The 141505-nt window shown below is 40.4% G+C and overlaps 1 protein-coding gene across 6 annotated transcripts; it reads right to left on the reverse strand.

The window, feature by feature from the left end:
- Window positions 1-54981: 54981 nt before the first annotated feature.
- Pcmtd1 (protein-L-isoaspartate (D-aspartate) O-methyltransferase domain containing 1) lies at window positions 54982-115469 on the reverse strand. Of its 6 annotated transcripts, XM_041657093.1 has the most exons (6): window positions 115197-115310; window positions 86096-86519; window positions 76673-76775; window positions 63541-63712; window positions 62387-62510; window positions 54982-58062 (listed from the first exon to the last, which is right to left on the reverse strand). In XM_041657093.1, exons 2-6 carry the CDS (start codon window positions 86400-86402, stop codon window positions 57695-57697), a joined length of 1074 nt encoding a protein of 357 aa, XP_041513027.1. In that variant the 5' UTR covers window positions 86403-86519; window positions 115197-115310; the 3' UTR covers window positions 54982-57694. The 6 variants fall into 6 exon arrangements, with proteins under 6 accessions (XP_041513027.1, XP_041513033.1, XP_041513029.1 ...); XM_041657099.1 differs by lacking the exon at window positions 86096-86519 and having other exon boundaries at window positions 115197-115469; XM_041657095.1 differs by lacking the exons at window positions 86096-86519; window positions 115197-115310 and adding an exon at window positions 69021-69211 and having other exon boundaries at window positions 76673-76772.
- Between the last annotated feature and the right edge of the window lie 26036 nt (window positions 115470-141505).

Consider the following 141505-nt stretch of genomic DNA (forward strand, 5'->3'; position numbering starts at 1 on the left):
CAAGAAGGCTGTGAAATATATGATTGCAGAGGTGACACTAATAACCTTAATTAGGCACTGAGGACTAATATTGGAGAGGATTGTTAGTGCTGGTAGTGTGGCATAGGAAATACGCTTGATGGCTTGGCCTAAAAGCTAAACACTGAAATTTCTATCCCATCTTTCTCTAAAATAGGTAAGAATTAATAACAATTAATTAAATTTTGTCTGGAAAAAGAGTTTCCAAAAATTATTCAGAGAAATATTAGAAGACCTACTGAGTTTGGATGAGGATCTCCGAATGCTATCTGGATGATGGACTCCCGAACTTGCAATGCAGAATTAATTTTTGCCAAATATTGCTATTTTATGTTCGTATATAATGAAAACAGAACATGATTTAAATGTGATCAAGATTAAAATGGTATATGTGAAATACTGATAACTAATTGACAGCAAAATACATATAAATTAGCTAATCCTAAAACATACTTTCTTGATTATGTTTATAATCATGTAGGTTTGAGGAAAAATTAATGTTCAACAGTAGGAAAATTTCTGTACAAGACTATGATTGTCTGAATGATAACGCCGCCCACAATTCTCAGGCATTTAAATACTTGGTCCCTAGTTGTTGAAATTATCTGGGGAGGTTTTGCTGGGAGAAGTGTGCTACTAAGTGTGCTTTGAGGTTTCAAAAGCCATAGGCCATATGTTTTGGCTTATGATTTGAGACGTGAGCTCTCTGCTTCCAGCTGCACCCACCATGCCTGCTCCCTGACTTCCCTTCCACTACGGATCCTAACACAAAAGAAACTATTGTGTAAACTCTGTTTGTAGTGGTATATTATCACAACAGAAAAAAAATAGCTAATATAGAATTTGGTACCAGGAAGTGAGGGCTTGCTGTAAAAATCTGATAATGTGGTCTATGTTTGTTTGTTTGAGCATTTTTTTTTTTTGAGGAATGTGGAAGAATATGAGACTGTGGACTATAAATGAGGTTAAATGTTGCAAGCAGAACTTAATGGGTCATTACTAGGTGCCTGAAAGACATTTATAGCAACAATATGGACTGTTGAGGTCCAGCTCAAGATGTTTCAGGAGGAACAATATTACCAGCAGGACTAGTGAGAGTTCTTGTGATATTTTGAAGAGAAAAAAATGGTGCTGATTTCTGGCTGTGTTCTAAGAACTTGCCTGAGACTGAATTTTAATGTAGTGAATGAATTTCCTTGATGGAAGAGAATTCAAGCCTTAATGGCTCCATTATGTGGTCATTAGTAACCACTCTGTTTTATCATTATTGCATTTTTACAGGTAAATAAATTTTAATACATTGCAAAACCACTTCACAGATCTGATTTCACAGGCAGTGTGTCTTTTTGTTTTTTTAATAATTACTTTTATGTGTTTATTTGTTCTTTACATAGCAATCCAAGTTCCACCTTCCTCCTCTCCTCCTGCTCCCGTCCTTCACCACCCCACCTCCCATCCACTCCCCAGAGAAGTGAAGACCTCCCATGGTAAGTCAACTAAGTCTGTCCCATCATCTCGTTGAAACAGGACCAAGGCCTTCCTCCCCTTTCCCCATTCCTAAGTTTAGCAAAATATGGCTCCATAAACAATGGGCTCCACAAAGTCAGTTCATCATTAGAGTTAGATCTTGATCCCACTGCCAGTGGCCCCATATACTGCCCAAGCCACACTGTTGTCACCTGTATTTAGGGGGTCTAGTTTGGTCCTATTCAGGTTCCCCAGTTGTTCAGTCTAGAGGCAGTGATCACCCACTAGTTCAAGTCAGCTGTTTCTGTGGGTTTCCTCATCATGGTCTTGACCCCTTTGTTCATATAATCACTCCTGCCTCACTTCAATTAAAATCTGGGAACTTGGCCCAGTGATTAGTTGTGGATTTCTGCATCTGCTTCCATCTGTTTCTGGGAGGGTTTTCTAGCTTCTCTGGGGTTGAAGACTGTAGGCTGTTTATCCTTGCTTTGTGTCTGGTATCCACTCATGAGTGAGTAATACTATATTTGTCTTTCTGGGTCTGGGTTACTTCACCTGGGATGGTTTCTTCTAGTTCTATCCATTTTCCTGAAAATTTAAAGATGTCATTGATTTTACGGCTGAGTAGTACTCAACTGTGTGAATATATCACATTTTCTTTATTCATTCTTCAGTTAAGGAACATCTAGGTTTCTTTCAGGTTCTGGCTATTTTTAATAATGTTACTATGGACTATGAACAAATGTCCTTGTGGTGTATCTGCTTTCTATGGGAATATGGCCAAAAACGGTATTGATGATTCGTGAGGTAAATTGATTCCTAATTTTCTGAGAAATTATCATACTGATTTCCACAGTGGCTGTACAAGTTTGCACCCCCATCAACAATGGAGAAGTGTTAGTTACCCTTATCCCACATTCTCTCCAACATAAGCTGTCATGAGTATTTTTGACCTTAGTCATTTTGATCGGTGTAAGATGGTATCTCAGAGTTGTTTTGATTTTTATTAGTTGTAGGACATCAGACAAATGGCTTAGACTTGCTTACCTCAATTTTTCCATTGATCAAACATTGTCAATACAAAGATTATATACAATGACCCAACTTAAAGAATTGCTATAACTATTCTGTGTTTCTAGCACCATACTTTAGTATCAAAGTTGGAGGCCCCATATTTGGTTATTAATATATTTACCTTATAATCCAGAAATGCGTAGAAAAACAGCAGAAAGAGAAAAATTCCTGCCAGTTATTTTCTGTGTGCGTTCTAATCTCCTAGAGAGGTATAAGACTCTGAAGTCTCAGTCAATTTTTTTTTCACTATTTCATTCCAGCTATCATACATCCTCTACAGTGACATTAATTGTTCTTATATTCTTTCTGCTATTGTGCAACCACTGTTAACTGAACCCAGTGCAGTTAATCGAATATGTAACAGCAGGTGGGCTGTGCCTGGGGCTGCTGAGTCTGTAGCATGTGTCATTAGTTTCTCAGCTCTTCAGGAACATCTTCTCATTCTCCATGCCATCTAAGTAACATAAATTGAATACATTAATCAAACATACTCTACACAAGTATAATTTAATAGCACAATAAAGATTCTTCAATTTGAGACTCTTATATCAAAGAAGACAGTGGGGGATTCCCACTAACTGCACAGAATTCAGCCAAAGGTTTGGAATATTCCCCATACAGTTATATGGACACACACACACACATTTAAAAAAAAAACTTTTCTTGTTTTGTCATTTTTTAAATTTTTGTGTTTTTGAAATAAGTGATGATTACAAAATATCAAGCAACTCTCAAAGGAGAACATAAGAAGTACAAGCTATTGGCACAGTGAATAATCCCTCTATAGAGACTGAAAGCAACACGTGGCAAGAAGTGGGAAGCAGCACAGTGGTTCCCAGTGTTATAGTGATAGTTCATTTGTATTATAAATAAAGCTTGCATGAATATCAGAATGCAAAACAGCCACTCTAGTCAGCCATACAGGCAAAGCAGTGGCTGGGTAGTGGTAGTACACACCTTTAACCTCTGCATTAGAGAGTAATATAAAAGGTGGGATGAGCACCTGGAAGCCCCTCTAGGTCCAAGTCTCTTCCCAACCCTAAGATGGCTCCCTTAATTAAGATATGTGCTTCCCTGCTCCCCTATCCAACCTTCCTTTATCCCAATCATCCCGTTGCCCCAAGTTCTCCCCATCCTAAGCGAGGTCCCCAGTTAGTTCCTGGGACAGCTGAAGATAGGGAACCTGAAATGATCCTATCCTATAGCCATACTGATGAATATTTTGCATATCACCATAGAACCTTCATCTGGCGATGGATGGAGATAGAGACAGAGACCCACACTGGAGCACTGGACTGAACTCCCAAAGTCCCAATGAGGAACAGAAGGAGGGAGAAGATGAGCAAGGAAGTCAGGACCACGAGGGGTGCACCCACCCACGGAGACAGTGGGGCTGATCTATTGGGAGCTCACCAAGGCCAGCTGGACTATGACCGAAAAAGCATGGGATAAAACCGGACTCTCTGAATATGGCGGACAATGAGGGCTGCTGAGAAGCCAAGGACAATGGCACTGGGTTTTGATCCTACTTCATGTTCTGGCTTTGTGGGAGCCTAGCCAGTTTGGATGTTCACCTTCCTAGACCAGGATGGAGGGGGGAGGACTTTGGACTTTCCACAGGGCAGGGAACCCTGACTGCTCTTCAGACTTGAGAGGGAGGGGGAGAGGAGTGGGGGAGGGGGAGGGGGAGAGAAGTGGGGGGAGGGGGAGAGGAGTGGGGGAGGGGGAGAGGAGTGGGGGAGGGGGGAGGAGTGGGAGGCTGGGAGGAGGCAGAAATTTTTTTTTTCTCAATAAAAAAAAAAACAAAAGAAACTGTAAGCAAGCCACCCCAATTAAATGTTATTTTTTTTTTGAGAAAATAAAAAATAAAAAAAAATAAAAAAAGGTGGGATAAAACAGGAACTCACTCCTTTTCAGTCTGAAGATTTCATAGAGGTAAGAGTTTTCTAGTGGTTGGCTGATTTGCTTTTCTGATCTTCAGGTTGAACCCTAATATCTGTGTCTAGATTTATAATGCTTGTGCTATATTTGTTTTGGGTACAAATTCATGGAAAAGCCATTTGCCTGTGGCCTTTTAGCCACCAGCACAGGCTGGAGCTGCACATGAGGGCCCAGCCCTAACAAACTAGGTTTTCTTTCCTTTTTACCACAAATCTCTGAGTGATTTTGAGATTTTTCTGGTTTAGCCTCTCTGAAACAGCCTCCAGTTGCCACACAATTTCCAGAAGTGCCTAGACTCCAAATGACACAGGACTCAGCCGCCCTACACTGGCTGGTTCTGCCTCTTGTACATTTTTCGAACAACTCTATCTATCTATCTATCTATCTATCTATCTATCTATCTATCTCTCCCTCTCTCTCTCTCTTGTGGTTTTCTGGCTCTCCCTGAACTGCTTGGAAATCCAATCAGGCTTTTACTGTTCCATGCAGGAGTAATAAGCCTCACATCATCTTCATCGACATTGTCAGTAGATTTGTTATGACAATTGGGAATTCTTAAAAGGAGGAATTAGTTGAAAGGGAGAGTTTTTTCCCACATTAAAAAATGGAAAAAAATTTAAATAGAGGTATTTTTGTCTCTATATGATAATATGCTAGACAATTTGAAAATGGAGTGATTAAATGAGAGAATATCTAATTTATATGGGATTTACATAATGTAAATTGTAAACATCAGCTTTGTCATTATTGTCTTATCACTAAAAATAACTGGGTAATCTGAGTGCTAAGTATAGGCCTTAGAAAAACCTCTCAGATCACAGATATATTCAAATCTAGATAGAGGAATTTAATGGAAAATCAATTTCTGTGTTGCATTTTAAGACTAGAGAGGAACATCCTAAGGTTTTAAACAACCAAACTTAATATATCCAGTAACAATACAGGAATTGCCAAATGACAGAGGCTCTGTTACAGTTAACTGGACTCCCGTGCCAGTGTTACAGTTAAAGAGGTTCAAGGAAGCAAGAGTCTCATATGACATGCATTCATCTTTTGTGAAGCAAATGTTAAACTTGCTTAGGTTTTTGTTGGGAGCTGTGAAGCCCCAGATCCTGAATTTCTGGTAAACAACTTGTTTTCCTCTGCTCTGAGACAGCCTGTAGCTGCTCTGAGCAGGAAACCCTCAGGAGTTCCTGATGACAGGGGAGTGGTTTCTGGTGTGTTTGGCTGGGGCATGGCTATCAGTTAAGGATCTCTATATAAGTGGCTCTGGTACACAATAGGGGGCATTCTTCTTTCAAAGATGACCCCTGTCTCTGTCTGTGAGTCTTTGTGTGTTTCAATCTCCACCCCTTGCCTGGTTCACGAACTGTATGATAGCACATAGAACACAGATGGACGTGGTGCGCTACAGGTTTTTGTTTGCTTGATTTTGTAATGAAACAATGAAGGTGAGGAAATGAGTTATAGGCCAAGCATGGAGCTAGTCACTGCTAAGCTGGTATTTTACCCCAGCTCTGACTGACTCCATCTAGCACAATTTCAATCATTACATTAAAATCTACTGAAGAGCAGAAAAAAAAAAAGGCTTCAAGTCAGATAAACTTCTTTATGAATTTCAATTGTATCCATTTACTGTGACCAAAAGAAATTGTTACCGAGAAAAATTACTAATTTTCTTTCTCCAAATATCTAAGTCATTTGGATTCATGATGATGCTTCGGTCAACCACACTTTCAGAAATGAAGCCATAGATTATAACAGAGCTAAACTCTCCATTGCTTCAGATGTACAACTCACCCTTCTCAGGTTCAAGTTGACAATGATGTCAACAGTACCTTTCACAGCACTTTTCACTGTGCCTTTCCTAGTTTTAGACATATTTCCACATATTTCTAAACATAGACACTTGAAATTCTGTTACAGTTTCTCAGTAAGGTGATATTTTGTGCATCTTTGTAACCTAGAACAAAGAGATGTATTGCCTAGTGTAGGCGAATTCAAGCATGTTTGATCCAGGTTTGGATAAATACACCCTGAAATTTGCCCACTGATGGAGCTGAGTACCAATATATTTCCCAGAATGCGTCATCCCCATTGCCGTATGTTGTATGATTATAAACATCTACCATTGCATTCCTGTGGTACACCACCACAAACAAAATACTTCAAATGCCAAAATATGAAATTCTTTGTTGAGTCTATAATGGTCCTTATAAGGAATAACTGAAATGGGTTCCTATTCAAGTTTATGGATGCTGGTGATAGGAGAGAAGAGTGATCCAAGGCAGTTAAGAGTGCTGCAATATGAGCAGGCTTTGCCTCGGCCCTGTCTGTTTTCTCCAGGCAATGCAGTAAGACACCTGTGTCTTACTACTGTGGCTGTTCAACTGTGTACTGGTTGGCTTATGCTGGTGTCTAAATCAACAAAAGTTGCAGTCAGAGTGCAGAGTGAAAACCTCCATCCTGGGATCCAGGCAGTCATTCATCAATGTCAAAAGCAATATCCACATGAATGCCTGCTTAAAGACACTGAATTTCCATCTGGTTACAGCCTAATGAAACAAAAGAAAGTTGGGTTTTAATGAAGCAATTTCCTTTTGGTGATTTTTTTAGAACTCTATCTTGGGGCCATAGCAGTTCTGGCTCTATTGTTTTACCTTCCAACAAGACAAAAATCATAAAACAAATGTTCTCAAGTGCATAAAACACAACTGCTCTGGCTTTTTCCATGAAATGCAGCTGACTTCCAAGGAGACAAAGTCGCTCCATTTATGTGTCGCTATCTAATGTTGTTTGAGTCTTTGCATTTCTGCAAACTGCTGCCTGCCAAATGAAATTAAATAAATGAAAGTCAAACATACTTAGCTGGGAAACATCTTGTGAAAAATAAGAGAGTTCAGAATCCTTAAGGACAATGGTGTAAGAATTCTGAGTGCAGACCATAATTTTTTAGGTTATTTTGGTGTGTGTCTAATTCCCACTTTAAAAGAAATGAATGGCTGTATAAAAAAGCAAGGGATCGTAAGAGTCAAACACTTGCAGAGACAGGGGCATGTAAAGAAGGGCACCAACTGCCCTGACCCATTTGGGAAGATAGAACCAGCTTCCCAAAGTTCTCCTGGTATACATGACAAAGAAAGGCAAGATGGCTTAGACAATATTTTAATCAGTATCATAATATTTGTAAATCTGGATAACTTTTTCTATTATATTAATTAGCAACAACTTTGGCTCCCATTTTGGTGTGAATAAGAATGGCCCCCAGTGGTTCATATGTTTGAATGCTTAGCTATCAATGAGTGGAAATGTTTGAAAGGATTAAGGGTTTCTCTCTCTGCTGCCCCCTACTTGGGAAAACTCTCTCCCACCTCCCTTCATGATGGGCATGGCTCTGCCCTTCATCTGACTGATGTGGTGTTCCCAGCAGCCCAGTCAGAACAACCCAGGTACCATGAGACATATATCCAGAACTTTGGGTGGGTACTCCCCATCATCTACCCCATCTATGACCTGCTGAAGGGCATGAAGGTACTACTCCTACAGAACCAAAGTTGCAGGATCTCCACGACTCAGGAGAACTGCAGGATACTCAAGAGGAGATTTAGTGAGGGTCCTGTATTGATGATGTACCAGAAGTCAGAGTCCTTTAAACTGACCATCACACATTATACAATGAACATTTTCAAGTAAAGCTGAGTGAACAAAAGGGCACATGGCATGATACACAGAAGCTTCCAACGCCATCAAGAGGAATGAAGAGATGATAGAGAGGCAGGAAAGACACAGAACGGAAGTGTAATTTTGTTGTTTATTTGTTTGTTCTTGTTTGTTTTACAGGATACTTCTTGCATACAGTCTCTGTTTAACCAAAGAGGTGAGGGCAGAAGTCTACCGTTTGGTTCCCAATCTCTTAATTACAGTTCCTTCAGTAAGTGTCAACATCCCAAAAGGCACAGGAAGGGCTAACCTGAGATACGGAATATTTATAGCTGAAGGAACCAGAAAGCCACATAAATGTGAAGGCATCTCTTCTTCCTCTGTGCACTGCCTTCCCTGAAGCAGACCATAGAAACTGGAACTTCACCTACTCCTTCTCTTCCAAAGCAGATCATGAGATATAGCTCGGCTTCCCCTGGGAATCACAAAACCCCTGGAGCCCTGCATCTGAAAGAAATGAATGAAAGTGCAGATACCAAGAAAGATCAGAGCAATTGGGCTATCTCAGTATATTCTGTGTTGATGCAATCGTCACAGAATAAACAATATAAAGAACATAGGTTTGTCTCTGGGGAATGAGAAGCCTAAGCCCAAGGTGTTGCATACAGTGAGGCCCTCCCTACTATATCATCCTCTGGTAGAAAGCAGAAGAACAAGAAAGCATCAGAGAGACAGGGATGAAAGAGACAGCAAACTGCTCCTATGGTATCATTAATTTATCTCTTAAAGTTCCTGCATCTGAACACAGTTGCCCTGGGAATTAACATTCCAATATATAAATTTTGAACTTAATCTTTGAAGCTCAGACCTCCTCTCCCCCTGAGGATAATGCCCACTTGCACTGTAATCATATCTCCCTGCTGCAGGGCTCTCAGTCATGAGCCTTGCAATGTATTAAGGAAGTAACTTCTCTGCATGTGCCACATATCTGATTAACCTGCTCACCCGTGGCACAGAATCCAAATTTCACAGAAGGGACTGACAGCACCACCTAGTGAAGGACACAGGTTGAGCCAGTAATCAGAGCAGCTGAAAGAGGTACTGAACTTGACAGGCACTGGAGTAGCAGGAGAGGAAGGACAGATGAGTACATCAGTCAGCTAAGCACAGCACCACCGGAAGGATCCTATTGGAAAGCAAAGGGAGCCAGCAAACTGGGGAGTCACAGCAATCTTCCCTGACTTTTCTGCCAGTTACATGGAGGATATGCAAAATTAGTGACCAAAGGGAAAGATAAGATCATATTTAATGTATTTTCTCTTAAATTGTTATCTGTTTTGTAAGTGAGTGAGACACATTTGGTGTTATTACCACCTGTCTAAGTTCTTTGCTTATCAAGAGAAAGCAGAATGCAGTTGTAAGCAGACTGTGCATTTGTTTCCTGGACACCCAGACCAGAATAATCACAGAGAAACTGTGTTAACTACAACACTGCTTGGCCTGTTAGCTCAGGCTTCTTATTAACTAACTCTTACATCTTAAATTAACCCATTTCTATTAATATATATGTGTGTGTGTATATATATATATATATATATATATATATATATATATATATATATGCACGAGGCTGTGGCTTACTTAAGGGTTCAGCGTCTGACTCCTTTGACAACTACATGGCATCACTTTGACTCTACCTACTCTCTCTTTCTCTATGTGTGTGTGTCTGTGTCTGTGTGTGTGTGTGTGTGTGTGTGTGTGTATGTGTGTGTGTGTGTGTCTGTGTGTCTGTGTTAAGATTTCCTCCTGGCTTTGCTATGTTAAGCCATTGACCAAAACAGCTTTATTCATCAATCAATAAAAGCAACACATATACAGATGGACAGCCCACATCATGCAGTCACCAAATCTCTTAAATGAGTTGTGCTTGGTGTAAGTTGTTTGAGGAGAAACAGTGTTGGGTGGTTGGCATGCAGGAAGATAAACAAAGCCTCAGCGTTACAAGTCAACCTCAAGGCCAAAGTCTCACACAACTTCATAGGTATAGAAGAAGAGAATGCCTAGTTGAGGAGGGCTCTAGTTACCAAGCAAGATCCATCTTTAGTGTTGGGTCAGAACAGGGACTCTTCATATTGGTGATGAGGATGGAGGAATGCATGAATACCATGGCAGTGATGTACTCGGGGGCAGAGCAAGAGAGTTGAGTCTGAAACCATTGTAGGCATATAGAGGCTTCATCTCAGAAAGGAAAAAGGAGCTCTGGGTGTTACCTGGATACAGTGGTATCTACACCAAAGACAGGGAAAAATACCTGGAAATTGATAGGACAATTTCCAGGTCCTTTGTTGTTTATTTCAATTTTCTTTCTTATTTAAACATTCATTTATTTTCAGTACAGAGAATTTACCCAAGGGCTTTACATATACTAGGCAAAGATTCTAGCTCTGAGCTACAATCTTTTGGCCCCAGCTTTTTTTTAAATTCTTCTTATTCCAAAAAGTCAACCAGAGTGAATCAAGAAATAACAATGATAGCTGAATTTAATAGTTTGCCTTTTCCTGGATTTTCACAAGTTGTCCTGAAAGGGCCCATTCTTTTCTTGTTACTACTCATGTTTGTCTCACTTGCAGATTCTGATGCAATTCTATTATGATGTCATGTTTCTTATGCAGTATAAGATTCAAGGTTTTTTTCCCTCACAGCTTTCATTTCAGAAAGCCATGAGAACCCAAGGACTGGAGAGTTGTACGTATTTGTAAATGTCATTCCTGCTTAAGCTCTTACCTGGAGCTGTGACTCTAAATGCTGGGCTTTTTAATTCTCTGAGAACTTGAACTTGGCATGAACCAAAGAAATGTTTCATCTAAACTAGAAAATAAGTATGAAAAACAAAGTTATTCTTGCAAACCATTTTGTAATACATGAACTACTTTGTGTCTGAACTACTTTTAATGGGCTATGTTTAATGTTCAGTAAATTTTTATGATTCTGTGAAAATGTCTTTACAAGTATGATATTTTCTTTCATATCTATTTTCCTGACCTTCCTGCCAGCTGTTATTCATAGAGCAGTTATTACTTACAAACTATACTGACCTGGGATACTAAAGTTGTGTTTTATACAACTCACATGTGGCTAAATATTCATGTATTGAGAATGTACATAAAACACATTAGGGGGGCTGGAGAGATGGCTCAGAGGTTAAGAGCACTGATTGCTCTTCCAGAGGTCCTGAGTTCAATTCCCAGCAACCACATGGTAGCTCACAACCATCTATAATGAGATCTGGAGCCCTCTTCTGGCATACAAACATACATTGCAGGAATGTTGTATACATAATAAATAAATAAATCTTTAAAAAAAAACAAAACACATTAGTTACTATTAACTCAAATTTTGTTATAAATACTGTATATTTTATGAGTAGATGTAAAAGTCTTTCTTATATGACCTATGTGAGTTCTGTTTATGAATGGAATTTAGAAAATCTATTATGAATAGCTCTACTATTTTTTAATTAGGTGAGATGAATTCTCACTTAAAAATTCCTAAGTTTTCCCAGTGGTTGTGGTACATCCTAGCACTCAAGAGGCAGAGGAGACAGATCTCTGAATTTGAGAGCAGCCATGTCTACAGAGCAAGTTCAGGGACAGCCAGAACTACACAGAAAAACCTGTCTTGAAAACCAAAAAAGAAAAGTTCTGAATTCAAGAAAAGTCAAATTAATCATCAACTACAAAAAACTGCACATACTCTTTACTTTCCAACTGGTTATTGAGTGAACATTTAAAACCCAAATACAGTGGAGAAGGGTAAAAATATAAACCAGGGCAAAATCTGCATTGTGGTTTTTCTCTTGATGCCAGATCCCCATTGGTCCTATGGAATTTCCCAGTACCAGGCAGGGAAATAAGATTAAAATAAAATGTTCAATTCTTCTGAGCACAACAACAGAAAGTGTTCTGCAGCCTGGTGTAGACATTCATGCTCCCGGCATCTTCCAGTGCTACCCTAGGATATCCAGGCTGGGAAGGAAGCCTGGGTGACAAGAAATCTGGAAGGAGGGTCAGGTCACAAAGCCTGAAATAAAACAAGGGCATGCTCAGATTTGCCGTATAGAAATATCACTTTTGCTAGTAACTAGAAGAGATGGGATAAAAGTAAATTAGTAATGGGGAATCAAGCCTGAGCACAGTGAAATTGCAAGAGCTGTGTCACAGGCCATATTACAGCAAGATACAAGGCTATCAGTAATAACAGGGTGATTCAATGTTGTTGAAGAAGGTAAGGGAATCTCCAGTCTCATAAGGAGGGTGTTCTCAAGAGAGCCTGAAACTTGAGTAATTGAAGATGTGGCAGCCTCTTCAAGCAGACCACTGGCTCAGAACAAGTAGCACATCTCAGACAAGAAGGTGTCACGGTCACTTCTACCACAGCCACAACAGTAGCTAGAGTTAAGTGACAGGATTCAAGAGCACTCGCTTCAGCTGTGCAGAAGCTATGCTGGACCACAGGACACTGGAAATTTTCTGTCTGAACTCTCATCTCATCCCTGTCGGTTTTTCATCCCTGCAGTTTCCCGGCCCTGCCCTCTCTGTGAGTACTGTCGGCTCTACCCTTCTCTCCAACAGGTCAGAAGTCACATTTGATTCTGATCTGACCCAGGAGCCGTTCCTACTTGGTCACCCAGGGGCTAGGTTTCCCCAATCCTCCCAGGTTCCATCGCTACGCTTTGGACACTTGAACTCTGTTTAGCACCACCAATTACTGGGAATTTGACCCCTTTTGTATTCAGTCCTCAGTTCTTTCCCAGTTTAGGATGGTTTTGCCTGCTAACCTCATGATGAGTCACAATCTCTCAGTCAAAATGTCCTGTACAAGGCTACAGAGATGGCTCAATAATAAAACATTATGATGTCTATGTAATATATATAATGTACTAAACATATTAACCATTTATATCCTGTTCTTCCTAATGGTTTCCCTCATGACTGACTGTGTGGCTGATGGAAACTGGGACTCCTGCTGCCAGCAAATCTAGAGGATACTGAACCATATGCCATGAAAGCGCAAGGAAAGATCAAAAATATAAAAAAAAATAATTTCCAATTATATCTACTAAAGATACTTCACTCCTATACCACCACAAAGTCTCAAATCCTAAGTTGAAGTATATTATGCCAGAGACTAAAAACAGAACTTTAAAAACTGTTCTGGACAACAATGCCTTGAAAGCATCAGGCCTTCATTAACTTTGGTGGATTAGTGACATTGTCCTCACCTGAAATGCACCAGGATGATTGACAGGTCACAGAAGGAAAACAGCTGCCATGTAAGGCATGTGGCTTATTCAGTTTTCTCTGCAGTAAAAAGATTGGGGTTGGAAATAAAAGCTATATTTTTTACCACAAATATTTAAACAAAAGATATGCTAAGTAGATTAACATAGTAGCCTACTTATTTTTTTAAATATCTATTTCTAGATATATTATATATTATATGTATTGCTATTTGATCTTCTTAGCTACACTAAAAGCAGTGCTTCCAGAACACAATGTTTCCAAGGACATGGTCAAAGACAGTGTCCTCTACATTCCTGAGAACCCTGCCCTGTACTACATACAACAAAGAGATCATTTCCCCCCTCAGGCTTCTGGAATTCCATATTCCATTAGCAAAAAGTTGTCAGATATCAGTACTGCCAATATAATTCTGCCATACCATCTAGTATCTCAGCTGCTTGTTATTCACCAAATGAGTTTTAAACTGTGTCAACAAGAATACCTGGTCCAGCTGAGCATTGTACCACAGTCCACTCCTAGCACTTGAGAGGTGAAACAGAAAGATCAGGAGTTTATTCTCATCCCCAGCCACATGGTAACTTCAAGGCCAGTCTTAGCAGCATAAAACTGTCAAAAAACAATAAAATCTAATATAGGGCTGGAGAGATGGCTCAGAGGTTAAGAGCATTGCCTGCTCTTCCAAAGGTCCTGAGTTCAATTCCCAGCAACCACATGGTGGCTCACAACCAACTGTAATGGTGTCTGGTGCCCTCTTCTGGCCTGCAGGCATACACACAGACAGATATTGTATACATAATAAATAAATAAATAAATATTAGCCGGGCGGTGGTGGCGCACGCCTTTAATCCCAGCACTTGGGAGGCAGAGGTAGGCAGATCTCTGTGAGTTCGAGACCAGCCTGGTCTATAAGAGCTAGTTCCAGGACAGGCTCCAAAACCACAGAGAAACCCTGTCTCGAAAAATCAAAAATAATAATAATAATAAAATCTACTAAAGATATTTATAGAAGGATTATGCATAGAATAACAAAAATTAGAAGAAGCCAAATTGTCCTTCAGCATGTGAAAAATGTAATATTGACATAAAATGATGCTATCTGACCCTGAAATAAGACAAAAGAAACTTATGTATTACTAAGCTAAAGAAGAAGGTTTCATACTGTGGGTAGAACTACGTTACACTCTGAAAAATGCTAAAAACACAATAAGATCAGTAGTGGCTACAGCTGAGGGTAAAGGAAAGACGGGTAAGCGGGGCACAGATGATGTATGAAGTGGAGAGTCCTGCCAATACAAGAGAGGCGATGGGCACACACCATTACTTAATGCTCAAAACCTAGAGAAGATACAGTACCCGGAACAATGCCTAATTGAAACTGTCAACTTAACATAACGATACAGCAGTTCAGATACGCCATGCTTAACAAGTAGACTCCCACAAAAGGATGATAAGGGGGGAGAAGGAGGATGTTTACACTCTGTACTTCCCACTCAGTTTTGAACATTAAAGCCAATTTAATCAAACAATTTTACAGAATTTTAGTTCTCTTAGTTATATATCATAGACATCAAGCTTTAATTAGGGCATATTTTGTGACTTATTGCTTTATTTTCATAATCTCGGGGAGGGACAGGTGAGTGTATGATATCCTTGCTGGAGATTCTTGCTCTCTAGGCCCTATCTCCCCATCCACCCCCAGCACCTCTCCTACCCACCACACTCCCAATGACCACGCGGCAACATCCTCTCCCTCCAACTGTCCCCCACCACAACAAAGACCACAGGACCCACCAGCTCCACCTTCACCGGGAGGAACAGGTGAGTGTCTGATATCCAGCTGGAAAGACCTGCTCTTTAGGTCCTAGCCCCTGCCCCTCCCCAACCCACAGCACCGTAGGTGACCAGGCAGCAGTATCCTCGCCTGCCAAACCTTTCCCACTGCAACAGCTACAACTGGAAGCACAGGTCCAACCTGCACCAGGAGGAACAGGTGAGTGTCTGAGATCCTGGCTGGAGAGTCCTGTTCTCTAGCTCCTAGCCCCCACCCCTTGCCCACCCATGGTACCCCCAACAACCAGGAAGCAGCACCCTCTCCTGCCAACCATCCCCCACCTTGGCACCAGCATCCCCAGCACCAACCACTCCAACTGCACCTGAAGCATCAATGACCACCAGCACCACCAACCCCAACTGCACTTGGAGAAACAGCACCAGTGACCACAGAACTACAGGTCCCAATTGCACGCAAAGGAAGAGACAACAGCTGCACTTTGGAGGAAGACTGACCACCTGAAATACAAGCCCCTCCTGTATCAATTAGAGGAAAAGGGATCCCCAGAGGTTCAGGCTCTACCTGGTCCAACTGGAGGAAGAGATGGTAAATGGCTGGGTAAGAACACATTGAAAAACACAAAGAGCAATACGGCACTACCAGAAATTAGTGGTACTACATCAGCAAGACCTGAACAACCCAACACCGATGAAACAAAAAGAACCGACCCTAAAAATAACTTTATGAAGATGATAGAGGCCCCTAAAGAAAAAAAAATTAAAAATTCCCTTAAAAAATAGGGGAAAAAACAAACAAAAAATTGTAAGAAATCAATAAATTCCTTAAAGAAATTCAAAGAAACCTAGAAAAAGCAATGGAACAGGTGAGGGAAACAGTTCAGTTTAAGACTTGAAAACTGCAATAGAAGCAATAAATAAAACACAAACTCACTTTAGAGACAGGGACCAGAGACCCTCGAACTAGAAATAAACTGAAAGCCCCACGCCTGAGAAATAGCTTTCATGGTAACAGATGGAGCCACTCAAACTTCAAAGGAGGGAGGCAACCAATAGCCCTATCCAGCTATGACTCCTGTGACCCACATCAACAACCAGCAAGCCTTGATAAACCTAAAGGTGCAGTAGTGGCACACATGCATTGACAGCAACCAACAGCTCTCTAATTGGCTTTTAACAATTGCTCCACAGGAGATCATGTCTAGTACTGGAAGGCAAGGTAACTACTCCATGTAAGCGAAGTCATGGTGATTGGAGGAGGATCTATAACCACTAATTTCCTAAACCAAAATAATCCCCAGTAACAACTTACGAATATCTCTCTTAATATTCACAGTTAAGTATAGTTTTCACTCTTCATCAAGGAAACTTCTTTTGTAACGGATGGAGATCATTACAGAGAATCAGAACCAACAAAAATGCAGAGTTGTGTAAAACAGTGCCAATAGATTCATCTATACAACACTACCATATCTAGGACTCAAGAACATTAAAAAAGAGGAGGTGGAAATATTCTAAGAGTCAGAGTACCAGGGAGTATGGTGTGAGATTGTATCTCCTAGCAGCTACACCCATCAAGTCTCATCAGCATGACTGCCCAAACATCAGCTGAAGAAGAATGATACCAATGGGCACACCAAACTGAGCAGAGAAAAGCTCCTGGTACCTCAACCCTATGCAAAGAACTATAGGCAACTGAGGAAATCAGATCAGGAGAGGTGTCCTTCCCCAAGGAAGAGTACACCAGTTGGTTGTTCTGTGTCAAACAGTCAGTGCCTGAGAACATAAGAGAGCCTGGATGGGGAAGGGGAAGGAAGAAAGCTAACTCAAAAAGATTATCTTTCACATTGGAATAACATTTAGAAAAATTGCAGCAAGATGCAAATGATAGACTGAAAATATCATTACTGTGTAGAAAGAGCATCACATGAGTACCATGTGTGATGGTCCCAGTGACTGTAATATAATACTTTGAAACTTGCCCTGCACATTTAATTGCTTAATGGTAATAAAAGCAAGATTCCTTAGAAGAGTAACAGAATTTTCCCCAATGTAACAGCAACAATGGAGACCTGTTATGATTAGAAGGAGCGCAACTCCCAGCGGTACTTACTAGTTAATTAAAATCTTTATTAACCGTTATTTTTAAATGGCAATTCTTAATTGTTTTCCAGAGGAGTGTTCTTCATACTACTTTCTCTTAATTACCCATGGCAGAAATATTAAAACATTTACAACTTCAGATTTATTAGACATTTAAAAGAACCTTGTATACCTTCTCTTTACATAGAAAATTAAAAGCCTGTGAATACAGTGGAAGCAAAAGAGTGGACTTTCTTTTTTCTTACTTGAATTATTAAAATATATGTATATTTTTTTCATCATTGTGGGGGTTTGTGCCAGCGGCTTGGGAGCTAAGGGCCACAGAGTGACGATGCATTAACTGGGAATCACACCCCGGAGAGCAGCATTGGGGTGCAGACCTAGTGTAATGTGAATGTTTGCTGGCATGTATGCATATTTTACCCATCAACTAAGGACATATGTGCTGTGATCCCATTAGTACAAATAGTTTGGGTGGGCTTCGCCCCAGACCCTGGCATCCATTTTGAAATATCTGGGTGGAAAGTTCTATTTGAAGCCTCCTCCCCTGAGAGTTACCTCAGTCCAGACTCCACCCCTGAGAAAGCGCACAGTGACTCCTCCCTAGAGAAGGTAAAAACCACTCCCACAGGCTATTTAAACTGCACCCCCCCCCCCGAGACCGAACACGTGGTCTTCCCAGTTAGTTCTCCTTTTTCCTCTCTGTGTTTTCCCAGAGGTACACCCAGGATCACTGGCGTCCATTAAACCTGGGCTTTTTTAAATTCAGCTTGGTCAGTCTGACTTGGATTATTGCATTGGCAGAGAGGGTTGTTGGGCAGTAAAAACCTTTCACAAATCACATCTACCTGTGTTGTGTGAGGGTGTACATGGGGTGGGGAGCAGCATGTCCTGGCCGTGTGCCTGAGAGCAAAGGCCAGGAAGCAGACAATGCCCTGGGTTTGGCCTCATTCTGTGGGTCTCCAGTGTGCCGGGACTCCATTATGTGTTGTCTAGTATGCTGGGGACTTAGGTTTGCTCACGAAGCCCCCGAAGTCGTTTGCGCTTCTCGTGTTTGCCCTCTTTTAGCAACACCATCTGGACAGAGACTGTTCCCTCAATTTAGTCTCATATCATCTGGACAAAAACAAGGAAAATAAACAAAAATCTATAAATGAAAGTGCTTGCAACTAATTACCCCATATCTGTTTGTAAGATTAGCCTAAAATGTCAACTACAATCTATTGTAATAGATTTTCATGCACAATAATAAAATACAAACCATATTATTTATATGACAACAAAATTTTACCTGGCTTAGAATTCACTCAAAGAAAGTTTGTCTGGCACTGGCTACCAAATTATTTATTTCCTTCACAAATTGAATGTGTACATGCATGAAAATAATAAAGCATCTAGTGGTTTTGTTCTCCCATTAATTATATTGGACAAACGTTTCTCATTTAAGCGGCTTGCTTATCAATTACTATCTAAACAAGTGATGGTCATCCACAAAGGCCGTTAGTGTAAATTCACAGGTTGATTTCTTAACAAAAAAAACAAAACAAAAAGATTCAACAGGTTTTTTATTTGTTTTGTTTTTTGTCTTTGATGTCCCTTCTTTACTTTTCAGCCACTGGATACTGACTCAACTCACTGGCGTAAGTACCCCGGTACATCTGCTATTTTCAAATTGAGCCCAGTCTCTTTTCCTTATTTCAATGGTCTTAACATAAGTTGGGGTTAATTTGGAAGATTGAGTTATAAACCCTGAGTTACCAATAATGCAGTATTGTTACACTAAGGAAAGAAATAAAAGCACTTCTCGTTGGAGTCATTTAAATAAGAGCAAGTCCAGATTTAAATTCTCTACTCCATGTTCCCTGCATCTTGCATCCTCTTTCTCTGTCTGTTGCATGAGTCTGAATCTGTGCCTGCCTGAAGACTGTCTTATGAATATGTCCCTGCGTCTGTCCCTGTGTGTGACTGTGGGTATCTGTGTGTGTAGCAACAGCTTTACCTCTGTGTTTAATGAACAACACAGAAAGCATTTCATGGGGAAAGAAATGAGGGATGGTCTACAGAAACATTTTACAGAGTTTCACAAGAGATTAAATCACTTACTCCAACTCAATCCAACTGACCTAGATACGAACAGAATTACAGGCATCATTGTTTATCAAGTAATATTCAAATTTTGTATTCAGCATTATCCATAGAAGCTGCCTTCAACATTGACGGCGGATATTTATTCATTTCATAATATTGCTTTCAACCTCTATTTTTGTTGCTCCCAGCAAATGATACACATGCATTACTCTGAGTAGGGCTATGGAAGAGTACATGTTTTAAGATTACAGTTATGCATTGGTTTAGGTTAATTCCATGTGAAATCTAACATAGATAAGTTTGATTGATACATTCTCCTCTTAATGACAGGTTAAAGAAGCAGGCCACATACACAGCAGGATAGCAGCCTTAAATCTTAAATGCTCCGCAGCTGTATTATTAACTGGGTGTGAGGTCTAGTAAAAGTTCCAGTCTCTTAGAATTTAAGAGAGAGTTTCATAATGGTGTAGTACCACAACAAGTACCAAATAAATTCTTCTTTTAATCACTGTTGCAATTGTGAAATATCTCTCTTAATATCCCTGCCACTTTCGCTTAAAAGTACCCCATGAGTTAAGGGTTTGTTGCCCAGCCCACGGCACCATTGAAAGGTTTTAGAATACTTAACAAATCGACCCTAAGGGAAGTTCTTTGTTCATTGGTGGTATAACTGTGGGAAGCAGTGAGAATTATCCTCTTCCCATCATTAGTTTACTCCCCAATGTAGTAATATGAGCGGCGGGGCTGCGTCCCCAACACCCCAGCCGCCTGCCTGGCTAGCTTATGCCCCGAAATAATTACACGGACACTGTATTCATTTAAACACTGCTTGGCCCATTCTCTTCTAGGCTAATTCTCACATATTAATTTAGCCCATTTCTAATCATCTGTGTGTAGCACCCCAAGGTGCGCTTACCGGGAAGATTCTAGCCTATGTCCATCCTGGGTCGGAGCTTCATCCCGGGAGCGGGGCATAGCGTCTCTCTCAGGCGTCTGCTCCTGAGAGGAGAGCTGTCGAGACTGAGCTCACTTCCTCTTCCTCCCAGCGTCCTGTTCTGTTTACTCCTCCCACATATCTTCTAACCAATAAAATTGGCCAAGGCAGTTCCTTTATTAGCCAATGACCTTCCTCCATCATTTCCCCTTTTTCGGTTTAAACAAAAAAAAAAAGGCTTTAACTTTAACATAGCAAAATTACATATAACAAAACAGTTATCAAGTAAAAGTTACAATAATCTTTATCATAACTAAGGAAAACTATAACTATAACTAACTATTCTTAACTCCATAAAAGACTCCAGAAAGATATAATATTACCTAAGTAAACAAGAACTAAGAAACTTCAAACTCTAGAAATGACAGAGACATCTCGCTGCCTGTACAGTCACCCAAAGTTCCTCTGTACCGTTGGGGCATCCATCTTCGGCCTACAGGCCCATAGTTTCCAGCAGACATTTCCACAAAGCAGGAAATTTCAAAGTCAGTTCAGTCACTATCTGTTGTGTCCTGCAGAATGTCTCGCAGACTCTTTCATGAATCAGGAACCCCGAAAGATCATCTCACCTTAGGCAAGTTCAGTAGTCCTCTCTCTATGGGTTCTCTGTGTCCAGTTTATGCAATAGTCCAGGCAAGAGCAGTTTCTTGCCCAAATGGCTATCAAACTCCATAACGAGCCTCTTCGATGCCCATCTTCCTCTTGAAGTAGATTGGTGCTGCCAGGAGCAGAGTGTCTCATTGTCATGAAAAGTCCTCAGTTATTAAAACATTAAATGTCCTATTCTGTAATCTTTGAAAGACATGAAGAATGTCTATCTAAAATATATCTCTATATATCTAGAAAATCTAACTAACATGACTACAAGCTTTACTATTAACGATGATTATTCATTAACAACCTATATTTCTTAATTATACAGTACATATTTAAATGAACTACACAATCACAATACCTTAATCAAAATCAGAAACACTTATATATATAACAAAATTGACCTTAAATCTCTATCAATAAAGCAAAATCTATACTAACGTAAATTATTCATATCTATATCATATCCCCCTTTAAATGTAAAAGGACGTTTATAAACCATATTTGGGAACATGGACGCAGTTTTTTCTCTCCAAACTGCTTCCTGATGAATGGGGGCGTCGTTAATTAGGTCTTTCATGGTATAACCTGTGTGCTAGTTTCATCTCAGTTGGCAGTTGAGCAAAGCAATTTTCTGAAGATGTTCACAACAACCCTTCAGGAGGGCGTGGTCCATCATACCAAATCGGAATAGAAGAAATGAACAGCGTCTCATCCTCTGTGAAAACAAAATAAAAAACTCCTTTCCAAAGCATCATGTCCTTAGATCCAAATTTCAAAGTCAAGGCATCAAAATATCTATGTTGGATTAGTTCAGCAGCATTTATAAATAAATATCTTTTAGCATCTGTTGCTCCTTCCTCAGCATTTAAATAATTTAAAGAGACCATAATAGCATACAGTATCAAAATTCTCTGTCTATTTTCCATCTTTGTACAGCTTTGTTTTAACCTCTATTTCATTTATTTTTACTTTTAACTTTTTGCTTTTTGAGACAGGTTCTCTGTATCTTTGACCTGAAGTAACTCTGTAGACCAGGCTGTCTTTGAACTCTCAGAGATCTGCCTGTCTCTGCCTCCCAGGCATTCGGGATTAAAGGTGTACACTACTACACCTTGAACTCACAGAGATCTCTTTGTCTCTACCTTCTAGGCACTGGGATTAAAGGCATGTGCTACCACACACAACAACTCTCTTCCTTTTTTTTTTTACTTTAAGAATTTTAACTTTTAGTCTGCATATATTTTTAACACACTGTAAACCATTTAAAAATTTTCTTTGTCTTTGAATCTCTCTTTACTGTATATCTCTCTTTTTCTGACCACATGAGTCTTTAATTTACCAAGCAATATCAGTAGGACTAAAGCCGTGGCTTTGCCAGCTAGATCCAGTCCATTCCTTAGCTTTCCAGCCTCATGACTGAGGTACTGGCTGTAGCCAGCAAGCGAGCTTCAGCAGCCTGTGCTTGCAAACCACACAAACCGCCTGCGTAAAAGAGTCAGAGTTTGCCCTGGCAGGACAGCCCAGAAAGCCGGCATTTTTAAACGGTGCAGCTTTTTTCCTGCTATGGCTGAAAACCGAAAAGCATGTGTTCAGCTTTTCGTCAACACCGTTTAAGTGTTTCGTGGCAGGACCTCTTAATGAGCTGCAGGCTTTGCAGCTAAAGCTGAGTCAGGAAGCCTCTCTTAGATGAGGCACTTGCTTGCCTCTAGCAAGCAGAGTAGAACCGAGAAATTGCTGCTACCAAGAAACCAGGCACAATGCTTTCATTTTGTTCTAGAATTATTTCCCAAGCTGTCTCAGGCTTTATGTGGAAGCAGTTGTCCACGTGGGCACCATATGTAGTAATATGAGCGGCGGGGCTGCGTCCCCAACACCCCAGCCGCCTGCCTGGCTAGCTTATGCCCCGAAATAATTACACGGACACTATATTCATTTAAACACTGCTTGGCCCATTCTCTTCTAGGCTAATTCTCACATATTAATTTAGCCCATTTCTAATCATCTGTGTGTAGCACCCCAAGGTGTGCTTACTGGGAAGATTCTAGCCTATGTCCATCCTGGGTCGGAGCTTCATCCCGGGAGCGGGGCATGGCGTCTCTCTCAGGTGTCTGCTCCTGAGAGGAGAGCTGTAGAGACTGAGCTCACTTCCTCTTCCTCCCAGCGTCCTGTTCTGTTTACTCCTCCCACATATCTTCTAACCAATAAAATTGGCCAAGGCAGTTCCTTTATTAGCCAATGACCTTCCTCCATCACCCCAACCTCCATAAAGGAAAAATATTTGCTGTGCCACAGAGTCACTGGTGTGTTATGCTACCACACAGCAAGACCGGAAGCTGAAAGTTCTAAAGCTGTAGACCAAAATAAGTTTCTTTACATGTTGATGATGTCAGGCATTCGTCGCAGTAACAGAAAGCAGACTAACCCCTCTCCTTTCTCTTGTTCTGGTTTGCACACACCTTTAATGCTAGCACTCATGGAGCAAAAACAGGTGGATCTCTTGTGAGTTCAAGGTTAGCCTGGTCTAGGACTAGGTCTAGAAAGCCGAGTTCCAGGACAGCCAGAGCTGTTACACAAAGAAACCCTGTGTCGAAAAACAAAACAAAAGCAAAAAGAAGAGTGTTGGTAAATCTAGCAACAAGTATAAACATAGATATTCCATAGTATATGGTCATTCCACAGCTCACATATAACACATACACAAGTCTCAATTGAAACCTCAATATTTTCACATTAAAGGAAATCTAAAATGGATAATATATGTAGTAACTATCCATCCCTGAATCATGTCTTACAGGTAGATACATGCTTTTTTTTAATATATTCATATAAAATATATTAATGTTACCTACTTATTGAGCCATTCCCACAGCCTACAGTAGTGACAGCATCATTATCTAAACCTTGTAAGGTTATAGAGAATAAAAGCAGCAATGCCTACCAGTGCTAAGGATGACATTTAGAGTGCAACAATTCTCAACAAGATATTAATAACTATTATTAAAAAGACATGATCAAATTTATTCTTTAAATTTACATTCAGGTTTCAAGTTTATTACTGACATTTACAACATCAATTCAACTGAGTATGTGGACTTTCTAAATTCAGCTCAGACAGACTGAAGCTATTTTTCAGTGTGTTGTAGAAAACAAAAAGGAACAGACACTTCAAGCCAGAGATGGTCACCGTAGATACTGACTGACCTGTGCACAAGTTCAAGACCTGAAGAGAACACTCATCAATATATTAACAATAGAACACGTCAATCTGGCATTTTCCTATAGCGCTATTGGCTGCTATATACTTCCCGAGGTGTGGGATTTGAGAGGCTGGTTACAGGCTGTTTTTGCAAGTCTGGCCAGTAGCTGGTGTCTTCCAGTCACAGTCCTCAGGTCCTGTGTGAGAGTGCCACAATGCTTTAGAAATATTAAAAAGAATAAGGAAAAATGATAATAATAAAAAAAGAGACCAAGGTATAGAGGTGCATGTCTGTGATCTCAGCATGAGTCTGAGACAGGGGAATTACAGATCACAGGCCAGTCTGCACAGTAACGCCCTCTTAGAAGGAAAGAAATGGGGTGAGCATTCAGTAACTTACTAGTTGAGCAGTTACTGTGGAATGAAGTATTTCAGACAATTCATGCTCACTATCCACTCAACAATCAGAACTTGTCAAGTTATATATTAGCATTGCTGTACACAAAACAGGCTGCAAGCATCTTGCCAGAGGGGTCAGATCAAGGAATTGGCAGAGCAAAGACCCAAGCTGGTGCCAGCTTGCCTTCCAAGTTAGCTCTCTTTCCTCTGCTCTGCAGCCACCCGACTGGCATTTGCAAATGAAAGATAATGGGATTCTTAAAATAGATTGCGGGGCTTCTTTTGGTATTCTGGTTGTTGCCAGAGCTATACTTTACTTATGACTCAGTTCTTATAAAATTCCTTTCCAGCAGCATTTTTTACTTGTTAAAGAATATTCTGAATTTTCTCCAAAAAATCCTGAGAACTTTAAGGTAGGTAGGCTAGGCATGGTGGTCTATACCTATATTTTCAGCACTTGGGATCTGAATGTAAGAAGATCAGGAGTTCAAGGCCAGCTATAGTTACATGGCAAACTTGAGGACAGTCTGAGCTATGTGAGACACTATGCCAAAAAAAAAAAAGCGCCAAATTAAAACAGCAGGTAAAAACTTTAAGATGCTTTATTTAACCGGACTTTTCCATTTCAGGGGTATCACCAAACCTTAATTCTCATATGATTCTAAGAGACTATATCCATTCATTGTTAAAAGCAAATCTCAATTTTAGAACAAATTGACATGAAAAAAGGGAAAAAAGGAAAAAGATAATATTGTAATCAGACTACAGATAAAGATACACGATTTGTATTTATGTGCATGGACTTTTACTGGCACACAATCAATGCAGGGAAAACACTATGTGCCCTGCAGGCCAAGACTGTGAAAACAGAAAGCCCATAAGTACCAGTAACTAATTCCTCAGGGTCTGTACAAGGTCCTACAAGTCCCTGTAGTTAGGGAGGACAACAAGTTGTTGTGTTGGCTGCCGACAGTGTCTCCTGTCTTTATTGTTGATGCAGTCGTGGCATTTCATGGCTCATGGAGAAAGCTGAACTCCGATGCTCAAGAGGACCAGAAACATCACCCAGCATGCTCCTAAGCCATCAGGAAAGAGATGGCAGCAGAGTCCTGACAAGTACCTGTCCCCCCTCTCCATGCCTCCCGAGGCTCATAAGCCTCATAGCAGCTTGCTTTTACCTTTTGTCGAGGACCAGAAGCTCATCAAACTTAATTCTTTGCCATATCCTCACTCTTACTACAGTTCTGGGAGCACAGTGGTCAAATGTTTGATCAAATGTGTTGAGTATTTGTCCCACATTAGAATCTTAACAGATCATTCCCATAACCGTTGAACATGTTGTCTCACACAATACTGCAGGGTTTTGTCTCTCCCCTAGTGTATTTCCTGATGCTGCATGAGCTCTCTGATGTATGCACACTCCCTCATGAATGACAAATAGGAGAAAGAATTCCAGTCCATTAGGCACAGCATTCACCCAATGTCTTGCAAACATGCTCCCTATCATGTCACCAGGCTTTACCTGACAACAACCCTCAGAGGTAACGTAACTTTATTCCAGGACATTTTCTTCCAGGCAGAAAAAAATCACTTCAGTTGTTTATAAACGTCCTGAATATGTCAGACAATTGCATTCCCTCTGTGCTCGACTCAAGAAACTGGACAAATGGGATTTTAGTATTAATATTAATAAAATGTTTTGCCTTAGTAGAAGAGCAGAGCACTAATGGGGAGAGTCTTCTGTTTTGTGTTAATTGCATTGGTTAAATAAAGAGACTGCCTTGGCCCTTTAATAGGACATAAAATTAGGTAGGCGGAGTAAACAGAACAGAATGCTGGGAGAAGAAAGCTGAGTCAGGGAGTCGCCATGATTCTTCCACTCCAGACAGACGCAGGTTAAGATCTTCCCTGGTAAGCCAGCTCGTGGGGCTACACAGATTATTAGAAATGGGTTAGATTAATATGTAAGAGCTAGCCAATAGGAGGCTGAAACTAATGGGCCAGGCAGTGTTTAAAAGAATACAGTTTCCGTGTAATTATTTTGGGTATAAAGCTAGCCATGCGGGCGGCCAGGTGCTGGGGACGCAGCCCTGCAGCTCCTACTACAACAGAGCACTATCCATCATGAATGGGGGCTGATGCAAATACATATGCAATTTCAAAACATGAGTTTAAAATATAGTACGAGATCTAGCACTTGCCTGTAATCCTTGCCCTCAGGAAACTGATGCAGTAAGATCTTGAGTTCAAGGCCAGCTTTCTCTGGACTATATATGAATATTCTATCCACACAGGCTCACACAGAGGAAAGAATCCTTTTCAAGCAGCTTTGTATAATTATGGGGGTGATAGCTGTATTGCCAATCCTGTGACAGATGCCTGAGAAAATCAAACTATGCAAAGGTAATATTGCAGGATGTGGTGGTAAAAAACCTTTAAACAATACTCTGAGGCGTAAGCAAGCAGATCTCTGGGAGTTCAAGGCCACATAAAGTTGCATAGGGAGATCTTGTCTTTAAAAAATTACGTTGCTATAAATAATTTTTACAAAGAGCAATGCTGATTTTGACTTTTGGTTTCAGAGGTTCAGTCTATGAGGTTATGGTCCCTGCTGTGGGCCTATGATGGCATAGTACACCATGACTTGGACATGTGACAGGGGAGGATAGCCCACTCAAGTTTGTAGTTGCAGCCGTCTACTTCCTACTAAATTCCACCCCCTAAATCTCCACCATCTACTGACAGCTCCATCAGTGATGACAAACCTGCAACATGTGGACCTGAAGGGTCATTCAATCTACAAACCATAGCAACAATATAAACAAAGCTTCTTGGGTAAAAGTGTCAGGGGAATTCCTTAAATAAGTATTGAAAGGACTCTTGTCAGTCCAAGCATGGCAAGCCTTGACCTTCTCCTGCATTTCCTCTGCCTTTCTAGAAACCATTAGATTGCATACCTAAAACTAGCCACCAAGGTCTATTCTCTTACTTGGCCATTTCCTTCTCCTGAGATTGACTACCAAGGTCCAGCTATCAAAATATTAAAGTCCAGAAAGCAAAAGTCCCCTTTGGCTCACCTAATTAATGTGCCCAATTTAAATTAAGCACCTTACCTTCACACAGGGTTTCCCCTTTTACCTTAATAAACCATCATCTGCCTATAAGCCACATGCATCTCCTCTCTACACAGTGGTACCAGACAAATACTCCTTTCCCCTCTCCCTTGTCCTCTATCTCCTGTCTTTAGTTCTTAGTCTGTGCCTTCTGTTCCTCTGGAACAAAAATAAAAATCTCTTTCATGCTGAGAACATGGTCTTGGGAATCCTGAGCCAATATTGGTCCTTATAGGTATAGTTTAGTTGGAGACGGCCTGGGGTCTGACTCCAAATTCTTTTGCTAATAGATGAGTTCCTAAATGAGCAATTAATAATCAGAACTGGCTGGCCCTGAGTAGCTCTGCACACCCTCAAAACCAAAGAGTAAACTGCTTTATTATAAGCCATGTGAAGCATGCACAGCCAGGAACTCCTGGATATTGCAGGAAATCTTTTAAGGTTGATGAATCCAATAACGCTTAATGCCTTTTCTAATAGAAAGTGAAGTGCTTTGGAATAGTTGTCCTGGGGCAATGAACAGAGAATAGAAGTTGAATAACTTACCCTGGCTGTGTTAGCCTCCTACAGTGTTCAACCCAAGCTCTTAAAATTATATAAATTCAGTACACCAAAACACAACACAGGATATCCTGAACTAAAACACAGAAATAGCCCGAGTATCCTGGATTTGAGATAAATACAAGAAAAACTAACAAAAGTCTCCTAGAGAAATGTGATACACATCTGGATTTGGGTGAAAATTGTCTATGAGGTAGGGGGAAATTATAAGAATTCTGAGCCCCACCTTACTAGACCGGGATGAAGGTGGGTGGTCCTTGGACTTCCCACAGGGCAGGGAACCCTGATTGCTCTTCGGGCTGATAAGGGAGGGGGACTTGATTGGGGGAAGGGGAGGGAAATGGGAGGCAGTGGTAGGGGAGGAGGCAGAAATCTTTAATAAATGAATAAATAAGAAAGGAAATGGAGGGAAATATTATAGTTATATTTTAATAAAGCAAAAAATATGATACAAAATTAAAAAAATAAATAAAATTCGTTCTTTGTTGTAAAAAAAAAAAGAATTCTGAGCCCAAGTGGTTTGATTAATAGAGAATCCTGTCTGTGATATAACCTGGTTTAGGAAGACTAGAAACAGTCTCTTGGGAAGGCAGTGGCCACATATAATAAAAACATTGTAAATGAACAGTGTGCAAGTTATGTGTCTTAGGTAATTTAGAGGTCAGATTTTTTTTTACTTCATTATTGTATGATTATATGTAGTTAAGCGTGTGTGCCTGCTCACCTGTTATGTGCACATTTTACATGCAAGTGCCCATGGAAGCCGAAAAAAGGCAGTAGATCTCCTGGAACTGGAATTTTGGGCAGTTTGTGTCCAACATGAGTACTGGGAAACAAATCACAGCTCTCATCAAGAGCAGCAAGGGCTCTTGACTCTGACCATCTCCAGCTTGATCACTACACGAGATATCAAAGTAGTGACGTGGCACTCCATCTCTCCTGGAAGATACATGGACTGTGTTTAACTATTTTCTTTCTCTCAATAAATTACTTCGGAAAACAGGTAAATTAGCAGTCACCTCTGCTCATCAGCTTTCGGTTTAATAAACTGTGAGACCCTGTAAGACCATATTTTTTTTTCTATTTTCCTTTTTTTCCAAGACAGGGTTTCTCTGTATAGCCTTGGCTGTCATGGAACCTACTCTGTAGACCAGGCTGGCCTCAGATGCAGAGATCCTTCTGCCACCCAAGTGCTGGGATTAATGGCATGAGCAACCACCGTGAGACCAAGTCTTTAAGAGGCTCATTTGTTTTTTAAAGTAAGAAATGGCCACTGTTTAAATGATCGTGCAATTTCTACCAGTTCTTGACTTCAGCATTTGTTAATGTATGAAAATTTCATGTGAAATTACCCAAGAACCAAACTACACATATTACCATTCAAAATGTAATTATGTCTTCTTGACAAATGATCTTTTTTATTGTTTCTATAAATTCATAACCAGATCAGGATAATACACTCAGACGATAACCTTATTCGTAGAATGTGTATGCTTGGTTCACAGTTGTTCTAGAGACCTTATAAAACACCTTTGCAGTAATAAGATAATCCAGAGGACTTCTGACTGCAGAACACATTAAGTAGACAGCAGGACAGGCAGACAGTCTGATTTTCCTCTTGTCTGGGAAGGATAGTGTTGAGTTTAAGAAACACACAAACAGAAAAAAAAGGTACTCAGAAGTACCAGGATAACTATTAATATAAGATTCAGTCTATAGCCTAGGAATGAAGGCAAATCCAGAGGGTTGGCAGGATTTTGAAGGATATGCCCAATCTGGCAGAGCCAGAAAAGAACAGGCTTTGCCCCCCTCCCTCCCCAGCTTTCCATGACAGCACGCCTGTGCAACATGAAAATAGTGAAGATGGAGTGGGGGTGTGGCTCTGTGGCAGGGCACTTGTCTAGCATTTACAACACCCTGGGTTTGATCACAAGCACAGAAAATAAACAGACACAATGAAGAAACTACATACACGACTGTCTCCTGATAGTTTTTACTTACTCCGTGAGAATGGATATCAAACTGGACTGACAAAGGGCTAATGCTCACAAGCTGAATTCACAGAGTTTAAAGCTTGGATAATCAAACATTAGAACACTAAACAAATTTTTGCTTACTTATCTTTAGATCAAGTCACATAAGAAAAGCAACTGTTGTCTCTATGGGGAGAAAGGGAGTCCTGAGTAAATGCATGTTGTTGACATGAGTTCAGCCATGTTAAGGACTCCAGTGACTCAGACGCACGGAAATGACACAGCCTTGCTCTGGTACGAGTCTGAGTGTTTAATAATGAACAATTAGACCACTGTGTGCGAAAGCCATCAAGCACAGCTTCTTCCTTGTGGATGACTGCAGCCTGAGACTGCTCTCCTACAAAGACCTCCTTCAGAAATCAGCTAAACCAGGCTCCTGGTTCAGTTGTATACAATAAACCTGCCTCCTCAGTTGAGATAGATAAAATTAACTGAACGAGATTCTGGATTGCTGGTGGCGGTACATCTCTATCAGAACACCCATGGCCCATCCTATCCCAGCTTTTCCGTATGTTGTGGGTTTGTCCCTTCTTCATTACTTGCCTCAGTCAGACTTCTGGGATTAAGCTGCACAACCACAATGTTTCTCCATTATTATTTGTATGAATCTAGCTGGCCATTACCATAGCCGTCTTCAGTTATAACCTCTGTGGTCATCTCAGAATAACCACCTGGTGTGTCGCTTCATAGCTTCCCAGCCACCTAGAACTAGACATATATAACTCTTCACAACCCACTCCAGTCCCTCCTAGGAATCCTCTTACTTTTGAGAACTTTAGAGCTCCAAGTTTCTAAAACTGTGTGCAGAGAAGTCCAAGAGGCTTTGGGTTTCTCCTTCACCCTATACCCAGCCCCAATGAGAAAGACAGAAAAATAAAGTCCCAAGTGAATGAGTGGATGCCTCAGGTTCCTGAAGGGTACAGTCTAGACATAGGAAGAATTACCATTTATAGTCATGAAAACAATTATGTCCATAACCAAGTAAAACAGGAGTATTCACGCATCTCAAGCATGCCAGCACCTAAGAAGACAGAAGGATTTCTTGCTTTCTATAGCCACAGATACTTCCTGAAACACAGCGTGGGTGTGACCAAAGCAGAAGCTGAGCAGGAAACCATGACAACAGAATGTGTGCAGTGTTCTGTTTACCTACCTGAGAATACCTCATGTGTGCTTCAAGCCTGCCTCGTGTGAACTTAAAGTAACAAAAATACCTTGGCAGAGTTATATACTAAACACGACTATTCTGGTGCTTTCTAACAAAAGTCGCCTTTTAGGTTTGAGAGACAATTGTCAAACACTCTGTGAACTTCTTGAGATACATGTGGGTCCGTGTACAAGACTGTAGGTGCCCACAAAGGTCAGAAGCAACAGATGCCCTGTAGCTGCAATTATATGCTACTGTGTGGCACCTGACTTGGGTGCTGGGGATTGAACTTGGGTCATCTGCAAGGGTAGCGCACAGGTGCTCTTAACTGCTGAGTCAGTCTCTTCACCCCCAACATGAATTCTTTTTTTTTTCACATACTAATCCCAGTTCCCCCTCCCTCCCCTCCTGCTCCTCCCATCTTTCCCTTCTCCCACGGCTCCCATCTGTTCCTAGGAGAGAAGGTAAGGCCTCCCATGGGGAGTCAATGAATTCTGTCACATCACCACCCAACATGAGATTCTTTTTTATATAATTTATTAATTTGTATGATAACACATTTGGTGTTTTTCATGCATGTATATGTCTGTGTGAGGGTGTCAGAGCCCCTGGAACAGGAGTTATAATAGATTATTGTGAGCTGCCATGTGGGTTCTGGAAATTGAATCCAGGTCCGCTGGGAGGGCAGCCAGTGCTCTTAAGCCCTGAGCCCCCAACATGAAATTCTTAACTAGCCAACCAAAGGCATAAATAAGAAAACCAAATCTTTACTATAGTAGCATTGGAGAGTATAAGAACGCAAGCCTCCTGGGGCCACAACACTATGGTACCATTTCAGAGTCTCATCAGTCTGAACTACAGTCCTCACTTGGCTGCATTCGGCTCACTTAAAACACTTTAAAAGTTAATTCTCAACATTCTTACAGCTTTTCAACTGTGATAATCATGGGACCAAAATACAGCCTGTTATGCAACAGTCCTGTCTGGCAAGGCTGGTAGCTAGGAATGGAAGAGCTCATGTAGGGCTGAGTTCAGTTGTATTGTCCCACTGTGAAGCCACCCTTGACCTAAACCACAGAGTCTTAAGTCTTGGAGAGCCTTGGGCTTGCCCAACACCACATCAACATACAAATATACGACTGTTTGACACTATCTTTGGCATTGGCTTCTCCTCCCTGCTTGTTTCATGTGCCTAGGGGATTTGGGGGTGGGGGTTATCATCTTGTCTCAGCATTTGTGTGCACACCACACAGTCAAGCTAGGTCTCTCTTGAATCCTTTGAGGTCAAACTTGAAATTGCTATATTCTGTCATAGTTTATCATCCTTCTTCTGTTTGAAACGGAGCATTCTCCTTTCTAATATTCCTCCCATGTTTTAGCTATTGTACCCTTTTTTGCACCTGCTTTCTCCTTTCCCCCCATGGCCATGTATTTCACAGTTGCAGGAGGACTGGTTTGTATTTACTTAGTATATAACCAATACAGCTGTCCATATCACTCCTGTCTCACTCCTGATGTTTCCTTGACAGTGGGTCCTTCCACCGTTCTATCCTATACAATCTTTTTTTTTTTAAACTGGAGAAGCTCCCTCTGGAAAATCTCACTTTTTCTTTTGACTTAATTAATGCACACCCTTTCTCCCCAGCAGCCTCCACAACTGTATCTTTTGCCCATTCTTCCCTCTTGAATTTTTCATATTTTTGAGCCTTTATTCTCTTCAGCGGGATGTTCAAGGGAAATTTACATATTCTCTGTCCTTCAATTTTGCCCCCTTCTCTTAATGTAGCCATCTACATCACAACTGTCAAGCAAGGACATCTATCAGCCCTTCTTACTACACAAATGCAAAACAAAATTATTTTCTTTCTTTCTCTCTTTCTTGAACAGCAGAGTGGTCCTGATGCATGACTCTTCTGGGGTGTGCTAGCTTACCAGGTAGAGAGGAGCCATAGCTACCCTCTCACATCTCGCAATACAGATAGCTTACAAAAGCCAGAGCTCTCTGCTCAGGGCCTGGCATCCCTGTCCTTACCCAATGCACTGCTTTCCTTATATCCTTTCTGGAAAGATGGCTACCAGGAATAGTAGGGCTATCAGCCACTGGCCTTTCCAGTCCACATACCCGCTCTCTACTGGATTATAACCACCCATCCTCACTTACCTGCTCTACCTGTCTTCCATCCCAGCCCTTTCGGGGCACACCTACCCACCTAAATCAGTGACCCAGGAACATTTTCATGGCCCCGAAGTTGGTGTAGTTTGCTATAGAAGTTACTTTCTCTAAATAAAAGGAAGATGGCTCAGCTTTAACTTCCCTCGGTTCCTAAGACAGGGCAACGGTAGTGTGGGTTAGAATTCTGACAGAGCTCAACAGAGTTTTGGGCTCCTCACTTCAATGCTAATTAGATGGGAAATGAGCAATATTCAGGCCTATTTTCTCCAGCTAAGGCGTCACTCTCAGCCAGGGAGCTGAGCACATTATCACAAAGTTAAGATCAAAATAACCTCAACGGCTTAGATTAAAAGACAAAGCATAGTCCGGCAGTGGTGGCACATGCCTTTAATTCCCACTCTTAGGAGACAGAAGCAGGCAGATCTCTGTGAGTTTGAGCGAGGCCAGCCTGGTCTACAGAGTGAGTTCCAGGAAAGACTACAAAGCTGCACAGAGAAACCCTCTCTCTCTCAAAAAAAAAAAAAAAAAAAAAAAAAAAAAAAAAAAAAAAAAAAAAAAAAAAGAAAGAAAGAAAGAAAAAGAAAAAAGACAACGCACTATTGCGAGAGCTAAGAGAACTCAATTCCTTCCTGAACAAGGTGAACTTTTATCATTGGATAAGTTTTTCCACAGCCAAACTTAAATCATTTTTCCACCCCCACCCTAGCCTTTCCCTTCAGTCATGCACTGTTTGGAGGGCAATGCAAGCTTCCTACACAAAGGAAACATCTGTGATTCAAAGGCCTAACAATTACCAGAGTGCAGAATCAGTCTACAGAATTTAAAAGTAAACAAAAAAAAACTTTGTTCACTATTCATTTGACGAGGAATTAATACTTAAAACATATAAAGAACTAAAATAAATCAATCAATAAATAAGTAGAAATAAAACAATATAATCAATAAATGGGCAAGTGATGGAATAAACAGGTTTTTTAAATTTTATCTAGCCTTTTATTCCTAATAATTCATTATTAAATTTTTATTTTTGTACAACATAAAAAAATTGAAAATAACAACAATGTAAATAGGCTTAGTAAGGATTCAAATAAATAGTAAATTAAAATTAAAAAGTTTTAAAAATATATTTTCTAAATAGTCAAAAATACAAATAAAATTATATTCTTCTGCTCTTCCTATCCCATCCAACTTACATCCAGATCCCCCACCCCCTGTCTCCCTCCCTCCTTCCCTTCTTTGGCCGCATAGCGCCTCCCTGCTCAGCCTGCTGGGGCGCTGGGACCGAACCCAAACCGAGAGGACAAAGGGGTGGCAGGTAGCTCCTTTGTTCCCATAGCCTGCCTGCAGCGAGCAGGGTGGGCCCTTTGTTCGCGAGCTAACCAAGCAGCGCAGAGTTTCGATCTGGGCACCAAGTGAAACATCATTGTGGTGAGTGAGTGCTGCGGCAGCTGGGAACATACCTCAGCCCGCCCACACTTCCTGGCCATCCTACAGGGGCTATACTGCCCATACTTCCTCTCTCTTCCTATCCCATCCAGCTTACATCCAGATCCCCACACCCCCTGTCTCCCTCCCTCCCTCCCTTCTTTGGCAGCATAGCGCCTCCCTGCTTAGCCTGCTAGGGCCCTGGGACCGAACCGGGAGGACAAAGGGGTGGCCTGTAGCTCCTTTGTTCCCATAGCCTGCCCACAGCGAGCAGGGTGGGCCCTTTGTTCGCGAGCTAACCAAGCAGCGGAGTTTCGATCTGGGCCCCAAGTGAAACATCATTGTGGAGAAACATCTCTGGGGAGTGACATCACTGGGAAGGTACATCAGTGGGCAAGAAGACCTGATCCTGTAAAAGAAGATCCAAAGGGGAGTATTGGGAGGAAGAGATGGGCAGACGCCAATGCAGGAATTCTCCCAACAATCTGAAAAACAACACGAAACCACCAGAAGCCAGTGACCTCACAACAGGAGGACATGAACAGCTTAATCAAGAAGAAGTAGAAAAAACTGACTTCATGAAAGTGATTGACACCCTTAAACAGCATATAAAAAACACCCTTATAGAAATGGATGAGAAATATAACAGAAAGTTCGAGGAATTGAGTAAATCAGTGAATGATACCCTAGGAAACCAAGGAAAAACAATCAAGCAGATAATGGAAACAGTTCATGACTTGAAAACTGAAATGGAGGCAAAGAAGAAAACACAAACAGAGGGCCAGCTGGACATGGAAAATCTAGGTAAACGAATAGAGACTTCAGAATCAAGCATAACCAGCAGAATACAAGAGATAGAAGAAAGAATCTCAGATTCTGAGGATAACATAGAGAAAATAAACGCTCTGATCAAAGAAAACAGCAAGTCCAACAAACTCTCATCACAAAACATTCAGGAAATATGGGACACAATAAAAAGACCAAACCTAAGAATAATTGGAGTAGAAGAAGGAGAAGAAGTACAGCTCAACGGTCCAGAAAATATACTTAATAAAATTATAGAAAAAAATTTTCCCAACCTGAAGACAGATGTACCTATGAAGGTTCAAGAAGCATACAGAACACCAAATAAGCTGGATCAAAAGAAAACATCCCCTTGCCATATAATAATCAAAACACAAAATATACAGAATAAAGAAAGAATATTAAGAGCCGCAAAGGAAAAAGGCCAAGTTACTTATAAAGGTAAACCTATCAGATTTACACCTGACTTCTCTATGGAAACCATGAAAGCCAGAAGGTCCTGGATAGATGTACTCCAAAAACTAAGAGACCATGGATGCAAGCCCAGACTACTATATCCAGCCAAACTTTCGTTCACTATAAATAGATAAAACAAAATTTTCCAGGATAAAAACAAATTTAAACAATACGTAGCCACAAATCCAGCCTTACAGAAAATAATAGAAGGAAAATCACTAACCAAGGAGTCCAACAATGACCACAATAACTCAGACATCTAGAGACCCTTCACCAGCGCAAATCAAAGAAGGAAAACACACAAACCCTACTACTAAAAAAGTGACCGGAGTTAACAACCACTGGTCATTAATATCACTTAATATCAATGGGCTCAACTCACCTATAAAAAGGCACAGGCTAAGAGATTGGATAAGAAAACAGGATCCAACATTCTGCTGTCTACAAGAAACACACCTCAACCACAAAGACAGGCACCTACTCAGAGTAAAGGGCTGGGAAAAGGCTTATCAAGCAAATGGACCTAAGAAACAAGCAGGTGTGGCCATACTAATTTCTAACAAAGTTGACTTCAAACTTAAATCAAACAGAAGAGATGGAGAGGGACATTTTATACTCATAACAGGAACAATTCATCAGGAAGAAGTCTCAATCCCGAATACCTATGCCCCTAATATTAAAGCAACCACGTATGTAAAAGAAACATTACTAAAACTCAAGGCAGCCATCAAACCGCACACACTAATAGTAGGAGACTTCAACACTCCTCTCTCACCAATGGACAGGTCAATCAGACAAAAACCTAACAGAGAAATTAGAGAATTAATGGGGGTAATGAAGCAAATGGACTTAACCGACATCTATAGATTATTCCACCAAAAGAGGAAAGAATATACCTTCTTCTCTGCAGCTCATGGAACCTTCTCGAAAATTGACCACATACTCGGTAACAAAGCTAACTTACACAGTTACAAAAAAATATTAGTAACCACCTGTGTCTTATCAGATCACCATGGATTAAAGTTAGAATTCAACAACAAGGCTACCCCCAGAAAGGCTACAAACTCATGGAAACTGAACAGTCAACTACTGAACCATACCTGGATTAAGGAAGAAATAAAGAAAGAAATTAAAGTCTTCCTGGAATTCAATGAAAATAAAGAAACAACATACTCGAACTTATGGGACACTATGAAAGCAGTCCTGAGAGGAAAGTTCATAGCACTAAGTGCCCACCTAAAGAAAACAGAGAAAGCACATATTGGAGACTTAACAGCCCACTTGAAAGCTCTAGAAAAAAAAAGAAGCAGACTCACCTAGGAGGAGTAGAAGAATGGAAATAATCAAACTGAGGGCTGAAATCAACAAAATAGAAACACAGAAAACAATCCAAAGAATCAATGAAACAAAAAGCTGGTTCCTGGAGAAAATCAACAAGATTGATAAACCCCTATCCAAACTAATCAAACGGCAGAGAGAGAACACGCAAATTAATAAGATCAGAAATGAAAAGGGGGACATAACCACAGACACAGAGGAAATTCAGAGAGTCATTAGATCTTACTACAAAAGCCTGTATGCCACAAAACTGGAAAATGTAAAAGAAATGGACACGTTTTTAGATAAATACCATTTACCAATACTGAACCAGGACCAGGTGAACAATCTAAACAGACCTGTCAGTCGCAAAGAATTAGAAGCTGTTATCAAAAACCTCCCTACCAAAAAAAGCCCAGGACCAGATGGTTTCAATGCAGAATTCTACCAGAACATCCAAGAAGACCTAATACCTATACTCCTTAATGTATTCCACAATATAGAAACAGAAGGGTCGTTACCAAATTCCTTTTATGAAGCCACAATTACTCTGATACCAAAACCACTCAAAGACTCAACCAGGAAAGAGAACTACAGGCCAATCTCACTCTTGAACATCGATGCAAAAATCCTCAACAAAATACTGGCAAACCGTATCCAAGAACACATCCGAAAAATTATCCATTATGATCAAGTAGGCTTCATTCCTGAGATGCAGGGCTGGTTCAACATACGAAAATCTATCAATGTAATCCAGCATATAAATAAACTGAAAGAAAAAAACCATATGATCATTTCATTAGATGCTGAAAAAGCATTTGACAAAATTCAACATCCATTTATGTTAAAAGTCTTGGAGAGATTAGGGATACAAGGGTCATACCTAAATATAATAAAAGCTATATACAGCAAACCGACAGCTAACATCAAATTAAACGGAGAGAAACTCAAAGCCATCCCACTTAACTCAGGAACACGACAAGGCTGTCCACTCTCACCATACCTCTTCAATATAGTGCTTGAAGTTCTAGCAATAGCAATAAGACAACATAATGGGATCAAGGGGATTCGAATTGGAAAGGAAGAAGTTAAACTTTCGTTATTTGCAGATGATATGATAGTGTACATAAGCGACCCCCAAAACTCCACCAAAGAACTTTTACAGCTGATAAACACCTTTAGTAATGTGGCAGGATACAAGATCAACTCCAAAAAATCAGTCGCCCTCTTATACACAAAGGATATGGAAGCAGAGAGGGAAATCGGAGAAGCTTCACCATTCACAATAGCCACAAACAGCATAAAATATCTTGGGGTAACTCTAACCAAGGAAGTGAAAGATCTATTTGACAAGAACTTTAAGGCATTGAAGAAAGAAATTGAAGAGGATACCAAAAAATGGATGGACCTCCCTTGCTCTTGGATTGGGAGGATCAACATAGTAAAAATGGCAATTCTACCAAAGGCAATTTATAGATTCAATGCAATCCCCATCAAGATCCCATCAAAATTCTTCACAGATCTGGAGAGGACAATAATCAACTTTATATGGAAAAACAAAAAACCCAGGATAGCCAAAACAATCCTATACAATAAAGGATTGTCTGGAGGCATTACCATCCCTGACTTCAAACTCTATTACAGAGCTACAGTAATGAAAACAGTGTGGTACTGGCATAAAAACAGAGAAGTCGACCAATGGAATCGTATAGAAGACCCGGATTTAATCCCACAAACCTATGAACACCTCATTTTTGATAAAGGAGCTAAAAGTATACAATGGAAGAAAGAAAGCATCTTCAACAAATGGTGCTGGCACAACTGGATGTCATCCTGTAGAAGAATGAAAATAGACCCATATCTATCACCGTGCACAAAACTCAAGTCCAAATGGATTAAAGACCTCAATATCAGTCCGAACACACTGAACCTGATAGAAGAGAAAGTGGGAAATACCCTACAACAGATGGGCACAGGAGATCGCTTCCTATGTATAACCCCAGAAGCACAGACATTAAGGGCAACATTGAATAAATGGGACCTACTTAAACTGAGAAGCTTCTGTAATGCAAAGGACACTGTCACTAAGACACAAAGGCAACCTACTGACTGGGAGAAGATCTTCACCAACCCTGCAACAGACAAAGGTCTGATCTCCAAAATATATAGAGAACTCAAGAAACTAGACTTTAAAATGCTAATTAACCCAATTAAAAAATGGGGCACTGATCTGAACAGAGAATTCTCAACAGAAGAAGTTCAAATGGCCAAAAGACACTTAAGGTCGTGCTCAACTTCCTTAGCAATCAGGGAAATGCAAATCAAAACAACTTTGAGATATCATCTTACACCTGTCAGAATGGCTAAAGTCAAAAACACCAAGGATAACCTTTGCTGGAGAGGCTGTGGACGAACGGGTACCCTCATCCATTGCTGGTGGGAATGCAATCTTGTGCAACCACTGTGGAAGTCAGTGTTTCGGTTTCTCAGGAAATTCGGGATCAACTTACCACTGGACCCAGCAATACCACTCCTGGGAATATACCCAAGAGATGCTCTATCATATGACAAAAGCATTTGTTCAACTATGTTCATAGCAGTACTATTTGTAATAGCCAGAACCTGGAAACAACCTAGATGCCCTTCAATGGAAGAATGGATGAAGAAAGTATGGAATATATACACGCTAGAGTACTACGCTGTGATAAAAAACAATGACTTCTCGAATTTTCATGCAAATGGATGGAAATAGAAAACCCTATCCTGAGTGAGGTGTCCCAGACCCAAAAAGGTGAACATGGGATGTATTCGCTCATAATTGGTTTCTAGCCATAAATAAGGGCCATGGAGTCTACAATAGGTGAACCTAAAGAAGCTAAATAAGAAGGTGAACCCAAGGAAAAACATATAGTTATCCTCTTGGCTAAGGGAAGTAGACCAAATTGCCGGGGAGAAAATTGGGATCTTGGGGGTGGGGTGGGATGGGGGTAAGGGGAGATGGGGAGAGAAAAGGTAGAAGGGAAGGAGGGGGGACTTGGGGACACAGGAGAATTGGGATAAAGGAAACTTGGATAGGGGAGCACGGAACCACAATTCTTAGTTAAGGGAGCCACTTTAGGGTGGGCAAGAGACTTGACCCTAGAGGGGCTCCCAAGTGCCCAAGATGAGGTTCCTCGTTAGTTCCGTGGGCAGCTGAGGATTAGGAACCTGAAATGACCCTATCCTAGAGCAATACTGACGAATATCTTGCATTTCATCATAGAACCTTCATCTGGTGATGGATAGAGATAGAGACAGAGACCCACACAGGAGCACTGGACTGAACTCCCAAGGTCCCAATGAGGAGCAGAAGGAGGGAGAACATGAGCAAAGAAGTCGGGACCACGAGGCGTGCACCCACCCACTGAGACAGTGGAGCTGATCTATGGGGAGCTCACCAAGGCCAGCTGGACTGTGACCGAAAAAGCATGGGATAAAACCGGACTCTCTGAACATGGCGAACAATGAGGGCTGATGAGACACCAAGGACAATGGCACGGGGTTTTGATCCTACTTAATGTGCTGGCTTTGTGGGAGCCAAGCCAGTTTGGATGTTCACCTTCCTAGATATGGACGGAGGGGGGAGGACCTAGGACTTACCACAGGGCAGGGAACCCAGACTGCTCTGTGGACTGGAGAGGGAGGGGGAGAGGAGTGGGGGGAGGGGGAGAAGGGTGGGAGGAGGGGGAGAAGGGTGGGAGGAGGGGGAGGGAAATGGGAGGCTGGGAGGAGGTGGAAACTTGTTTTTTGTTTATGTTTTTTTTCTTCTTTTCTCAATAAAAAAAATAGTTAAAAATTATATTCTTCTTAAATTTCTTTTATTTTTTTATTGAGCTATATATTTTTATCTGCTTCCCTCCCTTCCTCCTTCCTCCCCTTCCACCCTTTCCCATGAATAAACAATTTTTAAATAAACAAATACAAGTGACTAATAGATTTATGAAAAAAAAATTCTTCATCTGTAGCCATCAGGGATAGGCAAGTAAAAAGTACATTTAATCCTGATACTTGATAAGCTAGTCAAAAAATTGAAAAAGAAATTCAAAAAGCACATTGAAGTCAGAAGTGGGCATATACCTGTAATCCCAGATCTTGGGGACTGAGGAAGAAGGGTCCCCAGCTCAAACTACATAGTGACACTGGAGAAATGGTGGTCTCTTTTTAAGGTTTTTAGTGTCATTAATGAAAGAATGCAACAAACAGACATAATTCTACTAACATTTAAAAGAAAAACTCCACAGCAGGCAAATCCAACAGCTGCCTAGAAACTAAAAGACAGAAGATGAAATGAGATCGTGCTGTGTAAGATGGCAGGGAGCTCAGACAAGAAGCCAAATGGTGGTGAAGGAGACTTGGAAAAAGAATAAAGACCAAAATGTTGGGGAAATCCATCCTGCTAAGGAAGGCACACTTATGGTACAGAAAGCATGTATAGAAAGGAGACAGAAGAGAGGGAAAGGTATGCTTTCTGAAAATTCAAATTTACATAGCTGCACAGCTGTGTCCTGAAAAGCTACTGGACTAGCAGTCAGGATATTGGGAAGGAAAGTACAGTATATCATGAAAAGATTAACTATTCACCTAACTCTTTTGTATGGCATACGGTGAGTCCACCTTGCTAGGGGTGGAACCAGCACAAGATAAATGTTAGGTCTCTACCCAGAGATTTTCTTTTCTTGATCAGAAGGAGTTTGTTCTTTACACTCGCAATAGTGAGGTCCTGTCGAAACAAAGTAGCAACAACAACAATCAAGAAACTGCTACATTAAGATTCCATCTCATCCCTGTCAGAATGATTGTCATCAAGAACACAAGTGATGTGAGGATGCTAGGAAGAAAAACAAAAATTGGATACTGCTGATGGGGGGTGCAAACTTGTCCAGTCACTGTGGAACTCAGTGTGGAGGGTTCTCAGAAAGCTAGAACTAGAACTACCATATGCCCAGCTACACCACTCCTAAGTACACATCACACAGATGTTTGCATACGTTATGCTTATGTGCCATTACGCACAGTAGCCGAGATAAGGAACCAGCTAAGTGCCTGTTGCCAGATGAACAAATAGCAATAAGTGACCTCTCTCTATTTGTTCATCTGGCAACAGGCATTTATCTCAGCTACTGTGCACTGTGGCTCTCCATACATAGCATTTCAATATAGCACAACTTTCTCCAAATATATTACATTTATATATATATATATGTGCTATATTTTGATATATTATATTTTGATACATATTCCATTTTAATATACATATATCACAAGAGAGAAAGAAGGAGAGAGTGAGAGAGAGAGAAAGAGAGGGAGAAAGAGAAAGAGAACTATTCAGGCATAAGCACAAACTATGATTACTATTTCTAGGAAAATCGTTGGAAAACGGTGGAGATAATTATGTCAAGTAGATAAACCAAACTAAAACAAATGTTTTATTTTATATATGGAACCTATACTAAAAACAAGAAAAAAACAGAAAATAGAAGAGAGATGACTTGAGAAGAGAAGAAAGACAGGTGGTGTGAGGAGAAAAGAGAGAAGGTGATTGGGATACTGCTGTGATAAAAAACCATGACCAAGGCAACTTATGGAAGGGTTTATTCCAGAGGGATAAGAGTCCATCACTGTCACAGCAGAGAAGTATAGCATCAGGTAGGGACAGCACTGGAATTGTGAGACCTAAGAGCTCACAATTCCTCCCACAAACAGGAAGCAAGAAAATGAACTAGGGATGGATAGTAGAGACTTTTGAACTTCAAAGCCCAGCAATGCACTTCCTTCATCAAGGGCATACCTAAGCTTCCTGGAATGGCACTTCCAGCTGGGGATCAGTATTCCAATACTCAAGAATATGGGTAAATATCTGATTCAAAACACCACAGAAAAAAAATTACCAAAGCACATTATAGCCGTGTATGAAATTTTCATAGGAAAGCAATTATTGTGTATACTTAACATTTTTAAATGTTGATTTTAAAAGGAGAATGAGAAAAAAGTAAAACAGAAAGGGATGATGAAATGTTTAGGATTTCACAGTGAATTTTTTCCAGTGCTGAAGACAGAACTCACGTTCTCATGCCTGGTAGGCTAGCTCCCTGCCTTGGACTACAACCCTAGCTCATCATAAGTCTTTATTTAGAACATGTGTGTTTTCGCTCTTATTGTTTTTTGAGATAAGGCTTTACTACATAGTCTGAGTTGGCCTAGAATTCCTGTTAACCAAGCTGGCCTCAAACTCATAGCAATCCTCCAGCATTAGGTTCTCAGGTTCCAAGAATAGAACCATAATCCACCCTGCTGAGATTTTACTATACATATGTGAAAAGTGAGGTTTTCTAAATGATAGAATCCTGTTCCAGAACTATTTGTTCCAGAACAAAGCCAGTTCATGCAGTAGGATCAAAACCCAGTGCTATTGTCCTTGACTTCTCATCAGCCCTCATTGTCCACCATGTTCAGAGAGTCCGGTTTTATCCCATGCTTTTTCAGTCCCAGTCCAGCTGGCCTTGGTGAGATCCCAATAACTGAGAAGCTTCCGTAAAGCAAAGGACACTGTCACTAAGACAAAAAGGCAACCTACTAACTGGAAAAAGATCTTCACCAACCATGCAACAAAGGTCTGATCTCCAAAATATATATTTTACAGATTAGGAAACTGAGAAACCAAGAAACTGGGAATTTTCTCAAGGCAAACCCATGTGGTATCCAGCGGCACCCAGTTCACAGGCAGGCATCAAAGCCTGGGAACCCCTGCTAAGTGACAATTTTGCACATAGATGAAGGATCCTCTCTGTGACCCATATATCTTCTCAGAGTGTTCAGAAGTATGTGTGCAATGGATGCAACTCACTTCTTCAAACACACAAGAAGGCAAGTTTGGGTAGCAATTGAACCTTAGGTGGCATTTTATTGCACTTCATCGTGATGGAGACACATGGCTCTTTTTCTGAGGTATTGTTATTCCCTTCAAGAAAACTGTTACCACAAAGCCACAAGGGATTGGCAGCTACAGAGCTCTGTTTGCACAGTCGTTTAGCAATGCTGCCAGGATCCAGAATCCATTCTATCCATTTTGACAGCAAGGCATACTTGATATTTACACATATATAAAGTTAACAAAACGCTTCACAACAATGAAAATCTATGGGCCGTGTATGCCGTATCTTAGGCAACTAGGACTTGTAATTAACAAGTAACATCCGACTTTTATGATTACAACTGAAAAGTCTAATGAACTTCCTAAACATTTATACCTCTAAATTCTAGAGAGAGGGCTATTTTGCATTGACCAAGAATAAGCAGTAAGCCCCAAAGCAGGCTTTCCACAAACAAGGCCAGGAAACACCTTGACCAGCATGGTCTTTCAACATTTATATATATTTTTTCTTTTTTTTTTCTTGTAGTTAAAAGTTTGCAAATTTTAACAGCAGACTTGACCTTCTCATTCTTTAATTATCTAACAGACATTTAACTTAAACTTAAATTAAATAACAGTTAAATTATATAAAGCTATTTTTTTCCCATATTAAAGATGATGAAGTCGCTGGGTGGTGGTAGCACACTTCTTAAATCCCAGCACTCAGGAGGCAGAGACAGGTGGAGCTCTGTGAGTTTGAGAGGCCAGCCCGGTCTACAAGAGCTAGTTCTAGGACAAGCTCCAAAGCTTACAGAGAAACACTGTCTAGAAAAACAAAAACAAACAAACAAAAAAAAAATGATGAGGCCAATCTGAACTCATTTGTTTGTTTGACTCTATTGTGTATGCTTTTAACACCTCCTCATGTTGACTAGTCTAACAAGACTTTTTTTTTTGTTTTGTTTTGTTTTGTTTTGGTTTTTCTAGACAGGGTTTCTTTGTGGCTTTGGAGCCTGTCCTGGAACTAGCTCTGTAGACCAGGCTGGTCTCGAACTCACAGAGATCAGCCTGCCTCTGCCTCCCGAGTGCTGGGATTAAAGGCGTGCGCCACCATCGCCCTGCCCTAACAAGACTTTTAAGCAACTAGAAGTCTACAAGGCCTTTTGTTGTTCTGCTGAGGGCATGTACATCCCATTTTTAGGAGGTACAATTCACATATTATCAACTGGTGCCTCATTCTCAAGTTAAATTTAGTCTTTCTAAATAGAATAGATGCATGCTGACATAACCACAAAACCAAAGGATTTGGGAACAAAAAATTAAAAGTATAAATCATCAAAATATTGCAGAATAGTTATTGAGAATGAAGGTAATTTTCGGTGATAAGTTCTCAGAGATACTAGGAAAAAATAACCATATCTAGAACAAATATAACTATATTTACATTAAATCACATTTTTGTTGCCAACAGAGCCAAGTCATGAAGATTTTTTGGAAGAGAAAAGTCTCTTCCAAGAAGGCAAGGAGGGAGAGCGCATCAACAGCCTTGAATTAGGAGGAATGCCTTAGTGCTAGCAGGGAGCCAAGATGTACATGGAAAGGGTCAGGAAGTCAGGCTAACTTACAAGGCTGTGATCCGCTGGGGTACCTGATGATTGCAGTCCTATCTAGTGCAATGGTTCTCAATCTGCGCACTGCAACATTGGGGCGGGGGGGACTGAAAACAACCCTTTCACAGGGGTTTCATCAGATATCCTTCATATCAGATATTTGCATTATGATTCATTAGAGTAGCAAAATTACAGTTATGAAGTAGTAACAAAGATGATTTTATAATTGTGGGTCACCACAACAGGAAGAACTGTTTTAATGGGTCACAGCATTGAGGAAAGTTAAGAATCCCTGGTCTAGTGCTTACTGCTGTGGTGCAAGGGCACCACCAGGGACAGGACAGCACTGGCAAGCACCAAGAAAACATGAGAAAGCACATGGTTCAGGCCAGCAGTTTGAGTTCCATCCTTCCCTCAGAAGCTCGGCAGGAAAGCAGCAGCCACCCCACCACCAGAAGCTCTTATGTTGACTAGAACTGGGCTGAGACTAGTTTGGGAACAGGAAAGCCATTCCCAGGGAGAAGGAACCATGGGGCCAATGAACTAGAAGGGAGAGCAGAGTAAAAAGCTATGAACACCAAAGCTCTGCCCTCTTTAGGCAGAAAATGCAAATCAAATGTTTTCCAAAGTTGCTTCTACTACACTTCTGATACAAGGCCCAGCCTCTTAGCCCTTAGCTGTTTGAAGCTCAATTGATTATTTATTGAACCCAGACAGAATAGTTTTTCTTCTTTATACATGGAATCATTACCAAGTCCTAAAGGGCAGGTGGTTATAATTAGTTCATCTAGGTGTATATTTCCTCCTTACTGCAAGCCATGTTTTAAAAAGATGTTAATTTCTTCTTCTGTTCTCCTCTAGAAAACCATGCATTTCACTCACTCACATCCGAGTCCAACACACCACACCTGTTCGCTTCTTTCATCAGTAATGATCAGTAGCTGTCTGTGTAAAGAGCTCCATCCTTGCTAGTAGAGGACCCACCTGACAGCATGGTGGAAGCTTATGAGCAAAGACACTGGCTGAGCTGCTTTCACGCGCTGACCAGCAGGCTACATGAAATCACCAGCAATGAGCTCTCTATGCATAAGCATAAGATAGCAGCTAACTCTGAAAATGTATGCCTTAGAGCTAAACACTGATTATTATAATCCAGTTTTAACTTCTTAAAAACATGTTTAAAGACTAGAGCTTTCTGCTTATGGTGTTTTTATATATGTAATACACACACATATTATACATATAATTTATGGTGTGTTTAATTATATGTTGCCTATATATAATTATATAGATTAATATATGTCTAAATATATGATTTATATGTAAATATATTGTATATTAATATACAATTGTGTATAATATATAATTATATATAATCAAGCATCAAAAATGTATATGCAAAAGGAAAACTGGGAAACTCAATTCCTAGGAAATGAAGAGCTAATTTTGTCAAGTTTACAAACCTGAAGAGGCAAAGTAAGTTCATCCTTTACTGCAGTGATTTCCCTCCCCAGGCTCTTTCTAGTCAATTGTAGGTGAATACTGCCCTCTGTTGGCAAAATGTTCACATTAACATGCGTTTTGGTTTCCTTGTCAAAATGACACAAGAGGAACCTCAGGTAAGAAAATGCATCGGATTGCTTGTAGGCAGGTCTTTGGGACATTTTCACAATTTATGACTGATTTGGGAGGGTCCGGCCTATCGTGTGTAGCTCCACCTCTGAGGTAGTCCTGGGTTCTATAAGAAAACATGTTGAACTGGACACCCTGCTCGTCTACAGGCCACACCAGCCAGAACAGGTAGACTGCCTGACCTCTGACTCCCTCCACTCTCTAGGTGCCCACGCCTACACTATGCCTAATCCCCTCTACCCTCCCTGTCACTTTGTCTCAGTCCCCAATTTAGGCTGAGCCTCCCTGCTGGCCCAGAGGTCACAACATCTGCAAGAATTCCAGGCCCCACCTCAAATGGAGAAAGCCTGCTCAATCACAGGTCACATAGTCCAGAAGACTAGAAAGGAAACAAACAGAAACCAAAGAAAACAATCATCCAACAAAGAAAAACTCAGAAATTGACACTGAGGCCTATACTCACCCCACACTGAGATGCCTAGAAAGCAGCCCAAGAATGTAAGCAGCAATAGCCGGGGCAATATATCACCACCAGAGTCCAGCTCTGAATATCCAACAGAGCTGAAGCACAAGAAAATGACCTTAAACCAACTTTATGATAGAGGTCCTTAGAGAAGTAGTGAATAAGGGCTGCAGAGATGGCACATCGGTTAAGAGCATTGACTTGGCACTCACACGACAGATCGCAGCTGTCTATAACTCCAGTTCTAGGGGATCTGACACCCTCATACAGACATACATGCAGGCAAAACACAATGTATGTGAAATAAAAGTTAAAAACACGAATGAAGAAGGAAATGAAATAAATAAATTCCTTAAATAAAAAGAAACAAAAAAGTTGAAGGATATGAATAAATCCCACAAAGAAAACCAAGAGAAAACAAACAGTTGAATAAAATCAATAAAACTGTTCAAGACCTGAAAATGAAAATAGAAGCAATACAGAACACAAACTGAGGGAATTCTGGAACAAGAAAACAAAGTTAAGTGAACAGGAACTATATAGATAACAGAATACAGAGATGAAAGAGAGAATCTCAGACAATGAAGATACCATAGAAGAAATAGATTCAGTGGCCAAATAAAGTAGTATATCTAGGAAAATTCTGGCACAGAACCACCCTACAGTATTGATTTCCTTCTTCTTCAACATATATAGTAAGGCATGGGCTAGCCTCCCTTGGGACAGAACATGGAAGTCTTTGCTCCTTACTTTGCTACTTTGAAGGTACATACATGAGGTCATTTGCTCTAACCTAACACGTCCTCTGTCTTTCACTTCATCCTTGCTAACCTAGCGCACTTGCCTTAATGAATCTAGTCTCATTAATCACAGCTGCTTTTTCAAGTCCAGCTATCCAGCAAAGGAAAAGATTCCTTCTAACAGGCTGTCAAATCCAATATATCACACAAACAGCCCTGATAGAATATTCACTTCCTACTGAAACTTTACAGTCCAGGCCTCTATCATCTGCATTTCTTTCAACATTCTTATCTTCCACTTCACATAGTATAACCCACTGAGTTCTGAGCAATCACTGACTCTTCCAGCCCAAGGCTCCAAAATCCTCCACCCTACTCCCACAAAACTAAGGCATAAAAGTCACATAAAGGTTTATTGGCTTACAAGTTTTAGCCCACCATAGAAGAAAGCCAAAGCAGGAACTCTAAGCCAGAATTTAGAGGCAAGAACAGAAGCAGACAATGGATTAGCAGTGCTTGCTTATCGTGACTACAGTTTTAATAGAACCCTGACCCAGCAGCACAGGAATGACACTGCCCACAGTAGCCAGGACCTTGCCCCCTCATTACTAAGAACACAGCAACTTCTCAGTTGAAGTTCTCTCCAGGTGGCTCTAGTTTGTATTAAGTTGGTAAAGCCCAACCATGGGAATCCACACAGTCGGGTAGACACCAGTGTGTCCCAGCAGATGGCACAATTGGAGTGAAGGAGCTGTGAGGCTTCCCAGATTTCACTCTGAATGCCAATTCTAGATTATATAAATTTATTAAGTTTTATAGTTTGAGTCTGCTGGATTTTGGTGTGTGGTGCCAGTCACTAGAGGGGCCAGTCACTAGAGAGAACTTTTACCTCTACCAATGTTCAGACCGAAGGGACGATCCTGTCCTCAGACTTCATCTTCTGACTGCAGGGGAGATCCTCAGACTGCAACTGTTTTTTTTTTTCTTTTTTTTTTTGGTTCCCTGAGACTGCAACTGTTTCTACCATGCCTCAGACAGCCTGAGTTCCTGGCCCCTTCTGCCTTATACTCCTCTCTCCACCTCCCTAGTGCTGGGATTAAATGTACGCTGTCCCAAGTGCTGGGATCACCTTTGTGTGAGCTCTGTTTCTCTTTTAGACCGACACAACCTTGTGCAGGCTAGGGTGGCCTTGAACTAACAGAGATCCCACCACACTTCTCCCAAATCCTGGGATTAAAGGTGTATACCACCACTCCCTGGACTCTAGTGGCTTAGCTCTGTACTCTTGATCTTCAGGAAAGCTTTGTTAAAACATAAACTATCACTACAGACCATGTGTTACCTAGACAGGAGACCACACATTAAGAAATCAGATTCACCTAAGATATCCTAAGGAGATGGAAGGAATAATACACACATAAGAGTTTAAAAATTTGTAAAGTGTGAGCTGGATGTGGTGGCACATGAGTTTAATCTCAGAACAGACTAATAGAAATGGGCTAAATTAAGAGTTAGCAAAGAGGAAGCTAGAGCTAGTGGGTCAAAGCAGTGTTTTAATCAATATAGTTTCTGTGTGATTATTCTGGGCGGCTGGGAATGAACAAGCAGTGGCTCCCTGCAATAATCTACTGCTCATGTGGCATGCCTTTCTGCCTGCTGCCATGCTTCATAGACACCCTCTGGAACTGTGAAGCTCCAATAAACTCCTTCTGTGCACTGCCTTTGTCACGGTGTCGAGTCACATTAACTGAAAAGCTATTAAAACAAGTGCTACAGAAAGCTATCTTCTGAACATGACATACTGTTACAACAGATATCAATGATATGCAGAAAATCATTAGGTAAACTGGATATCTGAAAGAAATGGATGCATATGATTGATCTACCAAGATGAGATACACAATTTACATATATCTACAGCAGAATGGGATACTGAAGTAGTAATTTAAAGTCTCCCAACTTAAAAAAAAAGTCCATGTCCTGAAGGATTCACAGATGAATTTTACCAGACTGTCCAAAAAAGCTAACACCCCAATGCTTCTCAAACTGTTCTATAAAATAGAAAAGAAATACTATTAAGCTTTTAGAATGCCCTGATGACAAAAATCTTATCAAAGACACAATTTTAAAAAGAAAAATCTCCCTTACTGATACAAAACTTTTCAACACAGTATTTACAAAACAAATTCAAGAACCATCAAATAAAAATTCACACTCAAGTTGGCTTTATTCCAGAGATACATGGATGGTTCAATAAAAATAAATCCATGTTAGAAATTATATAAATGGGCTCAAAGACAGAAATTACAAGATTGTCTTGATAAATGCAACAAGGCTTTTCACAAAATTCAACAACCCTTTAAAAGTTCTGAAGAAATTCAAACTAGAGGGATCATATCTGAGCATAATAAGGCTATATAGGGCAAAGCTACAGCCACATCACTTTTATGGGGAGAATTCAGCATTACCACTAAGATCACAAATTCGAGAAGGATGTCCACTCTCTGAACTCTTACTAAATATAGCACTGAAAGTCTTAGCCAGAGCAGTAAGTGAATAAAAGCTATAAATAGGAAAGTAAAAAGACAAAGGATCTCTATCTGTAGATGTGATGACATGAATATGCATATATTTCTGAGTATACACAGGATACCCTAAAGACTCCAGTAGAAAACTCATATAAATAATATGCACTTTCAGTAGGTCTTATCATTAAAATTAAAGTGCTTATTATTAAAATTAACATACAAAAATCAGTAGCCTTTCATTTATTGGGTAAATCTATTAGGAAAATAATCTCACAGCTATATATCCTATCAATCCCCAAAATTACATGACTGGAAGAACTAGGAACTCCAGTGATCATCTTCTTCCCATTTTCTATCATGTAGCCTAGCTGCTTGGCTGTATTTCCCTGTTTATTCCTTCACTGTGATTCCAAAGTTTTCTGTAGTCCTCCAATCCCAATAGTGAAAGGTAATAGCCATGTTAAGTTCAGTAAACATTTCTTACACAGGTCTAAGCCAGCTTGGTCTACATATCAAGCTCTAGGATAGACAGGGGATAAACACAGTATAACCCTAACTCAAACACAAAAGATTTCTGCTCTTAGTTGTATCCCTTAAAAAAAAAAAACAAAAAAACAAAAAACACAAAGCCATGAGACATACAAAACAGAATTTCATGAACTATCTTCATGAAAAAGAACTGCCACTGTAAAATAAATGGTGACCTCTGAACGTAATCACATGACATAGTTCAGAAAGGTAATGTGTAGGGCATGATTCCAGCATATGTGAAGACTCATCATATATGAGCATACAAATAAAAGCACATGGTAAAAGAACACCAGAAAAGAAGGCTGTAATAAGTGTCGGGGTCTGATGCCCCAACATAAACTATTTTCCCTCTGTGGACCGGCATGGAGGCGTGAGAATAACTGAGGCACAGTTCACACAGCAATATCAGAAGGGAGTCTCAGGCTTCATTCAAATCCTGAAGACCACCCGCGTTTATTATCCAAACGCCTTTTATCCCCCAAGGTAAACTAAGGTGGAAGTTCATTAACATTCTGTTTGCGTGGGCTTAGCAGGCCTCCAGTCAGGTCAGCAGCTTGGTCACTAGCCTGGAAGTCACACCCCTTCTCGGGCGGCCGATCTACAGAATCACAAAAGAAAAGGAGGAACACATCCTGAGCCTTTGTCAGGGTAGCGACAGCCTATCTGGGAGGGGACATGACTGCTCTGGATATCAACTATGGGTGTCACACCATGTAGAAATATGGCCTACAAATAAGCACAGAAGAGCCACCCCAGAGAAGGAAGAAACTGAAAAACTGGTAAGACTTGCTTACATCAGGACAGAACCGATCATACACACCTGTACCTACACACTGAATTCCATCTCTCATGCTTTGCTTACACGTCATAGTCTAGTATTTTACATTGAACAGAACTCGATACCTTCATAGACGGCAACAGTCAAAGGAAGTTAGATGTCCAAAGACAGATACTGACCTACATTTTTTCAACACAATTGTCATTTAGAAGTTACTTTTCAGCATGCTGCATGGCTCAAGGGTAGGCACTTGCTGCCGAAGCCTGACAATCTGAGTTCAAGCCCAGATCCCACAGCAGCAGAAAAGAACCAACTCCCTAAAATGGTCTTGGCTTCCACACGTTGTAACATTAGCAGTTTAACAGTCATACACATAACAGACACACATACATTTTAAATGTTTGCTTTTGCTGAAAGGCCTGGCCTCCTGACTTGGCGCCACAAGACTCCTTGGAATAGCAAACATTGAAAAAGTTTAATGGAAGCATCAACAGCACTACAACCTCAGAGGAGAGCAACTTCTGGTGAAGCCAAGTGCTGTGGGAACACCTTCAGCCAATAGTCTTCAAGATACCAGCTCACTTTTATACTATAAGTGCAGCCATAAAGCTTGTACACTCTCAGCTGCTGGATTTGGTTCCTTTTCCCCATCATACAGAGAACCGTGATCCGTTGAGTCTACCCTTGAATAAAGAAACCTTTATTATACTCAATTCTGAGCTGGCGTGGGATTACTTTATAGTGTCTATCTTCAAATGGCTCCAATGTGGGCAGCTATATACACATAAAACCTGAGAGAGCTTGGGAAGTAACTCTAGACATAAAAGAACAGCATTAAGCATGGCTTCTTGGTAGCAGCATTTTCTTGGGATGTCTCTGATTGCTAGAGGCAAGCATATCTCATTAAAAAAAACTTCCTGTCTCAGCTTCAGCTGCAAAAACCTTGCAGCTTTTTTAAGAGGCCTTGGCATAAAACACTTGACAGTGTTGATGAATAGCCAACAGCATGCTTCTTGGTGGGGGCAGGCATTTTGAAGAGCCACAGAGTTGTGCCAATAAACATGGCACCCACCAGTACCTCAGCTATAAAGTTAGACTCTCAGAAAGCTGAAGAATGGGGTGAATCCAGCCATCAAAGCCATGGCTTTAAATCTAGGCATATCCCTTAGGAAATTAAAGACTCATGTGGTCAAAAAAAAAAATAAACAGTAAAAAGAGATTTAGACCAAAAAAAGAAAAAGAAAAACCTCTAAATTACAATCCCACATTCAGCAGGAAGTAGCCTAGAAAACTACATTCATATTCCAAAAAAATGGATAATGAATGTGTCTTTGTTCCGAGTGTTGGTTACAAGTTGCTATGGATAATGGTCAGGAAAAAGCTAAACAAAAGATTATAGTTCTTGTTTTGAAAAGAAAAAAGGGGGGCGGAGAGTACTGTGGGACAATGCTCTTATACCCTGTAAAGATTTGTGACTTATACTGGTTTAGTAAAAATGCTGATTGGCCAGTAGCCTGGCAGAAAATACAGGCGGAGCAAGCAGACTATAATTTTGGGAAGAGGAAAGGTTCAGTTTGCTCCTGTCACCCACACCCAGAGGAAGATGAGAATGCCTCCTTGAAAAAAGGTACCAAGCCATGGGCTAACACAAACAAGAATTATGAGTTAATTTAAGATGTAAGAGTAAGTTAATAAGTAGACTGAGATACTAGGCCAACCAGTTTATAATTAATGTAGGCCTCTGGGTGCTTCTTTGGAACTGAATGGCAGTGGAACCAGATGGGATAGAAACTTCTGTTAATAGGCGAGGTCATAACTGCCAAAGGGTCAAACTGCCCTTTGAATGACTTCTTTGGATCACCTTCTAGGGGCACACTTTATCCAGGACTGTTCAGTTATGCCTACCCATGCTCCTTGACTGAATTCTTCTCAACCCAAAGCTCATGTTGATACATTAAGACAAGACAGGTGTGGGGCCACTAGATCACTGTGTTCTTTTTGTCTGTGAGGTCACACTGAATAAATCCCTTTCTGATTTCCTCAATGCCCACTTCTTTAATTGGGGTGTTTAGTCAGGAACTGTGGTAAAACATCTACATGCAGAGTAATTTTTTGAACTCAAAGAGAAAAATAAAAGACAGACCACTGGATAATGGTGTGTAATGATGTGATCTGTTTATTTAAAATTATTTTCCTATATGTCCAATGATTTAGCAGGCTTTCTTTTACTTCCACCTCAATCAACAAACCTTTGTATTTTAACCATGTATACTATTTTGACATTTTATTAATATCAGATTTCAATACGTTGACCAATAGATAATACAGATTTCAATAAGATCCTTGGTAGGCATGGTCTCACTTCTGGATTCTTGGGATTTTGGTGATGGTGGCTGTTCCTTCAGGCCCTGTCTCCAACCTGCTGTAAGACTTAAGCAGCACACTCCTCCCTTCAAGGCGTCTTTATTGCCTTCAAAATGTAAATGTAAATTTCTGTCTGCAGGTAAGTCCATGAGACTATGGCCCATGATTTTTATATATTCTCCTTTGTTTCTCTTCTTTGAAGAACAAAGCCTGGTCTTGCTATGTAACCCCCGGTGGTCTCAAGCCTCAAGTATTCCTCTTGCCTCGGCTCCAGTGCTGTTTCAGGTGGGAGCCATCACAAATGCTTTACTATCACTTGCATTTTTCTTTCTTTTCAGTTTATTTCATCTGTATTTGCTACTTCTTTACCTATAAAGCATAACTTTCCACACCCAAACAAACATGACTTCATTAAAAATAAGCATGAACCCAAATATTCTCCACCTAATACACTTAGATCAGTAGGTAAGACTGCTTTCCTTAAATTTTCATTGATTCCTACCTTTAAAAGCCAACCATAAAGTCACACCTGAAAAATAAAGAATCTACAAGGACAAAATATACATTTCAAAGACAAAAAAAATGCAATGATCCAATCTACTGTACAACTCATCAAAGTTAACAGAAGACAGTATAAGAACAGCCAACTTCAAATATATCACTTATAACACTCTCCTAAATAATATCATTGAAGAACATGGATTTTCAGATATCTGTACATCAGCGCCAAGAAAAACTAAGAGAGATGTGAGGGACAAATAAAACTACATGGGTATCAGGAATTGAAAATTAAAATTCTAAACCAGAATTTTAAATGTAACAGTTTGCTGGCTCTGAGGTTAAATCGCAGTCACAGCGGGCTGGGATTAATCCCCAGTACCACTTCAGGGAAGAGGGGGATGACTTTTTCCTTTTTTGCACAGAAACAAGATAGGGCATTTCTCAATAATAGTTTGCTAATTATGTTAAGAAAAACTGGACATGCCCATTCCAACAAAAGTCAAAAGAGCCCTTTCCATAACACTGTCTCTCAAATTACTAAAACTGTATGAATTATTTGAGTCAAAACTATTTTAAATGATTAGTATATGCAGAATTATTGGAGCTGAGTCATTTAAAACTATTTGAATCCTGATGATTGTGTTTCCTTAGGCAAATCTGAGTAGCTGTTCTGACAGTGATGTGGCGAGAACATGTGAGACCCTGAGATCTTCCCATTAAAAACACATAATCTGTGTGATGCAAAATGTAAGTAAGTAGCTCACATCTTACATCTTAACAAGGAGCTGTGTGCAAGCCTTACGAGGAAAAAACTAGTAACAACACGCACTGCCTGCTTTAGCACTGACACCCATTATAGGTTAAGAATGTAACATTAAGCAAAAAATAAAAACTACTGTCATTTTACCAAAGTAATAAAACAGAGAACGGAAGAAATGAGTTTGGTGTGGATCCCAGAGATCTCATTGATTCTGAACCAAATTTTAATACAAAGGCATCTACATACAACTTCCATGACTGTTTATACTACAAAGATTCAAAACAGATGAGGCGAGCATGGCCTACCTCGTCAAAGACAAATATCATGTAACTGAAAGTCCTGTACAGTGCCTTGGCAGACCACATCATTCCCCTGCTACGTGAGGTACGTAGTAAGTGAGGGGAACTGAAAGTGACTCACTGTCTACATTCAGAGGCAAACGGGACAATGAATGTCTTTTCGAATCTAATACTTCATAATTACAGAAAAGCAATCCTAAATATACTATCTTTAAAATTCTAGCGTTAAGATGATCCCATTATCTTTAAATACTGAAAAGACAATGGGCCTACACAAACTAGTTGTGTCAAGTAGCCATCTCCTACTTTAATATTCACTTGCTGTGCTCTTAAAATCTCTATGAGAGAAGCAGGAATTTTCCCTGTATCTTTTGGCAATAGAATCAGAAGCAAAAGTTTCAGGCCTGTAAAATTTCATGATGTCTGTAGTTTTTAAAGCTAAATTATTCAATATCTTGAATTATTATTGCACTCATATGTTGCCCGGAATATGTCTACAACAAAGTAAGGTAAGCAGGTCTACAAACATTTGCTTTCCTTATTAGATAAGCGAGCTCACACAAAGGAAATGCAAGCTGCAATTGGAATAAGCCTATATATGTGTGACAATGTATCAACCTCTTACAGAGTGAAATCCAACCCTAACTCTATATTTCAGTGAAGAACCAGAATAGAATAATTATACACAAAGTCCTGGCTATTGATGCGTTTCACGTTGAGATCACTGAGCTAAAACAGCATTCCCTCAAAATTTAAGAAAAATAGAGTTTAGGAAAGAGAATCTTTTAAATCACTGAATACATCATTTCTGTCATTAAGAGAAATAACTTAAGCTTTTTTTCTGCAATAATTCACTCTAATGAATTAATTCTCTAACTCCTAATAAACACTACATTTACAAGAGTAAGGGAATTATCAATAGGCATTCTTCCTTGTTGTAAGTTATTTGTCTCTAAAATATGTCAAGTAAGCTTTTAAAGACTCGGGGAGCGGCAGCTTCATGATCTTTTCCCTCAGCAAGTTCTGGGGCGGCTCCTCGTGCTTCACAGCTTCACTGGGATCTTTCTCTTCTTCGTCTTTGCTGTCTTCTTCCATTTTTTCATCCTCTTCGCTGTCTAGAGGCTGAGGAATAAGCTGATTACCCACAAACACGTAAGTGTTAATTCTCTGTTTAACTCTCTTTCTTTTCCTCTTGGGTGGAGCCCTTTGTGGGATTCCCTTGGCCTGCATCTCATCATTGATGAAGTTTCTAAGTGTGCGTCGAATGTAAATGCGAGCCAAGTCTTGGAGATTCCTGACAGCACATGGGGCTAAAAACAAGCACAAAAATGAAAACATTATACACTGTTCATTTCTTCACACTCTTTAGAAAACGTCAAACTACAAGAATCTACACTGAGAGTGCTTAGTACAAAATGACTAATGCGCACTGAGCAGAGCAGGCAGCTTGCAAAAATGAGGTGAACATCCACGTTTCTATCTATATGCATGCAGTCTTGGGAGTAATAAATAATAATTTAGAAAAAGGGTAAAGATAAAGTGATAAGTACATAAGAAATTTTACCCTGCATTTTATATTATACTGTTTTTATGTTTCTTTGTCATGTGGAGGTGGCTGATCACAACCCCATTCATAACTCCAATTCCAAAGGATCTGACACCCTCTTTGGGCCTCTGAGGGACCAGGCATGCATATGTTGTACATGTATACATGCAGACAAAACAGTCATATAAATAAATTAAAAATAAATGTAATTTTTTCTTAAGAAAGTGAATAAATCATATGAAGATAAATACAGAAAAACTCAAAGCAACATTTCAATATCTGCCTGAACTCTGGAGAGTGCTCACATACGGACATGTGTGTGTATGTGTGTAAGGTGAGAGAGAGAGACAGAAAGAAGGGCAGCAGAGAGAAAGTAAGCAAACACACACACTAGTTCACGGCAAAGAACCCTCCTGTACTAGCTGTGGATTAACACAGACCCCCCCACACACACACTGCAAAGGCACTGTTCTAAGACACTAATGTTTACTTATATCAAATGTGCCACAAAAAGGAGGAAGAAGGACCATAAACTCAACTGTACAAAATATCAAGTGTGCCTTTGATCCAAAATAGTTTAACAAATTATTGAACAAACTACTTGTTAAACAATAGGTCAGCCACATAAGAATGCATTTAGATACATGGCTGGTTTAAACTAGAAAAGTCCCTGGATGTTGGTAGCTCACATTCGTGGAAGGGATAGGGTAAAAAGATGCAGAAGAGATAAAAGGGAACAAAAGAAGGATAAAAACAGGGGAAATGAAGAAAACAAAACAGCAATCATGTAACAGGAGTAACAGGAAGTTCCTGGTTAGATGTTCAGTTGCTTTCTAGTAGCTAGGGGTGAAGGCTCCCTGAGGGAATGGCTGGCTCTGCCAGAGTCTAAAGGAGTGCAGTCACCCAGCAGGCATGAAAATGATCTGGGCAGAGAGAAGAGCAAGGCATTAGGAACCGAAAGGGCTTCACGTGCTCAAGGACTAAACACTGTGTAGGTTGTGTTTGCAACAGCAGGTCAGCTGAATGAACTCTTGGGTGATCCCATGTGCTATGGACACTGACAGGAAGGGGCGGGACAGAAGAGAGAGAGAGACAGAATGTTGATATATAACAGAGAACAGAAACAAAGTGGCTATGGGACTCAAAGCAAAAGTATCACTAAAGCATCCAGTGTCCAGGCTGACTTTCTGGACAGGTGCCAGTGTCAGATATAAACAGTAGACCCAGAGAAGAGAACAAGAGGAAACTCAAGTGTGTTTCCTTGTATTGAATCTGAGACAGCCACCGCTGTCAAAGGTCATTTCAGGAGCAATATCAGCAAGTACAGGAGACAAGCGGATTGCTGGGACTTCCTCTGGCCTCTGCATGTGTGTGCATACACATCATCCCCACGTGCGTATGCTCATAACATAAACAAAAAATAAACATTAAAAAAACCTATGTCTTTACAGCCAGAGCTACAGAGTGACACCCAGCTTCATAAAAATATACAATTACAACAACAAAAAGGGAAAGATCAAGAAAAGTCATTTATTTAGGTTGAACCACACAAAAACATTTTGGTTTTCCTTTAAAAAAAAAAACTAATTTCAAATATTAAATAAAATTTCAGAGAAACCAAAGATAAAATTGTATAATTTATTATGTAGTTTCTGCCCCTGCCTGAACTAATATGCCCTTATTTTTGAAATTTTAAATAACATTTTTATGGTTTCACATGCATATAAACAAAGTCATAGAAAGAACTGATTTTAAGTCAAATAAAAAATTGTGGTAAATCCGAAGAAAAATTATAACTTCATTTTAGTCAACTATTGACTATGAACAGTATTAATGTTAACAGAGTCATCTGATAAGGGGTTTACATGTGTACTGTTTTTATGGGATTTTGCAGTCAGTGTTCTAGTCTATTCTAATACCCCGTAATTATAGGATAATGTTCTATGAACAAAGAGATACTGTGACTTATTTTAGCAAAAACAGAAACTTGTTCTTATTCCCCATTCTTTCATGGAATTTTAGTAAACAGCAATTTTTAAAACTTTTCACTGTGTGATTATTATACAAATTTTGGGTTCGGGGGTAACAACACTCAGAATTTTCAACCTGTTTTTGGAAACTCCTGTTTACATACAGAAAGAATAAATAACAAAACTGTGCCCTGACCCTGAAATTAACAACTATCTCTTCATGCCAATACAATTTCACCAACCCTCCTCCCTTTAACATCCTTACCAAAGCTATCTCTACTGAAAATGTATTTCAGGGGGAAGATAAATTGTTTTAATTTGGGCCTCTATATTTCAATTGATCCTATTTCATTAAATATCTGTCTGTTTGTGTGTCTTCCTGTGTGTATGATGTATAGCACACGTATGGAGGTCAGATGACAGCTTTTGGGAATTGGTCTTCTCCTCTGTGGGTTCTTAAGATCAAATTCAGGACATTAGGCTTGCTTTGCAAAGGCCTATAGCCACTGAGCCTTCTTCTTGCTAGCCCCTGACAGTGTGTGTGTGTGTGTGTGTGTGTGTGTGTGTGTATTTTTCAACCAAATATCCAACTGCCTTATTTGCCTTTTCTATTTCTGAGTAGGGGATGGAGGCAGATACCCTGAAGTACACCATCCATGTCAATTATCAGTTTCACTAGCGTGCAAGCATATTTGCAGCTAAGACTTGCACAAATTAACCTAAAAGAAGTGTCAGATAAAAGAAAATAGCTATTGCTGCCACTATGATGCTTTCGTGAGTAAAGCACTTCCACGGCTACTGTGCAACTGCAGAGCCTAACAGAAAGAAGTGTGCTTGCACACAAAGTGCCTGCTGCACATGCGTAAGGACATGCCCACAGGCAGCGTGGGCCACAGAGCTCTTTATTACTTTCCAATGGGCTATGATAACTAAAGAGTAAAAATAATCACAATTCTGTTTTTTAAAATGGGAGGGAAAATAACTCTATGTTGTTATTTCTTGTTAGCTAGTAATTTAGGTAAGTTCAGTTAGTACAGAATGGCATGGGTATGCAGACTTCAATCATAAAACAGGTTAAAGGACACTCATTTGATTGTGGTGCTAGACACCACACAGTCTTGTTTTAAGTAGTCTGAAAGGATGTGAATGCTGCAGCCCATTAACTTCTAATTTTGTCTCTCTGTTTTTAACCCATTCTTATTTTTAGTTTTCCTCTTATATGTAGATGTCCTGAATATGGTTTACCTCCTATACTGTCTTATTATCAAAAGTAAAAAGTCAATAAACACATTTTTTAAAAGCTGGTTAAGAATAGTTTCTAAATTATGAAAAATTTTATAACCGAGAGTTTAATCTCTTTCTAAATGAGATAAAAATAAAAACACAGGAGTCAAAATGGAAAAATTTTATAAATCCTTAAAAGTAGTCACCACATCTCCCAAGCACTCTTCAGGATCCAGGTGAAGAAACCTTCAAGCCACTGACACCTCCAGAGTGTGACATCACAGTCCCACAGGTCTCTGCACCTTCTCTGTATCTTCTCTCTTAATTTTCAGGTGGGAATAGTTTGAGTGTGTAAAGCAAACAAATGAACTGCTGGCCACCTACATCTCTGATGCTGCCATAAAACTCAAACACAATAGCTAGGTTCTGTTTACCCATGTGCATGCCTCCTCTAACTGGGTGGCAGTTACAAGTCTAACAGAACTACGAAAATCTAAGCTCTTCTCCTCTCATCGATCCTACTTGGTAATCAAGCTGACACAAAAATTAAGTTATCTGATAACTGAAAAAACAAGTAAAACAAAAGATGCTACCACAAAATTTTGACCAAATAGGTTTTTTGACTGCATTCCAATCACAATTCAAATCTTGCCTCAGCAGACAAAGCTTTCTTCCCACCACCCTTAGACCAGATGCTGTTCCACAACCAGTTACTGCCTATCACAAACTAGTAAGCTCACAGTCGGTATGATCTATTTCTTGTTTCCAGAAAGAAAGCCACAGAAGAATCAATCCACTCATTGCAGTGCTCATTATAGTTACATGATCCACTAAGTCCAAACAGTGAGTGAAATACCAGGGACCAGCATTCTTTGAGTTCAAGGATCTACTTACGGAGCCCCACAGAATCCGGCGTGCCGTTATCGTTCTTACTAGGCTGTACTAGTGGTGCAAAGGAAACAGCAAGGATATTTTTACTCTCCCAGGTGTTTTGTCCAGTCCGCATAATCTGTGTTAACTATTTGGAGTAAAATGAGAAAGAAGCAATGTGGTTACCTTAATGTCAACGTTTTAAAGGAATAATTGCCAATGAGAAGATAACATGTGTGTGTGTGTGTGTGTGTGTGTGTGATGTGGGAGTGATTTCTTTCTAATCTGTTGCTTTCATTGGTTAATTAATAAAGAAATTGCCTAGGCCCATTTAATAGGCCAACCCTTAGGTGGGTGGAATAATAGAACAGAATGCTGGGAGAAAGAAGCTGAGTCAGAGAGTCGCCATGATCCTCCCACTCCAGAAAGATGCAGGTTAAGATCTTCTCTGGTAAGCCACCTCGTGGGCTACACAGATTATTAGAAATGGGTTAGATCAATATGTAAGAGCTAGCCAATAAGAGGCTGGAACTAATGGGCCAATATTTAAAAGAATACAGTTTCCGTGTAATTATTTCGGGTGTAAAGCTAGCCGGGTGGCGGGACACAGCCCCGCCGTTCCCCACAACGTGTGTGTGTGTGTGTGTGTGTGTGTGTGTGTGTGTTGCTAGAGACGGAACTCACAATCTCAACTAAGAGGCAAGTCCTCTATGACCCAATCACATCCCTAGTCCTTCTAGAAACACGTCTAATAATCTTTAGCACTCTCATCTACTGAGCCATCTTTCCAACCCCTCAATGGCGATTTATTTTAGCCTCTTGTTTTAATTATGAAGTTAAGCAATTGAAGCCAGTCACAAAGCAGACTTAACATGCTACAGGTAGAGCCCATGCACTCAACTAATTACCTTCCAGATGATGAACCCAGGGGCAGCTAGCTGACTTCCTGGGTGAGCTGACTAGTCAAGTGGGCTCTAGTCTCCCAGTTACACTTCCTCTCTACTCTGCTTCCCTTTAAACCAATTACAGATCTCTTTCAAGTTTTTTTCTGTGCACATATGTAGATCTATAAAAACTTTTTTCTGCTTCAAAGGTTAGTTTCCCTGTAATAAAATGGTAATTCCGAATCTCACAACTGTGTGGTCTCTCTTATGACGAATGCAGGACACAGAAGGTACCTGATCCTCTATAGGCATGACCAGTATTCCCCCGACTTTGAGCAAGATCTTCATGTAGTTTTCGTGATCTTTCTGCACTCCAGCTCCACAGTAAATTCGATCATACTGATGACTGTCAGAAGCTATCTGAAGGCAGTTACCCACCACAAATGCGGGTTCACAGAATTCAAATCTGTGGGAGGAAACAAACATTTTAATTTGTTTAAACAACTAAATAGCTCTCTGACAAATCACCATAACCCTGTCCTTGAAACAGCAAGGCTACCAAAATTAATTTTAAGGATAAAATACAATTAGGCAATTTGAAATAACACATGTGTGGAATTTAACACTGTTCAAGTAATATTGTTTTGTTATACGTGATACAGTACACAAAGCATTAACCTATTCTGGGCCATTACAAACCCTGCTTAGGGCATAGAAATGAACGTAATGAAAAGCCCATCAAATGACAATTTTGAGATGCCCCCATAATAATGTTTGAAGATGAAAGTCAACAACAGAAAAAGGCTTCACTTTCTACTCTCTTTCCAATATGTGGGACAAAAAGAAAGGAGGAGAGCTCTTCAAGGATTCCTCTCTGCTTGACAATGTTGCTGACAGAAACAGTAGCAGCGTAGCTTTGGCCAAAATATGCCAATTTACTGGTCATGACCCTTGCAACCACTAAGAATAGGGTGGCTTTAATAAAAGTTGTGGCTAGGCAACTTAGAAGAATGGGATAGAAGCAAGTGAGTGGTACTTTGTGAACTGCAGCTTTGGCTCCTATGGTTTTCTTAAGCAATACAAGAGGAGATGTGGTTTCAAATTTTATCCAACTAAGTCCTGGTTACAACACTAGTTACTGGTAATTTTTTTTTTACATCAATAAACTATCCTATACAGACTCTACTTTACTTTTTAAACTCTGTCAAGAAAGTAAAAAACAGACTATTATATAACATAAAATTAAAACCTCAATGCAAACACAATCCTTTTTTCTCTCAGACGTTGAATTCACTATACAGCCCACGATGATCTTGAACTCCTTGAAGTCCTGCTTCAGCATCTAAAATGCTTGAACTATACATGTGAGTACCCATGCTCAACCACATCCAGTATTTTGAAACTACTTCTTAACCTTTGAAGCGGAAGGTAATAAAATCATCCCATAAGAGTGAGCCAATATTTAGAAATGAAATGATTTACAGTGGGAAAATGGCATACACTGGAGGATGACCAAATGATTTCAATCAGAACTAATTTTACTTTACAAAACATATCCTGTCTTTTGATGATTACAGTGAACTTCTTCCATCCTAAATTATTAAAAATTTATTAGACCATAGATACATCAATGGATATACATTTAAAGAGTCCACCAGTCTTGTGCCCTAAAAGCATGGAAGGGCTGAAAGAGCTGGGGGTAGGAGTTAGAAACAGTACACACTGTACTCTCTTCTCCACACCTCCACACTGAGCCAGGCAGATTCGTCATTTCTTTTACTATAAACACCAACTCACTGCTTACATTTTTTAGAACCTCATTCCATCATTTTGTCCTCCTGCAGAGACTTAGAGGTTGCTATGTTCTGGATTTAGTGTGAGTGCTTCCTTCAAAGAACCTATGTGTTGTAAGCTGGTCCAAAGGAGGCAATGTTGAGAGGCAGAAAAGTCTTTAAGAAGGGAGGTAACTAGATCACGAGGAAATCATCCAAAGGGATTAACTGCCATGTCACAGGGGTAGGTTAGGACTCATAACACTGATCAGTTGTTACAAAGCAAGATCACCCCCAAAATATTGTACAATATTCCCAAATACATGTCCAAGCTGTCTGCCATGTCCTGATGCATCAGGAGGCCCCACCAAGGCAGCTGTGTTGTTATAACACTGCCAGGTGTAGTCTAGCTGCAACCTCTACACACTCTGCTGACACTAAACTGAAGTACTTGTCTCTACTTTCCTGTGTCTGCATGCGCTGTCCCTTTGCCCCAAATCCCCTCACTGGCCATCTTCTATTAATAAATGTCTACTATACTTTCAAGTTACACTTCACATATCAACTTCACAATGAAATCTTAATCTTTAAAAGTATAGCTTACCTACATTAGGGATATTTAGCTTCTCTCAGAGACAAAACGAAACAGCCCAACCTCTGACTGTTTAAGATAGGGTCAAAATGTATTTTCTTTTTAGATTTATTTATCATTGTATGTGTATAGATGTTTTGCCTGCGAGGATGTATATGTGCCAAATGCATGCCTGGTGCCAATGGAGGCCACAGAAAGCATTTGGATTCCCTGGAACCTGAGTGAAACACAGCTGTGTGCAGCAATGTGGGTGCTGGGAATCAAACCTACATCCTCTGCAAGAGCAACAAGTTCTTCATCAGTGAGCCGTTGCTCCAGTTTCAAAAAGTAAATATCATGTTGTAAATCACATGGTTTAATGGTTTTTATTAAATCTATAACGACTGCTCTCTTTAAAAAGCTATTTTTAGTATGTGGAAAATCATCATTCTTTAAAAGTGAGCAGCTTACGATTAAAACCACAGAAAATCATTCAAAAATTTCATGCCTGATTTTAAAATTAAGTGTGTGCCTCTGCACAAGCTCCCCCCAGATGGTTCCCGTTCCTAGTGAAGGAGAATCTAAGTGCAGCTCTGGGTGCTCACTGCAAACACAAGCGAATGGACAAGGCAAACACTACACAGTTCCACTCACCGCAGTATAATTTACATTGTGGCAAATGCTTTGGCATTTAGAGGAAAGGAATAGGATTCCTTAAGTGTGAAGGTGAAAGGCAGCAAACAGTCCTGGAGATGAGAGGCTTCCTGTGACTTAAAAGCTGGGATCTGAAAGGTCAGACAGGACTGTCTAGAGCCACGCTACCCAAGATGGCCTTTACAACCACACAGACATTGAGACCTTAAAATGTGACTAGTCCAACGAGTTGTATTCCATGTATAAAATTCATATGAATTTTCAAAGACTTTTTAAACTATTCTAGTAATTCTTTGACATTACATACCAATAAGACAAAGTTTACACAGTTACAAAGGACAAAAACACCACACAACTGGCCATTTGCTTGTCTCAGGCAGACAGATGGTGCAAGAACTTTCTCCTTACCATACTTTTTTCCCTTTAGAATATCTTCCTGGTTTCTGGTTGTCATTCATTTAGTTGATTTTGTTCTGTTTTTGTCATCTCTGAATATATCTAAATTTAACTGCATGTGTATCACCTATTACAACCCCCCAAATGCATTTATTCAATTAAGAAAAACATATGAGAAATACATACGCTTTATAGTATCTTTTCTAATCACCAACTTTGAATAAGAACTCAAATTACAAACTAAATGTGATGATCACAAAAAAAAAATCTCAAGATCTGAAGAGAAATTTGCCTAGAAATATTAGTTACAGAAAAAGTCCATGGCCACTACAGTCTACAGTGATGCAAAGGTTCAGATCATGATGCTGGATGGTAAATCCCCACTGCCCTCTATTGTGATGCAATGGTTCAGATCATGATGCTGGTTGGTAAATGCCCACTGAATCCATAGTGATGCAATGGTTCAAAGGTCATGATACTACCTGGTAACTGCAGCATCATGTATCCAACACATGAAAAAAATCAAGATGCTTTAATGTCATAACTTAGTCTCTAGAACCAAGCTCACTATTCTCATAATAACCTGAATGTTTGTTTTCCCTTCTGGTTGAGATAGGATGAAGTCTATTTACCTCAATGTGTAGATAAAAGCATTAGTTTAGAAGAAAGATCCAATTTCTGATGTCCACTAATACGAATGAAATATAGACTCCTAATTCACTCACTAGCTATACTTTTAACATACTAACTTCCTTAAACAGAACACTTAAATTTGAAAGCCTACAGGAATTAGAAAATATCCTAGGGCTGGTAAGAGGGCTCAGAGGGTAAAGGACCTGCTGACAAGCCTGATCATCTGGGTTCAGTCCTCAGGACCACAGGGAAAGAAGAGAACTGTCACAAGCTGTTCTCTAACCTCCAAGTCTGTGCCCCACCCACAACAAAACAGATAAAAACATATTGAGAAAAATAAATTTAAATCCCAAAAGTATTGTCCTGTTTCTAGTAATAAAAATTTTAAGAGTCGTATTTAAAACTGTGAAATAATGTTGGCAATAAAACATGTAATAAGAATCTGTAAGCCAAATATACAACAAGAAGTCACCAGCACCTTATAACAATATTAAATAAAATAAAAAGAAATAAAAACTTCTTCCCAAAGTATTCCCTATTCAACCATTATTTATTATACTTATAATTATGGCTTAACTTTTGCTACCCGTAATACATAAATTTTTCACAATTGGTTAAGGAAAAAACTGTTCAAATTGTAAAGCCTTATATATGTATAGAGATTAATTTTCTAACAAAGCACCTGTACGTGCTTCTGAGTAGCATGCAGTGGAGAACTGGAAATGCCTCGGTAACGTCACAATACCTTTACAACTGCAGCTGGAGAATGATAAAGATTCCACGGCTGACATTTTTTCCAAAATTCTTACCATTTAAAATACCCCTATTAAATGGTGGCACATATTTATAGATACACTCATTAATATGCACACTAGAATAACTAAATAACTAAATTGGGACATAGATGGGGCTATTAACAGTGTTATCTGTTACTGACTAGTAAATTATAACACCTATTGATTCTTCCAAGGAGACTAGAAAATAAAAAACTCAATTCTTAGTTCTTGACTATTCTAAAAGCTATTCCACACTGTTCTTTAAACACAGAAACAAAGCAGACTTCAAACCCTGAACAAAATTTTCTGTGTAACCTAGAAGACAATAAACTTTCCAGAAATTCTGTACATAAACTGATATATTACACATGTACACTGATAAATTATACATGTAATTCAGGTTAGAATATAAGGAAAAAGGAAATCCAAATTCTATTTTTTTCATAGAAATCACACATCAAATAAAACCTGGGAAATGCAACCGATCTACCAGAATGATAAACGTGTGGTCATATTTATGAATGGCTCAGGTTATAAACGTGTGGTCATATTTATGAATGGCTCAGGTTATAAACGTGTGGTCATATTTATGAATGGCTCAGGTTATCTTTCCCTAATTCTTACATTAAAATTAGATGTTTCTTAAAAAGCTGCACCTAGGTTAAAATTAGCAAACATTTTTTTTTCCTTTTTGAAAAAATCCAAAAGAGAATCTCTCAAACTCACTTTCTGGAGTCATACTAGCAGATAAATGTTATCTATACATGGGGGAGGGTGTTGAAGCCTGTAAAACATCCACAAATCACTCGCACGAGGCTTTTCACCAATGAACCTGAAAACACAATGACTCCTTGAGACTGCCACACAGGACCACATTTCACTTCCTCTTACTGAGCTGTGCACTGAAAACCATTTATGGAAGAATGCAGAACATACAGACATTTGGTTGAGGCCAGGGTTCCAGTCACTTACCTCAGCAGTGGCTTTCTTTAAGGGTGCATGCTGGACTATCTTCATCTCAGATGGACAGATGACTTCGTTCACAGCCCGGACCTTGCCAACTTGCCCATATAATTCTTTTGAAAAGCAGCTAGGAGAGCAGGGTGACCTAGCCTTGCCCTGTAGCTTCCCTCTTAGACGGATAGTCTAGGTCTAGGAGCTGACTGAGAGCAGAAAAAACAACATTCCCCTTCAATACGCTGTCAAGTGGGGGCCAGCAACTGTGCACCTAGTTTGTTAAGGTGTCAGAGGACACTGTCATTGAAACTGTAGACAATTATTCCAATGGAATAAAGGAATTTCAAGGACCTGGAAAAGAGTCCTACCTTGTCCTCATACCTCATCCAAAGTAATCTGACAAATGAATCACAAATCTTTTTCTTAAAATATTTCATTAAAATACAGTTTAAGTCTTAAGAGCTATGACCATTTTGCTAAAAATATTTGCTAAAAATAAGATAAAACTTGAAACATTTCTGCTGGAGTAAAAGTAAGGGAAGTATTAAACTCTTGATCACGAAAGAAACCATTGAATTACCTTATAATCAGTAAGTAAACTGGTAAACGAAAATCAGAAAGCGAAGACGTTACCTTTTCAAATGGTTTCCCTCCCAACTGAATCAAACTCATCTTAGGACAATTCAGGCATTATTTGAAACAGAGTATTGAAAATAAATACAGTGGTATCTATGTTTGTTTACACTGAATAAAAACATTGTAGAAACCCACAGTATTGAAACGGCTGTTCAATGTTTCCTAAAAAAACTGACAGCTAAGTCATTTAAAGCCACTCAATATTTCCACGTAGATGTTAACGTGTATAACTGGTAACCCTTTTATATTTTCAAGAACTCTCTCCTAGAATTTGAGTGTTATGACATTAAAATTTGTCTAGAAATGTGTGATGGTTCATGCCTACAATCCCAGCACTCTGGAAGCTGAGACAGGAGGATCACAAATTTGAAGCCTATCTGAGCAACTTAACAAGTTCCTGTCACACACACAGGAGGAAGGGAAAGAAGCAGGAAATTAATGTTTCTGAGACAAGGTTTGACTAGGTAGGCTAGTACGGAGTGCTCAGTGACTCTCCTGTGTTAGTCTCCCAAGGGCTAGGGTTATGCCTCATCATGATTAGTGCAAAAGCATATTTTAAGGGGGCTGAGGATGCAGTTTAGTGATAGAATAATCTAGCATGTATAAAGTCCTAGGTTCAATCCTCACTACCAGAGAGAAGGGAAAATAAACACCTTGCTTACAGTCTACAATAATTTGTATTAAGACTTTTTCTGAATGAATGAATGAATGGATGGATGAATGAATGAATGAAAATGAAATTTATGCCCTGGCAATGATGAATCATGCATAGGCAGCCAATATATGGCCGTTCTGTTGAATGTGTCCATATTGGGTTCCATGGTCTAAGTTGACAAGGACAACTGACCTCTTGAGGTCTCTTCCTCAAGAGGGCACCAGACCTCATTACACATGGTTGTGAGCCACCATGTGGTTGCTGGGAATTGAACTCAGGACCTTTGGGAAGAGCAGGCAGTGCTCTTAACCACTAAGCCACATCAAAAAAGTATTGAGAAATACTGAGTGTAATCAATTACAAAAGCTAAATGACTTCAGGACAATTCTCAAGAATGACAGAAGAGACTGCTCCAGTGATAAAACTGAATACAGAAGCACTTAATTTTCAAATACAAATCACTTGTGGGAAATAAACCTTTAGCTAATTATAAGTAAAACCAGGGTAATAGTTGTTACAATGCATCAATTACACTTTTGGAAACTACGTAAGATGAAGACGACATTGCCTTCACTCCTCCTCCCCTCCAATAAAGCCAAGGTGTCCTGTGTAGGGTGTATACCAGCCCAGCGGTGTTGTCCTGTGTAGGGTGTATACCAGCCCAGCGGTGTTGCCTGATTCTTCTCTGAAGGACATACATGATACCTATGATAGTGCTGCTTTACACTTTGTAACCAGGGCCAAGTTGCTAGGCTACAGTTTATTGGTAGCAGGAATAAACAATGAAAAAAGCAATCGTTTTTACTGGCCAGAGTCTAAGACAGCAATTTTCAACTACCCTAATGCTATAACCCTTAATATATGTTGTGGTGACCCTCAACCATGAAATTATTTTCATTGCTACTTCTTAACTACTGTTAAGAATAGTAATATAAATATCTGATGTGCAGGATATCTGCTATGTGACCCCTGTGAAAGGGTTGTTCAACACCCAGGGATCACAACACAGGTAGAGAATTATTGGCCTAAGATAAGACCTATTGCTCTGACTACCCACTACAGTTTTCATCACTTAGGACTCTTTTATGTGCCCATTTAAATAGAAATAAAAATCCACTCTCTATATGCAGATATGCAAACTATGCTCATTTGGCTATAGATAAAAGATCACTTCGAAAATTTTCTCTCTAGTCACTCTAAAGGAAATATAACCTCTTGACCTTACAGGAACTTTATGACGTATGATTCCAGAGTCAAATCAACTGTACATGCACATATATGCTAAGTAAACTCATATGCACAATTATAAGTAAATGTGTTACTAATGACGAACTTTTCCATGAGGTCCAAGTTTATAATTCAAGCTTCCTTAGCTAAAATACTCACCCAAGTATTCACAGCTGGGGAGATGTATTTTGTTTACTGCATAAATACTGAATTAAGGTAAATTGGGCATAAGGTCCTAATGCTCATAGACAAGCACTAGGGAAGCCAGGAGTGTTAAACACACAGGTTGTCTCTTCAACAGAAGAGATGGATATGTCTTTTAGTCCAGAAAACAGGGAATCAATGTACTTAACAGCCTGGTGGTTTATGCTTTCTATAGCACTAGGCCTCACTTGGCTCCCACAAACTTTTACATTTATCTCAGTCACTCTCCCTAGATGTTGATATTAAGCATTATTTCTCAGTGAATAGAACCCATCTTCATGAGAAAGGACACATGTACTTTGTAAAGATTTTGAATGTAAACATGTCTTAAGCTTTGTTGTATACGAGATTGAATTAGTTACACCAGGAATCTTTCCAAAAATGTGTTGTGCTTAAATATGCCTAAAGTAAACCACCTGGTGTCAGACTCTAACAGTCTGACCCAACACCAGCTACTGCGTTGTACTAAACCTGCTTCCCTTCTACCTCACACAGATCATTACTCTGCCGGTCTTGTTGTTTGCAGAGACCCCCCTCCCCCAACTAAACACCCAATCTTCTCACAATCTTCTCAAAAAAAAAAACAAAAAAAAACAAAAAAACAACTCAGCCATGAAGGCCCCAACACTAGTCTATATCTAACACCTTTAATCTCAGCACTCGGGAGGCAGAGGCAAGCAGATCTCTATGAGTTCAGGGCCAGCCTGGTCTACAAGAGTTAGTTCCAGGACAGGCTCCAAAGCTACAGAGAAACCCGGGTCTCAAAAAATAAAAAAATACTAAAAATAAAAACAACAACAACAACAAAAACTTTGGGACTATCAAATGAACTCTTGGCTCTATGAGTAAAATTTCTCACTGCTACATCTGACAACTGGAGTTTGACCCTCAGGACCCACGCAGTGGGAGGTAAGAATTAACTCCTATAAATACACGTAATGAAAATGTTCAATAAAATGAAAATGACATTTCGTGGTATGTAAAGACTGTTTGAGGTTAATAAACTAGCAACAGCAGAACAATGCGAAGAGAACATGCCAAGTCCAATCCTTTTTCTGGTAGCAGAGCCACCTTTTCCTGCAGGGGTAAAAATTGCTGGCTGCCCTAAGAGATCATTTAGCCCAGGAATCCTAAAGTATCATCTGGTCACTTGTATTTAGGAAGACTTTTGAAATCAGACTGGTTCATAAGGAAGTTCAGTGAACACTATCACTAAGGAATAAGTCCTTCACTCTAGCTCCCCATGTCCAAGTACAGTGAACTCTGAGGAGTTGCTTTGAGCCATGCACCTGTTCATGCAGTGCTGACGTAGTTCAACAGACATTAAGAACTCTTTTATTCAAAAAACTTGATTTAAGACATGAAAGATCCAAGTTTGTACATAAAACACACACACACACACTACATCATGCATTACATATTCTAACACTGGTTAGCTAATAGACCTCTCACCCTCTCATATGTGAGAGTTCACCCTGACCTGAAGCAGATATATGTAAGAAAACCTTTGGAGTATAGATTAAAACATGCCCAACATGGCAATATTTTTGGAGGAAGGAGCTGATGAGAAGGCTCTGGACTCCCTGAATGAAGAACTGAACTGGATTTTAAAGACTTGTTCTCTCCATGCTAAATTCTAGAGATGACCAGTACAAAATTAATGAGCCATCTTCCTTGATATTGACTGTTACTAATTAATATATGTCTTTATACCTCCATACACAATTAAATATGAAATTGCTTAGAAGAACTCTGCATTCTACAAATGCTTTTTTAATTTAAGTAAAGTTGCAATAATATACCCAGCATAAAAAAAACCTAAAAGATCATCAAAATACAAATGACACGAAGAAAAATATATCCTCTAATTAGCTACCAAAACCAAACTATGTAAAAAGAATAAAGCACTGGCCCAATGAATCAACTTTGATTTCTTAACTTTCTACCAGTTGTAGTTGATGCAAAATGAAACAGTTCCCTAGTAGTAGCCACTCTTTGAATGAGACCCATTTGTAATTGAGATATTGAACAGTAAGTATTATTTCATACCAGTTCTGATTAGCTTGTCAACTTGGCATGAGCTAGGGTCATCTGGGAAGAAGGAACCTCAAGTGAAAAAATATCTCCAGCACACTGACATGTAGGCAAGTCTGTGAGGCATTTTCTTGATTTCTGATTGACTTGTCAAGACCTTGCCTACTACTGTGGGAACTGTCACCACAAGGCTGGTGGTCCATGGCTGTATAAGAAAGCAGGCTGAGCAAGGCATAGGAGGCAAGTTAGTAAGCAGCCCTCCTTCATGGTCTCTCCTTCAGTTCCTGCCCTGACTACCTTCAGTGATGGACTGTAAGCAGAAATACGCCCTTTACTTCCCAGGTTGGTTTTGGTTATGGAGTTTATCACAGCAATAGAAACCTGAATACAAGACCAGTGCCTAAGACGTAAAATAAAATTGCCCCTACTGTCTTCTTTTGAATGATTAATATAAAAGTTTCTAAAACACGCTGTAAGCATTTAGTTAATAGGTATCAATGGCAGGGATTGGTTTAAAAACATGTGTAACAGTAACAATTTTTTTATTTTTTGCGAGAGAAGAGCTGAATAGGTATCCCAATGGATAAGATACCTGCCATCAAGTAAGGGCTTAAGTTTGTACCCCAAAGGACCATGTAAGAAACCTGGCATGGCAGCAGGCACTTAGCTAAGTAAATGAGCTTCAACTTGAGAGATCCCATCTAAAACATACAGATAAGGAGCAATGAAGGAAGGAGACCCCACATCAATCTCTGGCCTCTACCCATGCATATACACCTCCATGTCCAAACTCGCAAACAAGTATATAGACTGCGCGCGCCCGCACACACACGCACACACACCAAATAATGAGACATCCAAATAGCATTCAAAAAGATTTGTTATTAGATGATGTATACAAAATAAAAATCATTGCATGTTTTACTATTATCTAGAACTACTTGTTTAGTGATTTGTCTTCCTTAAGCCTGTTCTGATAAATGATTAGAAACTGAACCTTCTCGTATCAGCAGATGAAATGTATTAATACTATGTAACAGATCTTGCTAGATTTTGAGCATTTGTTAACATTACCATTACACTTTCTAAGCTAAAATATATTTTAAAAGTTCTTATGGCCAGATTAATTTTCAATATCAAAAGCCATACTTTGCAGGCAATCAAACAATACAAAAAATCCCATGACTAGATAAAAATTAATCTTGCCCACATCTCAAGACTCAGCAACCACATCAGTCATTAGACAGGAGGAAAATAATGAAGCCACAAACAAATTCTAAAGTTTAATCGCAATTTCTTATTAAAGAACTTGGGCTAAAAACTTCAGTTTCTGTTAAATGTGTTTCTTTTTTGGAATAAATGCAGTAGATAATTGAAAATGGCTGAGAGTATGAAGCAGGTGCTAATTATTCATTAACAGTTTGGGGGGTTGGAGAGATAGCTCAGTGATTTACTGCACTTGCTGCTCTTGGGGTTGGACTCTCAGCATCCACATGGCAGCTCACAACTATCTGTAACTCCAGTGCCAAGGGATCTGACACCTTTCCTGAACTCTATGTGCCCCAGGCATGCATATGCTGCACACACAGATATGTAGGCAAAACACTCACACATATAAAATAAATCTGAAAATCTGAAAGTTTTTTTCAGCAAACTGATCATTTAACTGGCTGACTTAAATCTATTGTGTTTATTAAAAAAATAAATAAATAAAGCCTGAGTATCTGCACACCCTCAATCCTGCCCGAAGAGCTGAATAATCTGACTACAGTCACACCTGTGTTGCACAAGCTTGCCTGGACTCCAGGGGCTGCAGATTTTGCTAGGGAGTCTGAGTTTTGTGTTCTTGAACCAGTTCAAGCACCATTCACACCAGGACAAACAAAAAATCCACAACAGTGAAGGAGGTAAAAATGAAAGGGCAAAGAGAAGAGGCAGAGGAGCAAAAGAAGGGAAGAAAGGGAAAATACACTTTGTGGATGACAGTCAAGATGTTCTTGGCTTCTGGATCTCTCCTCTAGGTGTGCTCTCTTGAGATGAAACCCCTTGTGGTGGCCCAGAAACCACCTCTCCAAAACACACATGCACATGCACACTGTTTTTCACACTGGCAGTTACAGCCAGGGATGGGGTGAGAGACCCCTGCCAATAAGCCATGTTTGAAGCCTGGGTCAGTTTCTACACTGAAACCCTGTATAGTGGCTGTGTTTGTCTAAGCATATGCTCCCTAGCCTGTTAAAGCCTTTTTCTATTGGAATCTATGAACCCACACAGAAAAATGACATGCCAAAGCTCTACATGTAGTAGGATATTTCAATTAACGGGCTTTCCTCTAGTTCAAGCATAAGAGCCCTTGTTCCATAAAAATGTCAAGGCAGAGATTCAATGTGATTACATGCCAAATCTTCACTTTCACTGCTGGCCAAGCATCAACAGCTATGTAATATGTCTTAGAAAGGGAAACCTGGGAAGAAAACAGTTCAATAAAATGGCTTTCTGAAACACGATCCCACAATGACACACAGATGTATTTCTACAGCAATTTCTACTAAATCTATTAGGAAGTAACTGAATACTGTAAAGAGAGACCCTTAAATATTGACATACAAATTACGGTACCAACAGAGGACAGACTGTTAAACTACTATGCAGAAGGTTTAAAAACAGTTACAGAAAAGTACTGGGAGCACAAACATTGTGTTTCTCTCCAGAGGATACCCATATGACATTTAATAAGTGAAAGTAAACACATATTATCTATCTGTAATTTAATAAAAAAAATTACATGGTAACGCCTATTTTTTTTTCCTCATAGTACAAGATGTCAAAAAGCTGATACTGGTCAAGAACAGGCATTCTACACATGTTCACTAATCATTCTCACATCAAAACTACAGGTAGAAATACTTACTTATCAAAGCTATCACTATTTTTGATGAAGCTCTCCAGTTTTTCCTTGGCATATTCCACCACATCTGAATGAAGTTCAATCCCATGATTTATTCCAAAAGGACCTGTAATTGTAGCAGCATTTTTACAAAAATATTAATGATGTGCCCCCCCAAGTTCTAATTTTTGTGCACTTATCTATCAAGTACCATTAGGAAAGTGTAAGAAATATGCAAACATGTACTAGTTATATTTTCAGGTCGAATGGAAACCTGCTTGCATTGCTTTGGTATAGTAATATGGAGGGTAGAATTCATCTTTTCTGTGAAGGGGAAGAGGGAGCAAACACAAAAGCAAGAGAGATTATAAGACTGAAACCTACAGATCTCTAAAGACTGTTTTTTGGCAGGACACTATGATCAAAATAATCACATATCCCCAGGTTTAAGGGGTGGTGGTGTTGCTCTGTGGTTCTGAAACCAGAACCAGACCTTATCCGAGTCAGCGCTCTGTACTTACTGAAGTCATTAAGTAGCCCCGGCTAGTCTCTAACTTGTGATTCTCCTGCCTCCACTTCCTGCACAGCAAGGGAAAATACGCATGCAGCTAAAGTTCAAATCTTTACCAAAATCTTCACTTATCATTTATTCAAAACCTGATGTTTCTCAGATGTGCAGTGAAGAGGTCCAGCAAACCACATGCTTTTCACACCACACTCCTTTCTACAGATGATGAGAGCTGGAGAGATCTCCCAAGAAAGGGCTGGAGGGGAGGAATTTCTCAGTGCTCCCTATAACTGGCAGGCAAGGCTTACTGAAATGTAGGACCTGACATTTTCTAACGTTACTACAACACATGCTGTGTGCCTACTATCTCACAAAGGCAATACTTGATTGCAGCTGACAATGCAAGCTCTCTTCATTGTCTGGAATGGAATCAACGTGTTGTGCTCTACAGTCTCTTACTATAATATGAGAGGTTTCTTACGAAGGTTGTGCTTTTTGTTGTTGTTTTGGTGACAGTCTATGTAGTACCCAACTATTTTTGAAGATTCTCCTGTCTCTGCCTCTGCAATGCTGGAATTAAAGGCATGTGCTACTGGGCCCAGATTATCAATTTTCCTTAAGGAATCTGTAACTAGATGTGTCCACTACAGTCTGTCACAATACAATGCCTATCAGACTTGTCTCTACTAACCTCTAAGAACTTTAGAGTCACAAGAAACAGTCAATTACAAATGATCAAATTTAGATGTTTCAAGAGTACAAAAAACTAAAACAAAATACTCACATAGTCTTCACAACCCAAATATCAAATGTATATAATGCTTTCTCATGCTAGATTGCCACAACATGCTTTTCAGTTGTTTTAAAAAACAGAAAACTGACTTTTACCTAGAGATGTATTTAGACAAGCGTCTTAATGAAAGAGAATCTGACTTAGCAAACAAAATACAGATGAATTTTTTTCCAGTTTGGTGGAGTTTTGTTTTGTTTTAGGGGTCGGGCGTGGTGACGAGACAAGGTTGTACAGAAAGCCCAAGCTGGCACTGAACTGTTATACAATGGAGAATGATCTCATGGGCTGTTCCTGTCATGACCTCTCAAGCAATGGGATTACATCACCATGCCAACTAACATAAAATATTATGTTTTTAAAAGTGGACAAGGTGAAGCAATCCTAAGCACTTCTTTTGTTTCCTTACTTATACACTGGTCAGCTTCCAACTGACAAGACTTCAGTTCATCATCATTTAGTACTTCCTAATATAATATAATATAATATAATATAATATATAATACATTTATAATATTATAAACAGTAAACTGAAGAATCATTAAAAACAAAAAAGCTCCTCCCAAAATTATATATAAAATCCTCTACATGGTAATGTTACTCTTTAACAGATACTCAATCTGAGCATCTTGAGAATTTCAGTTTCCAAAGAAACAAATACATATGGGAGAAAGTTCAGCATAAAAGCTCAGAGGAAAGTCAAAATAGATAAAGGAAAGAATATGCTTAAAGTATTTTACAAGGCATGGAAATAGCTTTGTGCAATCTAAACAATAAGATAATAAGAATACAAGTATTTGCTTTAAACATTGTTCAAGTTAAAGCTGCCTTGCAGACAGTCACCTATAATGGAATCTCGTGAGTGGAAGTTTTGGCTGGTGTTCTCCTCTCCTGTCAGAAAATGGCGCTTTTAAAACGGCAGTCATCAGTAATTGAAATTGTTTAAAAGTAGTCTTCACCTTGTTCTCCTGATCTGTCTAGATACGGGAGAACATGCCCAGCTCAGTTTGAGTGATTCTTAAAGATGATCTGGACCATTCAAATCTCCGTGCTCATTTGCAAAGTAATTCCAAAAGTTAACAACTATTAATATAAAAGATTTTTGGCTAAACCTTAATATTTACCATAAGGGGGAATATTGATTATTTGGTTTCTATGAAACAAATATAAAGTAAATGATATTAAAGTATACATTAAAGTACCTTTTAAAAATTATTAATAACTCTAGTTATGTAAGATAAGACTTTAGAAAGTGTAAATAATTCAACTTATAGATCACAACAGGTAAAAAGTGAACTATGAAAAGCAATAATCTGTCAAACAGACACCAATACAGACATGCAGCTTAGGTGATTCAGTCTCTCAGAATGCCTCTGCTACAATGTCCTCAAAATTCCATATCCAGAATAACTTCAAACAGGTTAGCTGAGATAGTACAGCCTCACAGACTACTCCAGTCAGGACTTCAAATAAGTCCCATCACATTGAGAGTGGACAGCAGCTTGCTCTCCCAAGACTTGACCATTATCTTAATTTTCTCAGAGTCCCTAAAGGATGTTGTTGTCCCCAGGCAACAGGAAGTTCTTTTAAGAACATGATGTTCACATTACCAAGAGGTGGGGTGACTGGTTTTTTGTCATTCAGTGGGTTGTGGATGTTTATCACCTTTTGGATACTGGTCATGATGAAGGAAAATAGACTAAGCAAAGATGGTAGAGTTAGGGATCTCTTTCTGAAAAGATTTTTAAAAGGGGGATATAGGAATGATAGGATAAAAGGTTAGATTATTGAAATTTCCTTTTAAACTAAAAAGAAACTATTAATCTCAAATATTTTACATTGGTACAGATTTTTGTATTTGACACAAATTTAAGGCTATTTTTGTTTCAACTATATGTTTCTATTCTTAGGAAATTTTTGTACATTAATACAAAGCTAAGGCTATTTCTGTATATATGTTTCTACTCTATTTTAAGATATTGTACATAGGCAACTCATTTAAAAATTTAATGTAAAATTCTAGTCCTTGAAAGTTATTGTTGCAAAATGTTTAGGAAAAATTAAGAAATGTAAAATAGTAGTTAATCTATAACAATCAAACTTGCAGTCACCTTAGGTATTTTTTCAGGGTCAAACAGATATATTTTAGATAGATAGGTGGTCTTCAAACACTTCAGAAATCTACAGAATATGGCATTTAAGATATTTTAATAACATAAGGCTTTTCATGACAATGAGATACATCTGCTTCTGACAGCACCAATCTACTGCAGAGAAGATGACGGCAATGAAAAAGTCAACTTTGCTTTCTTTTTTTTAATCAATTTATTTTTTTAATAATTATTTATTTATTATGTATACAATATTCTGTCTGTGTGTATGCCTGCATGCCAGAAGAGGGCACCAGACCCCATTACAGATGGTTGTGAGCCACCATGTGGTTGCTGGGAAGTGAACTCAGGACCTTTGGAATAGCAGGCAATGCTCTTAACCTCTGAGCCATCTCTCCAGCCCCAAGTTTGCTTTCTTGATGGCTGACAGTATAGTCTAAACTGTCTTCTCTAGGCTTGCGAAGTCTCATGAAAAGGTCCTAGAATTTCCCAGTAACATCTTGAAAGGCACTAGACTCTTCTAAGTCTATTGATATAATCACTACTTCCTTTTAGTTACTGTTACTTGAGACAGTGCCTCATGAGATTTTCTGTTATTGTTGTTATTAGCTTTTCTAGGCAGCTTCTCATTGTAGTCCAGGCTGGCTTTGATATCTTGAACTTGCTATGTAACTGAGAATTTTCTTAAATTAATGTTTCTCCTGTCTCTACCTCACATACACAATATACGCAGCTTCAGATGTGGACCCAAATTTCTTTTAACAATATCTATTTTCCCAGAATTCATTTTCTTTGGGTTTTTTTTTCTTCCTTTTTTGTGAGACAGGCTCTTGTAATGTAGCTCAGGCTCGTCTTGAACTTTAATCCTCTTGATCTGGGCTGGGATTACAGGAACCACTACAATGCCCACCTTATATTTACTGCACCTGAAGGCAACCATGGCCATCAATGACCAACTCAACTGAAATGTGAATTTACTGAGCAGAACGAAGAAGGGCTAATGAAAGCCTTCTTATGGTTCTCTATTGGGTATTCTCAGCAGTTGGTATAGGATCTAAAGTAAATACTTCATGAAGATGATGACAGAAATTGCAAATTATGACAAAATATTAGAGTAAGCAAATCTTACAAATCAATGTATTAGACTCAAAACTAATTTAATATAAAATCTTTGCAGCACATTAAATATTTTCTTTTCATCTGTGAAACAATTTTTCTTCTTGCTTCAAGTCAACACATCCATCACATAAACATTATTTGAAAACAATCAAGGTGCCCTTGGGGCTTTATGTTACTGTGGAAGTGGAGAGGTCACTGAAGTAAATGAATTTTTTTTTTAAAAAAAAAAAAGCTTTTTAAAAGCATGCTTTTTGATACTTTGAAGTTTTGAGCCCTGGAAATGAGTCTGCTGCCTCTTCAACAGCTTAAGATTAAAGAGGCTGATACTCAATTCTGTACCTTGAGTAGTTTAGAAGAAAACTCCATCTCTCACCAAGAAGGGAAACAGGAAAAAAAGAATATAATGAAACTCTTGTGTTGTGTGGAAAAACCAAGGGAAGGACTAAGTTGAAGACAGGGTAAATTTTTATATACACTGAAGAAGAATAGGATGTGGCGTGCGTAGGATGAAGACAGGAGGACTCTCCAACATCCACGCCCAGGCCTGGGTAGGTATACCCTAAAGCTGTGGAAATTCATGGATACTCAAAAGAGAACTCTATCCTTCACTACAGGCTAAAGTCAAAGAAATTAAAACACAAAATGAACAAGGCAATTATAGAAACAACAGAAGATCTGGAAATTAGACATTGAAGCAGAGGGGGAAGCAGTGCTATGACACACTGCCTTCGGGATATGGCACATCCTGGCCTGACAATCATCAACACACAGCAGCTGTGGATATGCAGGCACAAGATCTATATACGACTGCTCCTGCTACCATTATGTTATGGGGGAGGGGGAGGGAAGTGCTCCTGAGGCCCCGACCCTCCCCGATGAGCTATTGGCAGGGAATGGTTGTCATTTTTTTCATTGGTGTAGCCACTGCAAAGTTCCCCATGTACCAGTAAGTAGATCCGACTGTGCTCACACACTTAACCCAAAAGTTTCCACACTTAAAATCACTGTGGGGGGAAAAAAGAGAAATAAAGAAAGACAAAGAAGGGAAAATTAATGAAAAAAAGGGGCTCAAAAGAAGCAGAAGGGAGGGTTGTGAAGGAAAGAATGAATACAATAGATTGCATGAATCTCTCTCAAACACACACACACACCCACACGTACACACAGGTAAAATTCCAAGAATGGAACATGCTAACTCTGTCAGAAGGCAGACTCAAACAGAATGTGTAGACCAGTTCCAGAGAAAACAAAAATCTCCCTGCAGAATAAACTCTGCCTCTACTTGACCTATTCATTCAGCCCAACACTGAATCCAGCCTAAGGACAACTTTACCACAAGGAAAGAAACAATTTTACAGTTGTGAGCTTTGATACTACAAGACTCGTTCATAAATTCTTTCGCACATAGGGAAACAAATAACAAAAATTTCTGAAAGTATCTATTCTAATCTACCAGTAGTTATGTTCTGTCAAGTTCAGCAGGTACAGATAAACACCAAACCACTGTCCCTAGGGATATGTGTGTGTGTGTGTGTGTGTGTGTGTGTGAGAGAGAGAGAGAGAGAGATTAAAATCTTACATATTAAAACTCATCCTGGAGAGAAAGAGATTAAAATTTTATATATTAAAACTCATCCTGGAGGGAGGGAGAGAGAGAGAGAGAGAGAGAGATATTGATTAAAATCTTACATATTAAAACTCATCCTGGTCGAATTCACTTAATTTTACGGCTAAAAGGAGCTCAGAGTGTGACTTGCTTAAGAGCCCCAGGGACTGCTGCCGGACTTAAGACTGAAGCTTTGCTCACTGGCCTCAGGACAATGCAGTTTCTTGCCCAGCACAAGCAAGGGAAGAGAGGTCAGCCCTGCTACACTTCTGCTAAAAACACACAACAGGGACTCAATATCTCTGCTTCTATGCACAATTGACACCAAAAGCAGCAGTGCACTCGTGAGGTCACAAGAATGCTGTTCTCATAGGGGCTACAAAAGCACTGCTGCACTCGTGAGCTAGAAAAGCATTGCATTCGCCAAGCCGTAGTGGCACAAGCCTTAAATTTTAGCACTGGGGAGGCAGAGGCAAGTGGATCTCTGTACATTTGAGGACAACCTGGACTACAAAACAAGTTCCAAGAAAGCCAGAGCTGTTAGGAAAAAACCCTGTTTCAAAAACCAAGCGTTACATTTATGGGGCTACAAAAGCACTGCATTCATAGGGGGTGGTCAGACCAAAAGGGGTACACTCATCTGGTTTATAACTAAATTTAATCAAACAAAGAAATCCTCAGAATTGACAAAAAGCAAGAAAGAGCCATTTCCTATACAGATGATCCACACTGGGGAAATGTTAATTCCAAAGATACTCACACAGGTGAACTATTTGGAAAACTTTCCTATCATTGAGATTTCCACACACTTTGTAACAATGTTTAATGTAATAAAACTAGAGAAGCAATTACTCTGAAAATGAATTATTGCACGGTATGTTATCTGCATACTCTTTGCTGCTATTATTACTGTAAATGGCAGTGGTAATAACCATAAAGGAAATCACCAGCATACCAACCTTTAGAGGCAGCAGCAATAAAACGCATGGATGACTCAATATGCTACCAGAGACACACAGTCACGTTCATTGATGCTCTAGTCACAAAGCAGGCAAATGGAACCAGTCTAGACGTCCATTAACTGATAAACAGATAACAAAAGCATGATACACAGTGGACTGTTATCCAACTGCACAGAAAAATAAAATCTGCAGAAAAAATGGATGAAACTAAAGAAAGTATAAAGCAAGGTAGCCCAGGATCAGAAAGAAATGCTGTGTTCTCTTGTATACATGACTCTTAGTTTCTAACGCTACATCTATGCACCTAGGTAGAATAAAGGCTCCAAAACCAGGAAAGGGGCCCATGAGACAGGAAATAGGAGGTTTTCAGAGGGGAGTAGAGAAGACAGCAGAACACATGAGATACTAAACTGAAGAGAGAATGTTGATGGAACAGTGCACAGTGGGGAAAAAAATGGCAGGAGCAAAATCAACCCAAACAAAGTAGGTATAAAAATGCCAGAAAAAGTCCATTACTTTAAAAACTAATTTTTAAAGTTAAAAAAAGGAAGAACCAAGCTAATAATGTAATAAAGGGTGTTAGGGCGGAAAACAAGATGCACAGATACCTACACAGTACAGAGTGAAGGGTGTACAGCAAGGCACTTTGGCAGCTTAAGTGTAATAGGTCTAAGAGACAACATCCTCAAGGGATTTGTTAACAACCAAAAGCAATTCACTTATCAGGAATAATCTTCATAATGACTAATTAAACTTTACTTTTAAAAAAATTATTATTTTTAATTGATGTGCATTGATGTTTTGTCTGCATGTATGCCTTGTGGGAGGGTGTCAGATCTTGGAGTTACAGACAGTTGTCTGTTGTCATGTGGGTGCTGGGAATCAAACCTGAGACCTCTGGAAGAGCAGTCAGTGCTCTTAATCTCTGAGCCATTTCTCCAGCCCAGGTTCAGATTCTCAGAAGGGAGGTGTAGCTTGGTGGTTGAGTAAATGCATGTATAGCATACACCAGCCCTAAGTTTAAGCCGCACCTAACAGATGGAAATACACATCCGCTGACAGATACAGCACTGAGTGTCAGTGAGGATGCTGAAGACCAAACCCTTCTACCATGTAGGCAGGAATGGAAAAAACAGAACACTCAGGCCACACAAGTTTGGCAATGTCTTAAAAAGGTAAATATAATTTTACCTTCAGCCCAACAATTCTAGTTCTAAGATCTACTCAAGAGAAAAAAGTAATCCACATGAAGTTGCTCCAAGATTACCATGACAGTACTCCAAATAACCAAAAACAGTAGCTAAAACACCAGACAATTGTGAATGCAGTGACATTTATTACCCAGTCAGACTCCAGCATGTGAACTGTGAAGCTACAGATAAGAGCAGAAACGAGATGCAAAAGAATACTGTGTGATGCCACTGCTATTAAAGGTCCAGAAAGGCAATCTGTAGGAGCAACTGAATGCCAAGGTTATGGGAGGAGCCAAGAGTAGATACAAGTGAATATAACAGAGGTTCTTAAGGATTAAATTGTGACAAAGTTTACAAACTCTACAGTTTTATTAAAAATCCAAGTTAGCAACCTAAAATGTGTAAACTTGCGGCTGGAGAGATGGCCTGGGTGACAGTACTGGGTGCTCTTCCAATTCCTTCTCAGCACCCACTGGCAGCTCATAACCAGACACCAGTGTCTGGTACAACAGACCCAAAATATGCCACAATTGCTTTCTCTGTTATTTCCCCAGTCTCTTGCTTTGACTCACCAGGCCACATGTTTAACTCCCACACTCCTGTCTACAAGACTGACACAATTACCTTTCCATTTAAAGTGGGACACTGACAAAACGGTCAAAAATTAAATATCACTACAAAGAGCACATTGCATCTCCCAATACTCTTGAGCTTCTTGCCTACCAGTTGTTTTCTTGGGGTGGGGGGTGTCTCATATTTCTTAGACTAGCCTCAAACTCACTATGTAGTATGTTACTAAGGATGACTTTGATTTCTGATTCTTCTACCGCTGTGTTAGTATGTGAAGTACTGGGTCAAAACCAGGGTTTTGTGCATGCTACGTAAGTAAGAATCCTACCAACTGAGCTATAGACCTAGGCCCAGTTTCAAATACTGACAGACTGCTCTATCTACTGTAACTAGACAGAAAAGTATGAGAGATGACCGATCATTAGGTTCAGGGCTGGGAAAGAGAAGACTACAACTGTGTGTTTCCACACCTAAGCTTTAAACAGATACATTCAGACATACTAGGTACAGTTACAAACACTGTAGGTCATGAAGAGCCACGCAAACTCAGCTCACTTTATAAATAGAAATTTACAAAAATAAAATTACCTAAAATTAAGCCCACCATTGTACTTAAATATCCGGTTCCACTTCCCAGGTTAAGAAATGATAATCCTGGTTGAAGTTTCAAAGCTTCCATAACTTCAGAATAAATGCAAGGTGCGGACAAGTGTATGTTCCCGTGCTTCCAGGCTAAGTCTTTGTACGCATTGTCTCTGTAGCCTTCCAGATAGTAATCTCCGCGGTCAATGGCTCTGAAGGCTTGCTCTACTCTTTCAGTGCGGATGTACTGAGCTTCTTTAAGGTTATCAATTAAGTCATCATTATCTTCCCCAGCACTCACAGCTCCTCCCATGACAGTATTCAAATCAAATCATAAGTTAAAATGTATCGGAATTAGTAGAAAATGGCTTCCAATAATGTGTGCTTTTTCTTTTTAATATTGAACTTGATTTCCAAAAATAAATTAAACCTGGAAAAGAGTAAAAATAAACAAGTTTAAATTAATATGTATTATATTTTCCATGAACATATTCTGTTCCAGTCACAGTGTTAAAACAATCTAAATATACTATTTCACTTAATTCTTGTAATTATGGAAATTAGAAAAGTGGGGCTGGGAATTTAAATTAACTACATGGTGACCATGATCACATATCCAGAGATTAACTGATCAAACTTACATGCAATTTAAAATTCACTTAGTGCCGGGCGGTGGTGGCGCACGCCTTTAATCCCAGCACTCGGGAGGCAGAGGCAGGCGGATTTCTGTGAGTTCGAGACCAGCCTGGTCTACAGAGCTAGTTCCAGGACAGGTTCCAAAGCCACAGAGAAACCCTGTCTCAAAAAACCAAAAATAAATAAATAAATAAATAAATAAATAAATAAATAAAAATAAAATTCACTTAGTAAACTTAGTCAGAGTCCATGCGCTTAACAGCTCCCTGCGGCAGCTCTTACGGGCAGCTGTCAGGTGGCTGGCTTATAGGACAGTGCTGATCTGGAGAATGAGATGGTAGCATTTCAGGATCAGGCCTTTCCGATTCAAAGTATGGCTCTAAACCACTGAGTAAAAAGAGTAATTCTATTAAGAGTAATCCTAGTTTAATGACTTAAAATTCCTGACCTTGGAAGCTAATAATTTTACACGGTGTACATTTTAAATATTTAATGTAATAAGATATTTAATTTAATATTAATTCTAATAATATATATATTACCTAAACACTAAACATAAAATGCAAAAACAAAAAGGAGCCAGGCATGGAGACAATGCCTTTCTGTAATTACACCACTAAGAGAGCAAAGGATAAAGGTTCATGAGCTCCAGGCCAGCCTCGGTCCCAAATTATAAAAGCCAGATTCACTGTTTTAACACATGCACAAACACAATCACTGCTCTGATAATTTTGTTATAATAAATATTGACACTATTAGTTTTTATTAACAAGTTTAATGTTTAGCACTGGAACACCATGCACACAATGCTTAAAAATAAAAATAAAAATAAAAAAAACTCTTGAAAGGAATGTCTAGATGCTTAAGATATAAAGGTTTCCAGAATGAGACTTCTGGAAGTTAACAGCAGACTGACATCTCTTCATTGCAGTAACACTACACAGAATAATCTCTGTGGGAAAAGGATACTGTATCCTCTTTTCATTAGGGTGATGGAGGTGGGGCAAGGACCATTCATCTCATCATGAATCTGAATAAATGACAGCTGAATGAAATACTTCAACATCTTTCAAACAATGAGGACACCATGTAGGGTGACCCTGCCCTCTGGTGAGAGGGTTCCTTAGTGACTCTGAGGGCAAAGAAACCCCAGATTGATCTCCTACTTTAACAAGAACAGGGGTCAATATTGCCAGGGTTGGCTGGCATCACTTCTTTGGGAACACAAGTTTTTCAGTTTCACTTCCTTCCTTGCCTGGCATTCACAATTCAGAAACTGACCCACGAGTGTCTCTAAATTGATTATACTCATGACTGTATACAACTTACATAGTATATTTAGTATGACGTATTAAAATACTCTATCAAGATCAACTCAGATTTCCACTCAAAGATGCTAGTGTTTGAATGAAAATGTCCCACACAGATTCACAAAGACTGGAACTACTGAGAGTGTGGCCTAGTTAGAGGAAGTGTGTCACTGGGAATGGGCTTTGAGGTTTCAGATGCTCAAGCCAGGCCCAGCGTCTCTCTCTTCCAGACGACCTGCCCATCCAGGTGCAGAACTCTCAGCTACCTCTCCAGCACTATGCCTGCCTGCATCCCACCATGCCGATAATGGAGTAAACATCTGAACTATAAGCCAGTCCTAATCAAATGTTTTCCTTTATAAAAGTTGTCATTGTCGTAGTGTCTCTTCATAGCCAAAGAAACCCGAACTAAAACACCTAACCACCTGGCTAAGCCAGAAGACATCAGATCCCCTGAAGCTGGAGTTAAAGGTAGATGTGAGTCACCTGACATGGGCGCAAAACTTGGGTCCTTAGGAAGAATAGAAAGTATCTTAAACACTGAGCCATCTCTCCAGTTCCCAGGTTTGTTTTACTTTTAAAGTGACATAATCTCTAAGTACATCTGAAAAGCCCAAGAATAAGAATACAGAAATGTAGGTTCCAGAAATAGGAAAGTAGAAATAAAGAAATATAAAGTTGTAAGCCTAGGAGAATGAGAACAGACTGTCAGCAGCTTTCTCAGCAGCTGAAGGATTAATTATTAACAGTGGCTTACTTTGATTTACATTCCACACTTCTGTCTGCATAGCTGAAGCAGCCCTCTGCAAAACCCCTGGCCACTCATGACCAGCAACTGATGTGAGCTGAGTTAACTTTGAAGTGATGGGATGTACCTGACTTTTTGATTGTGCACTGTTCCATACCCCTTCCTGCTATGCAAAACTGAAGTATCAGGGGAGTGTAGAGCTTTGATAAACACCATCAGGAAGAGGCAGAGAGAAGCAATGGGTTAAATACAAACACTAGTCTAACTGAAAAACCCTGTTAATGGAAATTGGTTTAAAAAAAATTGTATCCGAGTTTTACCTTGGAATTGTAAAAATTCTTCTGTTCATGCCTAATGCTTGCTTCTTGCTATAAAAAGGGGAGGTCAGAAACAGCCCATGGCCACAGCCATACAAGCCCATCTCTGGCTATGGTCACAGCTATAGCTGGTAAGTTTCTGATGCCCCATGAAAATTTTTTCTCTTTTTCTAGAATAAAGTGTGCTTCTGGTTTAATAGGCTTTGGTGGTCTGTCCCTCATTTTTGCGCAACCCCAATACCCAACACATCTGTCAACTTTTTCATTTTGTACTCAAAGAATGAATCACTTCTCATAACAGGAGTTTAAATGACTACATTAGACAGAGAAGCAGTATCTGTTGGTATCTAATGTGGCACTTGCCAAACAATTTTACAAGAGTAGTTTGGATTACAAACATTTAACAAATGACTTGACTGTAAATGATACATTTACCAGATAGGGGAAAAATGATTTCCTCAGTATTAGTTCCAAAGCTTAAGAGGCAATCGACCCTTCTTAGTTTATCAATAAATCTATCCTGTTCAAAATGGTCTTAACCAAACAAAAGTTATCTTTACTCACAGCTCAACCCCCTTTTTTCAACAGAGATGTGTGGTTTGTTTGTTTGTGGCCCACGTGGCGACCTTTGATGCTCGACAAAAGTCCCAGCACTGCAAGACTGCAGACCACACTTCCACATCACCCTTTACTTTCATTTCTAATGGTTCTCAATATTAATGCCTTTCCCTTTGGAAAATTCTGCATGGCCTTTGGTAAAGGATAAAACTATGTACAATGCTAGCCTCTCTAAACAAAATCATTCTTTGGAAAAAATATCATTTTTCGGATACCTTCAAAAGGGTTCAATAGGTTCACAAGCAAATCTGGCCTAAGCTTAGAGCACTTTAAGGCTCTGGTGTCCCCGCACCCCCTGAACCTCATAGTTCCCGCCCAGGAGACTGGGTCTATGTCGTTAGGAGGACAACCCAAAGTTTCTAGAAGCTCAGTAAAGGGGACCCTACGTTATTCTACTGACCACGCCTACCGCCATCAAGGTTGACTGAGACCCACATGGATCCACTACAGCCACGCTCGACTTGCTCTTCTCCACATTCTCAAAGAGGATCATCAGGGCAAAGGATGGGAGGCATCCAGGGCCCCGGATGAGACCGCAAGTGACTCTGCTTCCTCGGACCCTGTTCACAATTACCCTGCTTCTGTCGGTCAGTGCGGTGTCCCCTCAAACCCTTCCGTCCAGTGAATCAGAATTGGGAAGTTAATGACCTAGTCACTGGGAGGACTTTGAGCTGAAGTCCCAGAGTTGCTCCCCTTTGGTCCTGGTTCCCAGATTTGTATAGGTATACTCTATGACCTGTTTCTCACACATTCCCCTTATTATCCATGAATCCAAGCAATCATGTAAATGCAATTTTTCAAAGATTTTCCTTCTATGTATGTCCTGGTCACAAAAAGAGGACCCAACAGCAAACAAATTGGAAAGGGACCAAGGATTTTTACTGTAAATCCTGGGACTGTGTGTCCACCGGACACATCTAATGGTCAACTGCAAGATCAGGTGACCTAATTTTCATAAAAAAGAGTTTCTTCAAAAAAAAAAAAGAGTTTCTTCGCCCCAAAGCTACAGAGAAACCCTGTTGCAAAAAAAATAAATAAATAAAAAAGTTTTCTTACCCTTGGTACCTTGGGTCCTTGAGGAACCCATGGTCATTGTAACCTGCTCAAAATGACTTTTACCACAAAAGGAAAGGCAGCCAAACACTGGCAAGAGGGATTAATTTGGGGCACGAGGCTTTATGACAAAAGCAGCCAGCTTGCTCATAGGGATACAGGAAAGCTCTGGGGTATCCGGTTGTAGGTGGTCACCTCAAAACGTTCAGCAGTGGGGTCCAAATGAGTGCTGACACCAGTTACTAAACCTTCCCCTGATGACTTGTCCAAAGGCTTACTATTACTGTTATTGAAGATAGGAACCAAAGCTTCATTTGCATGTGAGGTCTGCTTAAATTAGTGCAAATATCCTTCCTCTGGCTGCAGAAACAAGCCGGCCGGCCGGCCACTCAGGCTGACCTAAGAGAGTTGGCTGAGAGCCACCCTCCTGAGCCTTTCCTCCTGTTGCAACATTAGGTCCTATAAATGATTTCTCTTCAGGGGCCACCTCTTACCTACTTTCTTAGCCGTGTGGGCTGGTATAAAGAAAGCGGCATCTCAGACAGCAGAGCAGTGAGCGGTGCAGTGAAGCAAAGAGAAGGCGGTACCTGACAGCCTAAAAGAGGGAGCTGAATAGTTCAGAAGAGGCTATGATAAGAACAAGAGGAACAGGATGCAGAGCTGAGGTCAGAAGACAAAAGGCCTTCAGAGGATCCCAGGCCTTGACCGCTGTAGCTGCTCGGATCGGATCTAAAGAAGGCAAACATGCTAGGCCTGTGCAAGAGCTGTCATATATGTAGACATGAGAATCTACAACACAGGGACTGCACAAGACATCACCCACCACCACGCATTTCCGTCAGGAGCCCAGGAATACAAGAATACATAAATTAGCACCTGAAGAGCTTCCCCTGCCAACAGTTTCTACCCAGGTGCAGAAAAGGGTCTCAGCCAGATGGTCAGTAGCAAGAAGGAAAGTCTACCAACTCAGAGAAACTGCACCATACAAATAAAGGGAGTGGAATCCTGATCTGAGATTAGGATTGGTGAAGTGTCCAGCCTCAATGCAACTTCTACCAAATTCCAAAGCTATTTTCACACACATGAAAGAAAAGCAATCCTAAAATGCATATGGAATCACAAGGTGGCAAAAGTCAAGGAAAGCAATGCAAAGCAGAAAGAGCAATCCAGAAGACCTGATTTCCAAACATACTCCAGTAGCTTCAGTAGGCAAAAGCAGAGGAACATAAGGGCCCGAGAAATAAACTTGCACTAATTTTCAATGAACATGTTAACACCACCACACTGAAGTACAATCTCTTCAGTAAACTGTTGTGAAAAGTTGGTATCCACACAAAAATTTATATTAGGCCCTTATTTTAGACTACATTCAAAGGTCACTTCTAAGTGGATTAAAAGTTTAACCATAAGGGGCTAGAGAGATGGCTCCATGATTAAGAGTTTACTGAGTTCTGCTCAGGCACCCACATGAACGTGTTAGATCCCTTACAACAATCCTCCTGCCTCTGTGCCCCGAATGCTGGGATTGTAGTTGGAGCCCTTATGTTCTGTTCCTCCATTTTTTTCTTATGGTAATTTTATGGTTTGTCAGTCTCATGTTTAAATCTTTGATTTTAATTTTTACATTTATGTATGTCCATGATCGAGCCTGGTCTACATAGCAAATATTCCCAGCCACCAAGAGCTGCACAGTAAGAGTTCACTGAAAAGTTTTACAGAGCAAAGAAAGTGATAATGAAAAGACAAATGACACACTAAAAGAGAACATTTCAAACCATCCATCTGAGAGGAGACTAACGGCCAGGAATGCAACTCAGGGGCAAGAAAGAACCCAGCCAGGAACAGGAGCCAAACTGAGCCTTCTTAGAAGAACACACAAATATGTCCAACAGGTACATGTTCACTATGACTCCCCAGAAAAACTCAAAATTACTACAAGGCCATGTAGACCTGTAACCTGAACACTAGGGAGGCTGACGTGAAAGGATCACAAGTTTAAGGTCAGTCTGGGCTATCTGGCCAGATCCTATCAAAACACACCCAGAACACAGACACACATACACATACACACACACACACACACACACACACACACACACACTGCACGCACGCACAGAAACCCATACAAACACATATAGGAAGATAGCACCTCACCTTTGTAACAAGGACTATTATTTTTTCAAAAAGATAAAAAGTGCCGATGAGGGAATGGAGAAATAGGAGCCCTAGCACTGCTGGCACGAATGATAGATAATACAGTCGTTTCAGAAAAACTCTAGTGGCTCCTTAGAAAACAGAATTCCCAAATGATCCTGTGGTCCCACTTACAGAGATATATTCAAAAGAACTGCAGTCAATACCCGAGTAGGTGTCTGCACTCTCAGTCAGCACCGCAGTATTCAAAGGGTCTACGGGGTACGTGTGTGTCCACCTGAGTGTGGGGTACATACCTGCAATGTCACTAATTGGCAGGTGGGGCAGGATGATTAGAAGTTCAACTACATAGTAAATCTGAGGGTAGCCTAGGCTACATGAGACCTTGTCTCAAAATGAAATACTGTTCTCCCACATGTAAACATGGAGGACACTGCGATCTAAGTGAGTCAGACACAGGAAAAGAAATGCTGCAAGGTATTACATTACATGGAATCTACAAGTGTGTTTATTACTAGAGCTAAGGAGGAAATCCATGGGAAAAGGGAAAATACTGACCAAAGAATTTGACAAAATGATAATGCCCCACTGCATAAAATGATATGTATTATTAAAAACAATGTAGGTCAGTAAGATGGCTCAGCAAATAAAAAAAGAAAAAAAACCAAAAAATAAACAACCAAAAGAACTTGCTATGGAAGCCTAAAAACTTGAGTTCAGTCTCCAGAATCCATGGGAAAGAAGTCAGAAGTGGTGATGCACATCTGTACCACAGCACTCCTACAACATGACAGGAGGCAGATGCACATCTGTACCACAGCACTCGTACAACGTGACAGGAGGCAGATGCACATCTGTACCACAGCACTCGTACAACATGACAGGAGGCAGATGCACATCTGTACCACAGCACTCGTACAACGTGATAGGAGGCAGATGCACATCTGTACCACAGCACTCCTACAACATGACAGGAGGCAGGCATGGAGGACTACCGACTCTCACTGGCCAGTCAGTCCACAGTACCCAGCACGTAAAGACAGGGGGAAGAACTGACTCCTGAAAATTGTCCTTTGTCTACACACACACACACACACACACACATGCACACGCACACGCACACACACACACTAGAGAGAGAGAGAAAAATCATAATATAATGAACATATATTCTGTACTAAGTATATGAAGTAACAGATCTATTAAATAGCCTGGTTTTAAATAAAAATGGTGTATTATAACTGTTATTAATTTCTAAACAACTCCATGGCCTAAGTAAGTACAGGCCATCCTGGCCAGTCATGGCACCGGAGCAGTGGGAGGTGGCTACTACACTGGGCTGACAAGAAGCAGGAGCTAGAGGAAGACAAGACTTCATCCACGTAGGCCTTACTTCCTAGAGGTTCCAAAGCCTCAAAACAGCATTACTAGCAGCAAACCCAATGTCTAAGAATAGGAACCTGTTGGGGACATTTCACATTCAAAGAAGAACAACCTATAGACATAAAGAACTACTGCTTGCCCATTACAAATAAAAATATTTAATAAAAAAAACTGTTAAGAAAAAACAAAATGGTCAAAGACAAGTATAACAATTTTATGATGTTCCTTGTCGGAGGGGGCTGCAGTGGCACTGCTCATGTAGTAGGAACTGTGGAAACACAGCAGCTGATTTAATGGGACAGTCTCCTCAGCACGGGGTAGGAGGAGAGCAGAGGCGAGGAGCTCTACTGGAAACTGAAACCTCCTCAATGACCACAGACAGGAAATGCCGTCCAAAAATAACAGCTAGAGCAAAACCAGAAGCATGTTCATGATCGGTGTGGAAGAAATACCTATAGAACAGGTAAACCCGAGTTCCCTCTAGTGTGTGAGTCAAAAGATACAAACACAAAAAAGCCAGAGAGCTCCAGGCTTAAGGCTTTAGCTCCTAAAGGGTTTTCATGAAGCACTGAGACAAAATTGGTAATCGAAGGTCACATGGAGAAACTATAAGGGACATAATAAAGTCATGTGGAGAATAACTTCTTTAGAAATAAATGCATATTTAACAAGAGTCTAGTGCAGAAAAAAACAGATCACACAAATAATACTAGAACTTCAGTAATGTTCCTTTTACACTATTATATTACTGTGTATCATTATACAGTTCCTGAAACAGTGAATGTAAACATTTTTATAATATTGACTGACCTGGCTCCAACAGCGTTTCTACAGAAGTGAACAGCAGTGCTCCAGAGCCACTTCTGTTAACTTTCTAGGCACCTACACGCTTCACTTTATTGTTGTTATTATCATGTATGTGGATGCCGGGGTGCCACGTGGCATGTTTGGGACATCAGAGGACAACTTTTGAGAGCAGGTTCTCTCCATCAACCTGCGGAATCCAGGGACCAAACTCAGGCTGTGCGGCTTTCAAGGCCAGACACTCTTCCTGTTGCACAATCTTGCTGGGCATACTATATGCTGTTTAAACAGTACTGATAGCATTCTGCTTATACTGTCAAGAGAGCTGGACAGGGATTGGCAATCTTGGAAGTCACTGATGATGTTACCCCCATCGTAGGCTTTGACCATTATATAGTATTGTGTCCTCCCTTAAGGATTAATCCAGTAAACCAGGCATTGTGGGAAAGGCTTTTAATCCCAGCACTCTGGAGGCAGAGGCAAGCGTGAGAACAGCCTAGTCTACAAAGTGAGTTCCAAGACAGCAAGGGCTAAAGAGAAACCCTGTCTAAGAAAAAAAAAAAAAAATCAAAGCAAAAGGGCAGGAAAAAAAAAAGGTAAGGAAAAAGATTTAGTCTCAATCTGTCGGAGGTGGTGTACTCCTTCCTTTATACCAGCAATCAAGGCGGAGGCAGGTAGGCAGGCTAGTCTGGTCTATAGACTGAGTTCCAGGACAGCCAGGGATATGCAGAGAAACCCTATCTCTAAAAACAAAACAATTTAATCTTGACTGAACCTGTTAATCACTTAGCCAGGAGTCTATCTCCCCCCACACCTCCCAACCTCCCCCATCCCTGCAGGAAAGATGGCTTATCTGAAGACATGCTAAGGAGATGAAAAAATGGGGTAGGGGTAACTAGCCTCATAATGAAAATGAAATGAACTTGGAACTTCCCAAAAGTCCCTCTGATGCCATATTCACTGACAAATTTGCCCACACTTGGAATTATGAATCTAGAAAGCATAATTTTTCCTTCTCTTTCTTTCTATGCCTTTTTCTAAAAGCCAAAGCATCTTTTTCCTGACACTCTGGCCTTTCTTTCTCTCTCCCCACCTCATGCTAAGCACTTAGAACATGCCACGCCTGCTGTCTTGGACCCTAACTCAAAAGTCATGACTTTCTTCCTTTTTTCTACCTTCCTCCTTTCCACAGCTGTAAGATTTGCAGCTCATCTGTACTGTTGTTTTACCTCAAACACTAGTAAAATGGTCCCCAAGCTTCCAAGTCCATTTTTAAGTTTTCTTATTAACAGGGAAGCCAAGATCAGCTCCCTGACAATATCATCTAGTATTTCCACTTAATAAAACATTGTTTCATACCATCCAAAGTCATTTTCATTCTTCCAAAGTCCAGAGGCATCATGCTCCATCACATGTATACACAGCAGGACATAAAATCCAACTGCTAGATAACCGGACCATGAACTGAGTACAACAAAGCCTGTTCTGTCTGTATTAAAGACTATGTTTCAATAATAATCCTCTAACTTGAACAGTATTAAATAGTACCATAAATCAGTACTATAAAAGGGTTATTTGTTAATAATACTAATCATTTCAAAGGAAAATGTGTCAAATACACCTCAAGAGACACCTGTCTGTGGGCACTGATAACTCCCCAAGTCTCTATGGTGTCATTTCTGTACCACTGAGTGGGGCACTGTTTCCCAGGACCCTCTGGCTCTAATTTCCCTGCTGTCTCACACAGTTGGGTCTCCTCTGCCCAACCTTGGCATTTCTATTACTTTGGTCACAACTTGCATTATCCATGCCTTTTTTTCCTCATCCATGGAGAAGAAAAACTTTTAGAAGGGTTTAAATCCTATTAAACAATAAAAGCAAAGGGAAAGGAGTAACAGAGCGAAGGCCTCAACAGCTGAAGCACTTAGCAGTTGAGTCTGATGAGAAAGTCACCATTTACAGGCCACAGAAACGCTGGTTTCCTCCTCAACATGCTCTCTCTGGTGTTGGGAGGGGTGGGAGTCAAAGCTGCAGTTCACACACCTGAAGGGATTAGGGAAGACTCGCTATTCTTCCCAATTTAGACTCGTGGACTGAATTCATCTGGACTACAGATGAACTGCTGAGGGTCCACACAGCAGTAGGGCATCTCGGGAGCTGCTTGGGGATGACCGGTGGACGGTTAGGTGGAGAGTAGATGTAGCAGGGCAGGGGAAGAGAATGAATGCTGACCCACTTTCCTCCCCAGAACCCTGGAAGGAGGAGCCAATGACTGCTGCTAGCTGCTCCTTTTCTGCAAAAAAGGAAACAAGTTCAGCAGGCCCCAGTGCAATGGAATCCAAGAGAATGGAATCCAAGAGAACACAACGTTGGAAGAGATAAACAGAACACTCAAACACCCAGAGAGCTACTGTCCCTGGCATCACGGATCAAGGCGGCTTTGAGTCTGGTGGCAACTGTACCAGAGAAAACTATTTTCTTACTGAGATGGGCAAATTATAAAGAGTTAAGAAGGAAAGCAAAGACTAGGCTGTTTCTGGCTTACAGAAAACATCAAATTAACTTGATATTCAATGATAAACACAAATAATGTGTTTAAGATTTATCTTTATGCATATATGTATGTACTCATGACATATGAGTAGTACAAGTACCTAGAGGCCGGAAGAACACTGGATTTTTCTGGAATTACAGACGTTTAGGAGCTCAACATGGTATCAGACAGTAATAATGCTTCAGGCCTAAAAGCTAACTGCTAATCAGGGTCATCTTACAGGATGAATGTGTCATCAGTAGTTTAATGCCTCTGCTCGATCCTATTCATTTAGAAAACCCTCACCAAACAATCAAAATGTTTCTCAAAGCTATTTATTTGTATCTGTTTATTTGTATGCTTGTTTATTTTTGAGGTGGCGGATCTCTGTGAGTTCGAGGCCAGCCTGGTCTACAAGAGCTAGTTCCAGGACAGGCTCCAAAGCTACAGAGAAACCCTGTCTCAAAACAACAACAACAAAAAACCTGAAAAACTATTTTGTATGAATCTGACTGGTCTTCACATCAACAATAACTATTTTGTATGAATCTGACTGGTCTTTACATCAACAATAACTATTTTGTATGAATCTTACTGGTCTTCACAGCAACAGTAAGCTGTGGACAAAACTACTCCTCATGGTGCACTTTAAAATTCTGAAAGTGCCTTCAATGAAGGTGATTTAGTTTCTAAAAGAATATAATTTTAAAAAGGAAAATAAATTTTTCAATAAATAAATAATAATTTTTTTTTTTTTTTTTTTGAGACAGGGTTTCTCTGTGGCTTTGGAGCCTGTCCTGGAACTCGCTCTGTAGACCAGGCTGGTCTCGAACTCACAGAGATCCGCCTGCCTCTGCCTCCCGAGTGCTGGGATTAAAGGCGTGCGCCACCATCGCCCGGCTAAATAATAAAATATTAAACTTTGCCTTTTATTTGGATATCTGAGCCATTCTGCAAGGAAAAATTTCACTTTTTTTTTTAACCTAAGAAATAAAACTGACTTCCTATTTATGCTTCAAGAACAATGCCCGGTAAAGACTCAGAGCACACACCCAAGCTGAGCTCAATTCCGAGTCCTCAAAGGTCAAATCAAATTGACCTAACTAGCAGTTGCCTTCTCCAAGACCACAGGTAGGAAGAGGTGTTTAGGTAGAAAATAGAAAATCCAATCTTTGTGAGTCATTAGAAGGCATCCTAACGTAAGAAAAGGTTGAGTCAAACAGTAGACAATACGAATGTAAGGAGACAAGCCCTACCTACTCTTTTCATTTCTTTTTTTTTTTTTTTTGGTTTTTCGAGACAGGGTTTCTCTGTGGTTTTGGAGCTCTTTTCATTTCTTAAAACTGTGTGTGTGTGTTGTGTGTCTGTGTGCAATGTGTTATTGCAAAACCTGAACAGAAAACCACTTTTTCTACTGCTTTTTAAATTCTGTTAAAATTATTATACAAAAAGTTTCTGAATTATCAAGCTCCAAAAAAAAATGATATCTCAAATGAACCTACACAGGTTATGATAGAGTTACAACACTCAGCAAATGTAAAAGTCTGGTAAGAATTTGATAAGATTTATATGTCGATAGGAATGCAACCTTACTAATTTGCTACTCCTATTTGACCAGTGGTTCTCAACCTTCCTAATGTTGCCACAGGTCCTCATGTGGTGGTGACCCCAACCATGAAATATTTCTGTTGCTTCTTCATAACTGTAATTTTGCTATTGTTATGAATTACAATATCTGTTTTCTGGTAATCTTAGTCAGCCCCTGTAAAAGGATCATTTGACCCTCCAAAGGGTTCAACCTAATCTAAGGGTTGAGAACCGCTGTATTAAATGAATAAGTGTATCAGATTATAACTTCCTATCGTGTGTTCTGTACATTATGAGTTATGTTCTAACAGAAAGCACTCAATTCTACATAAATAAAAAACAAACATTTAAAATAACAATAGTAATTATATAATGTATATCTAACTAAGAACCCTGATTCCACAACTTGCTAGATGCCCAAATTTAGGAAACAATTTACATCTCATAGACTTCTCCTGAAAAACAGAAAAAAGAAAAGCTTTGTATTAATAACAATAGCTGCCCCATTTAGCAAACTCAGCAGTGTACACACTTAAGCTGGTTACTTCTTTGTCAAGATGATACAGAGTCACCTGGTGATTGATGGGGGAGGGCCCAGACCACTGTGGGTGGTGCCATCCCTGGGCTGAGCAAGCCATAAGGAGCAAGCCAATAAGCAGCACCCCTCCATGGTCTCTGCATCAGCTTCAGTCTCCCAGTTACTACCCCCTACTTGAGTTCCTGATTTTAATGATGAACTATTATATGAAAGATTAAAATAAACCCTTCTACTCCCAAGCTGCTTTTGGCCATGGTGTTTCATCACAGCAGTAGAATCTCTAAGGCAGCTATCAAGCTCCTTATCCAACTTAACACTCTTCTGACACTACGTAAAACTTTGAATCAACTGTTAAACTTAGCAGTTGTGGCCCACCTGCTTTGAGAGAAAACTGCTAAAGGAAGTCTTTCAAAAGAACCTCACGGATCTGAAACTGGACTACCTGGACCTCTATCTTATCGCTGGCCACACGGACTTCCGCCCAGAAAGGAGTTATTCCCCAAAGATGATCAAGGCAAAGTCCTCACCAGTAAAATAACCTTCTTGGATGCCTGGGAGGTGATGACCCAACCTAGGAAAGAGCCAGCATTCAAGGGAAAGTACCTGACATTCCAAACCGTTAGATAAAATTACTAAACATCCCTGAGACCTGGATTCACCCCTTCTCCTCATCTAATCTCTTTGGTGATAACCAACTTTGGGGATGCCCAGTATTTGTTTGTTAGTAAAGGTGGGGCATGCTGTCTTCCTGCTCAATATCTGTCTTCTATAGAAATTTCTATGTGGTCTGTTAGCAGGTAATTTTGTGGGACTGACTTTATATGTAAATTTGACTGCTAGAACAAAGGGTGAATGCCAGCGCTCCAAGGCCTCACGGTGAGGTGGACTGGAGCAAGGTCATTCCCTTGCCTGCTCAGAAATCAAACTGCTGAGGTGCTTTGGGAACAAATCCCATTTCAAAGGGAAGAAACAGGGCTTCACAAGGTTTTTACAGATATGATAGCGACTCTTCGGAAAAGCCAAGTGTTCCCACAACTCTGCAAAACAGGTTGCTCCATGCGGACGTGGACGTATACACTTCCCGTGGATCTGCCTACTAGACTGTCAGCTGTGCGTTAACTGTCTAGTCTTGTGGGCTCCAACACTTAGCAGCACACTAGCTTCCACCAAAACACTAAGAACGTAAGATTCTCCCCATCCACTAAACCAGTTCCCCTCATCAACATATGTAGTTAATATAGAACCGAACAGCCACTCTACAGGAGTACACTGCTCAAACCCACACTTATGGGCAGCATCACTCAGATTTGACTCAGAATAAACACCCTACAGTTCCTTGGAAGCAAGAGCAGTGTTTACGTCAACACAGTTAAAGTTGTAGGTAATTTTCAGAGTTCGTATAAAAGGCTGCCGTGGACCTGCAAGAACACCCAATACAGGCAGAGGAAACAGCAGTTCTGTGTCCTCGAGCTCACAAGCTGATCATTATTATCAGCAAAAGGTGCACACAGAGACACATAAAAATACAAAGAAAAAAGAAATTCCAGAGACTTCACAGAACAACAGTGGAGTTCTATAAACCACTCTAAGCATAAAGAGTACACCAAACTTAGGGACAGCACAGATCTAAAGCACGTTCAGAAGCCCATCGCCGCGCCACCTGCCTAAAGGTCCCAAGAGCTTTTCCAGCACATGAATTCTTTGTTGCTGAACTATGGTGACAATAACAATCAAGTGAGACTACTACCTCAAAAACAGTCATTATTGACATTTGAAACTGCTCTCTTGAACTCTGAAATCAACTGCAGCACAAAGGAAAAGCTACGACCTATTTTACTTCTTTGTGTGTGCAAGCCAAAATAGAGTGCCTTAACATTCTGAAAAGCAGATCAAGAAAAATAATCACAAAGGGGAGAATATAATTGGGATGGAAGAGAGGGCTCAGACGTTACAGCACTGGCTGATCTTCTGAGGACCCAGGTTTGATTCCCAACACCCACCGGATGGCTCACAGCCATCTGTAACCCCTATTCTAGGGCATCTGACACCTGATTCTGGCCTCGGTAGACACCAACACACACGTGGTGCACAGACAGGCAAACATCCATACACATATAGATGTTTTAACTGTAAAAGTTGGCCCTCTCTTCAGGTAAAGCTACTCACTCAGGGTCATAGTGACAGAACCAACCGGCTACAGCATCCTGGTTTTCTTTTCACTTCACTATAAAATAAAAGCCACAAGAAGTGGTACTGAGAGATAAAATGCTTTCCGTGTGTTGTTTATAAAATAAAACACTTTTTGTTAAAAATAACTCAAGGATAGTGTAGTACCTTCTACTGATTCAGGGAGAGCCTTTAATCTTACTGATGTGGGGGAAATGATAAAAAGTAATGTCCTGGGACTGGAGAGACGGCTCGGAGGTTAAGAAGTTACTCTTCCAGAGGTCCTGAGTTCAATTCCCAGCAGCCACATGGTGGCTCACAAACATCTGTAATGAGATCTGGTGCCCTCTTCTGGCCTGCAGGCACACATGCAAACAACAGATAAATCTTAAAAAAAAAATAACGCCCTAAGACTATGACTATTTCCACATGTTTATATGTAGGTCTACAGGAGGCAAACAGAAAATAAGCTGCAGCTAAGGTGAATGGGAAAAACCTAATGCAAAGGAAAAAGTAGCCGCTAATCAGAAGGAGTTCAGCATAATTCTACCGAGAAGCAAACAGTACAAAAGCTATGGAGACATGTTTCAAGGAGAGCCTAGAGCAGGAGCATGTTACCTCATTCTAAGTAACTGAGAGTTAGATCAGTGGTTCTCAACTTGTGGGTCAGCCCCCTTTGGCAAACCTGTATCTCCAAAAATATTCACATTATGAGTCATAACAGTACCAAACATAATAGTTACAAAATACCAACAAAAATAAATTTACAGTTGGGGGTCACCACAGCATAAGGAACTATATTTAAAGGGTCACAGCATTAGGAAGGTTAAGAACCAGTGGATCAGACAAAGGAAGAATACACTATTTCCTATACTGATGTCAACTAGTAGTTAATGTTTAACAGATGGCACTGAAGATACTGCAGGAGCAAAGGCTCTGCTTCTTCATTGGAGCAGCAGTCTTGGCAGGCTTTTCAAGCACCAGGCTTCCACAGTGCACCAAGCCCACAGGCTTCCCCTGCGAATTATGGAGAAGGAAGTCTTCAACAAATTATCTACAAGAACAACTGTTTCTGCTGCTACCATAGGTAGATTCCTGGCAAATTCTACTGAGAACTTATCCCATCAGCCAAAGACACAATGTCTCCAAGGCCTGGAGCTCAGGCCCCAGGGTAGCTTCTTGCTTGGGTGCTGCTCAACCACAACCCTCAACTTGTGGCAGATTTGAGCCAGATATGGCTGCACCTGCTTGTCATCTGGAAGATCGCCAGGAGGATGAAGCCAGCCTGGGTTACATAGCATTATGTCCCCAAAACAAAACAAGGCGTGGTTATGGCTGTGCCAACATCTCTCTCTCTCTTGCTGCTTTCTGCCCCACTCCCCTTGACTGAGTTCCATGCAGTTGAAGACACCTACAACTCTCGATGAAAGGACTGCCTTCTGCTCCTGATCCTCCTGCCTCTGCCTCAAGTGTGTGTCCCTACTCTCAGATTAGCCAATTTCTTAAACTAAGAAATTCTCCAAATATTCTTTGCCCGAATTACTATAATTTCTCCTCTTTGTCTGGGGCCAGAGAAACAGAATCCTAAAGCCAGAATGGGAATTATGCGGGCAGTGCTCAGGGTCATCAAGAACCTAGGATGCAACTAACACCTGGCTTACCACCTGCCCAGACAAAGCATCCACAACGCCTAGTGCACAAACACTCCTTTTGTCTGGCTTAAACTAGAGTACTCCGGGGTTTCCCTCAGATCCTGGAAGAGTTCTAACACCTGTTCCCAGCATCCACCTTCAAACAGCTTTCCATCTACTCTGATCTTAGAAAGGTGGATAGATGCCCAGAGCTACTCAGGGTACTAGAGCAGCAGCCGCCCACAGAAGGCACACTCTCAGACTCTAGAAGGGCACCTTAGGGCTTTCACACGTGACAGTCAGCTTGTACAGTGTTAACTGAAGCACATGAATTTTCCTGTTCCCTCTCTCCTCTACAGACCTCCGTAATCATTAACACAACTATGTATGGACAAGCAGAACAATTAACAGGCAAAAGACAGAAATCTCAAAGGAGTAAGGGAACAAAGAATTTGACAAAGTTAAATTCTTGACACAAATGTCAATCATAAACAGTAACATCTACTGTGACCTGAGAAGGTTCCTGTGACATTCAAGTTGACAGACAAAACAACAGAAAAAAACACACTCCGCGGACGTGTGCTACGCGCCGGAAAGTATTATCACACACGCGGGTGTTCTGCTTGTTTGTTCTTGGTGAAAAAAAAAGTTTTACAGGAACCAAACAGGAACTTGGGGATTTTTGTTTTTGTTTCTGAAATACAGCTCTCACTCCCTAAAAGCTCTGTGTAAACCAGTCTGGGCTCAACCTTCAAACTGTGGCAGTCTTCCTCTGCTCTCCCAGTGCTGAGATTACAGGCAGAAACTACCCTCCCTGACTAAAACAACATGCTTAAGAACAATAACATAAAAAAAAAAGACATTTTTTAGTAACTTGTGATATTCAACATCATTGCTGCAAACTAGTTAACTTTTTTTAAACAGTCGGCTGGTCCAGGGTAGAAATGTATTGTCACATGCCTAGAGCTCACAAGACAGGTTTTTCTCTAAGCACAGTAAATATGCGCAATTTCTTCCAGTAAAAACTGACTCCTTAAAGGAAATATACAAAAACTGTGGCTTCCATCTGCCAGAAGGGCAATTTAAACAGCTGTGGGGTTTTTGTTGTTTTGTTTTGTTTTGCTGGTTGGTTAGTTGGTTAATTTTTTTGTTTAACCTCCAACACAGTCTGGGATGATGGTTCTCAGTCTGTGGATCTCAACCCCTTTGGCAAACCTCTATGTCCAAAAATATTTACATTATGATTTATAACAGTACCTAAATTACCCTAATGAAGTAACAACGAAATAATGTTATCTTTGGGTTCACCAGAACACAAGGAACTATATTAAAGGGTTGCAGCAATAAAAAGGCTGAGAACCACTGTGTTAAAGGTCTCAGTGTTAGGGAGGCTGAGAACCACTGTGTTAAAGAGTCTCAGTGTTAGGGAGGCTGAGGACCACTGTGTTAAAGGGTCTCAGCTTTAGGGAGGTTGAGGACCACTGGTCTGGAAGGTTTTAGAGCAGAATAACTATTTCTTCTGCTTTACTGATTGAACAAAAATTCCAATGTAGCTAGTAAATTTCTAGATTAATTTACAGGGAAGGTGGATCCCACTATGCACTTCAAATCTAATACATTTAAAACCTAGCCCCTCACCTTTCAAATCATCTTTTCTCTGCAAGTATCCCCAGTGGCTTTGATAAAAATCTCCATCATTACCCATAACAATTTTTGCTAGGTTATGATAATATATATTTAAAGCATCCTGGACCATTCACTTCCCGAAGGGATAAAAAGTTTAGAAAATACTCAGTAACGACAGTTTTCTACCACTGCCTTAATGAACCACCAAGTCTGTTATTTTGTAATTGTGGAAGTCACAAGTCTGACACGGTTTCCCTAGAGTAAGATCAAAGTGTCACCAGGGAAACAATACCAAAAATATCAGGGTCCCAATTCCGGGAACTGCCACTCACACAAAAACTGTCACTTTTCCTGAAGCACAGCAGGGAGGCTATTTCCACCACACCTGGTGTGTAGTGTGTGTATGCACACATGTAAAGCTAGCCGGGTGGCGGGACACAGCCCGCCGCTCCATATTTCAACAGAGTGGCACCCAACGTGCTAATGAACTCCACGTAAAACCTGAGAGGGCTTAAAAAGGAGAGAGAGAGAGAATTTAAGACAGCTTTTTGCTGTTTGTGGGTTGCGTGCCGCAAAGAAATTGTCCTGACTCAGCAGCAGGAAAAAACTGGCTGTTTTAAAATGCCGACTTTCTGGGCTGTGCCGCCATTGCGATCTCTGTCTGGCTCCTGTGGGAGACAGAGTTTTTGAATGGAGCTTTTGGAGTAAAGCTCTACGGCTTGCTTGATGGCAATGTGGACTGCTGTGTGCCTGTAACTGTGTGTGGCTCAGGGGCACCAAATGGCTCTGAGGCAGGAGCGGCTTGGCTCAGCTCTGCCATGCTGAACTGTGCTGGTCTCAGGCAGGAACTACCATAATTACCATAAAAACAGCGCAGTTAAGGTTTTCAACTGGGCAGGACACAGGCGGTTCCATATTACCTGTACATGGCGCAACTTAAGTTTTTAAGAACTGCTTAACATTTTAAAAAATGCTCCTGGAGAGTAAAAAAATGTTACAGATTCACAATAAAACAGGTTCAGACATAAAAGACCACACTGTTGGATGAATGTACATAGGCTTGAGAGAGAAAAAAAAATATAGAAAATAAAGTTAATGGTTTAAAAAAAAAGGTAAAGTCTTTAAACAGACAGAGTACAGATAGTTAAGAGATTAAAAAAAATAAGCCACGTAAAAATGGAAAATTCACAGAGAGTCTGGATTATGTACATTGTGCTTTCTTTAAAATTTTTGACTGTAAAGGAGCTAAGTACAGAGAGACATTTCATTACATGGGCTGCCAAGCTAAACCAGAATGGATATAAGGGTATTACGATTTCAAAATTTGGGTCTAAGAATATGATGCTTTGGAGAGGGTCTTCTTTTGTTTTCACAGAGGACCAGACCCTGTGGATTTCTTCTATTCCAATTTGGTATGATAGACCACGCCCTCCTGAAAGGTTGTTGTGAACATCTTCAGAAAATTGCTTCGCTCAACTGCCAACTGAGATGAAACTAGCACACAGGTTATACCATGAAAGACCTAATTAACGACGCCCCCATTCAGCAGGAAGCAGTTTGGAGAGAAAAAACTGCGCCCATGTTCCCAAAATATTGTTTGTAAATGTTCTTTTACATTTAAAGGGGGAAATGATATAGGTATGAATAATTTGCATTGGTGTGGATTTTAAGGCCAATTTTGTTATATGTGTATGTATTTCTGATCTTGAATAAGGTGTTGTGATTGTCTAGTTCATTTTTAAAATGTAATGTATAATTAGGAAATATAGGTTGTTGATGGATAATCATAAATAATAGTCAAGTTTGTAGTCATGTTACTTAGATTTTCTAGATATATAGAGATATATTTCAGATAGGCATTCTTCATATCTCTCAAAGGCTGCAGAATATGGCATTTAAAATATTTTAATAACTTAGGACTTTTCATGACAATGAGACATATCTGCTCCTGGCGGCACCAATCTACTTCGAGAGGAAGATGGACATCGAAGAGGATCCTTATGGAGTTTGATAGCCATTTGGGCAAGAAACTGCTCTTGCTTGGACTGTTGCATAAAATGGACACAGAGAACCCTCAGAGAGAGGACTGCTGAACTTGCCTAAAGGTGAGACGGTCTTTTGGGGTTCATGACTCATGAAAGAGTCTGCGAGACATTCTGCAGGACACAGCAGATAGTGACTGAACTGTCTTTGAAATTTCCTGCTTCATGGAAATGTCTGCTGGATACTATGGGCCTGAAGGCTGAAGATGGATGCCCCAACCGTACAAAAGAACTTTGGGTGACTGTCCAGGCAGCGAGATGTCTCTGTCATTTCTAGAGTTTTCTTATTTCTTGTTTACTTAGGTAGTATTATATCCTTCTGGAGTCTTTGATGGAGTTGAAGAATGAATAGATAGTTATAGTTATAGTTTTCCTTAGTTATGATAAAAGGTAAAAGAGATATAAATATTGTAACTGTAATTCTTGCTTGATAACTGTTTTGCTATATGTAATTTTACTATGTTAAAGTTAAAGCCTTTCTTTTTTGTTTAAACAGAAAAAGGGGAAATGATGTGGGAGTGATTTCTTATTAATAAAGAAACTGCCTAGACCCATTTGATAGGCCAACCCTTAGGTAGGCGGAGTAAACAGAACGGAATGCTGGGAGAAAGAAGCTGAGTCAGGGAGTCACCATGATTCTCCCACTCCAGACAGACGTAGGTTAAGATCATTCCTGGTAAGTCAGCTCGTGGGCTACACAGATTAATAGAAATGGGTTAGATCAATATGTAAGAGCTAGCCAATAAGAAACTGAAACTAATGAGTCAGGCAGTGTTTAAAAGAATACAGTTTCCGTGTAATTATTTCAGGTAAAGCTAGCCGGGTGGCGGGACACAGCCCGCCGCTCCGTATTTCAACAGTACCAACTACATCTACTTTGTTAAATGCTTTGTGAAACAATAAAACCAATGACTGCTATTGGTAACACAAGTTCTTAATAGAGAAAAAGCAAGCTTCTTTCTCATTGTAAGTAACGACGCATTTCACCCTTTTAAGAGCCAAAATGATTTAAGAACCAATTATGATGAACAGATATCTATAAACCACTGTGCAAACGTCTTCTCATTTTTAATTTCTCTGGCTCCCAAAAGAATGCGTTTAAATCATTCTATTCAAATCAACCCCATTAAAATGACTTAAAAGTTACTCTTTTAGGAGAGGATTTACAATGCATGTTGAACCAGCAGAAACCACTGCATGCTTTTCTTGACACTAAAATCCAACTGATTATTTTTGTTTTCCAAAATCTGCTCCTATGTGTGACTATGAAAACTAATCACAATTTTTAAATTGGCTCTAGGGATTAGAGATGTAGTCAAACTCTCCTAGCTGGCCTAAGGCCTGAGGGAAATTCTAGTGTCATATAAACCACGCCTGTAACCCCACACTCAAGAGGTGGAAGGAGGCAGCAAGATAAGGTGAAAATTATGTTCAGCTTCATAGTCCACTAATGGCAGCTTGGGCTACATAAGACTGTCTCAAAAACATACATACATACATACATGCATGCATGCATACATACACACACACAATCTAGTCACCAAGAAACAGTGATGAGCTCGGTATGGTGGTACACAGCAGTAATCTCAGCATGTAGACCGTAAGGCAGGAAAACGGTGAGTTTGAGTGTTAGGGTTGCAGGCCTAGGCTAGAGTAAGACTATACACACACACACACACACACACACACACACACACGGGGCGAGGGGGGGGATACTAATGAAAACTGAACATACCAGGAGTCAGGAGTCACAGGAATAAAATAAACTGTCCTCGCAAATATTATAAACCAGTGTTTGGAACTGAAGAATTTCTATTTCCTTCTACTAAACTTATGGCAAGGCACAGGTAACAACAGCAGAGCGCTGAGTGATCCATCTGCCTGTGGCTCCATAACCAACAACTCAACAATTAAGTCTGACCATGCATGTACAGAAAATTTCCTGATGTCAGTTGAAGGCCTCAGCACAGCTTGGACTCTGAAGGCACCATGTCCTCATGACACAGTTCCACTTCAAAGGGAATCTGAGCACTCACTGTCCACAGCTATCATCACTATCTGTGGTACATGGGAGCTAAATATCAAGCTGAGCTTTTTATGAAGAGGCCCCTCACAATTACCCGCCATGGTAGTCCCGGACAGTGACACCGCTCCAATCACTGTGAACTTCTTTACACTTTCTCATACTTCTTCAAAGACTCCCCATGAGCGTACTATGCAGAAGGCAAAGGCAGGTGGATCTCTGAATTCAAGGCCAGCCCAGGACAGTCAGGGCTATACAAAGAAACCTTGTCTTGGAAAAACAAAAACAAAAAAACCAGATGGTCCTTAGAGGCTGTGGCATTTTCTCGTTAGTGATACTACTGGGGAATCTTCGTTTGCTCCATAAACACGTTTTCTGTTAAATATATTACAATTTGCTGCATTTGTCGGTTTTTTTTTTTATCAAGCTGAGGCAAACTATCTAAGAACAAAAGGTTTATTCCTTGCATACTTGGAAAAGTTATAGCCATGCCACAGCATGCTCTCGGTTTTCAAGTCAGCCCTCTTGTTTGTAGCACGTGGTAGTGGACGGCAAGGACGGGGGTCAGTGTTGGGCTGGGTGGGCTGGCTCCCTTTTAGAACTGCCTCTGCTGGAGAATTTCCTGAAACTGCCTGAGCACCAGTTATTTTAATGACTCCCCAGGGCCTGAACACAACTAACCTAAAGACCTTCCGAAGACCTCCCTACCACCAGGCACTTCTTCAGTCCCTACCACCTCTCGCACTGCCACACTGGTTACCAAGCTTAGAACACACGGTTGTGACTCGTTTCTAGGTGTGAAGCGTGTCTAAACGCTCAACTACTAAACACATTCAGAGTGAAAAGCTGGTGTGGGAAGCTCGTAGCATCCCATTCTCCCATTTCTTATGAACTCTAGCAAGTAGATGGTCCAGTACTGTTCACTCACCAGCCAGGAACCATCAGGTCAGAAAAAGAAACAAGAAACATCTGCTCTGGTTCAAACCACAGTTCCCCAAAGCATGGGGCCCCAGGACGCTGGCTACTTTGAACGCGGAGAACATACTGGAGAAGCCTCAGGAACAGGCCCTCTGAGTGCCTACCCTTATTTCTCCTGCTCCATTTCCCTCCACAGCCGGCCACCGAAATTAGTACTCCTCTTCCCTAAAGCAGGTTACAGAAATTATAGTTCCCACCCACGAATGTGAACCAGAAAATCGGGCATTTTATTTTAACCCTCCCCTCCCCTCTTGCACTCAGAGCCAGTAATGAAACTCTGACCAACCTTTTCTGAAGGACCCAGTTGCTCTCATTCAGGCATACTGACCTGTACCAACTGGAAGGCACAGAGACACCAGGAAGAATCTTTGCAGACAAGTTTGCTTGGCTTTTCCCCTCCATCACCGCACCTGGCCACACCTCTTGTCTAATTACATTTCTATAGGGCTAGCCATTCTTCAAACCCTCTGAATCCGCACGCCTCCTGTGCCACGTAATCAACTACGCAAATCTATACATGCACTATGCTTTTCTCCTGGATTGAGATAGGGTCTGAAGACCAGATTGGCCATGAACTCAAGAGGTCGCCCTCCTCTGCCTCCCAAGTGCTGGGATTAAAGGCTGTGCTACCACCACCCTGCTCTATTTTAAACTTGTTCCTCCCACTCCAGTAAAAAAAAAGTTCATCTACTGGGTTTGGGTGTTGTTTTAGTGGAGAGAGTAGTCCTAGGGATTGAACCCAGAGCCTGATGCAGCATCCAATCTGTGCTGGTATCCAGACGACTGGAGCTTCCAGATATAACAAAATGAAAATGGAACACACATGATCTTGCTCCATCTCTTCTATCTGCATACACACAGAAGAAACTGTGAAGTGGGCGTAATTCAAATTCCAAAACATTGATGTCTTACAAATTTAGATACAATATCAAGAAACCAACTATGTAAATAAACTGACTTTTATATAAGCGCTTTACCATTTCCTAATCATTTAAATAAAGATTTCACATGATCTACATACTTAGAACAAGAAAATCAGGTTGTTTGATACATAAAACTCAATGTTGCAATGTGTGTCTATGTGCCAGAAAAAGAAAGAGAAACAGAACAAACAGAATCAAAGATGCGGCAGCTAAAATGAAATATTTCTTACATGTCGAAGCACAGGAGTTTTTCCATCACTGGTCAATTCTGAACTCACTCTGACATAACACAGGACTTGGCTACGCTCCAAGAACATCACACACCAATTACAGGGGCTAGAGCATTGGGAGGAAACAACACCACATCACCCTGAAGCGTGAACAGGCGGAATCCACTACCACACAGACCAGGAAGAGGGTCAGAGCTTGTCTTTACACAGGGCTTACTTTTAAAAATGAAGATGAAAACAGGAAAAAGATCCCAAGAAATGACCAATGCATGAGAAAAGAAGTTTACATTCTTTTGTGGGCCAATGCTAACGTCTATAACTATATAAATTCATGTTTTTTAAGAAGCACTGGGGCCATTTAATAGAGATGACACAGAGGAATGGCGCCTGGAGCATCAATCCCAGCCCCTCCACATACATCAAAGGACCAATTGAGAAGAAAGCTTTCGATGGTGGTAACACACACACACACAATGTGTTTTGAGTTTTTACTAGTCACCTGACAACACAATCAGGGTTTTCTAGGACAATGAATATCAGTAAGCCAGATGAAAAGGAAACCCTGGATTAGAGGTACCTTACTGTGTACAGGGCTACTAGGACAAGGGGAAAAGGCATGGTGACAGAAAATACCATTGAGAGTAACAGTGGAAAATCTGGGGTGACCTTTTGATTTGATGCCTATGTGATTAAGAAAATATTAAGGTTGTTAAAATAAAGAAGTGAGAGGTACAGCGATTCAAAATAGAATGGCAGCCAGTAAGAATTGATCAGAGAGAAAAGCAGCAGCAAATCTCAAGGTTAAAGAAAATGAGCTGGTGATGCAAGACCAAAACAGAGGGGAGAGGGGGCAGGCACAGCTAGAAAAGTGAGAATCAAAACCATGAAGACCCAATCCAGGCAGGAGCATTGGGGTGCTGGCTTAGAGCAGGTAGAAACCACAGTCCTTCACATGGGACAGCTCTTCAAATGCAGTATAACTTCCAATTATGAACTGAACACACATGAGATTGCTGTACAAAGTATGCAAAACTTGTGAGGTGCTGAAAGCTACTAATTATTCTAATTCAATTCCCAAGAGGATACAACTAATAAAGAATACTTATAATTAGATATTTTTCCAGTATCTCAAAACTAAGAGAGCTGTGAGTTCAATCTTCTTCTGAACCCACACATCTGACTTCAGGGAATCTCTTTATCCTCCCTTTGTTTACTGACAGTCAATTTTCAATTTCATGCCCACTCCTCGCACTTTGCCTTCTCCCTGTAATCCCAGTTCTGGAAGAACAACTCCGAATGAAATCTGAAATGGCTTTTTTTTTTTTTTTTTTTTTTTTTGGGTTTTTTGAGACAGGGTTTCTCTGTGGCTTTCGAGCCTGTCCTGGAACTAGCTCTGTAGACCAGGCTGGTCTCGAACTCACAGAGATCCGCCTGCCTCTGCCTCCCGAGTGCTGGGATTAAAGGCGTGTGCCACCATCGCCCGGCTAAAATGGCTTTTCTTAAATCCCTAATTGGGATTTTAGTACTCTCACATTTTTGGTATGTAGTACGTTTTGTGTTCTTTACCCTGGCCAAAACAAGACAAAACCAAAATCAAACAAACAAAACACAGAAAACAAATGAAAAAGAGAGAGGGCTAATAATAATTTAAATTGGTGATATAATCTAATCCCTTGTGCTTTTTGTTTAAAAAGAAGAAAAAGAAGGGGGGGGGACCCACATGATCCAAAACAGAGTTGTTTATTTCTGACTACTCACAGGAAGGAATGTGTTCAGGTTAAACTAGAAAGTAAGCTTTCCCACCAGCCACAGGACTGCCCTGTCTCTGGTACTAGGAATCTTGGAGGGCCTCAGGCAACTACTAAGCTCCAACTTCAGCCATTACTCTCAATTTTTGAAAACACACTCAGTACATTCCCGGTCCTCCCTGCTTCAATAACTAAAAGTGAAAAGATTTTATGTTCTATTAAAAATATTTTCCTAGGCTGAAATATTCCACTCATAACTTGTCATCCTTCACGGGGAAGAACAGCTCAAATCTTTTACTATACATGGATTTTGCATCAAATATGTAACAACTATACTTTTTTTACATCTTACTATTGGTTATATTTCCTTAAAACTACAGTAGTTGCACCTGCTGTAAATAAAAAGATTAATATACCATGAGGCAGTTATAGATTTTTAACGCCCATGAAAGAAGCAAAATTTAATCTTAATTTCTACTTTGTATTCTTTCCAGCTTACAGAGGTTCAGCTATTTTAATATGAAACCACCAGAAACCTCATCTACAACAACACCATGAGAGTTTCCTACACCTCTCCACAAAGTTCTGATAAGGTGTTCCATTCAGGAGAACAAGGCAGAGCCAAAAAAATGCAGTTCTAGTGTTCAGCACACCCACAAAAGCAAAGCAGCCCCAGAAAGGCCAGAGGCAGGCGCTCCGGGCCTCCTCTGACTGACCACAGAATCAGGAAGACACTACTTAAGCCTTTATGAAAAACAGCAACAGCATATTGTTGCCAGAAATAACTAAGACACCAGAGAACCACCTCTTCACGTCTTTTAAGCCAAGTTTCTAAATAGAAAGCTCACAACTAAGTCTACGATAGAAGGAAAGGCACGTTTAGAACAAGATGGTTGCCTGTGATTACTTTAGGAGTGTTTTCCTTGGAAGCTATCAAGATTAGCATAAGTACTCCATTTCTAATAAAGTTTTTGCAGCATGAACCTGCTCCCTTACAGTGTTATTACTAGCAAGTCGTGCAGTACCGATAGTCTTCCACTTTCAGATGTCTCCCTAGGGGTCACCTAGCAAAACATTTCATCCGCGATTTCTTTTTCAGTATAGACTTCTAGGCACTGATTTTGTATCATACTTCATCATAAAGCAACCTCAAGTGTAAAGAATTAAAAGCTGCCATATGGTATGAAAACTTTAAAACATGCAATAAAGAAAAAGTAAGCTTTATGTAATCTTTCGGCAGTCACTCCCTCCTGTAAACACTGACGGAGCTCTATGTCAACACTATTCGACCTGCTTCATATGAAAGGATCACATGTGGCCTTAGATATTGTGAAAGTCTCAGCTACTTAGTTTCAAAACACTGGCTTGTAAGCTTGCTGGCCGGGCACTGCAAGTTCGTGTTTGATCCGGGCACTTAGGAGGTGAAGGCAGGAGAAGCCCTAAATTCAAGGTCAGCTTCCCCTACACAAGGGGTTCTAGAGCACCCTGAGCTACAAGACAAAGTCTCAAATCACAAATTACACAATCAGTTTTTAAGGGACTTGCTATTGAAGGTGTGAAGCCCATTTTAAATAGTGGCATTTAAAAATAAAGTATGAAAAAAAAGTGGAGGGATCGATGTTCTACATACGAATGCAATTTTTGTCCATAAATACACTCCTGACATGCACCGGCAAAATCCTGAATGGCTGACTGCATACACTTGGAACTGGGTTACCCTGAGCAGAAGGAGAGTAAACACTGGGGCTGGGGAGCAGAAGCCTGAAAGAGGGCAGGAGTCGTGGGTCTTCATTGTTTTCTTTTTTCTTACAGAGCACTCAATACTTCGGTAATGAAAAAACTCCATTGCTAAGAGGATTCCTCCTACTCCTACTCCGAGCCCAAATTCTTCAGAATTGTAAAGGCACAGCTGTGGTTTCACGATTTTCAAAAGACAAGCATAAACGAAATAAGCTGAAAAACACCTTGCCTCTGCAAGACAGCTAGCTCGCTGTGCTTCTACCTTTTTCTCTTCTCCGGGGTCTAAAATGCCAAAGCAGCAGACGCGCAGGGCACTTACCGTGGACGCCGCAGGAGAAGCTGAGACAGCAGCAGCGCCCGCTCCGGCCGCGGAGCCCCGTCCCGGCGTCACGACCTGCGTAGGCGGGAACCCTCCAGGCCAAAACAGCAGCAGGCCGGCGGCGGGCGGAGCGCCGCAGACAGAGCCTGCAGGGCCGGGCACGGCGTCCGCCAGCGCCCGCGCGGAGGGCGGGGCCCGACCCCGCGACCCGCGGACCGGGGCAGCCGGACTGTCCCGGCCTCCACGACCGCCGGGGAGCTGCGCATGCGCGGGGCGCCCCCCCCCCCCAGACGCCAGTGTCAACACGGCCGGGAACGCCCCCCAACGCTCAGCCCGGGTGGACTCCGCCCCCTCGGTGACCGCCCCGCCCCTTGACCAAACAACGCGAGACTTGCCGAGGCGGCCGGCCCCACACGCAAATCCCGCGAGAGCGCCTGCTCAGGGCTTTGCCAGGGTTTGTTTTGATGCGCCGGTCCGGTGCGTCTGATGCACGGGCTGCTTGTACCAGGGCCTCTCACCCCTGTCCTCTCAGTGTCTCTGTGGCGGATGGCAGGGCCCATGCCTGCCCACCGGTCCCCTCGGCAGACGCTGGTGTCGCCTTTACGGGAAGGAGCAGAAGCAGGGGAACCCCGCCGCCGATGGGCCTCCGCGTAAACACATCTCTTCTAACTATGAGACTTAGTGGTTTTGTGGGTTTTTTTTTTCTTCTTTTCGTTTCCAGCGCATAAAAGACATGGTCTCCCAAATGCTGTAATTTTTTCCATCATGTGTTTCCCTCCAAACCATTGCGATGATTCAAAACCTTTATGGGTTTCCTAAAGAAAATTAGAACAACGTTGGATGCGGGTGTCATGGCATCTGCTTGTAACCCTAGCCCTTGGAATGGTTAAGGCCTGTCTGGCTGCATACATACATCAGGTCCCTACCCAAAAACAAAATTGTCTTGACGCCTCGGTTACAAGTGTGCAGTGTTTAAAAAGTGTACAGAATTTAGAAAGAACAAGCTGGTAAAGTCAGCATGCGATCATGAAACGATCATTTGGAAACAGTGAAGTTGCTGCTGCGGTGACCTGACTTTGAACTTAACAGCGTCTCTGTATTTGCGTTTAAATCACAACGGTCTGCTCAGTGGGCTTTTAGCTCGGAACTGGAAAGCATTCTCCTCTGTTCCTTAGTCCAAGACTGTGGGTTAGATTCCTTAGTCCCAACTTCGGATCTCTTGCCCGGAAGGAAAGCACTCCTCATCGTGATGGGCTCACAGTCTTTCAGGATTAGTTTTCCTATACTCCAGACAGAAAATTACACCAAGTAGGTGTAAGGGCTCATACCCTGTAATCCCAGCAGCTCCGCAGATGAAAGCACATCAGGAGTCCAAAGTCATCCTCACTTAAGGCCAGCCTGGGCAATATGAGACTGTCTCAAAATTAATTAATTAATTAAAAAGAATCGTATCATAAACAAATTAAATTCATATGATAATACAAATACTAAGAGGTTCCTTTAACAGAGTCTCCAGGTTGGCCTCAAACTTGAAATCCACATGCCATGCCTCGGCCTTGGGAGAAATTACAGATGTGTTCCATGCCACCTGTTCTAAAATAACAAGCTAGAAAACTTTATTTTTCTATCTTTCCTCTCAGTCCCTGTGGGAATTGTTTTTTAAGTAGGCCTTTTTTTTTTCTATTGAATTACAGTTGGACAACTTTTTTTCTTTTTCTTCTCTCCACCTTCCAAGTGCTGAGATTATAGGTGTGTACCAGTGGTCATGTTTATCAAGAGGAATAATAAGTACTCTGTTTCTAAACAGGACCAGGCGCTGCTCTGCTCTGTTGAGTTGCCATTGTCACACAATAACTTTGTCTCCATATGATACCCACCCGCGTTTTTAATCATGTACTGTGTCTTGCTTCTTTTGTTTATCTTTTATTACGTTTGTATGTATGTTCCCACAGATTTGTAATCTAGGAAGGCTGAGTGCTGTGGGTGCCAGGCTGTTTCCAAATCTGTTATATTGGTCAATTTTTAAATTCTTTCATCATCTAGATTTACTTAAAGATTTTAGAATTTACATAGCCTACAGGCAGTTTGTCCTTGGCATCCTTGATCTATCTTTGGAGAAAGCCTGCTCCTGGGAATAGTAGTAACACTTGCTGTAATGACTTCATTTTTCATACCAGGTGGCTTCACCTTTATTATTCAGCAGGAAATACTACAAGATGCTATATGGCGTGGCACTCCAATCATAAAACCTTATAGTCAGAAGCCTTCTACTATCGCAAATGTTCATCCTGGTGTGCGTCGGGGACCAGCCTCGGCAAAAATACCTCTTGCGTGGAGTTTTAAAAAATATTAGTAAAGAATACAAAGATGCAAATGAAAATAATAAAACGAAGAAACATAGAACACAGCACTGGGAGGGAATTCCAGTGAGTACTGAAATTCGCCCACATTTAATTTCCAACTGCTTAAAATACCCCTGACCCAAAAGGTAGGAGTAAGACAAAAGACAGCATTAACAGGATACAAGGAAATAGACATACCAATTGAAGGTCACAGGCTACGTTCACAGCCAAACATTCTGCGGCTAGAACAAAGTAAGTCATGCTCACAACCAAGACCAAAACAGTCTATAGGCAAGCCACTCCCTGGGCAGAATTCAGTGTTATCTCCTCTAGGGAAACTGGGACTTGGTTAGGTCCTTAGACTTTTGTTTGGGTTCTACTTTTCTTTTCCTGAAATACAAGGTCTGGTTATTAGCCACACCTGTTGACAATAACCTTGAGAGAGCAGAACTCTCTGACCTAGGTGGGACCATCCTTTGAGGTAGAAGCAAACTAACCTTGAAGGAACTAGAGGTAAGTTCCTACTGTCTGACCTTTGGTCAAAGTGGAAATAGGCTGACATTTTCGGGCCACCGCCAGTGTGGTAGTGAAGACTTCTAATGCCAGCACTAACGCGGTGAATGCGGCTTGATCAGTGTGGAAGCAATGGCAGGTGGATCTCTGGGAGTTCAAGAACAGCCTTGTCTAGATATCGAGTTCCAGGACAGCTGGGGCTGCAGAGAGAGATTCCGTCTCAAAAGGAAAAAGAAAAATAGTGCAAGGCCAGGAGGTGAAGAGATAACTTAGTGGTTTAGAGTACTGGCTGCTCTTCCACGTGACTTCTGTCCAGTTTCCAGCTCACAACCATCTATAACTCTAGTTCTGAAAGACCCCCGGTGTGGGGGGGAGACTCACTCAAGTCTCGGGATAACACAACCCCCTCAGTAACTCACGAGAGACCGTCCTTGCTGCAATTATGTGAGGTTTATTGACAAGACGGGAGCCAGTGCACTGGGGCCGAGATTCATAACCCATGCAGGGAAGGAGTTCGATCCCGAGTGACCAGGAGAACGGGTTTTTAAAGCCTGAAAGGGGTAGGGAGGGTGTCACAGAAAATTCCGAAAATACTAGTGATGATCACAAGGGGGCAACTCCCTGCCTCTCAAGATCACTCTCAAGATCATAATCAACTAGTTCCTGAAACACAGTCTCCCAAAAATACCAATGATAATCACAAGGGGGGGGCGGGGAACTCAAGATTATTCTCAAGATTACAATCTAACTTTATCTTCAGCTAGTTCCTAAAACACAGTTACTGAACCGGCTAATCCTAGATTTCTGATTCTTCTCTTCCTGCTTAGATTTTTGGCTATTTTTTTCCTGCTTGGGGGGGAGGGGCTGGATTTATCTAGGGCTTTCATTGGGGAGACCTGGATTTATCCAGGTCTTTCAGTTCCAGGGGATCTGACAACCTCTTCTGATCTCTACAGACATGGAAGGTATTATATATATATATATATAATATATATATATATATATATATATATATATTCAGGCAAACACTCAAAAACACATTACAATAAAATCTCAAAAAATTTCTTTTGAAATAACACAAAGCCATCCCTGGCTACGTAGTGAATTCAAAGCCAGCATGAGGTCCTTGAGACTCAGCCTAAAGCACTCCACCCCATCCTCCCAGAAAAAGAAAAAGGAAATGTTCTGTCATTTAACTGATAAGGTATTCAACAAAATGTATTATATTCAAAGTACAAACTATTCTCGACCTCCTGGGGGCTCATATTTGATACAGGCATGACCTTGACATTGCCATGTATTGTCTCAGCCTCAAAGTTGGAGGCTTCCTTCTGTTGCCAAGTTTATTCCAGCACCATTGTTAACACAGTAGCCCTAGGTAATGGTTTATGGAGCCAAATCTATCATGAAGCCTGAAAAAGTTTGCTCATATTCATCATTTCACAGTCAATGTCTGGGAAAGCTGCGAACTAGAATCCTACTAAGTCTGGAATGGCTTTGTCCTGTTGTTTTGTTTCCTTGCTCTGTTTTGGTCTTTCCCTCTCAACCCCAACTCCAGACCAGTGACAAACACACATTCCCTCTAAAGAACTTCCTATGCTCTGTTTTATTTGCCAGTGTTTGATAAATACAATCGTTTTCTTACTGATTTTCAAGGGCATAAGTATAGTTTGTTGGGAAGATGATAATTATCTTAGTCTAGTAGGGCTACTACAATAAAGTACCAGAAACTATACCCGATGAATACGAAACTTACTTCTCATCATGCTAAAGCTGGGAGTTCAAGATTGTAACATGATTAGATGAAGAGTCTGGGGAGGGCTCATCTCCTGGTTCGTCCATGACAGTTACAGGAGCAGAGCAGTTCTTGCTCGATGGAGCTCCCTATGGATCCACCTTCACAGACCCTAAAATGAAGGTCCATGTGGGACAATGGTCTGTACCCTGTCACTTGTACTTTGTGACAATAGCCAAGCAGGAAGTATAGGAGGGATGACCAGGCAGGAAATAGAGGCAGGGCAAGGAGAACAGGAGAATTTTGGGAAGCAGAAAGATTCAGTCTGCAGTCATCACCCAGACACAGAGGAAGCCAGACACAGCAAGGACTGCCTTGCCGAAAAAGGTACCAATCTATGTGGCTAATACAGACAAGAATTATAGGCTAATATAAGTTATAAGAGTTAATAAGAAGCCTGAGCTACAGAACTCTAAAAGACACCCTTAAATTAGCCTCGGAGACTGTGTGGACTGGGTGACCCTCCTCCCCTTTGCCCTGTTTAGAGTTAGAAACTCTCCTTACCAATGAGGCTGAGCCTTCCTGATGATGTTTGGTACCCCACCCCCTATTGTTCCCAGCCTACAGACAGAACTCTTGGCAGAGTTAGAAGACCAGGACCTCCTTGACTCTAGACAGAGAATCCAATGGGTTCATAAACATGTGTGGCCAAAGCTTAGGGCCCTTTATGAGTCTGGTTCCTGCCTGTGCACCTAAGCCCCATAAGTTTCCACCAGGGGACTGGCTCTGTTAAGAGACATTGCAAGGAAACACAAGAACCCAGGTGGAAGGGACCCTTTGTCATTCTGCTGACTACACCTTCTGTCATCAAGGTCCACGGCATAAACTCCTGAATCCTCTATACCCATGCCAGACCACCGACTCCTTCACACTCAAAGAAGACTACAGAGGAAAAGGATGGAAAGCCAACAAGGACCCCAACAATCCATTCAAGCTCCGGGTGTGACATGATCAAGCTGACTGTTACTTTGCTGCCTCTGCCAGTCAGTGCCAATGTCTCATCGAACCCTCATAATCCAGTGAGCCAAACATGGGAGGTCTACAACTTGGCCCCCCAAGAGATTTTGAGCTCAAATTTCAAGGTAGCCCCCCTTTGGACTTGGTTCCTAGACTTAAACTTTGATTTATCTAGGCACATTCTTACAATTGAGCATATCGGACAAAGTCCTTCAACAATACCACTTTTATGACTGTCCTGGTCACGTCCAAACAGCAAAAACAATGCCGAGGGATGAGGCTGACATTTTTTATTGCAGATCATGGGACTGTGTGTCTATGGGGCAAATTTGGTGGACAGCCCCAAAGATTGATGATCTGGTCTCCATAGAAGAGTTGCCCCACCCCAGTGTATCAAAGGGCCCTGTAGGACACTGAGGCATATCTGGGTAGGGACAGGAGCTCAGATTTTTGCAAAAACATGGGTAGAGGGTCACTGTAACCCCGTAAAGATTTCCTTTACCAAACAAGGAAGAGCAGATGGACGATGGCAGGGAGGGTTTCCTTGGGACATAAGGCTGCATATCAAAACTCAAATGGCTCCTACTGACCGGGTGGGTTCCTTGGTATCTGGGTGCTAGTACATGTCCCAAAACCCTCAGTGGTAGGACCCAGTGTAATGCTGGCTCCACCGAAACCAATGCCACTTCCACCTACACTGGTGCCAAAATTAGTCCCTGTCACCCTGCTGAAGTCAGGGATCAGCAATCTTTCTGGCAGTCCCCCCGCCCAGAGTGCCCCCAGGAAGTTTGCGCCCGTCTCATGCTACTAGATCAATCCTTCTCTGTCTTGAATGCTTCCAAGCCTAACATGTCTCGAGCTTGTTGGCTATGCTATGACATGGTCCCTCCATCTTACAAGGGAATTGCAGTTATGGGATCCTATTCTAACACTCCTAAACTCAGTGACTGTCATTGGCAGTCTAATGCCCAATTAACTCTTCAACAAGTCACGGGGAAGGAGCTCTGCTTGGGTATCGTACCCTCAGAACAACAGGCACTTTGCCACCAAACCTTAAAGCTACTTACTTTTCAGGACTATTTAATTCCCAATAATAACATGTGGTGGTTTCATGATATGCCTGCTGTGTTTACATACACGGTGCTCATCCCCTGTTGACACCTAGATGCTCTTGATAGAACCTTGTGCTAGTCAGACTAGTCCCCAGACTAATTTATCATACAAACTCTGTATTTTTCACCAGGCTAGGACAACCAGAATCACCAAGAGGGAGACCATTCCTGCACTCACCCTGAGTGTCCCATTGACAGGACTCGGGACTGGAAAGACAGCTTTAGCCACTCAATAGCAGTATTACTCCAACCTACAAGCAGCCATAGACTTAGAGAATAACTTAGAGAGGATGGAAAATGCAGTTTCCCATTTACAAGACTCCCTGACTTGGCTAGCTGACATAGTCCTGCAGGATAGGTGTGGCTTTCCTCTCATCTTTCTCCAACAGGGAGAGCTTTGTGTGGCTCTAGGTGAAGAATGTTGCTTTTATGCAGATCATTCCGGGCAGGGCACCCTGACTTCTCTTAGGACTGGAGAGGGAGTGGGAGTGGGGGGGAAGTAGGAGGGAAATGGGAGAAGGGGAGGAGGTGGAAATTTTTAATAAATAAATAGATAAATAATAAAATGTGCTGATGTATGAATTTAATGAGTCTCTCCTTTCATATACTCATGGTGACCCATGTAGTTTCAGGTAAAATGCATGCTATTGTTGTCCTTTGCCAGTTGATACCTGCTATCGAAAAGAAACATCTCAACATAATGCCAAGCCCTGACAAAATTCAAATCTAAATTTTCAAAATAGGATCCAGACTCAGAACATCAAAGCTGAGTGTGGTGTGCTCTCTGTAATCCCAGCACTGCTGGAGGCTGGAGCAGAAGGGTCAAAAGTTCAAGACCAGCCTTAGACATGTGGCCACATGGTGCTTTAATTAATTAAATGTATATACACACACATACATATATAATACTCGCATTTTATTTGGTTTATTTGAAAGTACACATTTACTTTAAAAATATCCTTTCTATTCAAACACAATGAAATAATCCTTGAACAAGTCTGAATAAGTGAATGTATTTATTATTCATTTTTGTGGTCATATATGTATGATGTGCATGTGTGTGGGGGGGGCATGTGTGTTCATGTGTATCTGGAGGCCAGAGGTTCCTTTATCAAGTGTCCTCCACTTTATTTAGTGTGGCAGGGTCTCTTGTTGAGCCAGGAGCTCATCAAGTAGGCCAGTGTGGTAGTTTGAATAAAAATGGCCTCCATAGGCTCTTAGGGAGGGGTGCAGCGCCGTGCCTGAATGTTTTAGGTCTTGATGTCAATGTGTAGCCAGGCCTTGAACAATTGATCTCTTTGCCCCAGCCTCCCCAGCATTGGGATGGCAGTTGTGAGTCACATGCTCGGCAGAATAATATTTTTTTTTTAAATAGCCTGGGATTATAGCTTAGAACACACATGTGCATGAGCCCAGGGCCCCACCTCCCATGTGAAACAAAAAGGAAATAGAAACTTACCCGAGCCAAGGTGAAATCATGGTCCTGCAGTGTACGAATGTTGAAGTTGTCGTTCAAACAACTCTGTTACACGGCAGAGGCCTTACGGTAGATAAGTAAATGGAGGCGGAGGGGCTTATCAGAGCCACAGACTGTCTTGACAGGTTCCTCGTGTTTGTAAAGCAGGCCTCCAAACGTGAGGAGAGTGGACTGACTTACTGCAGGCTGCCTGGCACCACTGAAGGGTAGTGGACACCTGTGTGAAAAGGTTTCCTTTCCTGTCCCAGCTTCCCCCGTGTAATCTTCTGTCCTGTTAAGAGACAAGCCCCGACCACTCCCCTATACCCCCAGGAAGGCAGATATTCCTTCTGCTTCTGGCCTGAACTTTCTTCCTTTTCTTTTCTCTACCAAAGAGTTAGCAGCTACCCTGGCTCCTCTCCTCTGCTCCCCCCACTTCTCCCACCATCTCCCCTTCTCCTCTTCTCCCCTTTTTCCTTTTCCCTCTATAACCCACTAAATAAATATCTACTTTTTCTGCATGGCGTACCTACACTTCTTGGTCTCTCACCCATCTTGCAGCTCCGTGGTCTCGGGACCTACTGCCTGCTGCCTGCCGTTGCTCAGGAACCTGTGGCATGGTCTCATGGCCTGCTGCCCACTGCTGCCACTCAGAAACCTGCAGTGTTTCTGCCGCTGCACCCTTAAGGGATCCGCAGAATTTTACTTAAACCATAGCACTCAGTCCCTTTACGACTTATAAAAGTCATCTAGATTTTCTGGGACTCTTCCCCACTTCCCTGCCTGTAAATGAAGTTTCATTTAATTCTTACTTTCTGTTTTGATAAATTTTAGAATGAAGATTTCTCCTTTTCCTTTTTGTAGTAGAAGGTCTAGTCCTACAAACCAGTCTCACTGGGAGAATCCAGTATTGATGGCCTGAAAATTGCCATGATTTCCAGAGTTCATGTGTAACTTTCCGACTGAGTTTAATCCCCAGAAATGAATTAAACACGTTTTCTCCTTCTTTCTCTCTCCAATCCTGCTCGAATTCAGTCTTAAAATATTATCTTATGTTATAGGTAGGAATAACTAAATTACTTGTTGTAGGGTCATTTGGTATACTGACTTTATTAGCAAATTAATTGTGTTCAATGACATTGTACAAGTTATTAAAATTTCATTGCTAGTAATTTTTAAGAAGAGTTTAATTAATAAGCCTTTATTATTGAACATTATGATGCCCATATTTAAGCTGTAATTTCTCCTTACTTAAATTACTTTTCAGTGCCTATCAATGCCATCTTAAACCATAAGAAAGTTCATATTAATAATACAAACAAGATGGTAGATCTAGGAAAGTTTTGTATGGATTCCTTTGTAGAGTCAGTGTAGTCTGAGATCACTCTGGCCACTATGGTGGATTATTACCACATGCTCCCATTTTATTGTCTAGGGGTGAACTCATGTAATTGCAGCTTTTAAGGCAGAGTCTGGGCTTCAGCAGCCTCTAGACTCAAACACCTGCCACTAATATCCCAAGTTAGGAGGTTAGGTTTGGAAAAAAAAAAAAGAGAGTTTATTCAGTAGGTCCACACTTGATAAGAGAAGCAATAAAGGGAATCCCATGATCCTGAATTCATCTGTGGGGCACTGATAAGAGCTTTAGGTTTATATAGAGTAGGAGCTGGGTAGGACAAGCTGGCCATGAAGTTGTAAGCCTGCAAACCCAGCACTCAAGAGACTGAGGCAGGAGTTGGCCTACAGAGGAGTTACAATTGGGAGGCTAGAAGTTCCGGCAATTAAGGAGTCCTGGAAGACAGTGGTGAGCTTTTCATTGCCTTCATTCTGGTCCTGCAAGGCAATGCTGAAAAGGTTTGTTGTTGATCTTATAGTTGATATCCAAGCTGGTTCTCCTGAGGTTGTTCTTTCTGCTGTGGGGTGGGGCTTACCACTTATGAGTAATTGTTTCTACTTGCGTGTAGTCTGCCCTGCAGGTTTATCCACCTCTTAGGGTTAGTCTGAGTCCCCTGTCACAAAGATTTATTCACCAGTCTTGTTTATCCTAGTGTGAACTAAAGTGTGGGTAGGGTGGCAGCCACACCCACATTAACTATTCTTCGGGACTGAAAGATTAGAACCTTCTGATTGGGGAAAGTAGGAAAGTTCCAGATTATTCTAGGCTCTCTTCATCCTTTATGATCATTTGCTGCCTATCTCTATGTCTGACCTAGCACTCTATAACTACTGATATTGGCTGACACCTGGCTTCTGTGGGCATTTCCAGTTAGTGTGGTCCAAAGTGAGGCACTGGAGAGTGGTCAGTGACAAACAAAGCAGAGAATCCGAAAAGAGACACTTCCAAGGACATTACTTCAGTGGCTGTGATTATCTCATGTGGCCTGTTCCTAATCCATATTCAGGCTTTATTACTGGAAGAGCTTAAAAGCTTATTCGTGCCTTTAAAGAATCTAGTATACTTTCTGCATTATTACCAGTTGGTCTACTTTTTGGCTATACTTCTCTGCTGGGTGTTTAAGGTCAGGTATGTTGCCCTGCAAAATGACCTTTATTTATTTATTTTTCATTGTTATGATCAGCCAAGTCTCCTCAGGAGCTACTTTTGGGGACAGAGGAGGAACCCCTGGCTCCTGTAGTTTTCCTCTGCCAGTTGTACCATCTGCTAGGATGGCTCATGGTCTTGCTGACCCTGTGGCTCTCTAGAAGAAGATAAATATATGTATATGCATATTATATGATGCATATGAAGATATATGCTATATTATATCATATATCATATATGATATGTAAAATACATATACGTGATGACTCACCACTAAGTTTTTTCTCCTATTTTCAGAATGTACACTGGACCTCCATTGCCTCTCTGATCAAGAGGACAGAAGACTCACCTGAGTTGCTAAACCATTTTTGATATATGAGAGACCTTCTGAAGCCCAGGTGGACCATGGGCTTGTTGAGGATAAAGATGACCTTGAGTTTCTGATACTCCTGCTTCTACCTCTGGAGTGACTAGGATCATAAGACTACCACTCCTGCTTAGGTGCTGGAGACCAAACTAGGCCCTCTGCTATACTAGGTCAGCATTCTACCAAGTAAGCTACATCCTAAGAATCTGCAAGAGTGCTTTGAAGGGTGTCAAATCACTCCCTGGGCCTTGGTGACCTGGGAGCAGTTCAAAATTGCCTATTCTCTTTTTAATATATATTAATAATAATAATATAATATATATTAATAATAATATATTTAATATATATAATGTGTGTTATTTTAACTTTATTTTCTGTATATATGTTTTGCTTACATGTATGTGTACCACATGAATGCAGGTCTGAAGATGGTGTCAAACTAAAAGATAGTTGTTAGCTGAGATATCAGTACTGGGAATTGGGTCTGGGCCCTCTGGAAGAACAGCCAGAGCGCTTAACCACTTAACCATCTTTCTAACCCCACAACCCCGACTCGTTGCTGCTACCATTTAGAGACAAGGGTCCCACTCTATAGCCACGATAAGCCTGAAATTTAAAGATCTACCTGCCTTTATCTTCTTATTTTTGGAACTAAAGGAATTCACCCTGTGACTCCCACATACACATTTTATAATTTTAGCACATGGCTTTATTGCCAAGCTTTCACAAAAAGTCTAACTTTGATTAGTTGATGTAACAATACAAGCAAAGAAAGGTAAACATCTATGAGTGATGAATAAGAATTTATATTTTCAGAAAAATTTTATATTATGACAGGTTGCCTTACTACTCAAAAGAACTACTGTGAATATGTCTTTTTATCTGGGCAATACCGGGCAATGTCATCTATATGACTTTTAAATTTTCCTAGCTATTACATATTTTCCCAGCAAATGCAATGCAGTAGTTTATTTACTTATTTATGGAATACTTCAGCAGCCTTTTAACATCTACTTTGAAGCCTCTGGTTTCTTTTTAATGGAAAATGGACAGGTCTGCATTTAAAAGAGTAAATAGCTTTCAGAACAAGAATCACTCTAAACCACTTGTTTCAAAATGCCCTCATCAAAGCTGGCATCAACACTATTAAAATCAACATATGTCAAAAGACATGCTAAATTAAATTATCTATAAAGCAAAATGATAGCACAACATCCACATTTTCACTTCTTACCATTTCTTTGGTCAATTCTTCGATGAGGTAGATTTAAATAGCATTTAAAACACGATGGTATATAAAGAGAGTGGAATGCTAGCCTTATATTTTAAAAATCAAGGGTCTATCTTAAATAAGTAGAAGTTACTAAATTCTAAAGTGGAAGATTTATGATTCAGAACTTTGGGGGAAATGATTAAAACATTAATATAAAAGGCAACACACTGCACTTCTTTTATTTAGCCTTAGGGACAAAGAAATCTCCAATGTTTAAAGTCAACAACCTCATGATAAGTGAGTGTGTGCAGGTTATAGAAGGTGCAACCTAGAGAGTTGATTGTTCAAATACAGTGTCCTACATTGTCCTCTGTCCTTGAGATCCTCAACTGCACAGCACTGTTTTTTTTAAATATTTCTTTATTTATTATGTATACAATATTCTGTCTGTGTGTATGTCTGCAGGCCAGAAGAGGGCACCAGACCTCATTACAGATGGTTGTGAGCCACCATGTGGTTGCTGGGAATTGAACTCAGGACTTTTGGAAGAGCAGGCAATGCTCTTAACCACTGAGCCATCTCTCCAGCCCCACAGCACTGTTTTTAACAAGACAGATGTCACTGAGCATTGTCATCATTTGGCCTCTGCTTACTTTTGAGAATGAAAAAGGCAGAATCTTGGTACTATGAAGTTTTGCTTTAGAAGTCCTGGTTCTGCTTGGGCAACTTTAAACGACTAATGTCCTGCATTCAAGGGATGATCTAGCCAACTCTTTCTCCTCTTAGTTTTTTAAGTTTACTTTATTTTTAATCGTGTATCTGTGCATATGTTTGTGTCTGTTTGGGTGAACAAATACGCAGGTACCATCAGAGACTAGAACTGTTAGATTTTCTGAATCTGGAGTTACAGGAAATTGTGAGCTAAGCAACATAGATGCTGGTTACCAAACTTGAATATTCTGCAAGAGAAGTCTATGCTTCTACTACTGAGCTATTTCCTGCCTCCTGGCTATCCTTTTAATCCCATGTACTAATTGACTTTGCTTCCATGTATGGTTACTGAATACTCAGAAGGTCATTTACATCAAATTGAAGAATAAACTGTTTAAATTTTAGTGGTTGTAAAACAGCTCCATAAAGCTAGAGAGAGACAGATTTTTCAATAAACTTTGACTTTCTAAGTTTCTAATTAGAAGTCTGATATTCATTAGAAACTATAAGCAATTATCCTGATGAAACAGACAATCTGCATGGTCAAGATGGCTTAGTAGGCAAAGGCACTTCCTTCCAAGTCTGGTTACAGTTCAACACCCCAGACCCACATGGTTGAAGAAGAAAACAAACTCCTACAGGTTGTCCTCTGATCCCTCCATGTGTATTACATGTGAGCACATCACACATGCAGACACACACAAGTTTTTTAAAAGATAAAATCATTTTTCTCTTATAGCATGTTAGTTACAAAAAGAAAGTCGAGAGTCAACTTTAGGTTACAAGATTATTAGAGCCTGGAGGGTCATTCCCAACCAAGGCCAGCTGATCACGAGGCATTCCTGGAGCCCGTGTCATCGTGTGTTGAGAGCCAATTTCATTTCCCATCCAAAAGGGATTTCATTAGAACATCTGCACAATTATATTTGAGGCAGTGATCAAGCAAATAGCATGTAGACGAAGACTATTTACATATGCTTTTTGTTTTCTGTCTTAAGATTTTAGTTACTCTATTGACAAAAAGGAATTTTAACTATTTTTTCTTTACTGTCTGATTAGTTTATTTGTCAAAGTAAAATTATTAAATAAAAAGAAAAGAAAATGTATACCTTCCCCATAGATATGTGAGTCAAATGTAATTCTTTAACATGGATAATCCCATAGGATGCTATACTTTTGCATGCCATGTCAATAAAGTGTTCCACTTTTCCAATTCAGTTCGCCTACTTCTACATTAAATCTCTTTGAATGAGCTCAGGGCAGAATGTTTCATGTCAAGATGAAGGAAGAACATTAAGGAAGAGAGTGAGTACACACGTTGTTACACAAAGCCTTACAAAACTAGCTGGCTGGAGACATGGTTTGGTGTATAAAGTGTTCGCCATGCTAGATTGAAGTTCAGCATTTAGATCCCCATAGTGCACATAAATGCCAGGTGGGGCATGGTAGACTGCTTGTAATTCCAAGGGTTGAGGGACAGAGACAAGGATCTCTAGCTGGCTAGCTAGATAATTCATTACAGTAAGCTCTGGGCTCAGCTGAAAGACCCTGCCTGAGTGAATAATGTAGACAGGGATCAAGGACGATAGCTGATATTCACTTCAGGCCTCCACACGCTCCTGAACACATAGGAATATGTGTACACGCACATGCACACCACACACATACACACAAAATATAAAAAAAATTGGCAACGCATAGCAATGTGTATGTAGCTCAGTTTGCAGTGTGCTTACATAGTGTGGATGAAGATCTGCGTTCCCAGATCTGCGTTACATCCCAGGAATGTATAAAACTGAATCTGGTGGTATGGCCCCACATACCTGTAATCCTAGCACTCAGGAGATGGAGGCAGGAGGATCAAAAGTTCAAGGCCATTCTAAACTACATAGCAGATTTGAGGTAGGTCTGGGTTAGAGAGTTTTGCAATAAACAAACAAATACATAAATAGCAAGTGAAAAGAAAAAAAAAATCAACAAATGGGCAGAGAAGAAACAAGGAACCTTTCCCCTTCTCCCAGCTAGCCATACTAATTCAGACTGGTTCCATTAACACCAGGTGAGAAGCATGCCAGAGGATGCTGAGTGACTCTGACTCATTGTAATACTAAAACACACATTCCTGTGTGGAGAACATGGGATGCGTGTAGTTGTATGTAGAACTATATGCAGAGTGTGGAAGGAATAACTGGATCTAGGAAAATGAGACGAAAAGCCTGTGCTAAGGTAACATAAAAGTTCTGACTTTGGCTGGGCGGTGGTGGCACACGCCTTTAATCCCAGCACTCGGGAGGCAGAGTCAGGTGGATCTCTGTGAGTTCGAGACCAGCCTGGTCTACAAGAGCTAGTTCCAGGACAGGCTCCAAAAACCACAGAGAAACCCTGTCTCGAAAAACCAAAAAAAAAAAAAAAAAAAAAAAAGTTCCAACTTTGTGCAGAAGGGTCTTGAGCTGCTAATCTTGCCCTCTATGCTTTGGCCCAGTTCCTTCCATAGAAGTTCACTCTCTTTAAAAACCATCTGCGTGATAGTGGGGCAAGGCCAGTTCAGGCACCCTCTGCACTGCTGCCCAAGGACCTAGCTGGGAACATCCCTGTGGACACCTGGGATCCCCTCAAGAGCCTAGTCTCTTGTCAACCCTAAATTGGCTCCCTTAATGTAGATATCTTCTTCCCTGCTCCTATATCCACCCTTCTTCCATCTCCACCCTCCCACTCCCCCAAGCTTTCTCCAGTCTTTCCGTTCTCCCTTATCTCTCCCCCTCTCTATCCCTTTTTCTTCTTTCTCTCGCCACTGCTTGTCAGGGTCCCAGGAACCAAGTGACACAAGATGCAGAGCAGTATGTTAAGAAAAAGAATAAAGGTTTTTCTAGAGTACCATTGTTCTAGACACGTCAAAAAGAGTCAAACCTGTAGAGTTGAAAGAGCAGTTAAGAGCATTTGCTCTCCCAGAGGACCAGGCTTCAATTCCCATCACCTACACGGCATCTCACAACCATCAGTAACTCCAGTCCGCTCTTTTGGATTTCTTCAAGCATCAGGAAATACATGATATACATACATATATGCAAACAGAATACTTATATTACATAAACTAATAGAATAAATGAATAAATCTAAATATTTTTAAGTTCCTAGGAGGCCACTACTAATCAGATTTGATACATTGGCAAAGTATCTCTGAGCTAGGTTGCTGACACACCTTATTTCAGGTTGTCCTTTGAAGTGGAGCCTGGTGGCACAGACCTTTAATCTCAGCACATTAGAGGCAGAGGCAGGCAGATTTCTGTGAGTTCTAAGTCAGCTTAATCTGAATAGTAAGTTTTGGGCTGGGCAGGGATACATGGTGAGACTGTCAAAAAAAAAAGGAAGGAATAAAGAAAGAAGGAAGGAAAGGAAGGACAAAGAAAAAGTTGTCCTTATTACTGAAGTTTATTTGTTGTAGAATATTAGTTGAAGATTTGCTAATTTGTTTATGATGAGAAACATTTGTTTAATGATGCAAGGATGTTTTGCATTCTTTTTTGTGTGTTGCAATCTTTTATGCTATATTTGTTTAACTCTGGGAAGCTGTGTTACTTTGCCTGTCTAAAACACCTGATCGATTGAATAAAGAGTTAAATGACTAGTAGGTAGGCAGAAGAAAGGATAGGTGGGACTGGCAGTCAGAGAGAGTAAATAGGAGAAGAAATCTGAGAAGTAAGATTGAGAAATAAGAGGAGGAGACGATTCTAGGGTCCAACCACCCAGCTACACAGCTAGTCACAGAACAAGAAAAAAAGAAAAGATACACTGGAATAGAGAAAGGCCAAAGCCCAGAAGCAAAAAGTAAATTCAAGAAAAGATGACCAGAAGCAAGCCAAGCTGAGGCCTGGTATTTATTCATTAAGTAAGAATAAGTGGTCTTTGTGTACTTATTTGGGATGATGGTACTAACAGGGCCCCCAAAGAGCAACAGCAAAGCAAACAAACAAAAAAATGAAAAAAATAATACTACATTTGTTGCTTTGCTGACTTTCAGTACAATAGACATTTTCCTCAAACAAGCCAGTGACACCACACCCAATTCCATTCTTATAAAACACTTCAGCTTTTTGGCAGGATAGATTATAATTTCTGGTTCATCAGTGAGCCACTAAAAATTTCCTTAAAGCTGTACAACAAACTTAGCATATTCTTGAGCCTTGGTGCATATTTTAAAGATTGATTGAATCTGTGTTTATATCCAGACTGCAATCTTAATTAGCCCAAATTTTCTTTGTTTTCAACTAGGTTTATTTTATTCTAGGTCAGAAAAGGTCACAGAACTCTAATGTCTAACCACTTCTCTAGTGAGAGCTGTCTCCAAAGTTATTAAAAGCATGCCAAGACCAATAGCAACACAGAAATCAGTGCCAGAGAAGTGATGACATAGTTGGTATGGGTGGGATAGGTAGCTGAGAAAGTCGGGACCTAGGCTAGGCTCCCACATTGATGTATGGAACTTTTCTAACACAGTAGCTGGATGCTTACACATAAGCAATGGCATGGACTAGCTGCAGATTGGAGTCTGTGCTGATTTCATAACTACAGGCTTTTAATATATGTCCTTCTCGACTTGTAGAAGAAGATTGAACCTAGAATGATTATAAAAAACTCAACAGGGTGGAAGAACAGAGGTCATTGACTTAGTCTTAGGCAACTACTATGCATGTATGTGTGTATGTGTGTTTAAGGGAGATAAATTCTTTGCCTGTTGACTATCTCTACCACATGAGCATAACCTGCACAAAAAGCAGCCACAGCTCATGGTGCAGATACAAGTTCTAATAAACACCTAATAAAAACAGATCATAGAGAGATTCAAACACAGATGAATTTAATGGAGAGACAGTTTTAGTGGGACAGCTTTTCAGACAACCAACTTTAATATATCCAGTAACCTTACAGGAATTTCAAAATCGCAGAGTCTCTATTACAGCTAACTGAACTTCTGTGCCATTGTTAAATTTAAAGATATTCAAGGAAGCAATAGTTTCATATGGCATGCATTCACTTATTCAACATCTGTGAAACAAATGTTAAACTTGTAGTCAGTTTGTAGTAGAATTATCCCTAACAACTAGAACAATTTGGTTAATGGAGTTTTAGAGACTGATACACAATTACAATGGAGTACCTGGTTCGGAAAAGAGGTGAAGAATATTGAACAACAGACTATAAAGCTAGAGGTAGGAAAACCTCCCAAGATCAAATTCTTGGAGAAGGAGACTATGCTACTATAGAAAGGCAGACTGTATATGATGAACACTTGGATTAATGCTGTGCAACTTTGAATGCTTGGGACAGAATTGGAGAAATAGAAAAGAAAATTGCACTATTTCAGGGGCCAAAGGAAACCTTTACGTATTTCTTACAAAAATTAACTTCAGCAGTAATAGGAAGATACAAATTCAGAAGATAAACAAATAATAATTGAATCTCTGGCTTTTCAGGATTCTAATTCTCTAGGCACAAAGACAATTAGTCCATTAAGGCAAAATTTTTGGAGAAATGGATTCAATATATAATTAATGTTGAATCTTATGAACATGGTGATATATGGATAAGAGAGGTGATTTCAAGAGGTTTGAGGAAAAATTGAAATGCCAAATGTTATAGTTATGGCAAACAAGGTCACTTTAAAAGGGCTTGTAGTCAGATTGTTCCTCGAAACAATGGCTTTTCTAAGAATAATCCATTCGGAATGCCCATCTTTTCTGGACTGTGTGGAAGGTGTGGCAAAGGCAGGATTTTGGACTACATTTGGACTATCAAATGTAGGACGAGTAATATTCATGGTACTCTTTTGCATTAGAAAATTTTATGAGGGTCCTCTCACAGTTTCCTGTCAAATTTAGTTCCCATACCTAATCTGGTTCTGTCATTTCCTGTCACTGTACAGAAAACTCCTCCCCGGATCAAGTAAAGAACCTGATGCCTATTGTAAGAAACCATACTACTCTGGAAAATAGAACAGCAATAAAACAGAGAACAAAAAATTCAGGAGAAACCATAAAACGAGTATTTGGGCAAACTTCTGTAAATGAACAAAGACCAATATTAAAAGTACAAATAAATAATGTTATCATTGAAGGTCTGATAGACACAGGTGTTGATGTAACAATAATTTTATCAGAATCTTGTCATCCAAATTGGCCTCTTCAGGTGGTAAATTTTCAGTTTTTAGGGATTGGAACTTTATCTCAGTTAAAGTAGAGTGTAAGATAGGTTGAATGCATTGGGCCAAAAGGACAGAGAAGAATATTGAAACCATATGTTGCTAATATAGCAATGAATTTCTGGGGATGTTGTTACAGCAAAGGAATGATCAGATTAAAATCCCCCAATCATAGGAACAAACCATAAATTAGCACATGTTCCAGAGGGAAATATTAGAAAGTTTTATAAAGAACTGTCACCAAACATTCAGGTTATACAAGAACAGGACACAACCTTTAAAATTGCTAACAGATAAACCTGTATGGGTTAAGCAATGACCTTTAAAAATAGAGAAAGTGCAGGCTTTAGAACAGTTGGTACAGGAACAACTAGATACTCAGCATATTGAAGAATTAACCAGTCCTTGGAATTCTTTTGCATTTTCTGTTAAAAAGAAATCTGGAATATGTAGAATGATAACAGATTTAAGAGCTGTTAATAAAGTAACTCAGCCAATGGGTTCTCTACAATCTAGCATTCCTTCACTTTCCCTATTTCCTAAATAATGGCCTCTTACAGTTACTAATTTAAAAGACTGTTTCTTCAGTACACTTTTCAAGGAAAACAGAGAAAAAATTTGCCTTCATAGTGCCTACTTAAAATAATTCACAGCCTGACAAAAGATATCAATAGAAAGATTTCCCACAGGGCATGTTAAATAGTCATACCCTATACTAATATTTTGTAATTCAGCCATTGGCAATGATGCATAAGCAATTTCCTGAATCTATACTTTACAATTACATGTATGACATTTTGCTATCTGACTTAAATGCAGATACTTCAGAAAAATGTTTGAAGAAGTAAAGAAAGTTTTGTTCTGTTGGGGATTAAAATTGTTCCTGAAAAAAAAATAAAAAGAGGAGATTCCATTAATTATTTAGGTTACACAATAGAGTTACAGAAAATTAGACCCCAAAAGGTGCAAATTAAAAGAGATAGATTTCAGATATTTAATGACTTCCAAAGATTACCAGGAGATAATTCCCATCTATGGCACACTATTGGAATAATAAAAGGCATCTGCCAACTTTATAAATCCATTGGCATCATATAACCAAACCTTTATCCATGCCATATGAAAGGATGGACTATAATAATAAGCCATGAGAGCTCTGTAGTCAACAATATTTATCATGCCTCATTGAGTCTCTGAGCTGTTCCCATGTCAAGGGATCAGCATATATGACACTTCTCCTGTAGTCTTTTTTTTTTTTTTGTTTGGCTTTTCCTCTCATGTCTGCAGCCAAGATCCTCAGGTCTCCTCTGATCAAATTTGATCTTTATTAATTTTGAAGAGAACCATAACTGCTTGTTTACAGTGGAAACATAACTTCTCCCTGAATGCAGCATACTTTCTGACTTCCATTTTGAAGCTAAGATATTTCTAAAATATATATGTTGATTTCATTTAGTGGTTTCTATAATTCACTCTCTCAGCAGCTATTGTTTCAAAGTCAACAAAGTCCCATACAAGATCCAGACACCCTGTGTGTTTTCCGTCTTTATGAGACTTGTTCTTTTTATACTACTTTTTCTTTTTTTCTATGACTGTCTATACCCATTTTCTATTGTGTCTATTTAAAGGTTTTCTCAGTCTGAACCACTTCACTGTGTGCCTGTGCCTTCTCTGACTGCAGGAGCCTTAAATCTGTCATGCTGCTCTGCCCATAAGGTCTGATTGGCTCAAGCCTAGAGGCAATGACTGTCAGCAGCATCCCTGTATGCTGTGTTCCACTTGAGAGACTAGAAAGCCATGTCTGGCTCCATGTTTGCATGCTTGAAACTTTTTAAATGGTTTCTCAGGTCCTGTGTGGAAATATGTGCCCCATGTTGCATGATATTTGGTGCAGTGCTTTTCTTTGGGCTACCAGCTCATAAATAATGACAGGAAGTTGTATTATTCTTATTATTATGAAAGCTTGGCCTATAGCTTTTGTTCTTAATTAGCTCTGATAACTTAAACTCATTTATATTAATCTACATTTTATCACGTGGTGTTACTTCTTTTTCATCTTGTACCTTCTGTTTCTTCTCCATGTCTCCTGGCATCTCCCGTGTGCCTAGATTTTTCTTCCTTCAAATCCCACCTCCTGCTTAGCTTTTGGCCATTCGGCTTTTTTTTTTTTACACCATCACGGCAAATACATCAACACACAGTGTATCAATATCCCACAACACTGTTGTTCACCGGTTCTCAGGCTAATTTAGTGCTTAAGACAACCTTAGGGGACTAAGACAGCCCAAAATCCATTGGATAGTGGTAAGTCTGGTATATTGACTAAAGCTGGCTGAGCGCTGATGAGTACAAAATGAGCATTTCCAGGTAAATCTCATCCATATAACAACCCTAGGAGATAGGTAACACACTGATTTTGCAGGTATAATAGCTGAAACCAAGATAACAGGGTAGCGTGGATATTACAGTAATTGGTTCACATGTATTTTGTCATAAGGCAGGTGAAATCACTTGCTTCCTGCTCCTGAAATACCTTAGTTACATGGCCAATGCCCCATATCATTCTTACCTACTTTCTTCCTGTTGCGTGCTAGGATTAAAGTCTGCATTACCACTGCCTGACTTAAATTAACTTTTTTTTTAAAAAAATAGTTATTTATTTTTATCTTATGTGTATGTACATTTTGCTTTTATGTATGTGCAAGCACTATGTCGTGTCTGGTACCCAAGGAGCTAGAAGAGGAGGGAGCTGAATCCCAGGAAGTGGATTTAGGGATGATTGTGATGTTGATGCTGGGAACTAAAGTAGGGTCTACTGTAAAAAACAGCCACTGCTTGCAGCCTCTGAGTCATTTCTCCAGCCTGTCATTGCAATTTTAACACACATGGGTGCCCTTGAACATATGAATATCCCACACATAGCTGATTAAATTATTTCAGAAAGATTTCTGGCTTGTCCTTCATCTGGAGAGAACTTGCTTGGCATGCATGAGGTCCTGGGTCCCATAGGTAGTATGCATCACAAAAGGGAACGTAAAAAATGTTAAAACAATACAAATACAGGTTTGGGGTTGGAAGTGCAGTCCTGGTAAAGAATTTGCTTAGTAAGTGTAAAGCCTTAGATTCCGTGGGTAGGAAGGTAAAATTTCTCCAGTGGGATCTGAAATACAGGAGACAAATGGAGAGTTGATAGATTTGGCTCCATGAAGTAGATGCATAAAGAGAATACAGTATTGTATTGCTTAGAACTATTGGGAAGAGGAACAAATTAAACCTTCACCCTTGTTGTAATATGCTTTTTTTCTTTGCTTTTTGAAACAGTGGCTCATGGGGCCCAGACTAGCCTCCAATGTGTCAATAACCAAAGGGTGACCTGGAATTCCTGCTCTTTCTCCCTGTCTTCGAAGAGCTGGGGTTATAGGCTGCTGTTTTAAGAAATCTTCTATTCCATTTTAACTTGAGTGCAGATGCTTGCTGATTCTTTCTAAGGGTTTGGAAATGATGGCTGTCAGGTCCCAAAATAAACCCAGGACAAATGGTGCATATTAGCATACCAAAGCAGATGCTGACTTCTATGCTCACTCAGTCAGTACTAGTGGCTGCTCCCTGCTGTCCTCACTCCCAACTGCTATTCTTAATCTCTCTTGTACAGGGGTTTCTCTTCCCTTCCCCCACCTTCTGATTCCTATAAAAACCTGCCATTTTGGTCATGCTCTCCCAGGGTGCTTTCTCTCTCTTGACTCCTTTCCTTGCTCTCTGTCTCACTCTTGCTTCTTTTGATTCTCAGCTTCCAGCTCTTGGTCTCTTCTCTTGGTATTCTCTCTTCTTCCTTTCTCACCCCACTTCTTTTCCAGCTGCCGGTGAGTATAGTCTCCCTGATATCCACAACGAAAACCTTGTCTTCAACCATACCTTGGAGCTTTCGGGTCCTCATTTCATTCAATGGTGTTATATAAAGCAAGAGATCTACTGCCACCTTGTGGCACACACTGCAAATTCAGGGACAATACTGAAGGAAATAGTCTTTGTGGAAATGGATTGGCAGCACAGCTGAGGATGATCCTGAACTCCTGATCCTTCCGCTTCCAACTCATAGCTGGATTGTTTCCCCTGTGTGTGTTTACTTTACGGTTAATATTGTTTTTAGTTCTTTACGTATGTTAACTCTAAAAATTAAGTTGAAATTTAATTTTACACAATGGTAGTTGCTTAATGCTTTTATTTAATAATTTTTACATATTTTGTTTACCTTTGCATTTGTAGGTGTTATGCTCAGATCACATAGTCCCCCCAAAACCAACCAGGAGACCAAGTCCTGTATGTAAAAGCAAAGAGCCTTTATTCTTACACAAGTTTGGAAACTCGGTCTCTCTGAGTGTCCAATGTATTAGAATGATCAGAGATCCCTGAGCTCAATTAGAGTTGGGTTTTTATAGTAGTAAAGGTGGGGATGAGACGCTTCTAAGGTTTAGGGCCCCTGACTAGCTGACATTTTCAGAGTGTCCTGGAGAAAAGAGGTGGGTGCATGCTGGCAGGTGATCCTATCTACAGTTGTTGGAACGTTAAGAATTTCCTTGGGATGGTCTGTTCCTGGGTGGAGCCTGGCTGGTCGTAGTTTATGGTCTTTCTTGCATCCAGGTCTTGCCTTAGGGAAAACTACAGAGACCCAGGCCTCTATTGAGCTTGTCATGGCTGGGTCCTAGATAGGTACATGTGTATGTGACTGCCAGTGGATCCGCAGGAAAAACCTCAGGTTTCGTTCCTCTGGTGCCATCTACCTTCTGAGACAGGGTCTCACACTGTCCTCGAACTCACCAAGTGGACTAGACTGACTGATTGGTGAATCTGGGGATCTGCCTGGCTCTGACTCCTCAGCAATGAATGCCACACCTGACTTTTATTATTATTAGCACGTCTGAGTTATTTTTTAAAGTATGGATTCTGATAATCAAACTCAAGTCCTTGTGTTTTCAACATAAACATTTTACTGACAAGTCTACCTCAATGGGTTTCAAAGTGGCCATGTCTATAGGAAGTTATACAAACATATTCAATATGGACAACTTTTTTCTAATGTGTTTGTTTATTTGCATACATGTATGTCTGATGCCCAAAAAGGCCAGGAGAGAGTATCAAATATTGTGTAACTGGAGCTGTAGGTGGTTGGGACGTGCTATATGGGTGAGGGGAATTGAACCCAGGTGCTCTGCAAGAGCCACAAGTGGTCTTAGCCACTGAGCCTTCACAGAACAAGTTTTTAACACACTAAACAGCTGGGAATTACTACTGACTAATTTTGATAATTTTAAGAAGCCAAGGATATATTTCTGTTTTATCAGTCAGTTAGAACTCTACACAACAGATGTTAGAGGGAGGTGGGAATGATGGAGGTGCATTTTATGGCACTGGAAATAGCAGTACTGGATTAATTGTATTCCTTACAGTGTTTGTAATGGTTTAGATAAAATGGTGCAGTTCACTGAGGGTCACATGGGGCCATGACGGGCAACTGGGTCCCACATGGGAGCCATGGCAGGTGAGAGACAGAGACAGATGGCATGCCACACAGAGTGAGTTTGATATAGTTTATTCAGTGAAAGGAAAAGGGGGGGGGGGGAAGAGAGGTGAGAGAGAGGAGGGAGGGAGAGAAGAAGAGGCCTCAGCCACCTCTTCCAAAGAGAGATGGGGCAGAGAAAAGGAGTGCAGGTTGAAAGAGGAAGATCTGCTTGCCTTGGCAAAAGGGGGGGGGGCGGGGCTTGTCTCTTAAAGGGACAGGACAGACCATTAAAGTGTTGAGCTATGAGGTGGCACTCAGATTACTAATTACCATCATTTCACTAAAGTAGTCCATGTTTGCATTCAGGGTTTCAGAGTTTCCTAGACTTATTCCAAATTTCCATCTCATTTATACTCCTATTAGCTTAGTTAACAGTGTTTAGTGTTCTTACTTCTACAATCATGTTTCTGCCACGGTGCTGGAGATTAGAATTTGGGGTCTTGGGGACACCAAGCAACTGCTTTATGTCACCATCTATTAGCTTTGACATTTCTACTGAGTGCAGTGACAATCCACTAATGGCTTGGGTCTTCTCTATGCCATCTTCCCTGAGTTTTGGGGATTCCCTTGAGTACAGGTTTAGGACCGAATTCTCTTTCTTACCCATGGGGATGGTGTTGTCCATACCTTCTGGCTCTCTTTTGGGATACCTCCTAGACTCTCAAGGGGGACAAACTTGCACTTTTGTAACCAAATTTGGTCACAATATCATTTAAAGAATCAATCTAAATGTGGATGCCTAATGGCATCCTAGATCCCATTATTATTCCAGACATTTACAAATACTACAAAGGATGAGGGGAGATGGAAAGAGATTTCCCATTCCCTATTTCTCTTTTCTCTGTTCCACGTACTATTTGTTTGTTGTTTTTTGTGTCATCCCCCCCCCCAACACACACAATGTAAATGTACTTCCTTAAGTTACCTTAATCCATCTGTAAATTTTACAAAGTTGGAGCTGGAGTAGGACCTAACAGGAGGGGGGGGGAAGCAAAGGAGCAGAAAAGTAATCAAAAGTTATAAACATCTAAGGAAGTGTTTTAAGGTATGTAAAAACAAGTTGTAAAGCTCTAAGAAAAGAACTTAAGGTATATATAAAATTGAAAAATGCCTTACATTTCTTTCCCTTTCTATGCTATTGTTATACTAAGACTTCAAAAGCTCAGTTTTAACATTACATAATTGAATTCTGATAATCTATTAATTTAGCTCTGATAAACATTGACTTCTATTACTATATTCATAAGCTCAAGATATAAAATTTCTTGCAATTTTCTTCTAAGAATAGATTCAAAGTGCTAAAAACATTTCTGTCAAATTTTTACAACCAGCATTCTGAAAAGAGTGCTCATGTTTTTAGCCCTAAATCATTTTGGGGTTCCCAAGCTTTTACTATGATGCAAAGGCATGAGTCTACTGCCTTTTCTACAATGTGATTTTCACCACAGCTTATAAATAGTAGTAATGCTAACATATCTAAAAATTCACCTCTCTTTGTAAACTTAAAAATTCTTGTAAGGCCGGGCAGTGGTGGCACACGCCTTTAAT

Source organism: Microtus oregoni, unplaced genomic scaffold (genome assembly GCF_018167655.1).
Source record: "Microtus oregoni isolate MIOR12 unplaced genomic scaffold, Mior012 000008F_ref0000371, whole genome shotgun sequence".
Classification (NCBI taxonomy): Eukaryota; Metazoa; Chordata; class Mammalia; order Rodentia; family Cricetidae; genus Microtus; species Microtus oregoni.

Excerpts from the sequence above, each read along its gene's own strand:
- Pcmtd1 (XM_041657093.1), bottom strand. The coding sequence starts at position 86,402 with ATGGGAGGAGCTGTGAGTGCTGGGGAAGATAATGATGACTTAATTGAT. Across the intron at positions 76,776-86,095 it reads AATGGTGGGCTTAATTTTAG|GTCCTTTTGGAATAAATCAT; the intron begins GTAATTTTATTT and ends CTACAATTACAG. Across the intron at positions 58,063-62,386 it reads GCCGGATTCTGTGGGGCTCC|CCCCATGTGCTGTCAGGAAT; the intron begins GTAAGTAGATCC and ends GCTTGTTTTTAG.